The 144,179-nt window shown below is 43.2% G+C and overlaps 1 protein-coding gene across 1 annotated transcript; it reads left to right on the top strand.

Annotated features, from left to right (window-relative positions):
• Window positions 1-27,919: 27,919 nt before the first annotated feature.
• On the top strand, window positions 27,920-76,532 carry LOC126260067 (glucose dehydrogenase [FAD, quinone]-like). Its single transcript, XM_049957264.1, has 3 exons — window positions 27,920-28,052; window positions 47,202-47,552; window positions 72,861-76,532. Exons 2-3 carry the CDS (start codon window positions 47,217-47,219, stop codon window positions 74,418-74,420), a joined length of 1,896 nt encoding a protein of 631 aa, XP_049813221.1. The 5' UTR covers window positions 27,920-28,052; window positions 47,202-47,216; the 3' UTR covers window positions 74,421-76,532.
• The last annotated feature ends 67,647 nt before the right edge of the window (window positions 76,533-144,179 follow it).

The following is a 144,179-nucleotide window of genomic DNA, read 5'->3' as shown; positions in this document are numbered from 1 at the left end:
ACAATTTGTGCCAGTAGTTGATGTACAATAGTTTCAACCCGACAAGGGGTACAAGCTGTTGGTGTGATGATATATCTGTAAATGAGGTCAATCTCTTGTACATTTGGCGACTGTCATGGTAACATAACTAAATATTTATGGCAAATATTAAGGTGTATGTATGTGTATGTGTGTGTGTGTGTGTGTGTGTGTGTGTGTGTGTGTGTGTGGAGTGCTTCAAGAAGGTCTAGTTTTCTGCCTTGTGGTTGGATGTGTACGATGCTTCAAATGGTTCAAAATGGTTCAAATGGCTCTGAGCACTATGGGACTTAACGGCTGAGGTCATCAGTCCCCTAGAACTTAGAACTACTTAAACCTAACTAACCTAAGGGCATCACACACATCCATGCCCGAGGCAGGATTCGAACCTGCGACCATAGCAATCGTGCAGTTCCGGACTGAAGCGCCTAGAACCGCTCGGCCACCGCGGCCGGCTGTTCGATGCTGATACTTGTGTTGTTAACATTGTGTTTTGTTTCATGCAGGTGGGTGGCTATTGCTGATGTTCGGTATTTTTTGTTTTTTAGTGCTGTCATGTGTTCTTTGAATCTAATCTCAAATGTTCTGCCCGTTTGGCCTATGTAGAAGCAATCACAGTCCAAATATTCAATTTTGTACACACCTGTGTGATGAAGTAGGTTTCGTGTGATTATGTTGTGGGGTAGCTTCTGTCCAATATTGTTGTCTGTGGTAAAGGATGTGCTTATGCCTTCTCGTCTGAAGACATTGGTAATCTGATAAGAAATGTTACCTAGAAATGGGATTGTATGGAAGATGTAATTTTCTTTTTGTTTTTTGTAGTGTGATTGCTTTGCCATTATTGAGTGACTATTCGAGGTACTCTGTTTCACTTATTTTACATTTACCGTTAGAAATACGTTAAATTTTTTGTCATAATAAACCCAAAACCATATTCTGAAATAGTTTTTTGTTTCTCCACTAGACAGTGCGACAAGTTCCTCCAAAAAATCGTAACACAACACACACACAAATGGTATACTAACAAATGTAAATCCACCTCATGATGGAGGTTTAAACATTTGAAACGCGTCGTGGAGAAAATAGACAGTGACTGATAACAGTAAACTTGTTGTTTCATTTAATGTCAATAACAGTCACGGAAAGCCTAACCTAAAATGTTCGCATTTAAAGTTATGTGTTATTTTTACTACAGCGGAATCTCGCGTAACGAGCACCTCACACAACTTGCATTTCGCATAACGAGCAAAACAAATTGTAAAAAAATGACTTGCTGAAGGCGCGATGTTTCGCATGATGAGTGACGATGGTTTAGTGTGACGTCACCAGTCGTTCCCTCGCGGCGGGGGAAACGTTCAACACTATGAACACCTTTCATCGTCGACAGCGGAGAACAATGTCTTTCTTCAGTACGTACTCCAGTCTGGGTTTAGGGTTATTTCTGCTACCATCTTACTGCAGCTTGTGATCATACATTTATCTAAACGTGTGCTCACAGAGGGTTTTTTGCGTGCAAATTTTCATAAGGTTCGTAGAGAAGTCCCAGACAATAAAGCCGCAAGAAGACGACCACAAGAAAAAGAAAATGACTTTAGACAGGAAACGTAATATCACCGAGAAACGCGAACGGCTTGTGAGCGTTGCTGATTTAGCACGTACATACAATCGGTCTACATCAACTATTTGCACTATCTTCAAGAACAAGGACAAGATTAAAGAAATAGACGCTTCAAAGGGAGTGACAAGAGTACCTAAACAACGGTCTCACATTCTGGACGATGTCGAAAGGTTGCTCCTTATATGGATAAATGAAAAGCATTTCCAAGGCAACACTATTAATGAAAATATCATTTCTGAAAAGGCGAGAATTATTTTCACCAACTTCGTTAAGAATACGCCAGGATCGTCAGCGAGCGAAGAAGTGTTAAAGAGAAGCCGTGGGCAGTTCGAGAAGTTTAAAAGAAGAACCAGCGTCCACAGCGTTGTAAGGCACGATGAAGCAGACAGCTCCGACACAAAGGCAGCACAGAACCTGATCAGCAATTTCAAGATACTCGTAGATTTTGAGGGTTATCTGCCGTAACAGGTTGTCAGTCTATAGCAGACTAGAATGCATTCCCGATCACAAGCCAATGAAAGACCGTCTCATAGTGCTATTCCGTGCCAATGCAAGTGGAGATTTGAAAATAAAACCAGTGATTGTTTACTATTCAGGAACTCCACGAACCTTCAAGAAGTGTCAAGTTCCAAAGATGTCATGTGGAGGTCCAACAGCAAAGCTTGGGTGACATGTCATCTGTTTTGTGATTGGATCAATGAAGTGTTTGGTCCTTCGGTGAAACAATGTTTGCCAGAGATGAATTTGCCATTCCATGTCTTGCTTGTTATGGATAACGCTGCTATCCATTCTCCAGGCCTATAAGACCACCCCCTTGAAGAATTTCATCAAGATTCAGTTTCTGCCTCTCAACACCACTCCGTTACTCCAGCTTATGGACCAACAGATCATTTATAACTTCAAGAAGTTCTATACTGAAGCATCCTTCGAGCGTTGCTTTGAGTTGACTGAGGCTGCCACACTCACTCTCAGAGATTTTAGGAAATATCACTTCAGTATCGTTGCCGGCCTCAAGATGATCGAAAAGGCGTGGGAAGGGGTTATCTAGAGAACTCTCACTTCTGTTTCGAAGAATCTTTGGCCGAGGTGCGTTGTCGGATGTGACTCTGAGGCATTTGAGTGAGTACCTGTGCAGCCTGCAGTCGCCGAAATTGTGTCTGTGGCCAAGAGCATGGGACTAGAAGTGGCTAACAATGATATCGATGAGCTTGTGGAAGATCATAGCCAGGAAATGACCACAGAAGAGCTTGTCCACTTGCAGTGTGTTTCACAGCAGGAACGTCTGGAGAGGAGTTCTTCAGAGGAGGAGGAGGAAGAGACGGTAACAGCAAAGCAGAAATCTTCTGGCACAATAAGAGAAAAGCTGAAAGCATGGGAATCGGTTGCTTAATGAGAGTTTCGCTCTACGACTAAGATTCTGCAACGAATTGTGCTCGCTATGCTAGGTTCCTCTGTATTTGATATTAGATGTAGAATACATTAATATCTGAATTCTCTGTTTATGAACAGCGTCTGTTCCTCTTTCCTATATCCACAAAAGAACCACACAGCGTACAAGGAAGTTCTAACAAAAATGACAGTAGCTTGAGAAATTACTTGACAGCTATAGATTAAGCGATGCAGCGATGTAATGTTCCTCTGTAATGTGCGTGTTTACATGTCCATACTATGAGTTTTACGCATACAGTTCCACAGAACGTTATTCAGTAGCTCACAACGTACAGAAATTCGTTATGGTAGGAAACTTTAAATAACTGTTACTTAGTAGAGAAACGTCGTTTGTGTTAACGTTAAGTAGTAGGTTTCAGTGCTCTCAATATTGTTCAGAACCGCAGAAAAACACATTTGATTAGCGAAGCATTGTCAGACACTGTTGTAGTTATTGAAATTTTCAATTTCTTTTTATTCCTAGTTCTTTCCGTTTCTCCAGTCCATGCTATTGAGCCCTTCTTACATACGATTTAGTTAGCAGAATGTTAAAACTCACCTCGCCGTCTGCTTAAATTCCTTAGCTTGTTGTGGGCTTTAGTGATCGTGTACTGTAAGCCTATCGGTTCCTATAAAGTAGAATTTGTATTTGGGCTTTACATTCTGAACTCTTATTGTTAGCTAAAGGTTTTGTTTTGTACCTGCATCTGTCAGTGTACAATACCCAGTGTTTACGTTTATTAGTGTCATTTACACGCGGTACATTTAAGGTATCAGTTTTTATACTTTTATTAGGTCACTTTCGCGTGTACGTTATCGCTTGTTTAAATTACAAATACGAGGGATAATCAGTAGGTGCAGCTTACCGTAGGTCACTGTTTAATTCGTTTACAATTTTCGCTAGATAGCCCATAGCAGTTTACTGTAGGGTTGGCCGGTGTGGCCGAGCGGTTCTGGGCGCTTCAGTCTGGAACCGCGCGACCGCTACGGTCGCAGGTTCGAATCCTGCCTCGGGCATGGATGTATGTGATGTCCTTAGGTTGTTTAGGTTTAAGTAGTTCTAAATTATAGGGGACTGATGGCCTCAGATGTTAAGTCCCATAGTGCTCAGAGCCATTTGAACCATTTTTTTACTGTAGGTCACTGTCTTATTCTTCAGTATTCATTAAATAGCTCCTAGCAGGAAAATAAGCACCAGATCTCGCTTCTACCATAAATTTTTATTTTCGTTATTGAGTCTCCTTTCTGCCAACTAGAGTGCAGCTGTTAACATTGTGTGCCAGTAGGTTTCCTTAAGTTTTTTGTAGTAAATCAGTTACTAGATAGATGGAAAGGGACTGAATCCGTTGTGTGCAGATGCAGGAGGAGTTGGCCTCAGTCCAAACGCAGCTGGAAGCTTTGTTGGCCACAGTCAACAAGCTCCAGAGTGCCACCTCGAGGTGCGGTGGGGATGGGGTGCCTGGGGCAGCCTCAGCTGTACTAGATGTGCAGGGAGGGGAATGTCACAGCTCTCTGTCACTGAGCCGACCTCAGGTGTGAGTGAGCCAGCTGGCCCACTCTCACCTCCGTGTGGTTGGCGGACTGTGTCGAGGTGTCGAAGGCTGCATGGGGGATGCAGGCTCCTGCCAAATCCCACCCACTTTGCTAATAGATTCAGTGTGCTATCTGATGCTGGGGAGGAGGCTGAGCCGGATCAGAATGCACCTTCTGCCAGGATACTGGCCACTCCTTCAGCAAAGTCCGGACAGGCACATGGGGGTAGGGGTTTGTAAGTTATTGGGAGCTCCAATGTTGGGCGGGCCATGGAACCCCTCAGGAACATAGCGGCTAGGGCTGGGAAGAAGTCCAACGTTCACTCGGTGTGCTTGCCAGGGAGCCTTGGCTCTTCCGGCGGCTATCGAGCGTGTGGAGTGCAGCCAGCTGAAGATTGTTGCACATGTCGGCACCAATGATGCCTGTCGTCGGGGTTCCGAGGAAATCCTTGGGTCCTTTCGACGGCTGGATAAATTGGTGAAGGCGGCCTCCATCTCTCGAGGAGTGGAAGTCAAGCTGACGACCTGCAGCATCGTACCCAGGGTGGATCGGGGTCCCCTGGTTTGGAGTCGAGTGGATAATCTAAACCATAGACTACGTCGACTCTGTGACGAAAATGGTTGTAGATTCCTCGACCTACGCTATGAGGTGGAAGGTTGTAGGACGACACTCGATAGATCAGGGGTGCACTACACACAGGAAGCAGCTACATGGGTAGCACAGTACTTGTGGCGTGCGTATGAGGTTTTTTTAGTTTAGGTTCTTCCCCATGGGAAACAAACCGCTGGCCTGAAAAATTACCAGTTCAGGACACTGATGTGGGTGTGCCAACTGTTAGTTCGCCTAAACAGGTCATTCCAAACGATTTAAATATGCTTAATATCATGTTTCTAAACTGTCGAAGTGTCTTTAGCAAGATCCCCAAGTTAATCTCCGAAATAAACAGTAGTAAAGCCAATATTGTATTAGGTACCGAAAGCTGGTTGAAACCAGACATAAAAAGCAGTGAAATTTTGAACTCGATTTGGACAATGTTTAGGAAGGATAGGACATGCTATGGAAGGTGGAGTGTTCATTGCAGTTAAAAGCTGTTTTAACACAGTTGAGATCGATACTTGGTCGGACTGTGAAATAGTCTGAATAAAGCTGTCAATCAGACAAGGATTGACCATTGCTTTAGAATGTTTTTATAGACCACCAGCATCCGCAACAAACGTCGCAGAACGTTTCAGAGAAAGTCTTGAGTAAATAGGAAGTAAATATCCAGATTATCCATTAGTTATAGGTGGAGACTTTAATCTAGCATCCATTGACTCGGGTAATTACACGTTATGAAACGTCCCCTTAGAACAATTACACAAGACTGTGCTTATCCTAACACACAATATATTTAGCGCAACGCATTCTGACTTTCAATAGTCCCTACAAAAGAATGGCCCTGACTAACATTAACCTATACCTTTCACAAATCACTTACCTCACAAAAATCTTCGTTACTCGAACTACTGCAATACAGCGAGCGCCACTACTGCCAGCTAAATAAAAGATTCAAACTACGCAAGGCACTAACTACTGATAGGCATTGTTAGCAAATGAAAGATTTTAATAGAGAACAAACAATGTATTTACCTTAATACTGTTGAAAAATCATAATATACATAGCAGTTCATGACATCCAGTCTTACAAATTTCAAAACTCCGCCATTTCTCTCCCCACATCCACCACTGCTGGCGGCTCAGCTCCAACTGCGCAACGCTACGCGCTGTTCACAGCCAACTGCCCAACACTATAATGGCAGACAACAATGCAAACTAGCCACAGACTGCACACAGCACAGCCAGTGATTTTTCATACAGAGCGCTACGTGGCGTTACCAATAAGAAAACCTAAACAGCGTACTTACATAGCCCCCATGCTCCCCACAAAAAATTTTACAAATTGTTTTGGGCACTGGCCAATACAGATTTGAAAAAATTTTTCTTAATTACAGTAAGAAAGATATCAAACGCACACACTTATTAATACAATGTTGGTCAAAAGCTAAAATTTTCTCACAGTCCATAAAGAGTCTTGATCATTCATCACAGTAAAATTACAGTGTTTTTTTTTCCTAAGTCTGAGCAGTAAAAGAGAATGCACACGGAAGCAGTGGATTTCCATGCAGTCTTGACAAAGTAGTGTTGTCCTTCCAATGGAAAGACAGTGCTGACTCTTGACATGCAGACAGGTAATGGGCCACAACAAAGCAAACCCACAGCAGAGTCAGTCGAAGTTTTGAAGAATATTGGTAGGTAGGTCATCACAGATCAGATCCACTGTAGTCCTGCTAGAGATTATGGTATTGGTGGGCCACCAGAGGTGCAGACCCACTGCAGTCCTTGTAGAAATAATGGTATTGGTGGGTCATCAAAGATGCAGACCCACTGTAGTCCTTGTAGAGATGGCCAGCAGCCATCTGTTGTGACTGTGCAGGTGCACAATCACCATTGAAGAGTCTTGCGGATAATATAGCAAGTCCATAACCATCACTTGTGCACTCACAAAGCTTTTGAAATTGTCCTTAGAACCAGCAATGCTGTTATCCAGCCCCTTGCTGAATTATCAACACACGTGCAAACACTAACAGTCCCAACTTCTCACATATTGTGCATTACTATGACCAACAGAAGTGTGTGCAGTGAAATGAATGCTTACAAGTTACTTAATTTGATGAACTGATGAACTGGTGGCAATTACAATATAATAACATGAGAATACAATAACAAAGGTACAAAATACATCATTAAAGAACATAACAATACAGATAACATTTGTAGTAATACAGGCTTTACAAAAGAATAGAAATATACATATACATCAGTGTTACGGGAATTATGACATAAGTACGTACATAAAAGATCAGAATAGCTTTTGAAACATCAACTTCACACATGAGCATTAAAACAAAACAGAATAAATAATGTCTACACATGTTTATAAAGTAAATAACATATTATCAGAAAAATTATACAACGTAACTCTCATCAGATAAACACATAAAGACAGGAAAAACACAAAAATACAAGAGTATAAAAACACATAGCACGTTAACAGAAAAGGAAAGGACAGGGTTTGTTTTACTGCAGTATCTTGCAAACAAAACTTTCTTTACTTCTGCCGGCCGCGGTGGTCTCGCGGTTCTAGGCGCGCAGTCCGGAACCGTGCGCAGGTTCGAATCCTGCCTCGGGCATGGATGTTTGTGATGTCCTTAGGTTAGTTAGGTTTAAGTAGTTCTAAGTTCTAGGGGACTAATGACCACAGCAGTTGAGTCCCATAGTGCTCAGAGCCATTTGAACCATTTTTTCTTTACTTCTTGGAGATCTCCCTTCGTTCTTCATTATTTCAAAAATTGCTATCTATACCTGCTTTCTGTACTTTTTTCGTAAAACTTCAATGCATTTCTTCAAATTCATCACAACTCGTTCTCTTATATAGCGTACCCTCTCTTAAGCTAACTTAAATCTACTGAGCTCAGATGCTAAACTAAGGGACGAGGCAATGCAGCAGCACAAAACAATTAATACAAACAGCAATTTAAAAAATGCAAACTGGCAAAGCAAGCTACAGTAAATTTAAATTACCAAGCAAATGCAACATTACAACTAATACGAGCCAATGTGCGGCAACAAGAAAAATAAATCAGTAGTAAAACTGGCTTAACAGAGTAATACAAAGTGAAATTCAGTAGCACTGTGCCTGGTACACAGCAGCAGCAAATGCAATAACTTATATCTAAACATGACAAAGCTCAAGCAGAAAAAATATTATAGTAAAATGGCCATGTTTAATACCTATGTCACATCTTAACACTAGAGCGATGCATCACGAGAACTTACACTAGCAGATAAGTTACCAAATCGTAAAAAAATTATTAATGCAATTCCTGTGAAGGGAAATGTCTATTTATGTGCCCTCGTTTTCTTGGAAGTAGATCATAAATTTCTTATTGACTGGATATGTAGGCATAAAATAACTATATTAGTACATCTATTAAATTTTATTTTAACCAATGCTGCAGTGCAGCTAAAAATTAGATATTAAACAAAATGAGTAAATAAATACATAAAGCAAGCCATATGGCATTTCTCTCAACTAGCAAGACAATAGCTGTGAAATGTGTCTCATCGTTTCATTAGGCATTTTAGTAAATATCATAAATTAAGAGCTCCACAGTATAATCATATGTTTTCAAGTTTTAGCGTGTCGTATTTGTGATGCTTTCTACAAAGGAATGTCAATAGCGAGGATAATGGCCTTTTTTTTCTCCACCTGTGCCTCTGAAAGGCACACACTAATGGCTTTTTCCCAGGCGACTATCACGCAGCTGGGTGCCCACGACTCATTACGTGAAGGTGGTCACTTAACTTTCTTACTGAAATATTTACGACACCAGTTTGCATTACAGGGCAGTCTCATATAAAAAATTTCACGGGTCGAGAATTTGCATTGCAAATGTGTAGAAACAAAATCCTATGGATATAACAGTGTTCAAAAAGTTTTCGTCGGCATTGTGATACATTCGCGCATTTACCCACATTTCATAACTTTTAAAGTACGATTCTTGGTTTCCAACATCCTTTTCGACAAATCAGAGTCCCTAACCACTACTGATTACTCATATATGTATTCGTCCCCACTTCTTCAATATTTCATCAAAATAAATACGTAGCATAATCAAATTCCTCATTTACGGTACCATCATCTTATTGATCATAAACATACCTCAACAGCATAATACACATCATCGTCGTAAAAATAACATCATAACACCTCAGTCAAATCTCAAAAACGTCGTAGCTTTCTGCAGTAATTTCAAAGCCTAAAAAAAAATTCTCTGCTCATTTCAATAGTGTCATCTACCTCAAACGTACTTTAAAATCATACTCCCTTACCAAATACATCATTCAAAGCTCTCATAGTCTCACACTGGTTCCGAAAAAATATGAACAGTTCACACAGTACAGACAAAATACAATTTCATAAGTGTGAAGTTATCCTACTGTGTAATTACGTAAATATCTGTCACTGACATAGTACAAAAATGTTTGTTTCTCTGTTAAATAATCAGGTAGCTGTGTAATTCTGTGTTAGAGAAATATGGTACCGATGTGTAAAGTTGTATAAGCAAATATCATATTAGCTAGGGCTCCTTGTGCTTGCCACACACATGGTACACAAAGTAGGCGTGTACCCCCCTGAGGAGTAATGTAATTATACCCTCAGGTGTTACAGATTACAGCAATGGAATGAAATGTATCACGTAAAACTTTCTTTGTAATTCAAAAATCTTTAAAAGTAAATGTCTTAAGTACAAAGTTAATCACTCAAATGCTTGTCCTGTAGCGCTAAACTGTGCTCTTGTTGTAAGATAATCTCTGTGAAAGTGTTGTAGTTATCGTCCTCCGAAAGCTAAGTTCTGCAGAAGTCAATGTACTTACCTCATGATAAAGAAAACTGAAATGCTTTGCGTATAGATATCTTAGTTATTACGTACCTTACTGTGATCAAGAAAGTACTGTGCTGTAACGTATTGTTGTCCTACGGGAAAGGCTGTCTCCTTGTAGCTATAGCACAAAAGTTACTACTAAAACATGTTTTACTTTCCAGAATAATACAGAAAAACTGTGCGGATATAAAACAGATACACCGCAAAAGCAACAATGTAAATTGTGTCACATATTAGTAGCGTCGTGATATAATCGTGTAGCTGTCAAATAAACTAACCACTGTGTCATTTGGTATCTCTAAGAAAGTACTTTAAATCCAGCATGTATTTTCAAATAAACCAAAATGTTGCATTAAAATCTCATTAGCAGTACCGGTACATGTTCTAAGTATGTCAGCCTTATAGTCATTACGTAATCGTGCAACTAACAAGCTAGAATGTACACACACAATAACAATGTGTCGTCTGTTCACTATAACAATGCATTCGTAATTTTTGTTTAAATAAGTTCTCTTGGTTCTTGATTGGATATTTAACTTCAAACATTGTTGCATGGTAACAGTTTCTAAGTCTGACAATGCATACTAGAAATGTGAGGTGAAACGTTTTATGGCAAAGACAAAGTTAAAAAGCAGATTATCTCTCAATAAACGGTTTTACATGTGAAATGTGATGTAAACCTTTACTCTTCCGAGTATGCAGTGTTTCAACTTCGACGCAATTATCATGTGGTATACGTCGGTAAAGAATACTGGAATTTTTCTCAAGGTTAGCGTCTATGTAATTTTTCCCTGAGCCAGCCGGCGCACGTGGCTGATTGCGGTGCAAGTCATTGTCTGTCTCTTTGTTGGCGCGCGTCGTTATTGGAATTTGGAGATCTAACTGCTACAAATTCACCTTGTCGAGAGTGCCCTGCTCTGTTTGAATCCCGCCAGTTCTGATGGAATTCAGGTCTGTCGTTTTGTCGGTAGTTTCCATAGTTTCTTTCTTGTCGGTCACGTGGTGGAGAATTTCTCCCTGAATCGTAACTGCGCGCGTAACTGTTGCGTCTGAAGTTGTTCTGCCTCCCTTGATAATAACTGTTTTTGTTACCATATTGTCTGTTTCTATGGTAATCTCTGTCATATTCATTACTACGGAAATGCGATCTTTCTCTGTAACTATTATTACTTTGCCAGTGGTTGTCATATGGGTGGTGACTGTTTTGGCCACGATTTGCGTTGTAAGAATAGACTTGTCGTGTCCAGTTATTGTTTCTGTCGTCACGGAATTGTGACGGATTTGACCTGTAGTGATTGTTTTCCTGTTTTCGCATCCCGCGACTGTCTATGTCAATTTGTAATTCTTGTAAGAGTCCCTGAAAAGCTTCAATGTCGTCTTTGCAACGTCCTTCCAAAATAATATTTCTTAAATGTTCAGGCAATTTTATTAAGCAAATGCGGATGAGTTCTGAAGGGCTGTATGGGTTTGAAAGATATTGATTCTTATGCAACATGTCTTCAAAATATTTGACAAGACTGGAAAATTCAGATTGTTCAAAGTGTTTCATCATCATGATGCTATGTTTTACTCGGTCTTGTGTAGCTTGAGACCAAAATGCTGAGAGGAAGGCATGATAAAATTCTCCTTCACTGTGGCAATCGTGAATGACCGATCGCATTCTTACAGCTGGTTCATTCTCTAAATAGCCACACATAAATTCTAATCTGTGCTCTAATGACCAGTTGGGAGGAAAACAATGAGAGAATTGATGAAGCCACGCTTGTGGATGAATGTCGTTGCCGGAATTCTTAAATGTTTTGAATTTACGTGTAGTAATAAACAGCTTATAGTCAAAATCATCATGTCGGCGAGTCGCATATCGGTCATTGTTACGTCGTGTCGACGGTTCCATCACAAAATTCGGTGCACCTTGCCAATTTCTTTCATAATTTCCGAAATGCCCTGTGTTATTATTTTGTGACTTTTCTGTATTTCTAAGTTCCTCTTCCGGTGTTGGAGCGCGAGTGTCCTCTGAAATATGTAATTCTTGTATTACTTGTGCCAACTGATCTTGTACTTCCCGGATTTCTCTTTCGTACTGTATATTGATTTGATTTTGATTTTGTTTGAATTTTCTAATTTGATCATACTCTTTAGTGGCAGTGAAGGCTACAGGTCTTGTGTCATTCAGCTCATCATCTGCCTTTGTAGATAAATTATTTAGCTGATCCGAAAGTTCGACTACTTTCTCTGATAATGAACTAATTTCCTCCATGTGTCTTTCTGAACCAATTTTCAGAGTATCTACTGTGTACTTTAAGTTTTCATGAGTTTTTGCAAATTGTGTAAACGAATCGGTAGATGCAACTGAGTCAATTTTAGCTTGCAAGGTCTCATGATTTTCGTGAACAATAGTTTGCAGTTCTTTTATGGCTGCTTCGTGATTCTGTAATGCATTTTCATGTCGCGAAAAAATAGGTTGAAAATGCTCACAAATTTGTGTTTTTACGTCATTACAGACTTTTTGAAATTTCGATTCAATGGTATGTAACTCAGTTGTTAAATCTTCACGTGTTTGTTCAAGTGTGGTGTCTAACTTCCGAAGATTTTGTTCCATTGTGTCTAACTTTTGAAGCTTTTGCTGTGTTTGTCTCTGATTTTGTTCCATTGTGTCTAACTTTTGAACCTTTTGTCCCATTTGTTGCATTAATTGTAATAACAATGCACTGGTGTCTGAAACATGTTCCTGAGTGCTTTTCGGCAGTGAATTTGCACCTGCAACATTCACATTTTGACAAGCGGAAAATGTGTCTTGACTCATTTGAGAAAACGGTGAGAACCCAAAGCCTGAGTCTAAAGTATTTGCAATATTGTGTTCTGTCATTCTCGATTCCTGAGGCGAGCTGTTGCCGACCGATCGATCGATAATGCTTCCCTGTTCACTACCTGTTTCACTGTCTACACAATTATTTGACGCCCGCTCCATTTCCCTACGCACAGTTACCAAATTACTACTTTGAATGTCTGTTAATTCACTACACAGTGGTGCTGATAAGCTACGCTCGTCGTCACTATTATTTCTCAGTTTACTTTGGAGCCTAGTGTTACGTTTTTCACACGCCATTATTGTCACAATATTTCACACGATAACACAGAAAAGCACAATTTAAAGAGCAAAAAGAAGAGAACACATTAACTAAGCGCTGAAAATAATATCTAGTTAATTGCAGCTGCGAAATATTTGGTGCAAATGTACATGCATGCCACAACTGTTTTACTGTACAACAGTGAAAGACTGCAACTACAAAGGAGATTCTCTCTACAATTACGCGCTAGCAATAAACTAAAGCTACACTAATTACACAAACTACAAGACAAAATCAGAAGATTCCAGTGAGGTATCCTCGGCTAAGGGTCGACATATGAAACGTCCCCTTAGAACAATTATACAAGACTGTGCTTATCCTGACACACAATATATTTAGCGCAACGCAATCTGACTTTCTATAGTCCCTACAAAAGAATGGCCCTGACTAACATTAACCTATACCTTTCACAAATCACTTACCTCTCAAAAATCTTCGTTACTCGAACTACTGCAATACAGCGAGCGCCACTACTGCCAGCTAAATAAAAGATTCAAACTACGCAAGGCACTAACTACTGATACGCATGTATGTGATTTTTCATACAGAGCGCTACGTGGCGTTACCAATAAGACAACCTAAACAGCCTACTTACAACGTTTATCACAGGGGGCAGAAGCAAAGATTATTATTATTCTAGGAGCGCTCTCAACGGTTAGAAACCAACTCAAGATGGGGACATATTATATATCTTGGCCACAAACAGATCTGATCTTTTTCAAGTGTTCAAGTGTGTGTGAAATCTTATCGGACTTAACTGCTAAGGTCATCAGTCCCTAAGCTTACGCACTACTTAACCTAAATTATCCTAAGGACAAACACACACACCCATGCCCGAGGGAGGACTCGAACCTCCGCCGGGACCAGCCGCACAGTCCATGACTCCAGCGCCTCAGACCGCTCGGCTAATCCCACGCGGCCCTGATCTTTTTGAGAAAGTTAATCTAGAAGAAGGTATTAGTGACCATACTGTCGTGGCTTCCATGTCAGTGGAAGTTGCAAAAAAACCAAAGAAACAGCATAGAGTTTTCTTGTTTGTGAAAGCAAATAAAAGTGTCATTAATAAATATCTTCATAGTCCGCTCCAAGCATTCATCGCGGGACACAAAGATATTGAGCATCTTTGGTTCGGAATTTAAAGGTATTGTCCACCACGGCCAGAGAAGTATGTGCCTAGCAAAAGTAGAGAGGGAAAGGATCCACCTTGGTACAACAAACATATTAGGAAGTTGCTGAGAAAGCAGAGAATTTTTCACAGTCGTCTTAAACGTAGTCACTGCCCCGCTGACAAACGGAAATTATGCGAAATGAAAGCAGCTGTCAGAAGGAGAATGAGAGATTCTTTTAAAGAATTTGAAGGCAATATTTCATCTTCAGATTCTAAAAATAACCCCAAAAAATTTTGGTCGTACATAAAATATATGAACGCCACAAATAATTCAATACCTGAATGAGATTTTTACTCTGCATCGGAGTGTGCGCTGATATGAAACTTCCTGGCCTATTAAAACTGTGTGCCGGACCGAGACTCGAACTCGGGACCTGGCGAAAGGCAAAGGTCCCGAGTTCGAATCTCGGTCCAGCACTCAGCTTTAATCTGCCAGGAAGTTTCATATCAGCGCACACTACGCTGTAGAGTAAAAATCTCATTCTGGAAACATCCCCCAGGCTGTGTCTAAGCCATGTCTACATCTATATCTACATTTATACTCCGCAAGCCACCCAACGGTGTGTGGCGGAGGGCACTTTACGTGCCACTGTCATTACCTTCCTTTTCTGTTCCAGTCGCGTATGGTTCGCGGGAAGAACGACTGCCGGAAAGCCTCCGTGCGCGCTCGAATCTCTCTAATTTTACATTCGTGAGCTCCTCGGGAGGTATGAGTAGGAAGAAGCAATATACTCGATACCTCATCCAGAAACGCACCCTCTCGAAACCTGGACAGCAAGCTACACCGCGATGCAGAACGTCTCTCTTGCAGAGTCTGCCACTTCAGTTTGCTAATCATCTCCGTAACGCTATCACGCTTACCAAATAACCCTGTGACGAAACGCGCCGCTCTTCTTTGGATCTTCTCTATCTCCTCTGTCAACCCGACCTGGTACGGATCCCACACTGATGAGCAATACTCAAGTATAGGTCGAAAGAGTGTTTTGTAAGCCACCCCTTTTGTTGATGAACTACATTTTCTAAGCACTCTCCCAATGAATCTGAACCTGCTACCCGCCTTACCAACAATTAATTTTATATGATCATTCCAATTCAAATCGTTCCGCACGCATACTCCCAGGTATTTTACAGAAGTAACTGCTACCAGTGTATGTTCCACTATCATACAATCATACAATAAAGGATCCTTCTTTCTATGTATTAGCAATACATTACATTTGTCTACGTTAAGGGTCAGTTGCCACTCCCTGCACCAAGTGCCTATCCGCTGCAGATCTTCCTGCATTTCACTACAATTTTCTAATGCTGCAACTTCTCTGTATACTACAGCATCATCCGCGAAAGGCAGCATGGAACTTCCGACACTATCTACTAGGTCATTTATATATATTGTGAAAAGCAATGGCCCCATAACACTCTCCTGTGGCACGCCAGAGGATACTTTAACGTCTGTAGACGTCTCTCCATTGAGAACAACATGCTGTGTTCTGTTTGCTAAAAACTCTTCAATCCAACCACACAGCTGGTCTGATATTCCGTAGGCTCTTACTTTGTTTATCAGGCGACAGTGCGGAACTGTATCGAACGCCTTCCGGAAGTCAAGGAAAATAGCATCTACCTGGGAGCCTGTATCTAATATTTTCTGGGTTCCATGAACAAATAAAGCGAGTTGGGTCTCACACGATCGCTGTTTCCGGAATCCATGTTGATTCCTACAGAGTAGATTCTGGGTTTCCAGAAACGATATGATACGCGAGCAAAAAACATGTTCTAAAATTCTACGACAGATCGACGTCAGAGATATAGGTATATAGGTGGTGGTGGTGGTTAGTGTTTAACGTCCCATCGACAACGAGGTCATTAGAGACGGAGCGCAAGCTCGGGTTAGAGAAGGAATGGGAAGGAAATCGGCCGTGCCCTTTCAAAGGAACCATCCCGGCATTTGCCTGAAAAGATTTAGGGAAATCACGGAAAACCTAAATCAGGATGGCCGGAGACGGGATTGAACCGTCGTCCTCCCGAATGCGAGTCCAGTGTGCTAACCACTGCGCCACCTCGCTCGGTATATAGGTATATAGCTTTGCGCATCTGCTCGACGACCCTTCTTGAAGACTGGGACTACCTGTGCTCTTTTCCAATCATTTGGAACCCTCCGTTCCTCTAGAGATTGGCGGTACACGGCTGTTAGAAGGGGGCAAGTTCTTTCACGTACTCTGTGTAGAATAGAATTGGTATCCCGTCAGGTCCAATGGACTTTCCTCTGTTGAGTGATTCCAGTTGCTTTTCTATTCCTTGGACACTTATTTCGATGTCAGCCATTTTTTCGTTTGTGCGAGGATTTAGAGAAGAAACTGCAGTGCGGTCTTCCTCTGTGAAACAGCTTTGGAAAAATTTGTATTTCAGCTTTACGTGTGTCATCCTCTGTTTCAATGCCATCATCATCCCGGAGTGTCTGGATATGCTGTCTCGAGCCTCTTACTGATTTAATGTAAGACCAGAACTTCCTAGGATTTTCTGTCAAGTCGGTACATAGAATTTTACTTTCGAATTCACTGAACGCTTCACGCATAGCCCTCCTTACGCTAACTTTGACATCGTTTAGCTTCTGTTTGTCTGAGAGGTTTTGGCTGCATTTAAACTTGCAGTGAAGCTCTCTTTGCTTTCGCAGTAGTTTCCTAACTTTGTTGTTGAACCACGGTGGGTTTTTCCCGTGCCTCACAGTTTTACTCGGCACGTACCTGTCTAAAATGCATTTTACGATTGCCTTGAACTTTTTCCATAAACACTCAACATTGTCAGTGTCGAAACAGAAATTTTCGTTTTGATCTGTTAGGTAGTCTGAAATCTGCTTTCTATTATTCTTGCTAAACAGATAAACCTTCCTCCCTTTTTTATATTCCTATTTACTTCCATATTCAGGGACGCTGCAACGGCCTTATGATCACTGATTCCCTGTTCTGCGCTTACAGAATCGCAAAGTTCGGGGCTTTTTGTTATCAGTAGGTCCAAGATGTTATCTCCAAGAGTCGGTTCTCTGTTTAATTGCTCGAGGTAATTTTCGGATAGTGCATTCAGCATAATGTCACTCGATGCTCTGTCCCTATCACCCGTCATAAACATCTGAGTGTCCTAGTCTATATCTGGTAAATTGAAATCTCCACCTAAGACTATAACATGCTGAGAAAATTTATGTGAAATGTATTCCAGATTTTCTCTCAGTTGTTCTGCCACTAATGCTGCTGAGTCGGGAGGTCGGTAAAAGGAGCCAATTATGAACCTAGCTCGGTTGTTGAGTGTAACCTCCACCCATAATAATTGACAGGAACTATCCACTTCTACTTCACTACAGGATAAACTACTACTAACAGTGACAAGCACGCGTGCAATCTATCCTTTCTAAACACCGCATGTGCCTTTGTAAAAATTTTGGCAGAATTTATCTCTGGCTTCAGCCATCTTTCCGTACCTATAACGATTTCACCTTCGGTGCTTTCTATCAGCGCTTGAAGTTTCGGTACTTTACCAATGCAGATTCGACAGTTTACAATTACAATACCGATTGCTGCTAGGTCCCCGCATGTTCTGTACTTGCCCGTCGCCACCTAACCTAAAAAACCGCCCAGTCCACGCCACACAACCCCTGCTACCCGTGTAGCCGCCTGCTGCGTGTAGTGGACTCCTGACCTATCCACCCGAACCCAAAACCCCACCACCCTATGGCACAAGTCGAGGAATCTGCAGGACACATGGTCGCAGAACCGACTCAGCCTCTGATTCACACCCTCCACTCGGCTCTGTACCAAAGGTCCGCAGGCAGTCCTGTCGACGATGCTGCAGATGGTGAGCTCTGCTTTCATCCCGCTAGCGAGACTGGCAGTCTTCACCAAATCAGATAGCCGCCGGGAGCCACAGAGGATTTCCTCCGATCCTTAGCGACACACATCATTGGTGCCGACATGAGCGACCACCTGCAGATGGGTGCACGCTGTACCCTTCATGGCATCTGGAAGGACCCTTTCCACATCTGGAATGACTCCCCCCCCTTGGTATGCACACGGAGTGCACATTGGTTTTCTTACCCTCTCTTGCTGCCATATCCCTAAGGGGCCCCATTACGCGCCTGACGTTGGAGCTCCCAACTACCAGTAAGGCCACCCTCTGTGACCGCCCGGATGTTGCAGACTGAGGGGCAACCTCTGGAACAGGACAAACAGCCATGTCCGGCCGAAGATCAGTATCAGCCGGAGACAGAGCCTGAAACCGGTTCGTCAGACAAACTGGAGAGGCCTTCCGTTCAGCCCTCCGAAATGTCTTTCGCCCCCAGCCACACCTACCACGGGTGAGGGGTCAGCCTCAATGTGGGCAGTATCCCGGGCAGCCACAGCCGTAGTCCGATCGGGGGATGCGTGGGACGAGCTGGCCGTCCCCGACAAACCCCCATCCGGACCCCCACACTGATGCCCATTGGCAACAGCCTCAAGCTGTGTAACCGAAGCCAACACTGTCTGAAGCTGGGAGCGAAGGGATGCCAACTCAGCCCGCATCCGAACACAGCAGTTGCAGTCCTTATCCATGCTATAAACTGTTGTGCAAAGAACGTATTAACTAATCTACAGAGAGCACAAACAATTCGACACAAAATTTAAACGGCTATTAAATTCAAGATGCTGCTACTTGCGCACTGCTGACACACTGCTCGGCGGCAGAAGGAGACTACGCGATTTTACACTATTCAGGTACTAAAACGCGATGCTACAACTCTCAAATACTATAATACGCCCGAAATTTATGAATTAAACAGTGCAAGTACCCAAAAACACGCAAAGAAATTAAGAATTAAACTATGTAACAAATAAGTTAGTTAAGAGTATACGACTTGCTGCTGGCAGCTGCTTATCCAACGGCGGCAGGGAGCAGACTGGAGTGCTAGTTCTGCAAGATTCGCAGGACAGCTTCTGTGAAGTTTGGAAAGTAGGAGACGAGGTACCAGCGGAAGTAATGCTGTGAGGACGGGACGTGAGTCGTGCTTGGGTAGCTCAGGCAAAAGTCCCGATTTCGAGTCTCCGTCCGGCAAACCGGTTCAATCTGCCAGGAAGTTCCAGTTCAAAACCTTCTCTTGCTGACAGTACGGGTAATGTAACTGATTATGATACACAGAAGGCCGAAGTTCTAAACATAGCTTTCAAAAATTCATTTACGATAGAGGACTGCAGCACCATCCCCCTTTCAATTATCGAACAAACGAAGGGATGGCTGGCAAAGTGTTTAGTGTGTCTGGGATTGAAAAACAGTTAAGATCCTTAGACGTCAGGAAGGCATCTGGCCCAGACGGTATCCCCGTAAGTTTTTATGCTGACAATGTTACAAATATAGCACCATACTTATCCGTCATCTATCAGACATCATTGGAACGGCGGAAAGTTCTACGGGACTGGAAGAAGGCCCAGGTCATAGCAATCTATAAAAATGGTAGAAAGTCGGATGCACATAATTACCGGCCAATTTCACTGACATCGATTTGTTGTAGAATCATGGAACATATTTTGTGTTCAGACATAATGACCTTTATAGACTCTGAGAATCTCATCTGCAGAAACCAGCACGGTTTTAGGAAACAGAAGTCAAGCGAGACACAGCTGGCCCTCTTTGTACATGATATAAAACAGGCTCTAGATACCGGCTCCCAGTTTGACGCTATATTTCTCGACTTCCGAAAGGCGTTCGACTCAGTTCCGCACTGTCACTTGCTACAAAAAGTGCGCGTTTACGGTCTATCCGATGACATATGCGTTTGGATAGAAAGTTTTCTAACAGACAGGGAGCAGTATGTCGTCCTGAACGGGGTGACTTCAACAGAAACAAGCGTAACTTCAGGTGTGCCCCAGGGCAGCGTAATGGGTCCTCTGCTTTTTACGATTTACATAAACGGTCTGGTTGATGGTATTGACAGCAGCCTTAGACTATTTGCCGATGATGCTGTAGTCTACAGGAAAGTAGTATCACACGAAAGTTGTGATCAAATCAATGAGCATTTACAGAAAATAAATACGTGGAGTAATGACTGGCAGTTATCTCTCAATATTAGTAAGTGTAACCTACTGCGTATTACAAGGCGTAAACCCCATTAATGTATGAGTACAAAATAAATGCCCAGTCTTTGGAAGCGGTAACGTCCGTCAAATATCTGGGTGTGACTATTCGAAATGATCTCAAATGGAATGATCAGGTCGGCCGGAGTGGCCGAGCGGTTCTAGGCGCTTCAGTCCGGAATCGCGCGACCGCTACGGTCGCAGGTTCGAATCCTGCCTCGGGCATGGATGTGTGTGATGTCCTTAGGTAGGTTAGGTTTTTCTAAGTTTTAGGGGACTGATGACCTCAGCTGTTAAGTCCCATAGTGCTCAGAGCCATTTGAACCATTTTTTGGAATGATCAGATTACACAACTAGCGAGTAAGGCGAACTCTAGATTGCGGTTTATTGGTTGAATCCTGAAGCGATGCAGTCCTTCAGCAAAGGAAATTGCTTACAATACGTTAGTTCGTCCAGTCTTGGAGTATTGTTCGTCAGTATGGGACCCTTACCAATTGGGTCTGATTCAAGAGATTGAAAAGTTCCAAAGGAAGAGTGCCAAGATTCGTGACTGGTACATTTAGCCATCGCGAGAGCGTTACAAATCTCATAGAAAGTTTGAAGTGGGACACACTTGCAGATAGACGACGCGCTAAACGGAAGGGGCTGCTCACTAAATTCCGAAACCGGATCTTCGCCGAGGATGTAGAGCATATATTATTACCACCAACATTCAAATCGCGCAATGATCACGATTCAAAGAAAAGGGAAATAAAAGCCCGTACTGAGAAATCCAGACAGTCGTTTTTCCCTCGCACGATCCGCGAGTGGAATAGGAGAGGGGGGGGGGGGGGGGAGGGAATATGGCTTTGGCGCTAATTGTGCCCTCCGCCACACACCGCTTGGTGGCTAGCGGAGTATATTACTGGATGTAGATGTAGATTTCTTTTCCCACAAATACAGGATTATTTGTTTCATAAACCTGTTGTCATTTATTCAACAGAGATTTCCAAAGAAGATTAACTTTAACTTTGCCAGCACTTCTATCATTTTAATTATCTTATGAATGTTGCAGTTCTAATATTTTCTGTATATTATGCCAGATATTACTTCTCATTTCCTAACAAACTATGGTAAGTATGTCACATTAATTTTCTTGTCTTTCAGGTGTCTCTGTTCAGCCCCGCTTATAGTTTATCATCAAGCACTTATGTGCATATAAACATTCTGAAACTTCCTGGCAGCTTAAAACCGTGCGCCGGCCCGAGCCTCAAACTCAGGACCTTTGCCTTTGGCGGGCAAGTGCTCTACCATCTGAGCTACCAAAGCACGACTCAGACCCCGTCCTCACAGCTTTTGCCAGTACCTTGTCTCCTACCTCCCACACTTCACTGAAGCTCTCCTGCGAATATTGCTGATGGTAGAGCACTTGCCCCTGAAAGGCGAAGGTCCTGAGTTAGAGTCTCGATCCGGCACACGGTTTTAATCCGCCAGAAAGTTTCATATGAGCGCACACTCAGAGCGAAAAAATCTCATTTTGATAAACATTCTTATTTTACCACCTTGCTATAGTAGTTTAGTTTTGTATTTTTAGATCTTCATTTCTTGTAGTAGATGGTTTTGTCAAATCATACGCTCTTTCCATTGTATTAACTGTTACATGCATTGAATATTGTTCTAGTCCATTCTGCTGTATGATTGATTCATGATATTTAAATTTACTAACTACATTCTGAGACGACTTCTAATCACTATTCTTTTCAGGGGACACGCCCTCGGGGAAAATGCACGGTGAAAATTCAAACTCAGCACATATATGGCTTCCGTCTAGGAAAAATCCCTAAGATGTCAATTTGTGCGATGGAGCACGATGGTGGAAAGGGAGGGGGTGAAGAATAAGTTAATATTGTCTGGAAATAAGAATGGTAGTGTAAGAGGCGTAACAGAAGAATAGGACTGTGGTGCTCGTGAGATGGGGTGACACGTAATCGAAAGGGAACGATTCACACAGACGTCTTTTAATAGCTTCCCTACAGAATGTCACATTAGAATCAATAAGTAACCGTGCACCGCCAAATAATCAGCAATCAGTTAAATAAATTTAATAAAAAATGACGCAACTGCTGTTCGGAAATGCAGTGTTAACATCAAGAGTAACCATGGAACTATAATTGATTCTAAAACGTAAAAAAATATTGATAATTGCAGCGTTCATACTTATGTTGTGATCTGACTACATCACCAGCAACTGAAAGATTTAAATCACTGCAGAACAAGCGCAAACATGTCATGTGTTCCTATAAGAGAAGGCAACTAAAGGTTTCTCAGCGACATTATATAAATATAGGCTTTTAGGAAGTACATAGAGACCTCAAAAATATGTTTTAAAGTAGACAGAGTAGGCCAACAGCACAGTGGCCTCTTTTCAGCCCGGCAAGTCCAGTACCTAACACCTGCTGGCTCCCACAGCGGCTGCACGAAAGAAAAAGCAGTACAGCCAACATTCTGTACAGGGACGTGGGGCTACGTTAACACACGCGTGGCAACGATAGGACGGTTTACCAAGTTGGCATTCCTACTGCATCATTTGATCAGCTGAACACTTGAGCTTTTCGAATTGGCCTAGTACAGTATGAATCTAACGAAACTTTTGTAGAAAGTCGACATCTTTACATTGTCCTGTGTGCATACTGCTCAATTTCGCTGTGTTTCTAGCACTTCGTTGAAACTCCACACATGCACTTCGCTGGCGAATAACAGAAAAACGTACTGCAGCGCAGCAATATAACGGTACGTACCGCACGTGTTAACATTTGCTGTTTTAAATAGATGTTAGGGTTTTTTGACGATACATCATTTACGATACTTGTGAATCTGCTGTTTCAGTATGTCTTCGTCAGCAACCTGTGCCTTTCCATTCGTTAGCTTTCAAACACCGACTGTGCAAAAAATGCAGAGCTTTAATGATAAATGACGCTGTTGTGTGGCAGAACAGACTAATATACGTATTTTAAAATAATTTCATTCGGTTTTAGCCTTTCGAGTTGGGGAACTTCTCGCGAGCAACGAGAGGAATATGGAGATCTCGCGAATAAGGGCATAAAATATCTGCTTATATTCAAATGATTGTTGTACAGGCCTAGTGCGGAATATAAAACATTTTCGTTATTTTATACTACAAGGCTGGAACCTAATATAGATTTGCAGAATAAATACTATTTCAAACAACACATAACAACTTTGCTGAACAGACCCTATTTCAGTAAATTATCTTCCAATTTTATCTCGACAGCAGCACGTCTTCCCGGCGACGTAGTACTGTATATTGGTCCCTGCAGATGATGGCCAGGGGCAAGTGGAGTGGAGTGGTCCAAAGAACACAGTCTGAAGATGACACGTCAATGTCAACATTAGCAGCAGACGGGATATGTAGCGGCGCGCTGCATGTTCTTCATCTGATAGGGTGGATCGTGAGGCGCAGATTTCCAGATTTGGAGCCCGGCAGTAAATATAAAGTTAGAAGGCGCCAGGGCCGGTTTTTCATCTTCAGGAGAGTACACGCAAGTCTGCGCCGCGTCGCCACCTCTGTTCCTACGGTACAGGCCCCGTTACCGCGAAACTTGCACAGCAGAGCAGATAACTTGCAAATTGCTCCCAGAAGTTATCTGAAGGCGATGATAGCTGCGGCGCCTCAGCCCAGCTGCACAACTTGGTGCTGCACTGACAGACCTCACTTTAATATAAACTTTGTCAATTTACATACGCTTAACACCGAAGAATTTAGCTATAGTTAAGTTCAACGACGCACACCTTCACGAAGACCTGTTACAATTTTGTGTTGCGTAAACATTGCTCTCTTATTTCCAGAGCTAATGATGTTTCGATTGGTATCACATAGTCTCCCTCTCTCGTACACATGTACTCGTTGTCATTACATAGTTTTTGTCCTCATGCTTTTTGAACCCTTCTTTCACGAACTTCGGGTTGATCTCTCAAATATTTTACACTGTGATTGCACTTACTGTCGATTTAAATGTACTGTACTCAAAAGCTCACAATTAATTTTGCGGCATTTTTAATAAAGTTTTTCGTGCTGTATCTGTGTGCAAAAATTTTTGGTAGGCGTTCGCACCGTCAAATTCTGTTACCACTTGCGAATCTTCCGAACTTGTGAGAATCTACGCTTTACTTCGAAAAAGCACTGAGTTACAAGCTTACAACTCAAAGAAATGTTTCATTCTTGGTGAAAGCCGGCCGCTGTGACCGTGCGGTTCTAGGCGCTTAGTCCGGAACCGCGCTGCTGCTACGGTCGCAGGTTCGCATCCTGCCTCGGGCATGGATGTGTGTGATGTCCTTAGGTTTGTTAGGCTTAAGTAGTTCTAAGTCGAGGGGACTGATGACCTCAGATGTTAAGTCCCATAGTGCTTCGAGCCATTTGAACCATTTTCTTGATGAAAATTTTAAACCAGCATGAAACGCCCGCTAAAGCCGCTGGGCAGAACAGGTAATTAGGATTGTGGAAAGGTCCAAATAAGGTTGGGGTCAGTTTCGCCATCTAATTGTAATTTATTGTAATTTACTAACACATTTACAACCGAAGCGGCACATAGCCGAAACTTTACCAAATGCAACTCTTCGACATCTGAAGGCCTCCAAAAAAGAAATCTTAAAAATGAACAAGATAAAAATGCAGCTAAAATAGGAAAAAAAAATTAAAAAAACATATATCACAGCTAGGCGGAAAGCCTCAAGGCAAAGTAGATAGAACAAACATATGCAAGGTGGAATATAAATGACTGAAGGCCACAATTAAACTTCAAAATTTTAATATATATTACCATAATCTTTTAAAGGTAGAAGGCCGCAATGTTTAAGGTTGAAAAATATTTTAAGAATAAAGTTGCAAGGCTGAAAGCTCACAATTAATTTTCCAAAGTTTTTAAGAAATATAACCATAAGCCCCAAATTTGAAATTGCTGAAAACAGATAATTAAACACCGGCGGGAAAGACATTAAAGACAACGCCACTCAGAAGCCTCCAGGGAGGTCGGTCTGCCCTCATTCGCTTAGGTGAGACAGGTGGTGAGCCCAACTACACTCGATCCGTCGGAACCCAACAAGGGGACAGCCACGGACCGACCGACACAACGACTTGCTTGCCATCAATCAGTACATGAGAACTCCAACACTAAATGTTATGAACGTGATAATCCACAATGATGCATGTATTAGCTGTCAAAATTACACACCATGTTGGACAGCGACAACAGGTGAGGACAGGACGCTGCCTGAAATTTCGTTAGTGGCCAGGGCAGGTAACCAGAACACTAACCGTCACAAGGCAGAAAATTCCGCTGGTGCACTCGAATTGTAGCCAACCAATATAGTTAATTCCACCGCATGGCGGCTAAATTTCAGCCATAGAAACACTCGCTGTTGCTCACAGGAAAACCCTCCGCAACCGCGAACCACTGAAACGAACCACCACTACACGAATAGAAGTGGCCTGAGTAGTTGAAACCACTACTCAACTTTGACGTCCTGAATGGCCGAACCACGAAGCTCGTAGCGACACACGCCTCGACACTGCTCAGGGACCACCAGTGGGCCGTCTGCACCCGGTAGCTGAGTGGTCAGCGCGACAGAATGTCAATCCTAAGCGCCCGGGTTCGATTCCCGGGTGTTGTTCCCCACCGAGAAGCAAGTCGCCGAAGTGGCGTCAAATCGAAAGACTTGCACCAGGGGAACGGTCTACCCGACGGGAGGCCCTCGCCACACGACATTATCATTATACCAGCGGACCCAACCGATTGCACCGCGCGGAAATAACTTCCCTGGCCCGCAGCAACGGACCGAGTCCTCTCAGAAAGCCGACAACATCTAAAATAGTCGTTAGTGGAAATAATGGCAACTACACACACAACCTAACAAACTCTTGGACGAAGACCTGAACGATACCCAACAGTAACTAAGCACACAAGAAGCAAATCAGGAGTAGACACACACACACACACACATACACCAATCAGGAATACTTCAAAAACTCAAATGACATCAAATGAAAATTAAAGCGTCGTATACATTTTGTGGTTCCACCAATGCGTATGCCATGTGCTCTCTTTAAATAGTATCTGAATGAAATTGTTAAAAAAATGGATGAAAAAGTGTGGACGAACTGGTGTAGACATAGGTGGCGATTCCTGTCGAGTGTACTATTTGCTGATGACTATGAGTACATATGAAGAAAATCATAGAAACATACAATAAGGCCGGACAATCAATCATTTTTGTAAAACACAATATTTTTCTTATTTTTTTTTTTTTTTGAATATTTCTTTTGGAGTACAGCGGTTTTCTTTTATTACTTAAAATTGAACATGAACAGACACAACCGCAAGAAACTTCCTTTTTTTTAAATATGAGATTATCGGATCGGTCTGTTTTAGATCATCTTCAGACCTGAAATCATGATGGCAGAAGGTGACTATGAATGGAGGTGGCACTGCACTCCACAAACGCTAACAGTAGTTAGCAGTTAGCATTTGTGAAGTCCAGCGCCACCTTTATTCACAGCCACCATCTGCCATCATGGTGTCAGGTCTGAAGATGGTCTAAAACAGACCGAAACCGATCATCTCATACAAAAAAAGAAGTTTCTTGCATCTGTGACTGTTCATGTTCAGTTTTAAACAATAAATGGAAATTCTATCGAGACACGTTCAAAAGTACAAATACTTGCTGTCTGAGATCAGGAGTCCAGAAAACAAGAAATAAGTCAGAGGACAACACAAGCTAAACAAACAATCAATAAACTGAATTCTATCTTTTCGTTGGATGAAATTACGAACAAAAGGTTACATGAGTCAATAATACAAAGCATTTGTTTATACGGAAGCGAAATCCTGGGAAATGACAAAAGAAGACAGAAGAAGACTTAAAGCCGTGCAAGGGAATTCTTTTTGAGGAGACGTTATACACTTCGAAGGTGAGACAAGATCCCAAACAAAGAAATGAGGAAAACTCCCCGTACATATCACCGGCGTTTAAAGTTTCATGAGCATGTGACGAGATTAGGGGTGAACGATGGTAGCCTCAGTACGTGAGTAAAGGAGAAAAATCCTGTGCAGAAAGAAAAAGGAAATGGAAGAGGGTACGTAAAGAAGAAATTTGAAAGAAGGTTTATACAAGGATCCAAAGACTTGGGTACGAGACTGCGAGAAACGGACTAAAGAACTGTAAACTATTCGTAAAATAAAAAATAAATACTGAAACGAGGTACAGACACAGTTGACGAGATTCAATGGAAGAAACGAAACGATCGCGTCTGACGAAACCTCAGAAGAGTTCTTCGCTGTGAATCTCACAGTGCTTCAAATTACATCTGATATGATATCTGCTGCTAAACGTAGGATGCTATTTTTGAGCCGAATTTTCTTGTCGTCAGTGACAGACGACACTTTGTGGTGGACACGAGCAGTGTGTGACTGGTGATAACATTGCGGCTCCCGCTATCTCCAGCTGAGGTCACTATAAAAGCAGACGACGTACACGAACCGTCGCACACACCGTGTCTCAGATCCACCGAGTTGTCGCCTCACGCCCTCGGTACGTATTTTCCAAATGTCGTTATTATACGTTTCTCAATAAGGATCACAAATGTAAAATAATTAATGGAAATACGGTACTCGCTATAAGTACTCAACAGTACTGCGGACGCTCCGTGGCTGGAAGATTGACACGGTCAAGCGTTCCACCCCGTCTCACCGATTCACTTCGCTCACGTGTAACAACTGTCACTTGATTTCTTTGCTGCAGTAACTGCATTCTGCCGAATTTCAGTCCGCGCATCGTATTCGCAAACGTTTTTGTTTCTCACCATTTCCATTGTTCTGTTAACATCACTCTACGTCCACATTTGTCGTACTCGAAGCGTTTCAGTTCGTTGATCCTCTAACTTGCAGTCATCTTACACTGTGCAGAGATATTCGGGCGTCGACCGCCGTTTGCCCTTCGTTCTGTGCTCCGTTACTTTCGCGTCAAACAGCCCACAAACGTAACCGTAATTGTGCGTTCAAGTGTTTGACGCTAAAAGTGTTTCAAACTGTCGGATCATCGTCAGACCGTACCACGAGGGGTGCACAGTTGATCAGTAGATAGCGCTGTTCACATATGACAATAGTAATTTCTTTCAGAAATTGTCTTTTTTTTATTATGAAAACAACGATACCTCAGAAATTCGCCGAGCAGTCTGTTTTTCGGTGAGGGTTTAACAAAACGGCGCCGTTAAACAGGAAATATGATGTAAACAGTTGCGTTTCACGATTTTATTACAATTTTCGTAATGCGTCTCACATAATAACAACTGGCAGAATAGCTACGTTCAACTTTGGTAAACAATTTTCAAGAAATACTATTTACCGTTGGTAAACAGAGTTTATTCTGACGTAATATCGGCTGTTTGACGGAAGATACTGTTTCCTGACCTGACTGTTTTGTTACGAGTGCAAGTGCTTTGCACTACACGATTCAAATGATTCAAGAGGGTGTGACGCACCGGGAGAGAGAGGCGTCCTTGACTTATAGAAGAGTGTATTCGATTTGGCATGAAGCTATGACAAAAATGTTCCCCATGAGTTCCCACAATTTCACCAAATTTTAAAAGCAATCGTGTGCCATCTGGTGCACGAAAACAATTCGACCATGGAAATGTAAAATCCGTACCCAGCATCGTTACAGCAGACAAAACTTGCATATAATTATACAAGACGGAATCTAAGGAGCAATCGGCTACGTGGGTGTCCAAAGATGAAAGTGGTTCGTTACCAACGCTCTTGCAAGAAAGTAATCCGTCGTTATTTGTGATACGATCGACATGTTACAAACATTGCCTCAGCATTTCTAAGAAGACTTAATGCTGAACGCTATACAACAATTTGATTGCTACATTGATGATATCAGGAAAAAAATACCGAAAACTTCAAATAATTTTCAGTCATGACAGTCCCACCACACAACACGTAGAACAATTGATTATTTTTCAGAGACAAACACGGAATTAATGTTTTAGTGCCCGTAAATAAACTATTTTATCGACTACCAAATTCTTTTTGATCGCTTGCTTTCATAACCTTAAGGAGCTGTTGAATAGTGAAACCATGATTTCGGGGCACCAGCATAACAGTGCGAAAAATATTTCAAAATGATTGGAACGCCTGAAAAACTGCATAAATCTTAAAGCCGAATATTTTGAGAAACAATAAAAGGCTTTCCAACTAATCAAGCACGATAGCAGAAATTTACACCGGATGTTTGTGAGTAAAATGGGTTGACTATTGAAAATGGCATATGAGATAATGAATACAGAATAACGCAAATTAAGTTTGTGGACGTGTACTGGTAAAACGCGATTTGACATCATGTATCTGTCACGTTCCTGGGAGCTGCGGCGTTCCTGGAGGTGACTGAAAGGGCTGCTCCTTATGACAGCAGCAACTAGAAACGTTCGGCTAGGTTAATTCGTCACGACATTGCTGCCGCCGAGACGTTACAATTAATTTTATAGTCTCCTCACCATACTGACTGTAAACGGCTTGATGTGTTCCTACCCACGTCTTTCTTTTCGAGAATTTCCGTTGTTTGACAGTCTTAGTTCACAAGATTTCAATGAAAGACTTGCGTGAATTAATGTGAAGAGACATCTAAGCCCGCGACTTCTCTCCTGGACCTATGTGTATAAACCCTGAACATTACATAGAGAAGTTCCACACTGTTCTTGCAGAGATACTGTTCCAATTCCGAGACAGATAGTGCTGTCGGGTAGAGAGCTCTTCATTCTGTTAAAATTCACGTTGTTCGATGATGCTGAAATGCAGCGACTCTGAGAAGAGGGAAGACCTCATTCTATCTTCATGTCAATCGGAACAACCTGTACAGCCCAGTAGGCAGTATACGTATCACCTTCGACGTTGGGACGCCCGGTCGAGATAAATTCTCGTTCTCCTGAATGCGTCACGCTCTTTGGCAATCAAATTTAATTTCAATGTGTAAACCACAGAATGATCCCATTAGACAAATCGATTGAAAAATATGGGCGTAATATAAAGAACAGCGTAACACCGAGAAAAGCACACTATCGACATTTGTTACATATTTAAAGGATGAAAAGCAAGTAGTAGACAAAATTTGAAGCATGTTACTGTTCTTCGAGAAACAGAGAAACGTATATATATAATGAAAGAGATACGACATTATTCTAAAGATCAAAATTTCGTTTTGAATGACACTTGAACAGAAAAAACAAAAAATATATAGAAAATTTTGGTGGTATTTTACTACGACCCAAGTGGCTCCTTCTTTAAATACAAAATGTTACAAAATGTTGCACCTTCAGGAAACGATTTTCAGAAGTTTCTCTGGTATATTTGATTCAGGAATCGTAAGTATTTCGCCTACTTGAAGTAACAATCTTTTTATTATACTTTCAAACAAGCAAGGAGAGTCGTGTGTGATATTGGAAGACTGCTTTTGCACTCCGGCATTTTCCTTAACACAGACTGATGAAACAAGTGTTCTGTCTATAACCTGTACCCGAAAATGCCAAGAATATATTTTGTTATGTTTCGTGACGTCACGACAATTTATTATACCCCCACGGGCAAATCCTTGGCATTTTATTTTATATACTAGCTGACGAAACCTCACTGTCCCATTTTGTCAATTTTCCATTAGAAACGAAACAAAAAATTGAACTGTGTTTGTTGTGAGATACCGAAAAAATTTCATTTCCATTTTTTCGTGAAAACATCTTTGAAATTTCCTTTCCAGTGGGTCCGCAATTTGCATGAGGTCGAAGGACGACATTTTTCTTTTAAGAACAAGTATTTTGATGCCCTGTTTACTTATTTACTCGTAGTGATACAAGTTACACAACGAGCTCGTTTCAGAGATCTGCCGTCATCAAATGTACCTGTGAAGATTGTATAATAGCTACAATATTGTTCCTTACGTATGTGATAGTCTGTGGCTTCGTGTGGCACATTATGCTTACGTCTTATGACGTGGCCCATACGGCAACATGGAGCATAAATGTCGGTGGTCTTTTTGGTGTGATACACCCACGCTTTCTATATGGTTAGTTTTTATTTGCGTGGTCTTGTAAAATTATTTCTTGATACCTTTCCTGACGGCGATGATATGTGTACTTTTACAATAAAATTTCTACATCGCGGAAGTTAGTGATTACAATTAATTTTGAGGTACTATTTTTGTGGGTCTTAGGTAAATGATAAATATTCTATTGTTCTCTGCTTATTGCGATAATGTACCATTTTTCTTTACTAATATCAATTAAATTATATTCTTCCATGTTTAAAATCTGTTTGTTCGTCGAATACGTAGAGAAAGTACTCAATTTCTTTCTGGATAAAAATATCACAAACATACAGCACAACCACACAGACAAATGCAACTACCAAGGTAAGAATACAACTGAAAATTGCAGTGCAGTCTTTACAGAAAGAGATAAGAAATCCTACATTGTCATGAATCTGCAAACATCATGTTTACATGCACAACGAAAAATGCATGAGGAACAAATTCTGAGTCGTCTAATAATTAACCCTTTAGGTTGCCCACCATATCAGATGAGTGACAGCATCCCTGCCGGAGATTGATGGTATGCTTCAACTTGTCTTTGAAAACTTGAAGTCTCAGAACTTTCCATACATACCTTGCCTCCATCTTGTTGGAATCACTTTGTAGACACTCCATACATCCTGGCACAAAGGCTGTCTTGTCAATGAATCTAGCATTATGATTGGCTCTTATCGAATTTACATGCTGAATTACTGATGCCATCAGTGAGGAAGCACTGTCAGCCTTTTTTTCTTCTATCTGCACACAAGGCTTTCAGCAGCAAAAAAATATTTTACACATACCACCATATTGCACCACTAATTAAACCCTGCAACATGCCCAACATACCGTAAAAAATGGAAAGACACTTACTGAATTACAATGCTCGCCCACTTAGGAGAAGAGATTGAATATTAGAAAGTGAAACCGATCTCTGACCCAGCAATATATCGCCACATACTGTGTCGATGTAGTAAATTTGCAGTTCGTATCCTCCACCATACAAAGTTAACGCTTTTACATCATTTGTACATGTACTGCGTAGACAGACAGCACAGTGCATAAACTCGCGGCACTAGATATATACCGCTAAATCAGGCGGGCATCCACCCCCAATGCGTGACCGGAGCACCTTCAGTGGATCGAAGTCATGCTCAGAACTGTTCTACAAATTCGGACTCGCTTCCCCTTGTGGCAAACGCTTTACTGTTTCCAGTCCTAACCTGATAGCTTGCTTCCTTTTCTCCATCCATCTCCGACTCTGGGATTACAAGAACACATGTATTTCTGCATGGTTCGCCAGAATATTTTACCATTTTCACGGTACTTCTCGATATCAAGTACACAGCAGCATAATTCCAAACATGCAGACTAAAAATTATTTCTCTACAAACCTGAAACTTTAGCAGTTAACCCATCTGTGGGGATTTTTACGTGAGAACTCGGTACAAATAGAGGAAACTGATATTTCCACTCTCAAATACCGATGTTGGTGATGTAACAGATTCCATCCCTATAATTTACAAGGTCAACTAAGGTGTTTCTCACATCTAGAGAACTGACAAACGTGTCTTTTACATGCTAGATGCACACAACACAATCGATGTTCTAACAACTAAATAAAGATGCGAAATGTGAAGAAGCAGTCAACTGAACATTTCACATGGGAGGGAATAATGGTGCAGTGCAAACACATGTCCATATTGAATCAAGTCAAATTTCCTCGCGATCACGAAAGCTATCCTACACATACAAAGTATTAGTTCGCTATTTGGTCATGTAGAGGATAATCTGGTTAAGACGTCTATATTCCTGCACTCCAACAGGTCTCTCCATTCGGAGGGCTTCTACCTATAATGGGAAACATGAATCATCCCCACAAAGGTCACCAGCACTGCACGCCAAACATGCACAGGTTGAATCATCACCCTAGGAAACCGGTCATATATATATATATATATATATATATATATATATATATATATATATATATATATATATATATATATAATATCCATGTACTTACAACTAAATGTTACCATTGAGACCTCAGCTGAATGACATTCGACAATGAGCGAAGTATCCAAAAAACACCCTGTTGATGGCTGTGGCTCCGAAAATAGGAATATCTCTACAATTCTTATGACTTGACATACTCTTCCCTTTGCTATCACAGTACACCATGTCAAATCCATACCTTCCATACGACTCGACACAGTCATTCTCTTTTGTACATGTCGAAGTACAACCAGATACATGATAAAACTGATGCTCAAGGTGAACCTATCACGCATCCCCTACTACTACTAAGTAGAATACTTGACCAATAGATGATTCTACATGATGCAAAATAATACTGACCGAAAATCAATGATGGGTGGGCATGTCTCATAGGTATTTTCTTGCGAGTGCTACCATTGTCTCTTAGAAACAGAGATGTAATCGGCCAGATGTTCAAAAACCGATCGCAGTTACTACTGTATGTTACTGTCTCAAGCGGTCCTGGTTCTATAGGTGCATACAAGTATCCATGTTAAAAGCTATACTGGCTTTATAAATCGAAGTACGACATTACCTCTGAATGGGGAGGTTTTTCCAGACAAATACCGAGATGGTGATCGTAGGAAGAAGTATATCAGACCAACATGTAGCCCACGATGCAACCTCGTGATAAAATTACCACATTTTGAAAGCGATTTGGCTAATGAACGTGGTAAGTAAGCTGTATTTGCGACTCCCTCACACCGCCCGAGCTACATAATTCTATAGTATTTGTAAAGCATTTTGTCTTGATGCACTGTCAGAGGGTCGGTGATATATCCACTGGGCTACAGGCAATGGTTGATTGACAAGGATCACAGACAGTAGTGGATGGTGTGATGATTGAGGTCGCAAGAAATGTACACAAGCTTTTCACATCTCTAAAGCCACGCTATCCACTAGAAATGCTGTCTGGGATTTGGAATTAAGTCTTTCCATTCAAGCACATACCTGTAATGGGTCCTTTAATGATTACAACCACTCCACTCCGTCTACAGACCACAAGTGGCCCATCGGGACCATCCGACCGCCGTGTCATCCTCAGACGAGGATGTGGATAGGTGGGGCATGTGGTCAGCACACGGCTCTCCCGGTCGTTATGATGGTATTCGATTACAACCACTACTCAGTCATACTTCTGGCACCGCCATATCTCCAAACGATCCACCTTTCTCGAATCTATCTGCTACAGTAAAATTAAAGCATCGTTTTAGGCAGCCCCTATGCATCCAGAAAATGTCTCCTCAGACTGTATGCTACCATTCCTGCACCTTTCCGTACGTGATAGTTCCAGTGTAAGTCGGAACTGAGTGGGGGTCAGAGGAAACTATATCTACCACCTACTGCAATCCATGCTGAAACAGACAAAGCTGAGTTACTGCAACAGAACTGTGTTTTGACCATTTGACGGAAACGAGGCCTGCTCCTCCAACATGAAGTAGTATAAAGGACAGTACAGGGACTGGGGTAAGGACGTGGATTTCGCTACTGCATCATCTCCAAACTACATACAAATACTACAGATCCATCTCCATTCACGTCTATCTCCCCAACATGCTATCTTCGTTATTCTGTTCCATCAGAGAAAAATTACCACCTATAAAAGCTCAACTAACTTCATCCAATAGATAACTAATAAGATTTTTACCTCGTCTCCCTCCTCCTGTGAATCGAAGAAAAAGAAAAAATACCGCATGAGTTCAGGCATCGAGTACTTGTGACGATCCTATTAAATGCACAGGTATTGATCAACTGCACAGTCCAGTTTAAAGTTCCATCACCTGTACTGTAGGAGAATGACCACATACCCTGCAGACCATTGTGTAAGCCACAAGAGCCCCTCCCCCCCCCCTCCCCTCTGTGACCCCGTCTCATTGTTTGAAACATTATTTTTTTCTGCTGTAATACACTTTGTACACTGCCAAACATTTTGTTTTTCTGACGCGACTTAGAGATCTTTGTCAGGTTCTAAACTGACATTAAGACGCTCTGATCTACTGCCTCTCGGAGACAACATGGACATCTCCCCAAAGTACCATTATCCGTGATGTTGTACTGTGACGTGATTGACATCATTCAAGATAGCTGCTATGACATCAGCTGGTGACACGATTGATACAATTAATTAAGATGTTCTTATCTGTAGCCTCTCACAGGCAACAAGGACATCACACCAAAGTACAGTTATCCAAGACGTCGCACTGTGACGCGATTGACGTCATTCAAGTTAGCTCATGACGCGAGTACCGCTACCCAAGGTGGCTGGAAAGTGCTACACAGCCACTGCCAAGGCTCCCATGATGGGAAGTTTGTATTCTGGATTGAAGATAGGTTGATTGGGCTACCTCTAGAAGTCGCTCTGTGTAAACTATATTATTACTTCGGTCACCACAACACTGGGTGAATTTAAATAACAGTCATTTACAATATAAGGAAATTGGAAGAGCTTAACGGCGTTGGCGTGGGTTTCCAAACTACTTTTAAACTAATCTGTAACACTGACCGAATAGCTGATGGCTCTGTGTTCCGTTTCGACTGATTCCTCATATTGCAGTCACGTACGCAATCACTGTTTCACAGCTAGCAACCCCCAGAAGGTGCCACCCATCCACAAAACTCATTCCCCAACCCAAACAAGCGTTGTCAGTCAATCATTATGTGGTTGTTGTTGTTGTGGTCTTCAGTCCTGAGACTGGTTTGATGCAGCTCTCCATGCTACTCTATCCTGTGCAAGCTTCTTCATCTCCCAGTACCTACTGCAACCTACATCCTTCTGAATCTGCTTAGTGTATTGATCTCTTGGTCTCCCTCTACGATTTTTACCCTCCACGCTGCCCTCCAATGCTAAATTTGTGATCCCTTGATGCCTCAAAACATGTCCTACCAACCGATCCCTTCTTCTAGTCAAGTTGTGCCACAAACTTCTCTTCTCTCCAATCCTATTCAATACCTCCTCATTAGTTACGTGATCTACCCACCTTATCTTCAGCATTCTTCTGTGGCACCACATTTCGAAAGCTTCTATTCTCTTCTTGTCCAAACTAGTTATCGTCCATGTCTCACTTCCATACATGGCTACACTCCATACAAATACTTTCAGAAACGACTTCCTGACACCTAAATCTATACTCGATGTTAAAAAATTTCTCTTCTTGAGAAACGCTTTCCTTGCCATTGCCAGTCTACATTTTATATCCTCTCTACTTCGACCATCATCGGTTATTTTACTCCCTAAATAGCAAAACTCCTTTACTACTTTAAGTGTCTCATTTCCTAATCTAATTCCCTCAGCATCACCCGACTTAATTTGACTACATTCCATTATCCTCGTTTTGCTTTTGTTGATGTTCATCTTATATCCTCCTGTCAAGACACTGTCCATTCCGTTCAACTGCTCTTCCAAGTCCTTTGCTGTCTCTGACAGAATTACAATGTCATCGGCGAACCTCAAAGTTTTTACTTCTTCTCCATGAATTTTAATACCTACTCCGAATTTTTCTTTTGTTTCCTTTACTGCTTGCTCAATATACAGATTGAATAACATCGGGGAGAGGCTACAACCCTGTCTCACTCCTTTCCCAACCACTGCTTCCCTTTCATGCCCCTCGACTCTTATAACTGCCATCTGGTTTCTGTACAAATTGTAAATAGCCTTTCGCTCCCTGTATTTTACCCCTGCCACCTTCAGAATTTGAAAGAGAGTATTCCAGTCAACACTGTCAAAAGCTTTCTCTAAGTCTACAAATGCTAGAAACGTAGGTTTGCCTTTTCTTAATCTTTCTTCCAAGATAAGTCGTAAGGTTAGTATTGCCTCACGTGTTCCAACATTCCTACGGAATCCAAACTGATCTTCCCCGAGGTCACCTTCTACCAGTTTTTCCATTCGTCTGTAAAGAATTCGCGTTAGTATTTTGCAGCTGTGACTTATTAAACTGATAGTTCGGTAATTTTCACATCTGTCAACACCTGCTTTCTTTGGGATTGGAATTATTAAATTCTTCTTGAAGTCTGAGGGTATTTCGCCTGTCTCATACATCGTGCTCACCAGATAGTAGAGTTTTGTCATGACTGGCTCTCCCGAGGCCATCAGTAGTTCTAGTGGAATGTTGTCTACTCCCGGGGCCTTGTTTCGACTCAGGTCTTTCAGTGCTCTGTCAAACTCTGCACGCAGTATCTTATCTCCCATTTCGTCTTCATCTACATCCTCTTCCATTTCCATAATATTGTCCTCAAGTACATCTCCCTTGTATAAACCCTCTATATACTCCTTCCACCTTTCTACCTTCCCTTCTTTGCTTAGAACTGGGTTTCCATCTGAGCTCTTGATATTCATACAAGTGGTTCTCTTCTCTCCAAAGGTCTCTTTAATTTTCCTGTAGGCAGTATCTATCTTACCCCTAGTGAGACAAGCCTCTACATCCTTACATTTGTCCTCTAGCCATCCCTGCTTAGCCATTTTGCACTTCCTGTCGATCTCATTTTTGAGACGTTTGTATTCCTTTTTGCCTGCTTCATTTACTGCATTTTTATATTTTCTCCTTTCATCAATTAAATTCAATATTTCTTCTGTTACCCAAGGATTTCTATTAGCCCTCGTCTTTTTACCTACTTGATCGTCTGCTGCCTTCACCACTTCATCCCTCAGAGCTACCCATTCTTCTTCTACTGTATTTCTTTCCCCCATTCCTGTCAATTGTTCCCTTATGCTCTCCCTGAAACTCTCTACAACCTCTGGTTCTTTCAGTTTATCCAGGTCCCATCTCCTTAAATTCCCACCTTTTTGCAGTTTCTTCAGTTTCAATCTGCAGTTCATAACCAATAGATTGTGGTCAGAATCCACATCTGCCCCTGGAAATGTCTTACAATTTAAAACCTGGTTCCTAAATCTCTGTCTTACCATTATATAATCTATCTGAAACCTGTCAGTATCTCCTGGCTTCTTCCATGTATACAGCCTCCTTTCATGATTCTTGAACCAAGTGTTAGCTATGATTAAGTTATGCTCTGTGCAAAATTCTACAAGGCGGCTTCCTCTTTCATTCCTTCCCCCCAATCCATATTCACCTACTATGTTTCCTTCTCTCCCTTTTCCTACTGACGAATTCCAGTCACCCATGACTATTAAATTTTCGTCTCCCTTCACTACCTGAATAATTTCTTTTATCTCGTCATACATTTCATCTATTTCTTCATCATCTGCAGAGCTAGTTGGCATATAAACTTGTACTAGTGTAGTAGGCATGGGCTTTGTGTCTATCTTGGCCACAATAATGCGTTCACTATGCTGTTTGTAGTAGCTAACCCGCACTCCTATTTTTTTATTCATTATTAAACCTACTCCTGCATTACCCCTATTTGATTTTGTATTTATAACCCTGTAATCACCTGACCAAAAGTCTTGTTCCTCCTGCCACCGAACTTCACTAATTCCCACTATATCTAACTTTAACCTATCCATTTCCCTTTTTAAATTTTCTAACCTACCTGCCCGATTAAGTGATCTGACATTCCACGCTCCGATCCGTAGAACGCCAGTTTTCTTTCTCCTGATAACGACGTCCTCTTGAGTAGTCCCCGCCCGGAGATCCGAATGGGGGACTATTTTACCTCCGGAATATTTTACCCAAGAGGACGCCATCATCATTTAATCATACAGTAGAGCTGCATGTCCTCGGGAAAAATTACGGCTGTAGTTTCCCCTTGCTTTCAGCCGTTCGCAGTACCAGCACAGCAAGGCCGTTTTGGTTAATGTTACAAGGCCAGATTAGTCAATCATCTGTTGCCCCTGCAACTACTGAAAAGGCTGCTGCCCCTCTTCAGGAACCACATGTTTGTCTGGCCTCTCAACAGATACCCCTCCGTTGTGGTTGCACCTACGGTACGGCCATCTGTATCGCTGAGGCACGCAAGCCTCCCCACCAACGGCAAGGTCCATGGTTCATGGGGGGGGCATTATGTGGTAACCAACAGTAAACCAATGCATGGATGGGATGGAAAAGACACCACCGATGTACTGTTCTAATAAGCAACACAGTTGATGGCACAAACAATTTTAGACATTTTACAGTAATTTAAACACCGGCCGACGATGTGACAGCATTTTTTTCCAATTTCAGTATCATAGCTAAGCCGCCCCTTCACTACTTTGCGAGTATCATTGCGGATGTAGATAGATGACTGCTCAGTACATCCGTTCAGTGTTAATTCTGGGACACATAAATCATCAAAGTATACCAGACAGCGTCCACATATTTCTAACACCTCGAGCACAGTGCTTAATTTACGATCTCTCTCTCTGCGTATGAGAGTCACAGAGCATTGTCGCTGTCTTAGGGTAAAATCAGAGAAGATATACATCAACGGGGACAGTTGAAAATGTGTGCCCCGACCGGGACTCGAGTCCGCGAACTCCTGATTACATGGCACACGCTCTATTCATATGAGTCGCCGAGGGTACAGATGGATAGAGTCCTGATTACATGGCACACGCTCTATTCATATGAGCCGCCGAGGGTACAGATGGATAGAGTCCTGATTACATGGCACACGCTCTATTCATATGAGTCGCCGAGGGTACAGATGGATAGAGTCCTGATTACATGGCACACGCTCTATTCATATGAGTCGCCGAGGGTACAGATGGATAGAGTCCTGATTACATGGCACACGCTCTATTCATATGAGTCGCCGAGGGTACAGATGGATAGAGTCCTGATTACATGGCACACGCTCTATTCATATGAGTCGCCGAGGGTACAGATGGATAGAGTCCTGATTACATGGCACACGCTCTATTCATATGAATCGCCGAGGGTACAGATGGATAGAGTCCTGCTTACATGGCACACGCTCTATTCATATGAGCCGCCGAGGGTACAGATGGATAGAGTCCTGCTTACATGGCACACGCTCTATTCATATGAGCCGCCGAGGGTACAGATGGATAGAGTCCTGATTACATGGCACACGCTCTATTCATATGAGCCGCCGAGGGTACAGATGGATAGAGTCCTGATTACATGGCACACGCTCTATTCATATGAGCCGCCGAGGGTACAGATGGATAGAGTCCTGATTACATGGCACACGCTCTATTCATATGAGCCGCCGAGGGTACAGATGGATAGAGTCCTGATTACATGGCACACGCTCTATTCATATGAGCCGCCGAGGGTACAGATGGATAGAGTCCTGATTACATGGCACACGCTCTATTCATATGAGTCGCCGAGGGTACAGATGGATAGAGTCCTGATTACATGGCACACGCTCTATTGATATGAGTCGCCGAGGGTACAGATGGATAGAGTCCTGATTACATGGCACACGCTCTATTCATATGAGTCGCCGAGGGTACAGATGGATAGAGTCCTGATTACATGGCACACGCTCTATTCATATGAGTCGCCGAGGGTACAGATGGATAGAGTCCTGATTACATGGCACACGCTCTATTCATATGAATCGCCGAGGGTACAGATGGATAGAGTCCTGATTACATGGCACACGCTCTATTCATATGAGCCGCCGAGGGTACAGATGGATAGAGTCCTGCTTACATGGCACACGCTCTATTCATATGAGCCGCCGAGGGTACAGATGGATAGAGTCCTGATTACATGGCACACGCTCTATTCATATGAGCCGCCGAGGGTACAGATGGATAGAGTCCTGATTACATGGCACACGCTCTATTCATATGAGCCGCCGAGGGTACAGATGGATAGAGTCCTGATTACATGGCACACGCTCTATTCATATGAGCCGCCGAGGGTACAGATGGATAGAGTCCTGATTACATGGCACACGCTCTATTCATATGAGCCGCCGAGGGTACAGATGGATAGAGTCCTGATTACATGGCACACGCTCTATTCATATGTGCCGCCGAGGGTACAGATGGATAGAGTCCTGATTACATGGCACACGCTCTATCCATATGAGCTGCCGAGGGTACAGATGGATAGAGTCCTGATTACATGGCACACGCTCTATTCATATGAGCCGCCGAGGGTACAGATGGATAGAGTCCTGATTACATGGCACACGCTCTATCCATATGAGCTGCCGAGGGTACAGATGGATAGAGTCCTGATTACATGGCACACGCTCTATTCATATGAGCCGCCGAGGGTACAGATGGATAGAGTCCTGATTACATGGCACACGCTCTATTCATATGAGCCGCCGAGGGTACAGATGGATAGAGTCCTGATTACATGGCACACGCTCTATTCATATGAGCCGCCGAGGGTACAGATGGATAGAGTGTCTGCCATGTAAGCAGGAGATCCCAGGCTCGAGTCCCGGTCGGGGCACGCATTTTCAACTGTTCCCCTTGATGTATATCAACACCTGTCGACAGCTTAGGGTCTTGATTTAATTATCATTACAGTTCCAACAGTTGTGACTGGCGATCACCAGATCGAAATAACAGCTCCAAGGTGTTCACCCAGGTCCTGCCTTCTATTTTTTATTGTTCTTACACATCAAAGCATTAAAATTACGTACTTCCATTACCAAATTTCATGTTCAATTAAGTGGTTTTAAAAAAGCTGCAGAAAACACATTAATAACAGGCGCAGTCGCAGCCGCACCTTCCTTTAGCGCGTATGTGCGGAAGCTGGTGCTGGGGGCAGCTGAGCTGCGATCCCCCTCAGACCACTCAGCTGGACACAGTGGCTAAGTGGCCATTTCCATAACCACCTTTAGACATCAAGCGACGGTTCATTAAAAGTAAAAGACCAAGTAAAAAAAAAAAAAAAAAAAAGGAACTTCTGACGTCCTCCCTCGCCTCCTCCACGTGTGTGTCCCTTCTGTGCATTTTCTTCTCACATTCCTTTCTCTATTCCTTGGCAGCCCTTTTAACTGATGATCTTACTTCCAAAACAGTTTATATTTGTTTTTGATATTATTTTGTTATTTGCTTCCAGTTATATTGTACATGTGACGAGCGAAATTGCAGTTGACTTCTCTTTCCAGAAGTACAAGAATTTTCCTTAGCTTGCGCATTTTCATTGGCAGCAATCTCCAAAGACGTGTAGCTCCTTATTATGTCGTAGACATTATTTTCCGAAAGACCAAATGATCCCAAGTGCCTCTAGAGTATCCAGCTTGTAACTCAATCTTAAGAATTCACATGTATATTAAGGTTTTAGTCTCGCCATTGTGGCAGATAAACACACACAAACATACTTTTCTTTTATTTTGTCTCGAGCAGTGTTAAGCATTGTTACTGAAATTAACTGAAATTGGTTGCAATCTCTCAATTCTGACTAAACGTGTGGGACGTTTCCCTTGGTTATGAAGAGAATGGCAGATGTGGTAATACCCTCCGATGTAGTAGCAGTTGAGAACCCCATTGATGTTTTTCAAGTTTGTTTGGTATTTATCTGAAAATAACCGAGGTTAAGTCAAACGTCCGATTGGAAACACACTGCTGAGCCCCTTGAACTAGACAATAACATAAGGAAAAGAAACAAAAAAAAACGCACTATCGTGTTTCAGTTTTGTGTTCGAAGAAATAAGCTTACTCTAAATTATTTCCGTTAAACTACATGCTCATATCATTTTTACTAATTATTATGTCTATTGCAGATATTTTCAATTCGTCCTCCTGTATTGTTTCCCCACTTTATATAAAAACACAGGTAGGTAGGACAGAAAAAACCGTCAAATGAAGTAGTTTGGAACACATTTTACCTTTTCCATGAATCTTATTTCTATTTCAGAGGGAGCTCTAGGACCAATTCTTTTTTCTATTGCCTCTGAATTAGTCCTTTGAGTATTTGCTTCTTTCGGACTTCCTTAAAATACTGCGATCTGCAACTGCTTTACATTACATTTCGTTCCTAGAATTTTGGGATCTGTGAACTCCTAATTGCATATCTTTCATATTTTTCAAAAACATGGTGGAAATATTTTGAGAATTACTTTGAGATAATGTGCATGTAGCAGAGCTGCAAATTTCATTGACCATTCTTACTTTTAACACCAAATTCTTATATGGTTTTGTCGTTCGTGTCTTTGTCCTCAAAGTCAAATACCTTTTTTGAAATCAGTAAATAATGCTATTTTACGTCTTCCGGTTAACACTCTTTGGCTAAATCAGTTGTGTGCAATATTTTCCCTTTCGGAAATCGCTCTAGTATTAAGCTACTTGCTCGCCCAAAATTTCTTAAACTCTACCTACGAGAATTTTTTTCCATATTTGTCTGATACCATTATTTTGTAGATTCGTACTATGTTGACTAGGAACTACAGAAATTAATGGCCTTATTTGTACGTGTAACTAATGAGTGTATCGAGTAAAGGACTTAAAATATCATTGTTTACGTCTTCTCTTTTCTAACATGTAGTAGAACGCTATTGAACAGCCACTGTCTGTTTGCTTACACACACTGCCCCACTGCAACCGTAATGTTAGTTCTTCACTGCTTGTAGCAACCAAACAATTTAAAATATGAATCAGAGTTACTAGCAGTTCGTTCGTAAGCACTCTGCAGCTCTATTGGTGAGCACTGCTTTCTCTGCGACGTTCTGCTTGAGTTAAGCAACGAGTACTGTCGGTCAAAATATCGGTAGCAAATCAGTGAAAACAGTTGGATTAGAGAAACGTCTTTGACGTACAAATAGACACAACTTGTTGAAACCTGTAGCACCACTTACGTATAAGTTTTAAAGTTCAAAATAACATAAAAATGTATTTCGAAACATCTGTCATATGATATGGTATTGTACGGTTTTAGTCCTGATCTTATTAATTATGTGTAAATCTGAGCAATTGCAAATGAACATATTTGGAAAAATGACAACGTAATTTGTTATCTCAGCAGTCGTGTGTGGTAGATTTAATTTTCAGCATTAATGTTTTCATAACCCACTTTAGTAGCGCAGTAATAGATTTTAACCGCAAGAAAGGTTTTTAATGATAGAAAATAAAATGCATTAAATATCCAATCATTCATTTGGTTAAGTGATTCGATTTCCACTATTCTATGTCTTTTGTAAATGAGCATGCGAAAATCTACTAAGGATTATATTTAGGGAGACGGAAAACGTTGGTTGTCTTATCTCCCATGGACGCTATCCCTGTTGCAATGAATCTCTAGTGTTGTCGAGTTGCAGATGTTTGGCGATTCGTGCGACTGGACAAGATGGCAGATGCAAATTAATTTGAAAACATGCCAAATAAATTCCTGTCGGCGCTCCGAGGCATTGCCTAGTCATGGAGCTCGCACTGTTAAACTTAAGAACTATTTTAGATAAGGATGTGGGACTGGATTGTGCCAGACTGAAATATGCACACTGTTTTAGCACACAGCAAAGGACGACCGCAGTGAAATATATTTAGCAGCTGTTTTACCATTGTTGTGTACATAGTTCCGCGTAGTCAGCGCGTACACAACTTTCCCACTTGAGCGCGCCCCGCTAAGCACAACAGCGCAGTCGCAGCGCTCGTCCGTCTCCGCACTACGAGATGGCGCTGCCATAGAAACGGACCAAATTCTGCTTCCGCTGATCCGCGTGTTAATATGCAACGCAGCCAATGAGATTGCTGCTAATGTACAACCTTTTCTCCTCGTGGATCACACTCGTGCAGTGATACATGAACGCGCGAGGTATTATAAGGAGTGTACAGACCTCCGATTAGTCAGTCTGCATTTGACTGCACCAGTCTGTACCAGTCTGCATTAGTCTGTACCAGTCTGCACGAGTTTTACATCTGTCTGTACCAGTCTATAGTCAAGTTTCAGTCTGCGCCTGATAAGATTACCATATTCCTGTACATAGCCATGAAGATAAATGTATTGACACTTTTGTCAAGTATCAGAGATATATGTGAGAATAATATTAACGTACCAATACCAAAGGAACCTCAGATAGTCAATTTTGGTCACCGTCAATCTGCTACTCTAAGCGTACAAGTGGCATTTCTATCGTCTGACCTAACGGCAGAAGATAAACACGCCACGATAAGACCACGAGACATATTGCTGACACTCGCCTACTTCGTTAGAGCGACAGGTCAAATAATCTGATGGTGTGTGTACTGAAGATCTTACAGTACGCACACCACAACCATTTATTAGTTTTTATGTTCCAAGACAAAAGTGGACTTTAGCCCTTACTCGTAATAGACTTATTTGGCAAAAATCTTCAGAGTTCGGCCTCTTAGTACACGAAATAATTGAAAACAGTCCCTCTTCATAACACTGCCATTGGTACTGGCGTAGTTCAGTTTCTTCTCCATCAAAATAGGGTGGATAATAATTCTGCACACTGCAGCAGTGATACCACAATACAGCTCTTTCTGATGTTATTCTTGAACTCCCGTTGTCTTCTGTCCTGGTTTCTTGTTAAACCTTCCGTCTTCAAAAATCTTGTTTCTTGCAATTTTATTTGTTCTAAATATATCTTCCGATGCATGTTCTGCATTGAATTCAGGTCTCTTCTGCAAAATTTAGTGTTTTACTGCGACAATGCTGATGCAACACGTTTCTGGAAACTTGTATGTCAAGCTTATCTCAGTACAATGTTTCTCTTTTCTTCTTAAACTCGTCCAACTTCCACAGCGAAAAAAGTGCTGTTGAACTTCTTAAAGTCTTCTGACTTACACCTCTTCTCCCGTGAAATAATTAGATTGCGAATAATTAACGTCACGTCTGTACCCGTCAGTCATTATGTGAGCGAGTCCCAGCACCAGACTAACTGTACTTCAAACTTCGTGTTCTCATCTTCACATTACTCTGTCCATTAATTACTATAAAAATACTTTCTTCATACAAAAAAAAGACATTTTTCTACCAAAAACCCGACACGCCCCTTCCATCCATTTTTACACTTCCAAGCCGCGACTTAGACTGTCCTATTCATTTTTTCTTCTGCTTCTACAAAATTTTAGAAAGATAATATTTCGTACCAGACCAAAACGCTTTTACATAAATGACATACCATTAAATTTACGCGAAATAATAAAACAGAATCATATGATACGTTACGTTTGATTCACATTAAAACATAAAATAAATACATGGGACAATGACTTGCAAATGTTTACAATATTCGTAACAGACGTAATCCCATCTCGAAAATACATTATAATACCCAGTGACCGAAAAAAATATCCTTTATAGAACAGCTTAGAAGAGAAGATACTCCTTAGTTGTTATTAAACAGGAGCATTTAGAAATGAGGTAGCTACGTAGAATAGCGTAATAAATGAATTAACGTATTCGGAAAGTACAGGTATTATTTTTGTTCATCGTCGTTTAAGATTTCCACAATTTGTGCTGATATTTTAGCTGACCTCCATAAGATACGTGGTTGTGAGGGCTACTGCCCAGTTTTTACCCGTTAAGAAGAAGGTAATTTCGGCAGTTCGTAGTACACTATGCTGAAATCACTGCTGTGCTATGTGCAAAGTATGGCTGCACCTTGTGGACTACTACGTTGTCGAAAACAAGAATTCAGTTTAATATTTAACCTGGAAGTTCTGCCTTCGTGAAAAGTAGAATTTGTCTCGTAGTCTAGCTGGTGAGCTCCTACACCACACTCACCGTGCACCATTGGTGTCGGCAGCCAGAGAAACGCAGCATGGAGACTGCGAGCACGGCGCACTGGACAGGGGCGGCGGTCGCCCCTGACACCTGCGCCGTGGGCGGCGCCGGAGGAGCGCTGTTCGCGCAGCTGTTGGCAACCCTGGTGCACGCGCAGTGCCTGCTGGGGGACCGCAGCGCCTACCCGCCGGACACGGCGAGCCCGCTGCCCCAGTACGACTTCGTGGTGGTCGGCGCCGGGTCGGCCGGGGCGACGGTGGCCGCCCGCCTCTCGGAGAACCCCGACTGGACGGTGCTGCTGCTCGAGGCCGGCGGCGACCCGCCGCCCACCTCAGACGTGCCGCGGCTCTTCCCGACGCTACAGAAGACCGAGGTACGGCCCCAAACAGGAGAATGACTTTCAGAGGCCACCACGCTTCTTTCGCCTCCGAATACCACTAAGGATTCCCAGTACTAAGGGCGCTGCACTGGTGAGGAATTGTAGGGGCACTGCACAGGTATGGAATTGTAGGGTCATTCAACTGGTATGCAATAGCAGGGGCGCTGGATTGGTATGGGATAGCAGGGGCGCTGTGTTGGTGTGGAACAGTAGGGACGCTACAGTGGTGTGGAACAGCAGCGACACTGAAGTGATTTGAAATACTAGGGGTGCTTGTCTCGCATGTAATAGTAGGGCTGCTACAGTGGTATGGGATAGCAGAGGCGCTGCACTGGTATGCAACAGTAGGGTTGCTGCAATGGTATGTGATAGTAGGGGCCCTGCACTCTTATGCAATAATAGGACTGCTGCAGTGGTACGTGATAGCAGGGGCGCTGCGCTCATATGCAACAGCAGGGCTTTTGCAGTGGTATGGCATAGCAGGGGCGCTGCACTGGTATTCAACAGTAGGGTTGTTGCAATGGTATGGGATTAGCACTGACACTGCACTGGTATGCAACAGTAGGGCTGTTGCAATGGTATGTGATAGCAGGGGCGCTGCACTGGTATGCAACATCAGGGCTGCTACAGTAATATGTGATAGCAGGGAAGCTGCACTGGTGTGCAGCAGTATGTCTGCTGTAGTGGTATGGGATAGCAGGGACGCTGCACTGGTATGCAACAGCAGGGCATTTGCAGTGGTGTGGGATAGCAGGGGCGCTTCACAGATGTGCAACAGCAGGGCTGCTGTAGTGGTATGGGGTAGCAGGGACGCTGCACTGCTATGCAACAGCAGAGCTGCTGCAGTGGTATGGCATAGCAGGTGCGCTACACTGGTATGCAACAGTAGGGCTGTTGCAATGGTATGTGATAGCAGGTGCGCTAGACTGGTATGCAACATTAGGGCTACTGTGGTGATATGTGATAGCAGGGACGCTGCACTGGTGTGCAACTATATCTGCTGCAGTGGTATGGGATAGCAGGGACACTGCACTGGTATGCAACAGCAGGGCTGCTGCAGTGGTATGGGATAGCAGGAGCGCTGCACTGCTATGCAACAGCAGGGCTGCCGCATTGGTGTGGGATAGCAGGGACACTGCTCTTGTATGCAGCAGTAGGGCTTCTGCAGTGGTATGGAATAGCAGAGACGCTGCACTAGTCTGGAGCGATGTGAGTGCCATTGGTCAGGGCTGGTGCCTGCAAGTAACAATAGTGTTACCCCCAAGGTTTTTAAAAAGTCCAACTCTCTTCTCTGAAGCGCCCAGAAAATCTAGATTTTCACATATCTTGTTGTACATAACGTCAGATTTCCGCAGTTGTGTGTTGTATAATGATAATTTTGCATATACATTCAGTAGAGCATATGTAGGCACTGTCAGCAAAACATATTGTTAATAGAGTTATTAGTAGAAGAACTATTAAATCAAACTGTCACTCCTGATGTTGCAATTTTACTGGATGAACAGTAAAATGTAGTTAGCAATAAACGTTTTACCACTCCTTATTTTGTGGGGAGTGTCAACGAGCAAAAGTTTCGAATATATTTGAAATCATGTGTTAGGTTTGATGGAAGTCACTAAACGCTCCGTCTCTGTTTAAAGTATTGTGTGAATATAGAGAAATCTGCGCATCGTGAGTTACTCCTCGAGACATTTACACAGTTTCTAGCTCCAATACTTGTGTTATTGTGTTGAAACAGTAACGTAAGATCATACTTGTTAAGCGGGACTACGTCAGAATTTTAAATGCTTACATTCGGTCAATATTTGAACGAAATGCTGAAAATAAAATTTTTATTTCCTCTGGAATCCGTTAGATAGGCAGTCTGCAACTGTGATCTGGTGAGTGGTTGACAATTGCCGTGCAGTGATGTACACTGTCTCCATAAGTGCTGGCATTATTTCAGAGAATTATGACTTGGAAGCTGTTAAAGGGAGATCATCACGATTGGTTATAAAAATTTTAGCAGCTCTCAGAGATTTTTCTGTAATGTCAGAACTTCAGTATGTGCCCTACTAGTTGCTTGTATATCACCAAGACGACAATCTAGTTAAGCCCATGTATGCGTAAGCATTTCAGCATCAGCAGTTCTGATGGCTTCCTTGATTCGTCCACGAAGGGTGCAACGGCATAGACTTCTGTTGTGCGCACGCGATCCTCGATATAAGCCCGCAAAAGGAATTCTGTCGTTAATACATCAGGAGATCACAGATCCCAGGCTATTTGAACTGTCAGGGAATGTGTCATTCGGCATATCCGCCAAGTTCGGACTCCAAGGTGGGGGTGCCCCATCATTCTGGAAGATGATGGGCGGCTGCAGCTCCTGTGAGGTTGCTCTTACTCTGGACGGCATTTTACTTGCTAAAGGTTACATTTTATTCCGACTCTGCGGCTAGCACAGGTAACTCAGACTTGAGCAGCGCAGAGTGAGGAGTCGGTCCCACGCAGAAGTCGTCGGTCACGGACGGACCGCACGGCGCAGCAATGACTCGCTGGCTTGGGAGCAGGTAGCGAGCCCTGAGAACGACTCTTGCATGGCGGTCGATACGTAGGGGAACTACACACATTCACGCATGAAACTCAGAATTCTCTTTATCAAATATTTGTTATCGAAATCTATTTTTGACATTGCAGATACCAGGAGGGGCCGCGTGTCATCAGAGCTTTCATACGATAATACTAATATGCCGTAAACTACTTAAATCAGTTAACAAATGGTGTCAAGCTGCCGACAATGTACGAATAGTTACGAAGTATGCAAGAGATTTCGGTTGCGTACCGATGCTAACCGAGGAGCTGAGAAGTGCTATTCATCGCATTAAAAATAAGAAAGCTCCAGGTGTGGGTGTCAAAAGGGCAACCTGAGTTTCGCACGAGTGATGCTCTTTAAAACTGTGCTGATTCGTGGACACAAGCTTCTCGGTCTCTAGAAAATTTATCATTCAAACTGAGAACACATTCAAGAATTCTGCAGCTGACCGATGTTACGGATATTGGTCTGTAGTTTGCGGCTTCGTTCTTTTACCCTTATTACATATGAGAGACACCTGCGATTTTTTCCCATTCACTTAGGCCTTCTGGACGAGACATTCGCTATAAATGCAGCTGCTCCAGGCTGGTGCGGGGCACCCTGCAGCAGAGAGACACAGAGCAGGTGCTGAAGCCCTGTCATCAACAACTGGATCGAGAAAATGATTAACACTGGTGTTTCAACAATGATAATCCCAAAGATGTGGAGCAAGGCAAGGGTAGCGGCATTGCTTGAAACAGGTAAAGAACCGATTACCCTAAGAACTTCTGACGTGTATCACTTCCATGCCACTTCTTTAATGTTCTGTAAAGAATAATTTTAAATAGAATTTCTGAGTCTGTCGACATGAAGATCATTAAAGAACAGTTAGGTTTCAGGCCAAGAAATTCATGTAATAGTCAGATGCTCAACGAAATCAACCCAGCACATCTTAGAAGCGTAAGAAAGAAAACAGATTACAGGAGTTGCCTTTATCTATCTGATAGCTGCTTATGATACAGTGAATCATAAAATACTAACAAAGAAGTTGTACACAAAGACTAAGGATTACTGATTGACGCAGTTTATTCAGTGTCTACTGCAGAACAGACGATTTTTTGTCACCCAAAATCACAAAAGCAGTAGACGAGGAATGTAGAAGAACATGTATACCAATGGTCAGTCACTCAATAATGGAACCCGATGTTTCATCTATGTAGATGACCCAACTATCGCTGCTCAGGGAGTAACATTTGAAGAAATATCGGGTATCTATAATTAAGGTGCAGCTGCTCACAGAGATCCAGTGTGATTACCGATTGGCAGCGAAACTTGGTAGGTATTCTAATGCGTTAATGCGGAAGCGATTTACGCTGGAAAAAATTAGTTCCAGTTTTTATCATTAGGCTCAAATCTGGCGCTGTGAGTGAAAGAAAGACTTATAGAAATGTTTCCATACGTATGGATTAAGAAAACATCAAAAAAGTGAGAAGGGCATAATGCTGATTTTATTACTATGCGGCACTTACACAGTCTGTTCAGTATGAGCACCGGAGACGTCAACGAGATGCTTCACGGCGCCATATTTGCACCTGGTGGCCAAAACTGGAACTAATTTTTTCTTTTCTTTTCAGCGTAAATCGTTTCCGCGTACCCACCAAGTTTCATTGCCATACGATGGCAGTTCACTTACAACCACGTTGTAGAGAGCTCTCGAAGAACTTGTCATCCACTATGACGACAACCACTTGAAACCCGAGCCGGATAAAACCCAAGTGCATGCGTTCCACGTACGCAATAAGGAGGCAAGAAGAAAGTTAAAATCACCGGAAAACACGTAATGTATACTAGTTTGTCCGCCCCAGATACCTAGGGTTAAAGATGCATTGTGCCTTAACCCACGGCCAACACTGCGTAGACACAGGGGAGAAGGTACGCAGCAGGTACAGCCTCGTTCACAAACTGCCAAACAGCACGTGGTGGCGTGCTGCCCCGCGTCCTCCGCGCTTCAGCACCTGCTCTGTGTTTCTCTGCTGCCGCACCAGCCTGGAGCAGCTGCATTTATAGCGAATCTCTCGCCCAGAAGGCCTAAGTGATTGGGAAAAAATCGCAGGTGTCTCTCATGTGTAATAAGGGTAAAAGAACGAAGCCGCAAACTACAGACCAATATCCGTAACATCGGTCTGCTGCAGAATTCTTGAATGTGTTCTCAGTTTAAATAATAAATTTTCTAGAGACCGAGAAGCTTGTGTCCAGGAATCAGCACAGTTTTAGAAAGCATCACTCGTGTGAAACTCAGCTTGCCCTTATGCGAACTATGGATAAGCGTTAACAGGTAGTCTTCATATTTCTAGATTTCGGAAAAGCATTTGACACGGTGCCTCACTGCAGGCTGATAACGAAATTACGAGCAGATGGAATACGTTTCCCAGATATGTGGATAGCTCGAAGACTTCTTAAGTAATAGATCCCAGTACGTCGTCCTCGACGCGCGAGCATTCATCAAAGACATGGGTATCGCCAGGAATGCCCAAGGGAAGTGATATGGCGGACAAGGTAGTAGCATCCTGCGGTTGCTCGCTTTTGATACTGTGGCGTACGGAAAAGTGTCGAAGATGAGACACAGCAGGAGGACACAAGATGACTTAGGCAAAATTTCTAGTTGCTTCGATGAGTGGCAGCTAGCTCTAAATGTAGAAAAATGTAAGTTAATATCGATGAGTAGGAAAACAAACCCGTAATGTTCGGATACAGCATTAATAGTGTCCTGGTTGACAGTCACATAGTTTAAATATCTGAGCGTAAAGTGGCAGTGCGGTATGAAATGAAACGAGAGTGTGACGATTGTGGTAGGGAAGGCGAATGCTCGAGAATTTTAGAAAAGTGTGGTTCATCTCTAAAGGAGACTGCGAATAGGACTCTAGTGTGACCCATACTTGAGTACTGTTGGAGTATTTGCGATCCGCATCAGATCGGAGTGAAAGAAGTCATCGAAGCAATTCAGAGACGGGCAGCTAGAATTGTTACCGATAGGTTCGAAGAACATACGAGTATTACGGAGATTGTGTCGCAGAGTGAAGTGCTGGTGCTCGCGTTTAGACAGGGTGATTTTTTCCACCGCGTACAAACTCTAGGGATTGATCGATAAGAGGATATATACGTAAAAGGGTCTCATGAATTTATGTCCGGAAGTGCATGGTTTCCATGCTAGACACCTTTCATTCAATCATGCTTTCTTACAGAAGCTGCAGTCTAATACGTGCATCCACAGTTACAGAAGGGTGGTTCCCTCCTAGACAGTGGTACTGTTCTTCATACGTCATGCCCTAGCGCCCTCTCCTGCCACAATAATTGGTAATGTTGTGTCCGATTCACTTGTTTTTGTGACTCACATTGTAGTGGATCTGATACAGCGTGGTACACAATGGTCCCGTATTCGCATCAAGAGCTTGCCGACATGGTGTTTACTTACGGAGAGGCAAATGGCAACGGGCGGAGGGCAACAAGGTTGCATCAGGAGACCTATCCTCTTCGACAACCATCACAGTTTTCAATGTTTGCAACAGTTTTTCGCCGCTTGACTGCGACAGGGTCGTTTCAGGAAGCAGGAAATCATGAAGGACGTACCCGTAATGTTCGAACACCAGGCTTAGAGAAAAATGTGAGGAGAAAAATGTGATTAACACTGTGGAAGGCGACCGCCGTGTCAGTACCAGGCAGTTGGCCAGCCAGTACAGGGTAAGCCAGAGGACCGTGTGGAACATTGTCCGTGACAATTGTCACTATCCTTTTCTCTTACAGCGTGTGCAGGACTTACTAGCGACAAAATTTCCACGTTGGGAGCAATTTCGTCACTCGTTTCTTCACTAGGCAACCACGATACCGGGGTTTCTGTCATCCATCCTATTCACAAAATGGTTCAAATGGTTCTGAGCACATGGGACTTAACTTCTAAGGTCATCAGTCCCCTAGAACTTAGAAGTACTTAAACCTAACTAACCTAAGGACATCGCACAGATCCATGCCCGAGGCAGGATTCGAACCTGCGACCGTAGCGGTCGCGCGGTTCCAGACTGTAGCGCCTAGTACCGCTCGGCCACCCCGGCCGGCCATCCTATTCACAGATGAGGTTACCTTTATGCGGAGTGGTATCTTCATCTTTCATAACAGTCATCTGTGGAATAGTAGGAAGACCACCATGGTATGGTGACAGCGAATCATCAGCGGCGGTGCAGCCGGAATGTGTGGGCAGGGATAACTGGTGACCGTATTTTGGGACCAGTCGTCCTTTAATGTCGCCTACCAGGACGGTATTATCGGCGTTTCTTGCGGGTAACATTGCATCCGTTACTGGAAGAAGTGCCATTGATGATTCGAACGGTTATGTGGCTGCTGTATATTGGTTCTCCAGCCCACCTCACCTTTAACGTCCGGACGCATCTCAGTCGTGTCCTGGTCAATGGATCGCACGAGGGAGTCTAGTTGGATGGCTTGCTCGTTCACCGGATCTCAACCCGTGCTATTTCTGGTTATGGGGCCATCTCAGAAGTATCGTGTATGCGGAGCCCATTCCAAATGAGGAGACACTGGGGCAGCGAATTCATGCGGATGCAGCCTGGCCGACGTGAACGTCTCGGACAGAACATACTAAGGAGCACACACCCTAGCGTTGAGGCACATGGCATCGATTTTGAACATATACTGTAACTGTGGCACAGCGCGTGTTAGATCGTAGTCTCTGTAACAATGTATGACTGAATAAATGGTCTCTAGGATGGAAACTATGTATTTCCGGATATGACTTCATTAGACCTTTTTTGTTCTCTACCCTTTAACCAAACAGTCCCTAGAGTTTGGACACAGTGGAAAAAGTTACCTGCAGACGTACGTAATGACATTCCAATGAACAAAGTTTCATGCTTTTACTACACACAAATATTTCAATAAAAATTCTTTCAATTTTATCACACAATGCTTTTCCATTAAAAAAAATAACTTTTAAGATCAATGAACAGGGAAAATTTCAATTTGCCCTTCCATTCCCCTTTTACCTTCAAAAAACAACTAGTATTAAGACAGCAGCTAATGAAACAATATGATATAAGCGTACTTGGAATCAACCAAAACAATTTTCAAATTTTGTGCTTGGTTCACCTTCATGCATTTAGAATAAACAATTTTAAAGCGCTCACAGATAATCTTTACATAAACGAATCCCGTGAACTAAGATGACAGACAATGGTCTCACTAGCAATTGGCAAGAAAAGATTTAAATTTACGCACCGAGTTCACGGACTTGCATTTCAGAATAAATAATATTAAAATGACCACAAGTAATCCTTACACAACAGACGAGTCAATTACTACAGTGAATTGATAGGTGACACGTTAAGTTTACTCATACACAGCCCTCCTTCCAAAATGTGAACGACACCTTTTGTCAGCAATGATGAAATGAATGACAGGACACACAGTACTCAACTGAATAGCACGTAATGTAACAAATACGACTCTGTCGAGGCAAGCACGCCCATCCAAGACCACGTGGAGTCAATACAATAGTCACGATGCTCACCCATAACGTACTTCATTACAATCAGCCAAGTTATTCGATCGCCTGACCAGTGAATACGCCTTTACGAGCTGTAACGGCTACTGAAATCAACATAGGCTAAACGGTTCCAAACGGCCATCTCGACCACCGTCACCTTATTTTTCGTGTGGCCGTTTAACGTCGATGAGAATCCACAATTCGGCGAATGGCAGGATGCAGCAATTCCAGCGGCCCCATTCATGAAGCACTTGGTGGCCACTCGACCCAACAACGGGTGGGAGCCTGCGGCTGTCAGACCGTGTGCCCGACCACTCTCGGTCGGCCCTGTCTGTCGCAGCGAGAAGTCTGCGTCGTCCACCTGCGCCGCCTAACGCCGCCAGCAGCAGGGGCGCGGGAGAGCGCACAGCGCGGCCTCCCGAGGCGCCAGTCGGCGGCAATTCAAACTGGCCGAATCCAGCCGCCACAGAGACGGCTCCGAACTTAACTTGGAACCTCTGGAAGGAAGGCGACATTCTTTTCGAGCAACACTACTCAGAAAACTTAGAGAATCGGCACTTGAAGCTGACTGCAGAACGAATCTGCCGTAGCCAATACGCACATTTCACGTAAGGACCACAAACTAATATACGAGAAAGTTGTGCTCATACGGAGGCATATAGATAGTCACTTTTTCCTCCCTTCATTTGTAGTGGAGAAGGAAATGAAATGGGTAGTAGTTGTACTATACGGTGGTTTGCGGGGTATCTATGTAGATCCGAATCACTGAACCTAACATATATATCAGTCACCTTCGTGGAGATGCGACAGTTAAACTGGGGCATTACTTCTACACTTTCGTTTGTAAGGAGCTTAGAAAAACAGAATTTAGCATTGCTGCTTTTGTTTGGTATCATATATTTCGGAATCTGGGTAATCTACGAGTGTCTGCATGCCAACTTTGGAGTAACGGACAGTCTTTACACATGGTAAGAAATGCCGTAGATTTTCTGAAAGGTGTTTCGATAAGTTTTTGCTTCACGCATTGCTCTTCTAACGGCCAAACGAGTTTTGTTTAGTCTCTCTCTGTCGTACAGATTTAAGTTTGTTCTACAACTCCTCCTCCCCCCATGAACCATGGACCTTGCCGTTGGTGGGGAGGCTTGCGTGCCTCAGCGATACAGATGGCTGTACCGTAGGTGCAACCACAACGGAGGGGTATCTGTTGAGAGGCCAGACAAACATGTGGTTCCTGAAGAGGGGCAGCAGCCTTTTCAGTAGTTGCAGGGGCAACAGTCTGGATGATTGACTAATCTGGCCTTGTAACATTAACCAAAACGGCCTTGCTGTGCTGGTACTGCGAACGGCTGAAAGCAAGGGGAAACTAGAGCCGTAATTTTTCCCGAGGACATGCAGCTTTACTGTATGATTAAATGATGATGGCGTCCTCTTGGGTAAAATATTCCGGAGGTAAAATAGTCCCCCATTCGGATCTCCGGGCGGGGACTAATCAAGAGGACGTCGTTATCAGGAGAAAGAAAACTGACATTCTATGGATCGGAGCGTGGAATGTCAGATCCCTTAATCGGGCAGGTAGGTTAGAAAATTTAAAAAGGGAAATGGATGGGTTAAAGTTAGATATAGTGGGAATTAGTGAAGTTCGGTGGCAGGAGGAACAAGACTTTTGGTCAGGTGATTACAGGGTTATAAATACAAAATCAAATAGGGGTAATGCAGGAGTAGGTTTAATAATGAATAAAAAATAGGAGTGTGGGTTAGCTACTACAAACAGCATAGTGAACGCATTATTGTGGCCAAGATAGACACAAAGCCCATGCCTACTACAGTGGTACAAGTTTATATGCCAACTAGCTCTGCAGATGATGAAGAAATTGATGAAATGTATGACGAGATAAAAGAAATTATTCAGGTAGTGAAGGGAGATGAAAATTTAATAGTCATGGGTGACTGGAATTCGTCAGTAGGACAAGGGAGAGAAGGAAACATAGTAGGTGAATATGGATTGGGGGGAAGAAATGAAAGAGGAAGCCGCCTTGTAGAATTTTGCACAGAGAATAACTTAATCATAGCTAACACTTGGTTCAAGAATCATGAAAGAAGGTTGTATACCTGGAAGAATCCTGGAGATACTAAAAGGTATCAGATAGATTATATAATGGTAAGAGAGAGATTTAGGAACCAGGTTTTAAATTGTAAGACATTTCCAGGGGCAGATGTGGATTCTGACCACAATCTATTGGTTATGAACTGCAGATTGAAACTGAAGAAACTGCAAAAAGGTGGGAATTTAAGGAGATGGGACCTGGATAAACTGAAAGAACCAGAGGTTGTAGAGAGTTTCAGGGAGAGCATAAGGGAACAATTGACAGGAATGGGGGAAAGAAATACAGTAGAAGAAGAATGGGTAGCTTTGAGGGATGAAGTGGTGAAGGCAGCAGAGGATCAAGTAGGTAAAAAGACGAGGGCTAGTAGAAATCCTTAGGTGACAGAAGAAATATTGAATTTAATTGATGAAAGGAGAAAATATAAAAATGCAGTAAATGAGGCAGGCAAAAAGGAATACAAACGTCTCAAAAATGAGATCGACAGGAAGTGCAAAATGGCTAAGCAGGGATGGCTAGAGGACAAATGTAAGGATGTAGAGGCTTGTCTCACTAGGGGTAAGATAGATACTGCCTACAGGAAAATTAAAGAGACCTTTGGAGAGAAGAAAACCACTTGTATGAATATCAAGAGCTCAGATGGCAACCCAGTTCTAAGCAAAGAAGGGAAGGCAGAAAGGTGGAAGGAGTGTATAGAGGGTTTATACAAGGGCGATGTACTTGAGGACAATATTATGGAAATGGAAGAGGATGTAGATGAAGATGAAATGGGAGATAAGATACTGCGTGGAGAGTTTGACAGAGCACTGAAAGACCTGAGTCGAAACAAGGCCCCGGGAGTAGACAACATTCCATTAGAACTACTGACAGCCTTGGGAGAGCCACTCCTGACAAAACTCTACCATCTGGTCAGAAAGATGTATGAGACAGGCGAAATAACTTCAGACTTCAAGAAGAATATAATAATTCCAATCCCAAAGAAAGCAGGTGTTGACAGATATGAAAATTACCGAATTTAATAATTTAATAAGTTACAGCTGCAAAATACTAACGCGAATTCTTTACAGACGAATGGAAAAACTCATAGAAGCGGACCTCGGGGAAGATCAGTTTGGATTCCGTAGAAATCTTGGAACACGTGAGGCAATACTGACCCTACGACTTATCTTAGAAAATAGATTAAGGAAAGGCAAACCTACGTTTCTAGCATTTGTAGACTTAGAGAAAGCTTTTGACAATGTTAACTGGAATACTCTCTTTCAAATTCTGAAGGTGGCAGGGGTAAAATACAGGGAGCGAAAGGCTATTTACAATTTGTACAGAAACCAGATGGCAGTTATAAGAGTCGAGGGGCATGAAAGGGAAGCAGTGGTTGGGAAAGGAGTGAGACAGGGTTGTAGCCTCTCCCCGATGTTATTCAATCTGTATACTGAGCAAGTAGTAAAGGAAACAAAAGAAAAATTCGGAGTAGGAGAAGAAGTAAAAACTTTGAGGTTCGCCGATGACATTGTAATTCTGTCAGAGACAGCAAAGGACTTGGAAGAGCTGTTGAACGGAATGGACAGTGTCTTGAAAGAAGGATATAAGATGAACATCAACAAAAGCAAAACGAGGATAATGGAATGTAGTCAAATTAAATCGGGTGATGCTGAGGGGATTAGATTAGGAAATGAGACAATTAAAGTAGTAAAGGAGTTTTGCTATTTAGGGAGTAAAATAACTGATGATGGTCGAAGTAGAGAGGATATAAAATGTAGACTGGCAATGGCAAGGAAATCGTTTCTGAAGAAGAGAAATTTGTTAACATCGAGTATAGATTTAAGTGTCAGGAAGTCGTTTCTGAAAGTATTTGTATGGAGTGTAGCCATGTATATAAGTGAAACATGGACGATAACCAGTTTGGACAAGAAGAGAATAGAAGCTTTCGAAATGTGGCGCTACAGAAGAATGCTGAAGATAAGGTGGGTAGATCACGTAACTAATGAGGAGGTATTGAATAGGATTGGGGAGAAGTTTGTGGCACAACTTGACTAGAAGAAGGGATCGGTTGGTAGGACATGTTCTGAGGCATCAAGGGATCACAAATTTAGCATTGGAGGGCAGCGTGGAGGGTAAAAATCGTAGAGGGAGACCAAGAGATGAATACACTAAGCAGATTCAGAAGGATGTAGGTTGCAGTAGGTACTGGGAGATGAAGAAGCTTGCACAGGATAGAGTAGCATGGAGAGCTGCATCAAACCAATCTCAGGACTGAAGACCACAACAACAACAACTACAACTCCTTGCAGTAACGAGTTTCTTTACAAGTCCTTAGAAGAAATCAGAGACTGCGTGCTGTGGAGGACATCACCTATCCTGAACTGATGTACTGGGCTCAAATTTATCCATTGCTTGGTCAACTATCCTTTTAAATTTGAACCGCAGTTCTTCTATATGCCCATGTAACAAATTAAACGTGTTTAATAACTCTTCCATGAGGTGCGACGCAAATGGATCTGATTTATTGTTGCATATGTAAACATTTTGAACTGTTGTAGATGCCCTTTCTACTTTGTAATCGCTGTTGTATCGACTGCCTCACGGTCATTAATACCAGTTTCGTTGTGGACTTCCTCAAAGCGTTCAAGTCTCTTTGTCGCCATTAAATCTAATACATTGTCGTCATGAGTGGTCTTCTGAAGTACCTGATGTATATCGCTGCCAGAGTGCGGTTAGTACTGTTTCGCAGAAACTCTCGTCAGTCCCCCAAACCTAAAAAAGCTGCAATTTTCCAATTGATTTTTGAATGATAAAATTTCCTCCAATGGGGACAATGTGATAGGGGATCATTCCTATTAACGAAGGAAACTGAGGTTTTCTCTAAAAGTTTGCTGCTACACCACTACAGAAAGATACTATTACAAATTTACTGTCGCGCTTGCTTCTAAGGCTTCACGAAACCGTCTCGCATGTATCTTCAGTTTTTACTTCGGGGATTTGACTTTCTTGACTAGAGCGACAAACACACCACCTCCATTTCAGAAGAGCCTCTTCTTTCAATATACACTTTGAATTACCCCGTAATTCTCACTGCTGTCAGTTTCGGCCTTTACCCATTTTTTGGCACGTAGTATTATGAACTTCGCTGATTTCTTGGACACTTTGAAAAACTGGAACATGGTTGCGAATTCTTTGGCAACTGATGACTAACATTTTAATCGTTTCATCCCCTCTAGGGAAATTTCTTGGGGCTTTACGCTTCCGTATCGACATATACTGCCACTATCAGTTTCTGGTTTGTATGGAGAGTGCCTCAAGTAAATAAACCTTGTATGCGTTGCACATACAGTCAGCCTCCTGCGATGTGTGGCCATTTAGAGGGTCCCAGCGTTTCTCGAGGCTGTGCTGCAACGCAAGAAAGACACTGCCTAGCCTGGCACAGAACTTTCAAATTCTTTTTCGAAGCTTCAAGTCGATTCATAACGATGACGCCATAATCAGCTCTGGTTACAGCTTTTCAGACTGTGTGCTTTGTTGTAAGTCTCTGACCAGGGTTGGTGTTCTTAATCTCTTCTCACAGTCGGTGGAATTATTCAAGTATAGCCTCATAGCTCAGATGACAGACATAGATTGTTCGAACATGTAGTAAAATATTCAGCTGATTGCACACTTACGTCTCAAGAACTGACGAAAAAATGTCTCGAACATGCTGAATGAGTCTCCTAAGCAAATACACTTAGCACGAAGATGAACCTTGTCATCCTTTAGCTTTACTGCTATTCGCCATACGATTGAATTGCCGACGATTAACGTGATTCCATACTTTTGCATTTACTTTCGCTTGACCCAGGACATTGAAGGCACTCCTGCAGGTGAAGTCTTTCACACTGGCTCAGACAGAATGTTACAGCACCTCAGGTCTTGTGTACGACCCCCCTATGCGTACCACGGATCGCCACTCACAGCCAGGAGGATGTGGGGTGATAGCTACCACTCTTCGTCTACATCTACATCTACATGGCTACGCTGAAATTCACACTTAAGTGCCTGGCAGAGTGTTCATCGAACCATTTTCATACTACTACTCTACCATTCCACTCTCGAATGGCGCGTGGGATAAAAGGAACACATAAATCTTTCCGTTAGAGCACTGATTTCTCCTATTTTATTACGATGATCATTTCTCCCTACGTAGGTGGGTGTGAACAAAATATTTTCGCATTCGGAAGAGAAAGTCGGCGATTAAAATTTCGTAAATACACTCCTGGAAATGGAAAAAAGAACACATTGACACCGGTGTGTCAGACCCACCATACTTGCTCCGGACACTGCGAGAGGGCTGTACAAGCAATGATCACACGCACGGCACAGCGGACACACCAGGAACCGCGGTGTTGGCCGTCGAATGGCGCTAGCTGCGCAGCATTTGTGCACCGCCGCCGTCAGTGTCAGCCAGTTTGCCGTGGCATACGGAGCTCCATCGCAGTCTTTAACACTGGTAGCATGCCGCGACAGCGTGGACGTGAACCGTATGTGCAGTTGACGGACTTTGAGCGAGGGCGTATAGTGGGCATGCGGGAGGCCGGGTGGACGTACCGCCGAATTGCTCAACACGTGGGGCGTGAGGTCTCCACAGTACATCGATGTTGTCGCCAGTGGTCGGCGGAAGGTGCACGTGCCCGTCGACCTGGGACCGGACCGCAGCGACGCACGGATGCACGCCAAGACCGTAGGATCCTACGCAGTGCCGTAGGGGACCGCACCGCCACTTCCCAGCAAATTAGGGACACTGTTGCTCCTGGGGTATCGGCGAGGACCATTCGCAACCGTCTCCATGAAGCTAGGCTACGGTCCCGCACACCGTTAGGCCGTCTTCCGCTCACGCCCCAACATCGTGCAGCCCGCCTCCAGTGGTGTCGCGACAGGCGTGAATGGAGGGACGAATGGAGACGTGTCGTCTTCAGCGATGAGAGTCGCTTCTGCCTTGGTGCCAATGATGGTCGTATGCGTGTTTGGCGCCGTGCAGGTGAGCGCCACAATCAGGACTGCATACGACCGAGGCACACAGGGCCAACACCCGGCGTCATGGTGTGCGGAGCGATCTCCTACACTGGCCGTACACCACTGGTGATCGTCGAGGGGACACTGAATAGTGCACGGTACATCCAAACCGTCATCGAACCCATCGTTCTACCATTCCTAGACCGGCAAGGGAACTTGCTGTTCCAACAGGACAATGCACGTCCGCATGTATCCCGTGCCACCCAACGTGCTCTAGAAGGTGTAAGTCAACTACCCTGGCCAGCAAGATCTCCGGATCTGTCCCCCATTGAGCATGTTTGGGACTGGATGAAGCGTCGTCTCACGCGGTCTGCACGTCCAGCACGAACGCTGGTCCAACTGAGGCGCCAGGTGGAAATGGCATGGCAAGCCGTTCCACAGGACTACATCCAGCATCTCTACGATCGTCTCCAAGGGAGAATAGCAGCCTGCATTGCTGCGAAAGGTGGATATACACTGTACTAGTGCCGACATTGTGCATGCTCTGTTGCCTGTGTCTATGTGCCTGTGGTTCTGTCAGTGTGATCATGTGATGTATCTGACCCCAGGAATGTGTCAATAAAGTTTCCCCTTCCTGGGACAATGAATTCACGGTGTTCTTATTTCAATTTCCAGGAGTGTAGATCTCGCCGCAAAGAAAACCGCCTTTGTTTCAGTGACTTCCGCCCCAAATAGCGTATCATATCTGTGACACTCTCACCCCTATTGCGCGATAACACGAAACGAGCTGCCCTTCTTTGCGCTTTTTCGATGTCCTCCGTCAATCCTACCTGGTAAGGATCCCACACCGCGCAGCAATATTCCAGCAGAGGACGGACAAGTGTAATGTAGGCTATCTCTTTAGTGGGTTTGTCGCATCTCGTAAGCGTTTCTTGAGGACGGGACAGTATCCTTAGGAGACCATAGTAGCTGAGGTACCTTTCTATGCGGCAGGTGAGTTGTGGTACATTGCTCAGCGCATCCGTTCGCAGCATCTTCCAATCGGCTACGTTCCACCTCGAGTATTATCGCTTATAGTAGATGCATTACAAATTTCCCTTAAGCACGGAAGCTACAACGCTACTGAAAGTGGCTTGTTTCACAACGACAGAGAAACTTGGGATAAAATTTTCTAATTCATTGAAGCTACTGAGAAGTTTGCGTCTAGAACTTTTGTTATGTCAAAGTTAAGCTCACAAAAGACTCAGGTAACAAACAAGTGAACAGTGGAATTTTGCGGCAGACGCAGACAAGATGCACCGCTGTTCAAAGAGGAGACTCGCTGGAACGCAATATCATTATTACATTATTCGCAAACTGAATAACATGCTACAGCAATTGACTTCGTCTGAGCTATTTTCACTTCTTTGGAACGAACCGGTCAACAAGCATAAAAGGTTGAATTGCAGTAATCATGTAAGTACCCGCTGCAATTATGGGAAAACAATTTTCTGAGCACTATTTTCCGGCCAAACCTTAAGACCTCATAACTGTAACTCACATACGCCAACTCACTACGAATTACGTTATGCATGAAAATTGTAGGCTCCCGAAAAGTCCAAAAAATTGCGTAAATGACGATACTACTAAAGAAGTTAGGAGAGAGTTCAGTCATAGTATGCAACTCAGTGTATGCCAGAAATATATGTGGATCACGCAAAAGTTTGAAAATACACAGTTTGTCACGAGAGACACAAGTATTGGTAAAGCCAGAAATGGGAAGGAATATGAAAATATTAGAATGTAGTCTGCAAAATGTCGCAGGAAATTTATCTGACATACGTAGGAGTAATCGATCACAAAGAGAAACAAGAAGTAGACTTTTATGTGTAAACAAACGAGCAAAATGCTGGGATTTTGTGCTTAGTTGTCATAGTGTATTGTGTATTGAACCGGGGGCCTAGAAACGACGGAGAGGCTTCGTCGCGCGGTAGCCCTCAGTGGTTCGGCCCCCAGTGGACCTCTCCCCCCGACCCACCCCCAGGAACGTCTCATACCAGACGAGTGTAACCCCAAATATTTGCGTGGTAGAGTAATTATGGTGTACGCGTACGTGGAGACAGTGTTTGCGCAGCAATCACCGACATAGTGAAGCTGAGGTGGAATAAAGGGAACCACCACTCATTCGCGGAGGCAGATGGAAAACCGCCTTAAAAACCACACACAGGCTGGCCGGCACACCGGACCTCGACACTAATCCGCCGGGCAGATTCGTGCCGGGGACCGGCATGACTTCCCGCTCGGGAAGCAGCGCGTTAGACCGCGCGGCTAGCCGGGCGAACGTTATTATAGTGACGTAACGTCATTTTATCCCCCCTGAAAGCAGCGAAAATTGTGGAGTGTAAGATAGCAGTCCGCAGGTCGTGCGGTAGTGTTCTCGCTTCCTGCGCCCGGTTCCCGGGTTCGATTCCCGGCGGGGTCAGGGATTTTCTCTGCCTCGTGATGACTGAGTGTTGTGTGATGCCCTTAGGTTAGTTGAACCGAGCGAGGTGGCGCAGTGGTTAGACACTGGACTCGCTTTCGGGAGGACGACGGTTCAATCCCGCGTCCGACCATCCTGATTTAGGTTTTCCGTGATTTCCCTAAATCGCTCCAGGCAAATGCCGGGATGGTTCCTTTCAAAGGGCACGGCCGACTTCCTTCCCCGACCTTCCCTAATCCGATGAGACCGATGACCTCGCTGTCTGGTCTCCTTCCCCGAAACAACCAACCAACTAACCTTAGGTTAGTTAGGTTTAAGTAGTTCTAAGTTCTAGGGGACTGCCGGCCAGGGTGGCCGAGCGGTTCTAGGCGCTGCAGTCTGGAATCGCGCGACCGTTACGGTCGCAGGTTCGAATCCTGCCTCGGGCATGGATGTGTGTGATGTACTTAGGCTAGTTAGGTTTAAATAGTTCTAAGTTCTAGGGGACTGATGACCTCAGATGTTAAGTCCCATAGTGCTCAGAGCCATTTTTTTGAATCTAGGGGACTGATGACCATAGATGTTAAGTCCCATAGTGCTCAGAGCCATTTGAACCATTTTTTAAGATAGTATTTCTTTCGTGTGGGGCAGATAACAGTGGGGTCACGAAGCAGCTACATAAAACTTTTATAATCTGAACATTTTCAGTAGTTATTAGCTTTATGTTGTAGCAAGTAGTTGTTCGAGAGCTACAGAAAGGTCCATTAAATTTTGTTTAGCGTGAAATATGGTCCAAAGATTTCTTATTCATTGCAGCATCATCGGCTAATCACTAATTTTTTTGATCACACCGAAAAGTGACACTGGATATCGATCAACGATATCGTCCTCAGAATGAAAGAGAGTAAGGGAATATACATTGTTGCACTAAAAGTTCCAACACCAGAGAAGAAATTTTGCTTACTGCGTGTTTACAGCATAGCAGGAAGGATACACGATTAAATTTGCGGATGGTTTGGGATGTGAAGAGTGCGAGATTTGTTGCGCAGACTTGCCAACTCCGACAGGCAAAAATGACTGTAACACAACTAGGCATAGAACCGAAGTGAGATTTGGTGCGTGGTGCGTGGTGCGTGGTGGAGTGCCAGTCCCTCGGAAGCCATGACCAGATGTCCTCATTGGGTTCGAGGTTTGGAAGTACTTGGCGGCCAGGACAAGAGTGGAACATCGTCTGTGTGGGGCAGGTTAGGACGGCACAGGCAGCAGCCAGTCTTGTGTTATCTTGTTGAATGATTATGTCGTGGAGATGACGCTGACCATGACGCGTCAGACGTGTCAGTAAGGCCTGCTGTCCAAATTACCAGCGCTGCACACCAGCACGTCAGATGCTGGGCAGCTCTGACACTGGCGAATGCCGTCTGGCGGTATCGGCCGCTCACACTGGGATACGGGGACTCGCGTGGAGGCAGGGCGCGCCGCGCCGGCAGCCGCTCCTCGCGGTCAGAGCTCGTGCTGCCCCGGGGGCGCCGTCCCGCTCCCCCTGTGGATGCGGGTGCCTGTCTTCCTGCAAAGGATGCCATTTTCTGACTCGAGGCGTGTGGTGTGCTGCAGGGGCGAGTGAACCACGAGGGTCCGTGCTCTCGGACGCCGGTGACGCTGGGCTGTTGAGAGCAGCGACGACGCTGAACAGTCTTCGTGCAACAGCAGCCTGTCGCTGCCGAACTGCAGGGCGTTTCAACTTCTTACACGAAGTATGATACACGACCTTCTTACAAATAAGCAACAATCAAACGGGGTTTCTGAATGGGAGGCCCTTTAAGCAATATTCTGTTATACGAGGGCTGTCCAGAAAGTAAGTTCCGACCGATCGCGGAATGGAAACGACTACGAAAATCCGATAAAGGTTTGCAAAGTTGTGTTCGGCAGTGTCTGTAGTATGACCCTAGGTAGAATTATGTCGCTCTTTTCATTCCTGAGCTCACAGTGAGCGCGTAAAGATGTCTAGAAAATAGTGTCTTCCGCCAACTACGAGGGCCTGGTGAGAAATTTCCCCTGAAGTTATGCAGCCAACATTGCATAACTGTCATGCGGTTTCTTCTTCAAGACGATTCTCAGCCGCATTCTGCAGGGGCAATGAAGGTGTTCCTGCGTCGTTTCAATTGGAAATGTTTGGTTACCCACAATGCAGCCCGTAATTGTCTCCTTCTGAGTTTCGTCTCTGCTCAAACGAACCGTTGGATATGAAGACAACATTTTGGCACTGACAACGAGCTTCAGGCCAGCGTAGAGAATTGGCGGAAAGCACTGGCGGCTGGCTGCCTTCTATGATGAGGTTATTGGAAACTTGGTACAACGCTACGACAAATGAACTCAGAACGGCGACTACGTACAGAAGTAGCTGGAAGGTGAAGCTAAGTGTTACAAACAAAACATTTCTGATTTTCACTGTGGTTTACATTTCGCGATCAATCGGAACTTACTTTCTGGACAGCCCTCGTATATACGTAGAATGTAGACAGCCGTTACCCTATGTAGTTTGTGCACGTGCGCTGGAATGCCAATCATCATTTGTATATCCGCACATGTGCTACATTTTAAGAGAACTTGTCTGTCGCATGCCGCCCACACTGTGCTACAATTTTAATGCCTAGTAGTATGCTTACATAAATTCTGTGCGTATAGAGCAAGGAACCGCAGTTCTTATGAGAGTAGAATCGCGTTTGGGAGGGGCAGGCTAAGATCACTGCCCCACTGCCATCCCGGCTTACGCGATGTCAGGCATAAGCCAGCCGGTGACAAAACGGTACCTCCGACAAAACGTGGCCGTTTAATTTTTTTTGCGATGATATCCAACGAAATCAGAGTTCCATCTCCAATCTGCACTCTCACGGATGGTGTTGATAACTCTCCTTGTGGTTCTTCATTCACGCCCCTCGTCAACACTCTTTCGATCATCGCAGATATCGTATGAAAGCATTAAACGCTTTCAAGATAATGGGCAGAAACAAGAAGAAGAAGTATTTCAAGTCATATTTGCATAAAATTTCTGTACTGCTAATGAGAATTACAGTAACAGCAAAAACATATTACCAAGCATAATACGTGGTACGAAACCCGTTAGCATTCGAAACAGCTTCCAGTAGTCTCCCTATACCGGTAGAAGCGGGAACGAAGCGCTAAAATGCAGAGCCAAAATTATTTTACACATATTATTAAAAAATAATTTATTACACGAAGATTAGGTTTCAACATTAAATCTCAAACCTTACGTTTCCTTCACAGCTAAACGTCACTTATCTTTACCTCATATTGCAATTTATAATGACACCATGTTACAAAAATAACAGCTTAACAATTTGATGGCAACGCACATGAAATCAAGCTCAAGTTACACGTTTTACACACCGACTGTAACTTAGTAAAAGAAGGTTTTAAACCTAACATCAGTTTTGTAGAGCTTAGCTAACAACTGTACAAAGTAAAGCCTGAGCTAGAAAATGTACCTGCGCTTTCCCGAATTTTGACGTACATCAATTCCACAACAATAAGAGGTAATGTATCTGATTAGGCTCAAGAAAACAGTAGTGAAAGGTTAGAATTAAATAGCAACACAAGTAAAAATTACCACTGACGAGCTTACAACACGACAAATTAAGACTCTGACTAGTTTACAAGACGATAAATTAAAATCCAGATTACTTAAATGAAGAGACTGGCTCTTAATAATAACACACGGATACAAGCCCCACTGTCAAATGGCTGCTTCCTGGCGTTTTAAAAGAACATCAGTCATCAAGAATGCCTCCACAGTGCGTTAAAAAGGAACAAAATTTGGATAGCTAAAACATAGATCTGTTACCACAAGGATACTAAAATGTAGACTTTCACGGCCGGAAATGTCATGTCCATTATAATTATCCGGGCTGTTATGCCGTGGTCGTCTGCGGAGGACATCTTCAAGGGGGTCTGTAGCTCGATGGAAGGTCCAACACATCCACTGGCTCGCTATTCCCGGCAGACGGGGACGAAACGTTGGGAATTGACACATAATTCATCAACCGACCACGGCGTAACAGCCCGGATAATTATAATGGACGTACCACAAGGAACCAACATAAGTAAAACGTAATCGATGTCACTTACACACTTGTTACGTGCAATTGTTGTTGATATGAATGTTAACGAAACACGACCAACTTCACAGCACTGTTGAAACGTTGTTATAACAAACATAACTGAGATTCAAGATGTAACCAGGATCCGGGAACAGTAGAAAATTGTCACGTCTTTCTAGAGGACGCGGTATGAGAAAACTACTGCCAAATAGCTTAGCTCTCTAGACTAGCTAGAATTAAAACAGTGGTGACAGGATACCGGAGTAATAATATCTGACAAGACTCCCACAATAGTCTGTCACATTGTCAGCAATTCATTGTGAGGTCTAGAAGAGTGCACTCCTCAGTTACAAAATAGCAGACAGTGTCCTTACGTGCTCTTCACGATACTAATAGAGCCCACCCAGACACAGGTACTTCCAGCAACTGCAGGCCGGGCCGGGCCGCTACACAGGCGACACTCGTCACCTGAGACTCGCCCAGCGCCGCCCACGGCACGCACACCAGCTCGTATAGCCTCGCGCTCGCCAGACAAGGAACCTTGGCACGGGAGAATTTCGAGAGAACAATCCAAGTATCCCACAAGTTAGAAAGCACAGAAAAACCAGCACTACAGAATTTGACAAAAGCAAACCGGACGGTTCGCTCACAATGGATAAATATATCTTCTGCATTGTTTCCAAAGGAAATAGTGGCAAGCTCAGATAGCGATGATGGAGGTTGGTCAGCGATCACGCGTCTTTGTCTCCAAAGAAAACCACAAACGCTGGATGATACTGCGATGTTGTGACGCAGGTGGGCAAGGCAGATGCAAAAATTCTCGCCTGTGTTGCAAAAGAAGTCCTGCACGATGCGAGGGGTGTAAAGAGGGATCTGTTGTCCTGGAACACAGCGTCACTGTTGGGGAGCAAACATTGTCCCACGGCACGGACATAATTAGTCAAAATAGTCACATAATGAGACCTTGCGAAGTAACCGTGGGACTGGAAACAGAGTGAAACAAGAATGACTCCACGAAATAACTATCTTTCATTGCTGCATAGCCCCCTTTTTATGGCTTCGGCATCACGTTTTCGTGTGGCGGGCATTTGCATCACTGATTTTGGAACTGCAGCTGCAGCTGCAGTTCCCTGCTTGTGGAACTGCCTTCGTGTTGTTCTGCTGCTGACAGCGCTCACGAGAACGGCATTCACTTCCGAAGTGACGTTCGCACCTGCCGTCCTCGTAAATTTCGTCACAGTGCTCCTGAATGACCGTCTCTCGCGATCACTCGACACACAATTTCGCCTGCGTTGTGACTTAGCGGATAACGTTTTCCCGATTTCCTTATATGCGGTTCGATACGATGCTTCTTGAGACACCAAACAATTTGTCTTCCTCGGTTACGAAAGCACCCAACATAAGAGCACCAGCAATTTTCCCGTGTTTGAATTCACTCAGCTCCGACATGATGCACTCGAGCTACACGAAACACCCTTCTGACCACGACTAGCTCCTGCAACTTATGGACAGTTGCCATTGGTACTCAGATACAACAGCGCATGTTTGGCCAGCATCTACATATTTTTGCCCAATCCCTGCACATTCAAACGCGAAACGGGTGTCTGGAGGTACTTGAAATGTGTATTCTTATAGGACAGCTATCCAATGAGTTCCACCCAATAATATCCAAACAGCAGACTCTGTACACAATTTATTAAATTGCGAATACTAAACTATTTTAAATTACAACAAATTCATATAACTTAGAAAACTTAATAAATGGTTAAAGAGTGAGCTTTAAAAACTATAACGGCGGCATGCCACCATAAAACCAAGACCCTTTTACAATAGTGGTTTTAGAGTTTATCCAAAAGACAAAATCCAATAATAAGTTAACTTGGCATTACAATTTAAAATGATTTATATAAAAAAACTTTGAGAAAGATAATGGCGCATGGCACCATAAAATGAAAGAAACGCAACACACAACCAATAAATATCATAACAAAATAATAATTTGATACAACCAAATGGCGAGGGCAACTCCTAACGCAATCACAGACGAGCGAGCTCTCAACACTTCGGAGCCTACCCACTAGAAACGGTCCCCGAAATAAACCGCTGAGAGCTCCCCGACATGCCTCCCACAACTGCTCATCACTTATGCACCTTGGTTATGTTCTGCAACACACGACAGATAATACCAACACAACATAAAATTCAAAAATATAGTATAACATCCCGACAGCACATGATAACCACGCGCCGTTAACTCGGGCGCTCTTAATAAGTGCCGGAAGCCAACACAAACAAATCTCAATAATCAATTTTCGCTTCTTAAAACTAAACAATAAAGCCAAGCGCACATGAATAGTCAAACCACAGTCTTAGAAGTGCCTTAACGACACCAAACGCGACTATTGCAACAAGTTAATAATAACACAGTGAGAAAAATACAGAACATACCACTAAATGCTGTTACACAACCAAATTGACGATATCATGTTGTTCAGGTCCCAGAAGACCACAAATAGCAAGCAGCAGTAATTCACTATGTATATACTGTACAAAACCGCCCTTCTTAGGCAGACTTTACCTAACACATCGAATGCCAAATGTACCATACATGAACCGTACCGGGGAGGACTCCAATTCAGCAAATAAATCAGTACCAACAAATATCGTAACGAGCCACACACACAGCAAAAAGTTCCAACAACACCGTCCCACACCAGAAAAGTTCAGAAACCGCTGCTGGAGCTTCCAGTGGAAAATCTGAAGAGCCAACCGAGCCCACACCCTAACCTGGCAGACGACTCCAAAATTCAGCAACTAGTTGTCTGCGGGCCAGAGTATCACAGGACCCCGCCGGACCTCCACATCAGACAGGCAGGAAGAACAAGTACGACAATTAATCATCACTGCACGGCCAGCACAGCGGCGAGTCGCCTCCGCCCCAGCCCACTCTGCTCACATTGCGAGGCACAACAAGCTTAGCGCTAGTCACTAGCAGGTCAGGCAGAGCGAACTTCACGTCCCGTCCAGTCCCCGGAAAGCCAACTACCCTCTCGCTTTCCGCCGGCCACCGCAAACACACGCCAGCAGCGTCATACAAAATCGCCACCGGAGCGCCACCCGCACCAGGACAGCGAACTATACTCAATTACAGTGCGCGCTCTGAACAACATCACAGGGTAGCGGAGCGCGGCATAATAGCACTGAACAGTAGTTTTTACTTCTTATAGAACATGCTAGGGCCCAATCTCGTTCTAGTGTGGTAGGAGAGGTGTCTACATATCTAGGGATTGGACACTACAAAATGGCACTAGTCTACCCACTGTAACACGCGGACACACTGTTTGTAGTGTTCGTGGTGGTCCGTATCGTCACAGCATAAGTAATTTAACTGTCACGCTTTGACAATACGGAAGTTGTTTTCTGTACCGGCGACACAAGTTTCCGCCTCATTTATTTGACACTTTTGGGTAGAATTTTACAGGTGACTTTTTAGTTCGTTCTTTCGCTCTTACGTAGACCTTTCTTTAGGAGTTTGGTGGCCCTGCAACAACGACCTCGTGTTGCAGGCGGACTGGCAGTTCGAGACGGAGCCGGACGGCCGCGCGTGCCGCGGCCACCGCGGCGGCCGGTGCGCGTGGCCGCGCGGCAAGGCGCTGGGCGGCTCCAGCGTGCTCAACTGGATGATCCACGTGCGAGGGCCCGTCCAGGACTACGACGTGTGGGCGGCGCTCGGCAACGACGGCTGGTCCTACCGCGACGTGCTGCCATTCTTCGTGAAGTCGCAGGACGTGGAGGCGGGCGAGCTGCGGCGCCGCCCCCACGCGGCCGCCGTCCACGGCACGGGCGGCGGTCTGCGGGTCAGCAAGTTCGGCCCCGACGACCCGTTCATGCGGACGCTCAGCGACGCCGCCAGGGAGGCGGGCCAGAAGCTCGTCGACGACTTCAACTCTGACGGCTACCTCGGCTTCACCAACAACTTCGGTACGGTGAGGAACGGGACCAGGTGGAACGTGGCTAAGGCGTTCCTCGTACCGGCTAAGGGCCGAGAGAATCTCCACGTCGTGAAGCACGCACACGTCACCAAAGTCCTCGTCGATCCCGCGACGAAGAAGGCGTACGGAGTCCAGTACCTCAAAGACGGGAACGTGCGCGAGGTGAAGGTCGCGAAGGAAGTGGTAGTGTCTGCGGGAGCCGTCAACACCCCACAAGTTCTCATGCTGTCCGGTATCGGGCCGAAGGAACACTTGGAGGAAATGGGAATACCGGTGGTGAAGGACCTCAGAGTCGGATACAACCTTCAAGATCACACCATTTACACCGGACTCGCGTACCTAATAGAGAATTCTGAGCGAGATTTGGAGCGTAAGAAGAATCAGGTGCTGCAGGGCGCTTTTGAGTACTTGACGAACAGGACGGGTATCCTGGCCGACACCGGCCTGACCAGCTACCAGGGTTTCGTGAGGACGGACAGTGCCCCGGACGACGACGAAACCTACTCGGACATCCAGTACCACTACGCGAGGTTCGAGCCGACCTTCAAGGAGTGGATGGAGGCGTTCCTGGAGGCGGGCAGCTACGGCGACGAGTACCGCACGGCGCTGCGCCTGCTGGCCGAGCGGCACGACGTGGTGCTGGTGCTGCCCACACTGCTGGGCCCCACCAGCCGCGGCCGCGTCGCGCTGCGCAGCCGCCACCCCGCCGACCCGGTCGTCATCCACGCGGGCTACTACAGCGACCCCAGGGACTTGGACAACATGCTGGCCGGCATCCGGCTGGCGCACCGCCTCGGCACCACGGAGGCGATGCGCCGCGCCGGCGTCCTCGTCAGGGACGTGCCGGTGGCGGCGTGCGCCGGGCTGCCGCCGCTCGGCGACCAGTACTGGCGCTGCGCCATCCCGCACCTCACCACCACGCTGTACCACCCGGCCGGCACCGCCAAGATGGGGCCCGCCGCCGACCCCGACGCCGTCGTCGACCCGCGGCTGCGCGTGCACGGCGTGCGAGGCCTGCGCGTCGCCGACGCCTCCGTCATGCCGCTCGTCGTCAGGGGCAACACCAACGTGCCGTCCGTCATGATCGGCGAGAAGTGCGCCCACATGGTGGCCGAGGACTGGCGCCAGCAATGACCACCACTGTCGCCCTAGTCTCGCGAAATTTTAACTGCACGCAGTGTCCACATTGTGACGTACCCCCCCTCCCCCCCACCCACCCAACGTTCGAAAGCTTCCAGCACCACCCACCTCCACAGCTATCTGCAAACGACTGGGTCAGTAGTCGAATGTAAAATGCTAACCCCGTAGGACGAAAGTCGTATTATAAGCACACAGCGTCAAGCATCTCCAACTGTTCGTATCTAAAACACACACTGCCATTTTATTATAGTGACATCGATGCCAGAAAATCAACAGAAGCAAAACAAAATTTATAGCCAACACTGAATTTAAGTTGGGCTTCTTAACCTGAACACATAAAGAGTTGTCCTCTCACCAGAATACAGCGACAACACATAATATGCTGACAATACAATAAAAAGGAAAATATTACTTGAAAGGAAACTCCAATAGGAATTATACGGGAAACACCTTTTGTTTTATCTTTCGTAAGGATCACAAAGATGTCACGCAAATGGGTCTGGTGTTGAACAATTTACTACTACAGTACTGTTATGTAAAATGAGACCTGCCGAAATATTCAGTTACCAACTTTATATTACTACTCACACTGCGAATAAAGCTTATGTTTCTCTTACTAACATTCTTTGAAACTCAGAGCCTCTTCTTGCAGTTAGTTTCCTCCTTTCCCGCGACAGAATTCCTCTTTCTCTAGAAAACCTACCCCAAACTCCCTTCAACTTTCTCTGTGAAAGCTACTCCTGTGAGGCGTCCACCGCCACAGTGAGAGCTCCATCCCCTCCCCACCCGCCACCACTCAGTTATCGTACTCAGTACTCCACCCCACCCACCGCACTCGGTAGCTCAACACCCACTGTTCCCGTCGCTTGGTACACTTTCAGATTTCTTAACTCTTTCCGATCGGCGGCCTCCTAAACAAGAACGCCAAAGAGGATAAATGCCCACATACTCCCGTCCTACTACGCTGCCGAGTAAGATCCCTTTAGTCTCTCGCTTTCGTCGTAGTCCAGAAGCCACAGAGACTGCTTATCAAAGAAACAGAAGCATTTTGCACCTGACGACCGAGAGGCTTTCGGTGCGCCATAACAACCCCGATGACCTCAGGGCCACTGTGGTGTCATAGCTATTCCCAATACAGAATTTGTTTCTTTAGTTCCTGTCTATGATCACAAAAATTGTCGTCGTACTATTGGTTTCATCCCACACTGGTGGTCTTCAGATGTGTTAGCCAGATGGGATACCCTATTTTACCAGAGGCCATAAAGGGTTCACAGTCAACTTTACTCGCCAGATAACTTTAGTGAGGCCAGAGTCCCCAATGGCACAGCAATCGACCGAGCGCGAGCGGCTAAGCGAGGTTTCTGGCTTCCCCAAACCCCTCAACAATGGACTCTCAGGTCACACTCTCCCACTGAGGACCACCGTATCGCCCAGGGAGACGTTACATTCCTTGCAGCCGAGATGTGGCCGGCGTCAGCTACAAAAGTGTGCTCAGCGTTTCCCCACCGGCCTTCAACTATATCAAGCTATTTGCTGCCACCAAGCTATTTACTACCATCACAGCAAGTAGTATCTCCACTTGAAAAATTTAATTAAACCTCCTTAATGCTATCGCTATCCGTTGTTCTACGAATTTCTCACGTTACTGATTATTATTACACAAATACACTAACGCCGCCGTATGTTCTCAAGATCACGAAGAGACATGGGCTTTCTCCTTACAGTGGACGTGACTGCTGGTTCTCGCAGAACGATGTTGGTATAGGTACCAGTAGGTTCACGATACCAGCAACTGAGTGCTCTAGCGCAATGTTGTAACGTTGCTCTGATGTCTTCCAGTGTGTCTAAGCCTGTTTGGAGTCGTATTATTTTGAAAGTCGTCTCACTTGCCTTCCTGCACGAATTCGCAGACATACTTGAGACATCTGCAGTTAGTTCCTCGGCTGATACCTTCCGCAAGTGTGTAGACAGATAAGACAATTACAAAAATATTAATAGTAAACTGTATGCGAAACATATATAATGATGATTTTCTACGTGAATTTAAATTTTACTGGTGTTTGTGCAAGCTTTAATATGTGCTAAGTTTATATTTTTCAAAATAAACCTGTCAAAATATAGTTTTCGTATGATTTTATTCGCAAAACATTCACTGAGAAATAATACTTCCTGCTGGGTAACCCATTATAACCATTGAAGCATTCTACAAGAGATGCAAGAATCTAACTGTGAGCTCTTATCATAGAGTAAGGAATAACACTGCGTTGTATTGATGTAGGATGGGATGTTTCGGACAGGGTATTTCATGGGCAGTATATTGAGAGTGGAGAAAGTAATCCATCTTATTAATGGGAACGTTCTGTGAAAATAGTGCAGTCTGACAGTGTTCTTTGTTGAGCACACACTTGTTATCAGCGGACCGAAAGCATTATACCTTTCCTCACAGAGCAGAGACAGATGGACGCAGAGCAGCTATTTTTGACAACTTACACTATCCACACGAATTATAAAAATGGATACACGTATGTATATACGTACCTGTGTTCCACCTCTCCTCCTAAACCAATTTCAACGAAGCTTAGTGAACGTATCATTTACTCTGTAGAAAGAACCGCTGTGAGGGTAAGAACCACCCAACCATCAGAGGGCTTGAGGAGGGTGCGAAGAAGCAGTGCAGCCCACGACGCGAGAACATCCGCATTTTAGGCGTCCATATTTGAGACTGAGAACTTGCAACAAACTTTACACATGATTTCGAACTGTTACGAAACTTCTGGCTGATGATGCTCACGAAATGACGAAAGGAAGAAAGGTCATGGCATTCTACATTTTCGCTGTTCGTACTGTAAAATTGCCACATGAAGCGCGCCGTTAAAATTTACTACTCCTCCACTACTAATTTTACAGTCAGTATGCGCATGTATCATTGAATGTATCAAGAAACTTCCATCACTGTACAACACTTTGTTCGGAAGGTACATCGTTACAAACACTAAGATACATGAAAAAATACTCAGTTATCCAAGACGTTTACAATCATAACTTCGGTGCTGTTAATTCCATCAGCGACACTTTCCAGTATCCACATCTGCCCCTGAATGTACATACATAAACATATGATTGTAGGACTTACAGTTCAGGAGCTATGACTTCAAATATTAAGATGCGTGAAAAATTGTCCCATCATCCACTACTTTTTAATTTATTACTCTTTTGCTACTAATTATATTAGGAACACATTTCGCAGGCGGTATCCACAAATGGCACTGACTGTACCTAGAAAGATGTACCCTTGGCCGAGACACATTTCACGAGATAAGACGTCATAGAAACTGAGGCGAGTGATAAACTGTCTCATCACGTTTTAATTATTACTTCTTTACCAGTAACTCTATTCGCAGCGCAATTTGCAGAGAGTAGGGACATGTACTACTGAATTTCCTTGAAAAAAATGGTTGAAATGGCTCTGAGCACTATGGGACTCAACTGCTGTGGTTATCAGTCTCCTAGAACTTAGAACTACTTAAACCTAACTAACCTAAGGACATCACACACACCCATGCCCGAGGCAGGATTCGAACCTGCGACCGTAGCAGTCGCACGGCTCCGGACTGCGCGCCTAGAACCGCGAGACCACCGCGGCCGGCAATTTCCTTGCAATATTGTATCATTGTGCAGCAGGTAGTTCAGGAGATACAACGTCATAAACATTGAGCTGGAGGAAAATGGAACTGTTGGGCAAAATTTGCTAGACATACAGGTGAAATACGTTACAAAAACGCGTGAAATTTATTAAATATGTGTGAAATATATTTGGCATGTGCAGACGTGGATGAAGTCATGGGAAAAATATCATCCTACAACCCTGAACGATTTCAATCAAATTTGGTACACATATTAGTTACAATCTGTAAAGAAATACTGTAGGTGTAAGAACCACTAGCCTACAACTGGAGTGAGTGTGATAACGTGGAGAGAGGAGGGAGGACGAGGAGATGGACGGCAGCAATGGGAAAGAGGAGGTAGGCTCAGATATGAGGAGGAAGAGTAGAACGACAGGTGAAGGTTCAAATGGTTCAAATGGCTCTGAGCACTATGGGACTCAACATCTTAGGTCATAAGTCCCCTAGAACTTAGAACTACTTAAACCGAACTAACCTAAGGACATCACACACACCCATGCCCGAGGCAGGATTCGAACCTGCGACCGTAGCAGTCCCGCGGGACAGGTGAAGGGGAGAGGGAAATAGAGAAAGGAGAGGAGCAGATGATAGATAAAGAGGACGAGGTGCACAGAGACAGGGGGAGGAAGAGATAAGCAGAGAGATGATGGAGGAGGAAATGAACACAAAGAGGGGTAGGAGGAAATGGACAGAGAAAGGGGGAGGAGGAAGTGGAATTAGGGGGAGGGAGGGCGTGGACAGAGTGGGGAGGAGCAGAGTGACAGGGAGAGGGGGAGGAAGAGATGGACAGAGTGTGAGGTGTGTGTGTTCAGATGTGTGTGAATTCGTAGGGGACCAAACTGCTGGCGTCATAGGTCCCTAGACTTTCACAGTACTAATACTAACTTATGCTAAGAACAACACATACACCCATGGACGAGGGAGGACTCGAACGTCCGGCGGGAGGGGCCGCGCAATCCGTGACATGGCGCCTCAAACCAGACGGCCACTGCGGCCGGCGTGTGGAGGTGGAGGAGGTGGACAGAGAGATGGGGTGGTTGAGATCGACAGAGAGACGGGGAAGGAGGAGATGGACTAATAGAAGATTGGGATAAGTACATACCCAGGCAAAGTTGGGGACTGAGCTGCTATACATTTGCCGTCTAGTGTTTATGCCGAATCGTGTTAATACAAAGAAAAAAGTACAATGTAACTCTGGAATACAGTTGTACATAAACTAGTTTCGTTACATAAACTGCAGCGTAATTACAGCAATAAAATGCTAAATCTGTATCTACATCTGCATATGTTTTAGACAAGCCACCTTAAGGTGTGTAGCGGAGGGTAATTGTAGTACTAGTATGTTATAATTCTTTCACTAATCGTGCGTGGGAAAAATGATTCTGGACTTGTAACAGCCCCCGCCGATGCAGAGTCCTTAAACTCCAGGCAGCCGAGCCGGTCGTAAACTGATCATCATACAGTTTTCAGGCCGTACAGAAATTTGCAAGCTTCTGTTGAGCTGTACCTCAGTCTCGACTGGAGAAAGCAGTCACGTCGTTCCTAGTCGCAGGCAGGGGTCAACACACTGAACCGTCGAACGAATGAATTGGCCCAGATACTAAACTGCTGGTGAGAGTTGAATTCGTGCGAGAGACCCCCAACAGTCTACAGGGGTGGCTGTTAACCACGCTGCGTGGAGAGTGCAGTCTCACCGCAACGTTCGTCCAATGGAAACGGTGGTGCCCACGTGCGACCGGCATTACCGCTTCTGCTCGAGGCAAACTTTCCTCTCACTCTACGCAGCAAGTGCGGAGAGTCAGAACCGTCTTGCTGCAGACGTTGCCCAGCCAGGGAGGGGCTCTGGCCGTCTCAAGTCTCACGGCTTCTAAACACCTGCACACTGGTGAGCTCCCGGCATAAAAAACTGTGGCTAGTAGCAACTGTTGGGAGAGGAAGCTGCCAAGGATTCCCTGCTGCGACTTGGAGAACTGACGATTTATTATGTCTACAGACGTTTCACATCCTGCCTTGGCTCCAACCGTCGAAAGACAGTCGTTTTTGTACTACTGCACTTCCTCGAGGAAGAAAATGAGCCATTTGAAAATTTGTCTCAATGTGTTGCCGCCATCTTGAGCAAATCATTAAATCCTCTCAAGGTATTCGAAACCGAATTCAGGAATACTGTCCACCAGTAAGTCAAGAATATGTTACAGTCTCTTCTACCTCTGGACTTTTACATAGGAGTAAAACTCCATTTAATGTCCTGGGACACAAGAAATAAAATTAGTAAAAAATTAGTTCATCAATAAGTCATTCATTTGGAATGGATGCGATATCTGCAATGAAATATATTAATTGTTGATTATATAGGGTTTCTTTCTTCATGACATAAACAGCAGCTAAGTAGTAAAATATGGGACGCACGCCATTTTTTTTAATAAATACGTGTAAAGTAATTTTGAATGGGCTCTCACAATGATGAGTTTGGCTAGACTGGCAATAGTAGGCAGTTCACAGACGTGAAGCGAGCCCTAGGCAGCTGCTGCAAGTCAAAACCTAGTGAGCGGAATTCACCAAGGAGCTGTTCCACGCCTTACGGCCCCACTGTGTCGGTAAGACCCCCACTTGGCATTACTTGAGCACTGCGGCAGGGCGACGGCGGCTGGACGCGGTGCTGTGGGGCACGGGGCAGGTGCACATGTCCACAGGGCTCGGAGCGCCTTGGGAATTCCGCTGCTTGCCAGCAGCTGCGCCCATAGCGTGACACATGTCGCGTGGCAGCACTGGTCCAGTCAGACGGTGCACAAAAGGGGCTCCGAGTACAAAGTTCTGCTGTAAGTGTATAACACTACTTTCTGCTACTGCTATACCATAACCTCGAAACTGGAGGCAGTTTGCAAACAGAATTATTATGTTAAAGTAATTATGGTATAACGCAGCAGAGCAGTGTTACCCTCTGAGAGGAATTTTGCTAGGTTGACCGTGCTGTACCTAACGGGAATGGCTTATCGAAAATGAAAGTCAGAATTACGTAAAATTTGAACAGTACGAACAAAATTTTGCCTATCTGTACTGTTCAACTGATAAAGAAAACGGTCGCCAGCCTAACTAGGCAAGAGAATGATTAACATTCTCGTTTAAGAAAATAGTTATTAGTAATTTTAACGAATAAACACAACCTATACTTTGTCACACGCGAGTGCAATGAACTCTGACACATACATATGTTTATGGTAAGTTTGAAACTAACAGTTAGAGCAGCAGAAACTATTTGCAAAATTACAAGAGATACCGAAACACCCTATTACTTTCAGGCTTTAAAGAATTTATGGTTTTTTATTAGTGGTCTTTCCGTTACTAATTACCCAGCATTAATACAATAGACAAACTGTGGATCCTGTTAGGTTATTAATATGCACTTCCTATACACAAGAGAAACATACACTTAGCAAACATAAGTATATAACGTTTCACAACTGCAGTTTTCCATTTTTACTACAGTGAAACACAAAATTATCATATACGTAAGATACTGACTCACCTTCTGCGATTTACAACAGGCAGTAATGTGATCATTCACTAAGCAAAACTTTATAAGCCTCAATCTAAAGAACTATTAATTTTGAAGTAGGCAACAACACTTTAATAAGCAGTTTTACTTGGAAAATTATTTTCAGCAAGCAACATTAACTTTAACTTTCTTTTTACTATGTTCAAGAGGCATCGATTAGCAAAACACTGGGACTTATTGTTATTTCAGTAGGGACACTCGGTAATCACTTTAGTTCAAACGAAGAGGAACCTGAGAGGTGTTATGATAAGGAGGAAAATCAAGGTAGGTACATAAATTCAGATATAAATTACCTTATATTTGAGCACAATAACACATCCATTAAGCTGATCCTTCACTGTACATCATTATAGTATTACGTTACAGTGATTGCGCAACGTGGTGGCAACTGCATGTTGGTAGGTGGATTCGCAGACAGAATTGCTGGACTCTGTCATTTCTTGGTGGCGACGACAGATACAAATTCCAGAATAGTTCCAGCCATTTATCCATCCATCCGAGGCATTGGAAAGAAGCAGAAAGAGCCTCTCTCGGAACCAGCACAATATGCATCTTTTACATGGCAGTGCACAGTCTCGTAGCTCGTCCCCGACTGGTAGCTCGTCCCCGACTGACTATCAGTTCCACCTTTTCCACCTAGGCCAACCACAATTTGCGCGCGCTACACAGTTCCGTTCCCGAGGGGAACCACTACACCTTTTACATACAAACTCACTAAGAACCCTAAGTGAGGATCAGCAGTTTACATAACAGCAACCAAATACATTAAACAAAACAGAACATTTGCACATATTGTCGTTTCTACCAAAAATTATTCACACAAAATTACAACCATATACAGTAAGTTTTGTTCCCTCCAAATGGGACAAAGAATATAAATTGCAGATACACTACTTTGCATTGAACCAAAACATGACGTCAAAGTTTGTACAAAGAAAGGACTATACAATTTTGTGTTATCTATTCAATCAAACACATTTACAGAAGCACAGCAATGTAACATTAAATGAAACAAAAGCAAAATAAATCAGTACAGCATTAGAGGTATGGTGTTACACATGCCCCATGTTTCGTTGAAGTTTCCCGTCAGGGATACTTCAAGGAAACATCCACAACACCTAGGTGGTGTTTGCTGCAAAAAAAAAAAAAAAAAAAAAAAAAAAAAAAAAAAAAAAAAAAAAAATCCATCCGACTTCAGTTGGGACAAAAAAAATTACATATTACAGATATACAGTATAAAATCTAACAACCTCATACATTTCCTCCCAAAACATTTTCAAAATTAAGACATTTACAGTAATTTTCATTTTCAGACTGGTTTACGGAAACTAATTTTGCATCGTAACACAAGATATCTTTAAGAATGTTCATTTCATACACACACAGTTCAAATAAAAGACAAACAGTATGCAAAATAATCTACACATTAGTAGAATAGGTATAGCCTCCAAATAAATTTAAAAAATTGAACACATATACAATAGCACAGAACATTTTAACTTAACAGAGCAGAAATTTGTCTTTCAATGTTTTTGAAGAATGTAAATATTCACAGACACACAAGCATGTTAATGATCATATTACATTTTACAAGGTTCAGCAATTAATGGACTGTTAAAAAAATTCATTTTGCATCCACATATGCACCAATATTTACTCAAAACAGCTATGAGAAACTTTTCCAACGGACTCCTTAAATACAAAAGTAACTTTTTAAGATTTTTTCAAAATAATTAACTTTAAAGCTACCCTTCATTAATAGCAGTCCAAAATGTTTGTTGCACATAAACACACTAACTTATTCAGAACCTATCTTTAATCATCACTACTGTCTTTTAAAACAAGGCAGTCCAAAACTTTAAGTTATTCCAAAAAACCTCGTCTCGAAAACATCTACATCCATTTGAATAAGAATGCATATATATTTTATAATAACTTTTCACTGACTCCATTAAGAATAGTCAGTTCATAACACATTGATCAATAAACCTAACTAAGTTAACTGCTTGCCTCAGCACTAGCAGTCCATGTTACTCATGCTGCCCATTACTGGTTTGGCAGTCTTTGTATGTAAACATTTAGACACAAAAACACAATTTATATTAAGAATATTAAAAGACACATTTTTAAATTAACACACTGCCCCATCCTCTAAGTTTGGCAGTTAGTGACCACTTATCAGTCCCTTGCCCCCACAATGGCAAGTCCTTTGGCTACTGCTCACATAGCATATATGGTAGTCCTCAACTTCAGGACCACAGCATTTTTATTCTTTTGTCTTGTTTTGCTGCCCAACAACATATTTTTGAGTGGGTTATTGTCGTCATCTTTAAGTTGTTCATCATCATGTCACATCTTTGTTATCAACTGCATTAATGGTATAAAACATGAAACCTGTAACTTTAAAACAGTAATTAGACACTGGTAACAAAACCATTTCTTTTCAAATGACAACATCAGGTAACATATACATTAATCAAGAAAAAATTAAATGTCATACTTGGGATCAAGTCAGGATTAAGAATTTCTTACTACTCCTTTACCATTGCTTTTCCACACACAGTTAGGTCATTACATAAGTCAAGATCAGACAATAATTTTATATCTTATTGAAAACTATTTCTGCCAACCTTTTGTGGCACTAGACACACACATCCCTCTCACATCTATTTCACGTACATTAGCCAGGTTCATCTCCTTAGTTTTTGACACACACAGTTTTTCAACATCATAATTATCCCTATTTTCAGAAACACATTTACATTCAGTCATATTACAGTATTCATTTACCTTGTTTTCAGTATTCTTACCTTTTCATATCCATATTTCTCTTTCCAATTACTTTCCCATTACATTTTTTCTTTACAGTACCCACTATACTTTCATTATTCTTGGACATTTTCTAAGTGTACCCATATTATTTACCCATTTACTTGTCCACAAACAATACACAGTATCTTACATTATTTCTAAAATATTCAGTTTACTTTGATAGAGAAGAAGGAAAGAAGATAGTAAAAGTTCTGAATGATGAAGAGGAAGGTTGGCCAGCACGAAAAGAAACGGAAGTAGTGCTGGCAACGACTCGGGTCCCTGGTGCTCGTCAGGCACCTGACAATGCAAAGAGTGCATTGTCCCCTGAGGGTTAACAACCCTCATCTGAGGACATGAACCTTTAAATACACAACGTGGTGCAAACATAAGCCCTTTCTGGTCTTTAAGTATATTAGAAATTAATTATTATCTTGTGGAGTTCTTTGCACTTTCATTAAGTTACCATAAGCATCATTATTCATAAAGTTGTAAGGTTTGCCACACTACATGCCCCTATCTTCATAATTTGGCTGGCAAAAATATGTATTCAATTGAAAATAAACAGTTCCCAAGCAGAATAAATAATAAAATAAAGAACAACCTGCCCCAGGTCTCCAGATCAACAAAACAATATTTCATTTTCAGGTAACACTCAGATACAATAATAATAAAGACATGCATTACTTTAACAATATATACACATACATCCTGCCCCCGGTCTCTTTATTAACATGGCAGTCTTTTATGGTTCATAAAACAGTCACTCAAGTCTGGTGGTGTTTTTGGCCTCCTATTTTCTACATCTTTCACTAAGCCATTCAGATCTTGCCAACGTTTTGTTTCATCAGGTGGCTTTTTAGGTTTTGGAATTTCAAAGTCTTTAGCAAGGTGCCACATCTCTTGTTTTGCTATCATTTTATCGGGTGGATCTTTCTGATCCTGTAATTCACCCTCAGTTAAAACATTTATTAAGGCTTGCCCCAGTATAGTATCATCTGGAGGTTCCTGCAAATTATGCCCCTGTGTTACATTACTAAATAATTCATTCGGTTTTCGCCCAGTTTCACTTTCTGTATCTTGCTTTGGTAAAATGTCACTAATTTTTTCGTACCCTCTGTCAGTAAAAGTATATTCACTTTCGTTTACACCTGAAAATTCATCATCACTGGAGTCATCACTACTCTCTTCCTCACCATCAGATTCACTTAAGTACGCTACTTTTGAACAACAGGGAAAGTTAGTATATTCATTCTTATCTGTATTTATATACCCTTCATCACCTGAACTATCATTGATTTCATTTTCGTCATCAGATTCGAGCAAGAGAGCAACTTTTAGACAGTGGAGCAGATTATCACTAGATGTTTCAGCCACTTCGTTTTTCGACTCATTTTCTACACAATGCATATCGTTTGGACACTCAGGCACTTCACCTGTATCATTTTAAACGATTTCAGCCTTAACTTCATACTTAGTATAATCGGCATATACTTCGATAACCTGCTTTACATTTTCTTCCTTACTATCAGTTTCAGACAATCGTGCGAAATTCCACTAGACTCTTTTGCATCAGAACCACAAAACACCTTTCCATCAACAATAATTTCACCTGCACTGTTTATAATGTCATGTTTACTAACGTCCTCCTTTACATCACTTTCACCTATTATTAGTTGTGCACACGTCTTTTGCGTGGCATATTTCATCATAACCTCCCTCAAATCTACGTCTTTGACCTCATACACATCATTAACAATACAATTATCCTCCTTTTCACTCGCATTTTCTGGCTCAATTCCATTTTGTAATAATACCTTTTCACACGATTACGATATTCTGTTATCCTTATCACATGACATACTAACTTCATTTCCATTTTTACATTCATCTATTACTGAAACCGGCCAACGGAAGCGTCCGATCCCGCCTCTTCTGTTTCTCTCTACGGCAGCCATCTTGTTCTGACGTCTGCCATTTGTGTGTGCTGCCAAGTGCAATGTACGGTGCTCCCGCAAGCGCTGCCCGGAGCATAAACAGTCACGTGACTTCTCACTGGGCTCGCCACTACGTATCATTCCGCGCACGTCTTCCATAGGCGCGTCTTTAGCCTTCCTGCCCTGTAGTTTACATCTTTCCTTCTCTTATTTATTATTTGACAACTTTTCTTTGGGCCCAAAACCGGTTTCCGCGTGAATCCGGCCCGTAACACACGCGGTTTTCAGTTTTCCATTTCGTCTCTATTTTGGAAATTCCGCGCCATGTATCCTCTGCCGCTCGTAGTATAATTTCCCGTGCCTCTCGCACGACCTCTTTGAATCGTGTTTACACGATATCTATCGTTTTCAGGTCGTTTGTTTTGGTCATTGCTTTCGCGCGAATAATTGTTGTTATTATGGGGACGGGACTCGCGATTTCTTCGCCAGTGATCTTCATCCTCTACCCTTTCCAAGAACGCAGAAAAACTCCTGTGGGTACTTCCAACATACCATTTAGAATCCTCAGGTAGTTTCTGCCAAAGAACCCAAACGATCTCGGCTTCAGTCCTTCTTGCTTTTAAGTGTATCAGTTTTCGATACCACGATTCGTAAAACTCTTTCATGGTTTGTCTACCCCTGGTATCATACAGCCTGGCCATTAGGAACTCACGCCACAACTGGTCTTGTTTTTGATCTGACCAGTACTCGTCAATAAATTTTTGTTTAAAGTTTTCAAAAGACATCTGGTTAGTATCCAGATTCAACCCCCACCTTTTTGCTTCTCCAGTTAAGGCACTGATTACCACATTAATTTTTTCCTGGTCAGACAAATATTCAGGAAAATTTCTTTCGCAATTCTTTACAAAATCAAGGGGTGCCATCCGTTATGTCTCTTTGCAGGGTCGAATTTTTCCTCGCCCTCTAAGATTTTACTGAAAGGAAGGCAGACGCAGCATTCGAGAAGAAGGCATCAGAATGGAAGACCCAAGGAACAAGCAAAAGAGCTGGAACCAGAGGTATATCGAACAGGGCAGTGGAAGGAGAAGCAGGGAGAGAGATCAGGACCTCTGCAGTACTTTCGGAACTGACCCAAAATAGAGATGGACGACTAGTTCTCGTAGAGTCCCTATGCACCCACATGGGGCAAAGGAAGTAAGACAGGCCAAGTAAATAATGAACGGTAGATTGCTCTAAATATAGAATAATATAGCTAAACGTGGATAAGTGGGAAAAACAATCCGACACTGCTCTAATTCAGTATTAGCAGTGTGCTGCTTGATACAGTCATGTCGATTAAATACGTAAGCATGACGCTGCAAAGGGAGCACGTGACGACAATAGTGGCGAAGGAGACGGTCGACTTCAGTTTACTGGGAAATTTTAGGAAAGTGTAGCTGATGTGCAAAGAAGAATGCATACAGAGCATAGTGCGACTATTCTTGACAACTTCTCGAGTGCTTAGGATCTCCACCATTTCGGATTAAAGGAAGACGCCGAAGCAGCTCACAGGCGTTCTGCTAGGTCTGTTACCAGTGGGTTCAATCAGCACGCAAGTATTGCGGAGATGCTTCGTCAAGTCAAGTGAAAATCCCTGGAGTGGAGACGATATTCTTTTCACGAAATACTATTGATAAAATTTAGAGAACAGTGATTTTAAGCTGAGTGGAATACGATTCTAGTGCCACCAATGTACATACACTTCCCGTAACGACCGCGAAGGTAAGGTAAGAAAAATCAGGGCTCGTACGGGGCCATACACACAGTGGCTTTCCCCTCGCTCTGTTAGCGAGTCAAACGGCGCAGGGCATAACTAGCAGTGGCACAAGGTACCCTCCACCGCGTGCCATACTGTGGCTTGAGGATTATAGATGCAGATACAGAAGTAATGTAACACTTCAGATTTTACTGTTCTTTCAACACACTTTACCAGCTTCAATTAGATAATAGCTAACAGTTGCATCTCTGTTCCGTATTGTTGACAAATTTCTCTTTCTTTCATTCTAGCGTGTGGCATACTCAGATTCTTTCACACCAAATACAAATCCAAATTGGTGACCTACTCTCTTGCTGAACCAAGCACATAGTATTATGTATTTATTTATTTATTGTCAAATTATAGACCTGTTACCTGATGTTTTAAAACAGGTCGTACGTCTTACAATTTTCGTTTTTCATCTTTTTGCAGTTTTCTTTTCTCTTGTTTTATCTACAACACTTACAAAGAAGAATACTTTTCAAAATAACAGTAACGTAAGGGTCAATTATAAATAAAATTTTGTTGTTTTTTAACAAGAATATAAACAGATGATAGGACAGAGGAGAGTTTTGTTAGCACCATCACCGAATGTGACTGACAGTGAATACCTCAGAATAGTTTCTTCGAGCCGTTGACCACCAGTCACACACACAGAAACAAACACACACACACACACACACACACACACATGGTTATTAGTAGAGAAATAGTATTGCTTATGCTGAAGATTAGATGGGTAGATCACATAACTAATGAGGAGGTGTTGAACAGGGTTGGGGAGAAGAGAAGTTTGTGGCACAACTTGACTAGAAGAAGGGATCGGTTGGTAGGACATGTTCTGAGGCATCAAGGGATCACCATTTTAGTATTGGAGGGCAGCGTGGAGGGTAAAAATCGTAGAGGGAGACGAAGAGATGAATACACCAAGCAGATTCAGAAGGATGTAGGGTGCAGTAGGTACTGGGAGATGAAGAAGCTTGCACAGGATAGAGTAGCATGGAGAGCTGCATCAAACCAGTGTTAGGACTGAAGACCACAACAAGAACAACAACAACATGCTATTTATTACTAATCTCGTGTATTAACTTTACGTGCCCATCCGTGTACAGAATTTGGTAGCTTCTGGGCTAGGTCGCCATCACGTTATGCTTATTTACTGTCACATTTCGGCTACCTCCTCCTGTTCCTCCTCATTGTTACCGTTTTCGCTGTCATTGTGGCTATCGCTGTCCACCCTCTGGTGACGTTATTTTGTGTCCGCTCTTCATGTGTCGTTTCTGAAATACTGTTTGTCAATACGTTTAATTGTGCCCATTGTCCTTTGTCTTTTATTGCTGTGTGTATAACTATGTCTGTTTCTGTGTAGTCTAAGTGTAGTGTATGTCTATTGTTCGCGTATTGCCCGCAGAAAAAGACAAAGTGTTCTGGGGAACCTTCTTCCCCGCATGTGCTCTTAGGTGTCTGCCTCAGACTCACGCGGTTTAAGTGCATGGGATAAGGCCCGTGTCCGGTTAAGAAATGTACTATACAGTGGCTGTTTCATTCTCAACCACTCGTTTATGTCAGGGAGGAAGTCGTGCAGTCTAAGTCTCTTATCACCTACAACCCACTCACCTTGCCATGTATCCAAACGTATCGTCTCTATTGGCGCACCAGTTATTGTACCTTATCTAGTCTCACCACCTTTAACCGGTACCGTGCAGCTCTGTATTTGATCGTGATATCTATGAGGCATATTCCGAGCACGACACACAGTGCATCCGCTGAGATGGTGCCGAAGGCTCCAGATAGAATAAGTAAGACACTTCTCTGCCCTCGTTGAGCAATGCCTCGTTGGTGACCACGTTCAGTCTGTGTGGCCACGTGCTAGCTGCGAAGCTGAGTACTGATTCAAGGAGCGCACAGTGGTTTGTACGTATGACTGGTAGAGGTAGTCTGTACTCTTCTGAATTTAGCCTCACCAATTTGTGTAGTATTTTTTCTGCTTTGTGTGTTGTTAGCTTTATGTGTTCGTGGAAATTCAATTTTTCATCTATGTGTACCGAAAGATAGCGCGTAACGTGTGCTCGTTTGATGATTTGACCCCAATTTTATCCGAAGGATGCCTTTGGAGTGATCATTTCAGTAATGCGTATGTTTTTTTTTTTTTCTCAGCTATCCTTACTGTTGTGACAGCATTGTGTAATTGTTTGTAGTTTTCCACTGGCTTTCTCTTCTAACTGGGCTCTGTTGTTTGAAATGACTACAACTAATAGGTCATCTGCGAAGGCAGCAATTCCGTCTGACATGTCACCCCCATCCAGAAGTTGTGGAAGGGGTTCGTTTGTTATGTCCCATGGATGGGGCCGCAGATCGACCCTTGAGGACAGCCTTTGGTAATTCTTTTAATTACTTTCCGGCTGTCCATCTGCCATTTGAGTAATAGGTCTTTACAGTAGTCTAGGAAGCTGTTTGGATCTGACAGATAACTGTCCGCCGATTTCTTAATAATGACTTGTTTTGGAGGTTTTGCATACTGTAAATACCCTGCCCAGCCGTAAGGCATCGTTCAGTATCGTTGTTAGGAAAGGGGTGATCCGCGGTGCTAGTTTTTCCACTGTTTCCGAGTGGATACCATCTGGTCCAGGCGCTTTCTTGTTTTTGAGCTCTGAGATTGCTAGCGCAACCTCTTCTTGCGCAAAAGGACAGGTGACAGTTGCAGTCTTTTATGGTGGTTGTAGGTTTCTCCTTAGTTTTGTAAGATATTGTGTGACTGTATCGATAACGTCGTCAGGGAGCAGTTTATACGGCAGGAACTCCGCTGTATTCCTCCATCCCCTTGTCATCGCGCCGTCATGCTGCCTTAGCGTTCCCAGATCTAGTGGGGTCTTTACCTTCTCTGTCAGTATTTTGTATGGTTCCCCCCACATATTTTGCTCTGTTTGTGTTGTTATAGCCGGCCGCTAGTGGCCGAGCGGTTCTGGCGCTACAGTCTGGAACCGCGCGACCGCTACGGTCGCAGGTTCGAATCCTGCCTCGGGCATGGATGTGTGTGTTGTCCTTAGGTTAGTTAGGTTTAAGTAGTTCTAAGTTCTAGGGGACTTATGACCTCAGCAGTTGAGTCCCATAGTGCTCAGAGCCATTTTTTTTTGTGTTGTTATAAATAGCTCCCATTGTTGCTTACGCGTGTTGTATATGGTCTGTCTGTATAAGTCTTGTGCATGCCTATATGCTTCAAGTTTTATTCGTCTGTCCCTATCTGCTATCGCCCTTTGGTATAATTCTCGTTTGCGTTTGGCAACTTGCTTGAGTCTCGTGAGTTCGTTGGTCCATGGTAATGGTGAGAATTCTGTGTTATTTTCTGTCGGTATTGATGAGTTTTGTGCATGTTGTATTAACTGTGTTAGCTTGTGTGCTCTATAGTCGATACCTCCATTGATGTTTTCTAGATAGTGTTCGTGGATAATTTCCGTTAATTTGTTCCCGTCTGCTTTGTGCAACAATAAGTGTCTGGTGTGTGATTTGGTCGTTGTGTTCTGAGTGTGTATGTTATAACATTGTGATCACTACTCCCTATGTTGTCGTGTACAGTACATTTTATTATATATGCCATTGCTGCATATTTGCTAGCGTAAAGTCGATATTACTGCTCGTACAATAGAACCCTGCATATTTTGGTATAGATCCTTCCGTGTTCATTACATGTAACTGTGTTTCTTGTATTAGGTCGGTGACTATACGTCCTCTCAACTGTTCTGTCTGAGTTCCAGACGGTCCATCTGGACCTAAAGTCAGCACTTATCACCAATTTTTTGCCTCTGGCACACATTACTAGTTCTCTGATGTAATCTGCGTACGGCTGTATTTGATGGCCATATTGGGCGTACGTGGATGCAGTCACCCATATAGCGTTCCCATTAATTATCTCTATGGTAACTAAGTGTTGATTTAATAGCTGTGTTACCTAAATTACGTTATGAGTTCTGTTTAAAATTACTATTGCAGCCTTACAGTCATTGCTGCCTCTTATTGTGGTAGAATGTTTTGGTAGACATATTAGTTGCCCATTTCTAATACAAGGTTCTTGTAAGCACATGATGTCTGGCTGCAAGTCTTCTGCTATTTTAGCGATTTCCGCGCTGACTGTCGTAGTGGTTTTTTGTGTTATGTTGCAAGATATTCATTTCTTGTCGATGTATTCTGGGTGTTTCACGTATACAAAACATTTACTGCCTCTCTGTGAATAATCGAAATATGTTCGCCCATGTGCTCTTACATGATCTATATATATTTCATTACTATTAAAAACAGTCTTGATCACAATTTTTTTTTAACAAGGTGACCGGTTTCAACCACTACTGTGGTCATCTTCAGACCTATAAGTTGTATACAAAGCTTTAATTAGAGGGCTACATAGCCCTCTAATTAAAGCTTTGTATACAACTTATAGGTCTGAAGATGACCACAGTAGTGGTTGAAACCGGTCACCTTGTTAAAAAAAAATTGTGATCAAGACCGTTTTTAATAGTAATTATTTATGACATTGATCACTGTTGTGCCCATAATGTATTCAAAAGTAATTCATTTATTGCCAAGTCAGGTATTGGGAGATTACAAGAAATATGTAGCCCTCTAATTAAAGCTTTGTATACAACTTATAGGTCTGAAGATGACCACAGTAGTGGTTGAAACCGGTCACCTTGTTAAATAAAAAAAAATTGTGTTCAAGACTGTTTTTAATAGTAATTATTTATGACATTGATCACTGTTGTGCCCATAATGTATTCAAAAGTAATTTATATATATTTCGTCCAAGTCGAATGTTTCTGACCCGCGGAGGCAGACCTGGAGCATCAGATCGAGCAGTGGCTCTGCTGGCGTAGGTGTTATGTTGCCTTCGTTGATGTTTCGAGTGGTGGTTGTTTCTAGTCGCACGTTGACATCGTTGCAAAGGTCACATGTGCCTCCCTCAAATTGTCCTCATCTAATTTTTCTACTTTTATAAGTCGGGGTCCTGTAGTTCTGAGTTTCGTATTGGTTTGTGGCCTGATTTTTTCATACAGATAATTCTCTCACTGGATCTGCAAATGTCTATCTCTAGGTTTAAAATGAAAATAACTGTTTACTTAATGTTGACTTAGGGTGCGACTGTAACTGACATCGTAAGTAGTAGGGTAAGAGCGGTGTGGTGCAATTTCGATATCAAATTGACATAAAATAGATATGCAAATTAATTAAATTGACGAATCAATTACACACACACACACACACCAGATGACGTCATATGTTTTCCTCATCCTGCAAGTGGCTCCCTGACCTTCCCCCTCCCCACCCTTTCCCCTCGGCCACCTACTCATTAGGCTGGAATTTCTAATTATGGCGGGAATTTCGAATTTTGATGGGAATTTGGAATTTTAGTGGGAATTTCTTTCTCATAGGGCTGTGGTGACGTTCCACAGAAATTGGTGGGGAATTCAAAATGGCGGTGCCCTTTACGGGACTCGAACTCCAGTCCTTCTGGAAGCAAACACCCAGTACAACCTCGAACACAATTACACCAACAGAGGCGCTTGCAGCTGACAGTAGCCGATCACAGCGGGGACGTGAGGCAGCCCAGCAGCTCTGCAGCCTCAGCTGCAGTCAGTGGAGGCGGTGTCCTTCAGCTCGTCAGGGTCCGCAACAGCGACATGTGCCACCAGCCCGTGGGGACCCGCAGCAGCGGCAGCGGCAGCATCCTGGGATGTCGTCGTGCGCCTGACGGGGCAGGACAACCAGCTGTTATTGTCGGTCGAAGACACCCAGCCAGCCCCCGACTCACAGAAGTGCACCATGGGAGCTAATCAGCAGGACGCAGGTCGTTTCTGGCCACCATACGTGCCATCGCAGAATATTCCAGTGATACTGCACGGACAAAGAGAGGATGTAGTGGAATAGAAGATACCACTTAAGGCCTGTGCACCACTACTGCTCACTGCAGTGTACAATTTAACTGCTAGTGGTTCTTAGTGTTTACATATTGATATAGAAGCAACTGCACTCAGAGAGTGGTGTGTTGTGATAGGATTCAAGAATGCAGCTAAAGGCGGTAAAGTGCAATTTATAGAGGTGGAATGGGATGATGTGTGTCGTGCAAAAGCCTACATCCAGCAGCAGTTGGCCGTCGAATGTCGTCCAAGCCATCTTCCTCTAGACATTTACTCTGCTGCTTTAACTCTATCCATTACAATAGTGTACACTGACTCCACTCTCCATGTAAAATCAAGTGACACATCATTTTATTTTCAGCACTCCACTGTCACAAACTTGTTCAGTCTACAGATGTTTCTATCCACTGTGCTGAAAAGACTGAATAGATGGCTGCCTAGTGTTAAAGCTGTGTACAGGGACATTGCAGACTATTTATGTATGAACAGTGTGCATGTAGTGCAATATTGTGCCTACGGAAAACAATGTATTGCCAATAAGTGTGAGAAAAATGCATGCTGAATTCTGTGCATACAAGAAGGTTTTATTTCTTACATTCTGTACTGGTATTAAGATAAACAAAGAACCTGCTGATGCAGCGAATCCTGTCTATGATTACTGAATAAAATGGATACAACCACGTATGTGTTTTTATTTCTTACCTCTCATTATATTGCCAGTTGTAAAGCTATTGCCAGAACCATTTTCTCTGCAAACATGCAACAACAGAAAATTATGTAATTTAACTAAATTCTCTGTAAAAGCTCATCGCATGCCAGTACCCGACAAAGCTTGCATCATTGTACGGCATAGCATTCATTATCTTCTATATAAATCCATTGCACGCCAGTACCTGACATAGAAGGTATCTTGGCAGGGGGGGTAAAGCATCAAGACTTTGTTTAAGCGATTGGAGCTCTGACAATGTGCAAGGAGACTGGAAGAAGAATGATGTATTCCTTTCCAACAGCATCCAACTGCAGCAAGACAAATGCTGCTAACGCATCTGGATGGAATCTTCTTTAAGTATGTATATGTATTTTCAAAAAACTGTTTCTGCCCAAATAGCAAATATTGTAGGAGATACTGCAGGATGTACACTGTATCACATACACGACATTCAGTGAGAGCATGATATCCCTCCACCGGAAAAAGTAAAGCTGAACATGGTGTTCATATTTGACGTTGCTGTTGTGGAAAACCAAGATCAAATTCGTCGATATTTCTGTTTTGGCAGCCATATGACTAATGTATTTTATCTGAGTCAGACATATTGCAGAATCCCAAAATAGCTGGTGAGGGATAATGCAAACCTAATTATAGCATTCAGACAGGGCAATCTGAATTTAAAAGACATTTACCAGGTTCATGCAGTAATTGACATGTCGTTCAATGGTGTACATGCTTGTACATGGACCGAAAATTCAAACTCTCGAACATAAAGTTGGAGGCATATTCAAGCAACTAGAGACCATTATGAGACTGGACAGTACACTGAATGATCCGGCTAATGCAATCGAGTAGAAAGTAAACGATTTAACTCAAGGGCAATAACCAAACTGCCTTCATTTAATTGCATAGAGGGTACATATCTCCACGAATTTAGAGCAACTAAGGGAAAGGCTGAAAACAGATAAAAATGACGAAAACTATAATTTTTCGCCTAAATATCTGCAAATGTATAGCGAAATATTGCTTTTGACTGACCTGAAACAGAATGCAAAAAATCGAAGCAATTTGAAATACAGATCCATTATAAAATCTATTTTGGATGGTGAAAAAAATAACAGCAGCGATGGTATTGACACTCAGCATAAAAGAGTGAGCAATCGACTTCCGCAGTGTATAAATTACGACAACCCCAATGATCTAATACACCGGATACAACTGCTCATGGCGCTCAGTCCGGAACCGCGCGACCGCTACGGTCGCAGGTTCGAATCCTGCCTCGGGCATGGATGTGTGTGATGTCCTTAGGTTAGTTAGGTTTAAGTAGTTCTGAGTTCTAGGGGACTGATGACCAGAGATGTTAAGTCCCATAGTACTCAGAGTCATTTGAACAACTGCTCATGGCATCAGCTGCCGGTGGTAATACAGCTCATTCGTATGAAATTGTTTCAACAGTTTTCGAGCTTAGAGAGGTTAGGTATCATTGAATAATTATGTAGACTGTAGTTCATGAACTGCGCAAACCAGCACCAAAAACATTTACTCGCAGGCATGTTATGATTAAAGGTTTCGACCACCTGTGGCAGGCAGATATTGTCGATATAAGGGAATATTCAAGTGTGAATAACGGATTCAACTACATTTTAATGGTCATTGATACTTATTCTAAACATGCTTGGACATTAGCCGTGAAAGCGAAAATAGGGAAAGATCTCGCGCATGTGTTTGAAGGATTGCTGTAGGCAGAGACGAATCAGAGCCCATACAACCTTCAAAAAGTTCATGGTGGCAAGTTTTGCAATAGATATTTCAAGAGTGTGATGGAGCAGTATGGAATACATTACTACTAAACGTTCACTCACCAGAAGGCTGGTGTCAAATGTCTCTGAGCACTATGGGACTTAATTTCTGCCGGCCGCGGTGGTCTCGCGGTTCTAGGCGCGCAGTCCGGAACCGTGCGACTGCTACGGTCGCAGGTTCGAATCCTGCCTCGGGCATGGATGTGTGTGATGTCCTTAGGTTAGTTAGGTTTAAGTAGTTCTAAGTTCTAGGGGACTGATAACCACAGCAGTTGAGTCCCATAGTGCTCGGAGCCATTTGAACCATTTGAACTTAATTTCTGAAGTCATCAGTCCCCTAGAACTTAGAACTACTTAAACCTAACTAACCTAAGGACATCACACACATCCATGCCCGAGGCAGGATTCGAACCTGCGACCGTAGCGGTCGCGCGGTTCCAGACTGGAGCGCCTAGAACCGCTCGGCCACCCTGGCCGGCTGAGCGCTGCACATAGAGCGCTTAAGGCAGAAGATGACGGTCAAACGGTGCATGAAAAACTGTATCCTGTCAGCGTCGTATGCAGCTAAAAGCGCCCTGAAGCAGGAAGGAGCGAGAAACGAAATATCGATTAAACCAGCCAGAGTCCCACAAATACCCAACACGCCGGGTGGAATTATTCCCTTCCTCATTCCTGCCCTATACGGTTGAAACACTATCGTTAATAAAGTAAGAGATTAGAGCCCTACGCCGCAGCAGCGAATACTTTACCCTCCTGCTGGTCAGGGCGGCACACCACGATGCGTGCGGCGACTCAAGTCGTGGACCGCGCAATCCGTTATTAATGGCGCGTTCCCGAAAAATGTAAGTACGCAGTCCCGCGTTCGGTTAATTCGGAAAGCAGGCACTTTCCTATGAGCCTCTGAAACGCCGGTGGATTCCAGTGTGCAGGTGGGCCCATTTGCTGGTCTGCCAAACCAATTTGACTCCGTGCCACGACTGTACGTGACGGAATATGTCAAATGTTTAGACGGCCGACTCAAGACAAATAAGTACACCCACACTTCACCCGCTGTGAGCGTGATGATATAAGTAGCACCTCCGACGGTTCATAAGGTGACTGACACAGGCTCTAAGTGGCACACTAGCAAAGGACACAAGTCTCACCGATTAGGTAGGGACCTGCAGTTCTTTACTACCGAAGTGCCAGAACAAGAGTGTCTTCTTCGTTTCTGCTCGCTTCCTCTTAAGCTTGGTACCAAAAGCACATCTACATTTTTGCATAAGCCAATCACGAGCTGGAGCCTGGCTTTCTTAGGTGGGAGAGCGGCCTTTGATCTTCAAACACCGGTTTGACCAATCAGAGACTTTAAAGTTAATTGCGAGAAAAAGGAAATTATATTCAGCTTCGGAGCCTCTTTTCCACGCGTTTGCCGTGTCTTTTGCTAACAAAATGCTCAGGATGGAAGCACAGCTCTCCATAAACAGCTTGTTATCTCCCCTGCTGCGACCATTTCAAAGTTTCCAAGGAACGGCCATAAATTCAGTAAAAGCCTCGTGTTTCCACAAGTATGTTTTGAAACTGAGTCTGGACGTCTGGGCGGCAGTGACCCTGTAACACGGAAATTAGCAGAACGTTCACAGTTCTTTTGTCGGCTTCCTCCCTGACAAGGGCCCATCCTCTGCTTTGTTGCCGGTCTACAATGCGCTGGCCAGTGCAGTGGCGACTTCTCGGCGCTGGTCTGTATCTGGACGCTCCTACCTCCCATCTGGCGTCAATTAAATGTGTTTGCACAAAGAGATAGCGGAACTCGGCCGTCCGGAAATGTCTCCTCACGTTCTGCAGAAAAATGCGCTTTGCTGGGTCCACCATCGCCGCAGCTTTTACTGCAGTCGTTTAAATCGGGACCCCTATTCCTTTGAACGCATTTAAAGCTTACCGTCATTCCTTCCCTAGAGCACACAAACAAGACCATTAACTAGTGCCCACCATTTCATCAAATCGCAGTAAAGATAATATTCCATAAGAATATGAAGTGGCGTAACACCAAATCAGAAGTGAGAGTGCCCTGCAATCTCCCGTAGCCACTCAGCGGCGGTTTCACTTGATGGCGGTGCTGCAGCTGTTGCCAGGTCTGTCTAGAATGCACAAAACTCACAGGAGCAGCTGCTCGCGGCACATAGATATAACCGCATGATGGAGACAGCAGTCACCGGAAAAGGGCTATACTTGAAACCATACAAGAAAGGACTAGGTCTCTTCATGAACAAAAAAGAAAAAGCCCCTAGCAGTCCCACCAGACAGGGCGCTTACAAATACAGATGTGCTTAAGTTTGTTAAGAAGAAATTCAACATTCCGTTTGTTTATGCGGGATACAGTACCGAATACTATGTGAAAATCAGGAGAGTGTGGAATTGTGAATCTAGATGTGTACGGAGGACCTGGAACTCACTGGGTAACATGTCTCTAAAAAAAAGACAAATAACGTGTACTATTTCGACTCATTCGGTGACTTGCTACCCTCAAGAAGAATTACAAGTATACTTGACAGGCAGACGACATGTGTTCTGCAATTTTCGATGCTGCCGTGACTTTAATACATACTTACGTGGTCATACCTGTACATGCACCATGTTCCTCCCGACGCTTACGAATCGTACATGCAGTTCTTTTTTGGGTGATCAGTCTTCTGTCTGGTTTAGTGCAGTCGGCCATAAATTTCTCCCCTGTGGCAACCTCTGCATCTGAGAGTGGCGCTTGCAACCTACGTCTTCAATCATTTGCTGGATGTATTCCAATCTCCCAAAGTGTTCAGAACCATTTGAACCATTTACACCATTTTACACTGTAGTGCGCTTTTTCCACCTCGACAAATCCTATGACTGTGTCTTGATTTTTCTTCAGTCTTGCTTCCATTATCAAACGCAAGATCGGAATTACCTTCACCTTTGCTAAAGCCAAACTGATAATCGTCTAACACATTCTCAATTTGCTTTTATATTCTTTTATATATTATTCTTGTCAGCAACTTGAATGCATGAGCTGTTAAGCTGAATGTGCGATAATTTTCACACTTGTCAGCTCTTGTAGTCCTCGGAATTGCGTGGATGACATTTTTCCGAAAGTCAAATGGTAAGTCGTCATACATTCCACAGACCTACGTGAACAGTCATTTTGTTTCAGCTTCCACCAATGATTTTAGAAATTCTGATTGAATGTTCTCTATCCCTTGTGTTTTATTTGATCTTAAATCGTCCAAAGCTCTCTTAAATCCTAATTCTAATACTGGATCCACTGACTCTTCGAAATCGACTCCAGTCACTATAAACATATGCTGTTTCTGTCGGCAACGTTGCATGACGGCCTCTGCATACGGAGGTATGTGAGGGGTTATAGGGACAGCTTTCTGCCCCTCAGAATAAAGGTCATATAATGTAGATCCCGTCACTGAGTTGGAAGCATTCTGTGGAAGTACCAATGCAACGCGTGATACTTGGTCGCTAATTTTATTCTCCTCGGATATTACTGTCGGCGGCAAATTCGGGAAACCGCCGGCGGCTGAAGACGAAGGAGCAGGAGGTCATTGCATCGTCTCAGACCGTAGCGGAGAACACAAAACGAAGGATAAGGACTCCGCTCCCTGTCCATACGCCGGCAGCTCAGAAGGAGTCACTTCCCAAGTAGCAGGAATGCTGGAGATAACTTCGCCATTCACCGTACCAAGGTAGCATCGAGAGAAGCAGGGGGCATAATCGATGAGGAGACGATTGAGGCAGAAGGCACAGCCAAATCCCCACCATCACCATCTTGAGTCCCACGTCGCTTGTTTATTACAGTTACAGGTTCAATCCTGGCGAAAGACGATGCTGAGCTTGCCGCAGAGGTAAAGGTCGAAATTCGTTCACACGATTATCAGATCTGGATTTTTGTTCATTACGATCTGAAGCAGAAGTAGGTCTGACGTCGTGAGTGGAAGGAACAAGATTGGCAAACCGTCAATTTGCGACGCTGCATTAATAACGACTGAAATACAAAAATCCTTCGATGGTAATTAGACCGAAAGTGTCCACTTTCATTATATAGGAAGCACGTTCCCTCTAGACCCTTACCCATGACATGAACGCAGTAATCATACACTTGTAAATGTGATGGATGTTGCATTTGACAGGCATTTCTACGGAACGAATTTCACTATAACACTTTAAATTGTGTTGAGTGGACCAACGTTCATGATGGACGTTTTTCGCGTTGTCATAGGGAGTCGGTCAGGTTGAACACTCGATCATTGGAATAGTCAATTTCAGCATCTGCGAGTGACAGCGTACACTTGAATTATCGCGATGCTTATACGGGACTCGTGAACCATGTTGCGACAGTAATCTTTCAACGTGAAGGGGATCCATAAATTTCACGTAAAACACCTAATCGTTTGCGTGAAAATAAGCGGTGTGGACCTGATCAGAGTTCACGTGAATTACATCGACAAGCCAATCGTGTATTTCTAGAGACCGGGGCTGCACGTGTCGCGAGGTTTTATTGAAAGTAAAGCTCACAGTAGATTTTCGTGGAATACGTGGGAACCATGGCAACCAAAGCGAAGTGGCTGACGCCGCAGCAAGTGGACGAACACAGATGGTAAGGCGGAGCAGAGGGGCTACGACTCACTCGGCAGATGAAACACAACTAACGAGGAACACTCTACACAAGCGACGCTGCGGCAAGTGAAGTAAACAAGAACCTGCCGGCTCGGCGCTCGCAGCAGAATTGGTTAATTACTAATAATAAAAAAAAAGTTCTAATTTGTATGACTTCCTAACGGACCAAATTGCTGTCATCGGTCCCTAGACTTACACACTACTTACACTAAATTATGCTAAGAACAACACACACACACACATGCCTGACGGAGGACTCGAACCTCCGGCGGGAGGGGCGATGCAATCCGTGACTTGGCGCCTCTAACCACGCAGCCACTCCGCGCGGCTCCTCATGATAAACGCTACCCCTAGACGGATATTCACCAACTGATGTTTGGAAGCAATGTCGAACACTCCGACTTCAAAAGAACGATCGTCTGTTTTACCTGCGAATTCCTACACATGATTTAAGCATTGGAGATCGCGCTGATTGGACTGGAGACATACACCACCATCCGAAATATCACAGAAGCTAACAATAAACTTCATCTGGAAACTAATGGTGAAAATGAAATTGTGGAAATTGAACCTGAAGCATACGATATTGACGATTTAAAAGAAGTTTTAAAACAGTCCGGAAAAGGGGTTGAGCCTCCATTATATATAGTAAGACGTGCACTGGTTTCTCCAGTAGTGATTCTCCAACAGAAAGAGGTTCCAACTCAATGGTAATTCTTCGTTTTATAGCTTTATAACTTTATGTATTTTCTTTAATGTACACTCCTGGAAATGGAAAAAAGAACACATTGATACCGGTGTGTCAGACCCACCATACTTGCTCCGGACACTGCGAGAGGGCTGTACAAGCAATGATCACACGCACGGCACAGCGGACACACCAGGAACCGCGGTGTTGGCCGTCGAATGGCGCTAGCTGCGCAGCATTTGTGCACCGCCGCCGTCAGTGTCAGCCAGTTTGCCGTGGCATACGGAGCTCCATCGCAGTCTTTAACACTGGTAGCATGCCGCGACAGCGTGGACGTGAACCGTATGTGCAGTTGACGGACTTTGAGCGAGGGCGTATAGTGGGCATGCGGGAGGCCGGGTGGACGTACCGCCGAATTGCTCAACACGTGGGGCGTGAGGTCTCCACAGTACATCGATGTTGTCGCCAGTGGTCGGCGGAAGGTGCACGTGCCCGTCGACCTGGGACCGGACCGCAGCGACGCACGGATGCACGCCAAGACCGTAGGATCCTACGCAGTGCCGTAGGGGACCGCACCGCCACTTCCCAGCAAATTAGGGACACTGTTGCTCCTGGGGTATCGGCGAGGACCATTCGCAACCGTCTCCACGAAGCTGGGCTACGGTCCCGCACACCGTTAGGCCGTCTTCCGCTCACGCCCCAACATCGTGCAGCCCGCCTCCAGTGGTGTCGCGACAGGCGTGAATGGAGGGACGAATGGAGACGTGTCGTCTTCAGCGATGAGAGTCGCTTCTGCCTTGGTGCCAATGATGGTCGTATGCGTGTTTGGCGCCGTGCAGGTGAGCGCCACAATCAGGACTGCATACGACCGAGGCACACAGGGCCAACACCCGGCATCATGGTGTGGGGAGCGATCTCCTACACTGGCCGTACACCACTGGTGATCGTCGAGAAGACACTGAATAGTGCACGGTACATCCAAACCGTCATCGAACCCATCGTTCTACCATTCCTAGACCGGAACTTGCTGTTCCAACAGGACAATGCACGTCCGCATGTATCCCGTGCCACCCAACGTGCTCTAGAAGGTGTAAGTCAACTACCCTGGCCAGCAAGATCTCCGGATCTGTCCCCCACTGAGCATGTTTGGGACTGGATGAAGCGTCGTCTCACGCGGTCTGCACGTCCGGCACGAACGCTGGTCCAACTGAGGCGCCAGGTGGAAATGGCATGGCAAGCCGCTCCACAGGACTACATCCAGCATCTCTACGATCGTCTCCATGGGAGAATAGCAGCCTGAATTGCTGCGAAAGGTGGATATACACTGTACTAGTGCCGACATTGTGCATGCTCTGTTGCCTGTGTCTATGTGCCTGTGGTTCTGTCAGTGTAATCATGTGATGTATCTGACCCCAGGAATGTGTCAATAAAGTTTCCCCTTCCTGGGACAATGAATTCACGGTGTTCTTATTTCAATTTCCAGGAGTGTATGTACCCCTCTAATTAAAGCTTTGTATACAACTTGTAGGTCTGAAGATGACCACAGTAGTGGTCGAAACCGGTCAGCTTGATAAATAAATCGTATCAAGACTGTTTTAATAGTAAATGTTTGTAAGACATTGATCACTGCCTTTCCCGTAACGTCTTCAAAAGTAATTCATTTATTGCCAAGTCAGGTATTGGGAGATTACAAGAAGTTTAGAGGGTTACACACTAAAATTATGAAACTTAATTCCAAAATATCTTTTAACAAACAATGCCCAATGAATTATGTGATTCCTAATTATTTAAAAATTAGTTTTAATACCAGATCAAATATAGAAAAATTTTTATGACAGAAGAGTAGCATTCTGTGGATTAGATCTGAAGTTAAAGATGCATATAAAGAAATAGATGCATTAAATCTTGAAATGTACAATTTACTTTTAAAAATTAGCAGTCAGTTGTCACCATTAATATTTTCACAGCTACTTAACTTTACAGATGACAAAATTAATGCAGTGCGAGAAACTATTCTTAATAAGCATAATAAGAAAATTGTAGCACTTGTTAGTCACCAAAATATGTGTTCACAAGATGTTTCACCAAATGAACATGACTTTTATCCAAGAGTAACCAATCTAACCAACATTACTTTTACTTCTGCTGAGACACTTTTAAACAAAGGCTTAAAATATAATTTAGCTCCACAATTGAACAATGCAAATATTAAATGTGTGATTGCTGATGTAAAGATTGCTGCAAAACATGCACAATTTAGTAGGTCTGAAATATGTGACATAGCACATAAGACTAAAAATGTCATTACTAATGAAAAAGATAAAAATAAACATAATAATGAATTAAAACTTGTAAAACAAATCAACCAGAAGTTAATAACTAATAAAGCTATTGGAATCAAGGTAGATAAAGGGAATACACTTGTCATTGTTAGTGAAGATGACTATGTTTCTAAGACTTAACAATTGTTTAACGCTAATGGAATAACTGAGGTTAATAAAGACCCAACTACAAAATTTCAAACAAAAATTAAAAAGCTGATTGACGATAGTGACTCTTTACTTTCAGCTAAAGATAAAATAGCACTTAAAGCTATGAACCCCACTTTACCTAAGTTGAGATCACAAATCAAATTACACAAACCAAATTTGCCAATTCGTCCAATTGTTAATAATACCAACAGTCCCTCTTATAACCTGAACAAAAAGCTTAATCAAATCTTAAAATCCTTCTACATTTATGAAAAAAATTATAGTATTAAAAACAGTTTTGAATTAACTAAGTTAATTTATGATGTGGATATTCCAAAAAATGCAAGGTTCACATCGTTGGACATCACAAATCTTTACACGAATATACCTATTCAAGAGACTATCTCTATTATCTATGATAACGTATCACAAAATCATGAGCCCTGAAGAAATAGTATAAGTCATCGAACTGTTAAAAATTACTCTAGATTTTAATTATTTTTCATTTAATAATAAAATATACATACAGAAAGATGGACTTGCAATGGGGAATTCCCTGGCTAGCACTATAGCAGACATCTTCGTCAATTATCTTGAAATTCAATTTTCAAAAATAATCCAGAAATAACAAATAAAATTATATACTACAAAAGATGTTGACGACGCACTGCTATTATATAACGGCTCTAAGGAAGAAATTGATGCTTTCGCTAACAACTTAAATAATTTACATCCAAAACTTGTATTTACAGTAGAACACGAAAGTAACAATATTATTAATTTCCTGGACCTCACAATTACAAATAAGAATGGAAAGCATAATATTTCTATTTATAGAAAACCCACATCAACTGACATAATAATAAATGCTACATCATGCCATCCATCAAGATACAAAATGGCATTGTTTAAAACTATGATACATACGATACTGAAATTACCTCTCCAACATGATGCAATACGGAAGGAAATTGATACAGTAAAACAGTGGCTAACAATTATAATTCCCATCAGGTTGATCTGTTATATCAAAAATTACAAGAAACAAATGATGCTGTTATAAATTCCAAGAAGAGATTTATAAAAATGACATACATGGGACCTATTTCAGATAAAATAAATTAATTACTTAAGAACACTAGCGTGTCAATAGCATTTAAAACTAATAACCCCCTACCGATGAAACTGAAACACACAATTGGAGACTCAAATATATACCAAAAGTCAGGCGTTTACGGCCAAACTGGCCATAACTTTTAACACATTTCAAAGAACATACTACTGGTACTGCACGTACCAAATCAATATTTGGGCAACATCTTGATGGATACAATCATTCTGAGGGTTATATTTGAAAATATTACATACTGTGCCAAAAGGACCGCTGCTAAATACGTCAGAAGAAATTGAAATCTTTTCACTCCACAAAAGTAATCCATTATCTGTTTTGAACGAACAACTTCAGTTCAAAGACAAACATTTCTTTGAGCTTTTCGATGATCTGCTGTAGAATGTTTACTCATCTGTCCTTTGTTTTTAAAAAAAAATTTAAATTATTAAGACCTTTAGGAAATATTTTATCTTTGCATTGTAATTTTATTTCACCAAATATTATTTTATGACTGACTATCTGTTTTAGAATTTTGCTCATATGCTTTTAGACTGCATGTTTCTAATTCACATCCTTTTATTTTTGACACTATGGCTCATAATTTTATAATTTTAAATTCCTTCCTTTTTCATTATTTTTATTTGCTTATAAGACCGGCATATAACTTGAGGAATAGCAATGCCTTTAAAAATTGTCACATGTAATTTACATACCAACTACATACACAATATTTCATATAAATGGACAACTACTTCGCATCGTATTTGTGCAGCATGTAGTATACATGTCAGCTACAGATTATTGCAGCTTACTCATTGAAAATCCTTTCAATAAAGACATGTTGGTGCTCATTAATAAATCGTCTGACGTGACAGTCTTCGCCATTCCACTTTCGCAACAACTTCGATGGAAAGAAGCCTGCTGCCACATCTTTGCACTGGCATCTGTCCTCACCATGGCAACCACTAGTTCGACTATCGACTTCACAACAACTTCAGTGGAAAGAAGCCTGCTGCCTCATCTTTGCAACGGCGTCCAACTTCACCATGGCAACCAGTGGTTCCAAATGGTTCACTAACAGGCCTTAAGAGGGCATCCCATGTACTGCCAAACCGAAGTCCCTTTTTCCTACATATTTAAATATTTTTTAACGCTTCTTAATTGACAATAGCTGTTTAATAAGCGAAGTTCAGTGTGTATTTATTTTTTGTTGTGGCGTAACAAGCTAGTCACGCCACACTGAGGAGGAAGCCGAAAGGCACGCGTACACACACGCCGACTGGCGTCAAGTCTGGAACAGGATAAGTTATGACTGCTATAAAGACAATACGTAGCTTTGGTATATACTTAACTTTTAATACATCCTTGTATACATCGTTCTTGATGAGACATCTGGAGATTGTGGCGATACAAGTGACTCTTTATATACAAGCTATTTAAGGCTAATGGCGCCTTGCTAAGTCGTAGCCATTAACTTAGCTGAAGGCTATTCTAACTGTCTCTCGGCAAATGAGAGAAATGGCTTCGTCCGTATAGTCGCTAGCAACGTCGTCGTACAACTGGGACGAGTTCTCGTACGTCTCTCGAGACCTGCCGTGTCGTGGCGCTCGGTCTGCGATCACACAGTGGCGACACGCGGGTCCGACATGTACTAATGGACCGCGGCCGATTTAAGCTACCACCTAGCAAGTGTGGTGTCTGGCAGTGACACCACATTTTTAATTCTTGACAATGTTCTTTTAAATAAGAAATTTTAAATTGTAATTCGACTTATAACTCATTGGTTAGTAATGACATCATGCAGTCAGAAGTGGGTGGAGCCTCCATTATATATAGTAAGACGTGCACTGGTTTCTCCAGTAGTGATTCTCCACCAGAAAGAGGTTCCTACTCAGGGGTAATTACAAAATTGTTAAGGCTTTCGTGGCCACTTGTTGACAAACTGCCTATTGGCTTCTGTCTCGGGTTCTTCGGCCGACGTTCATCTAATGATTTTTCTGACGTTTCGCCAGCACGATTGGGTGGCATTGACAAAGCTTCACCCTCCATTGCCGGTGGTGAACTGGAGCCGAGCTCGCGGGCGCAGACTATATGTATCTGGCGCGCCCACGTCCGAGGGCTTCTCCGCGGTCATTTCCGGTGCGGTTCTCCTCTTCCTACCTGCGACGGTCGTTCGCTGCAGTACGGGAAGCCAGGATCCGTTAACCTTAAGGCTTTCCTCTTTCTTGTTCAAACTGTTCGCGTGTTTTTGTATTTCTACAGCTTCTCTGAACAAGCGCGTGTGATAATGCTTCTCTACAGCCAGAACTTCCGTGTCGGCGAATTTTATTACGTGGTCGGTCTCATTCAGTGCGTGCTCTCCACGGCCGATTTCTCCACCTGCCCCAACCTGGTGTTGATGGATCGTCCAGTCATTCCGACATAAACTTTTCCGCATATGCATGGTATACGGTATATTCCCGACATTGCAAGTGGGTCTCTTTTCTCCTTCGCCGATCTAAGACACTCTTTGATCTTCCTTGTCGGTTTGAAAATCGTCTTTACGCCATGTTTGCGCAATATACGGCCGATTCTGTCCGCACTCTGGGAATGTATGGCAGAAAGGCCGTACCCGACCTTTCTTTTTCTGGTTCCTTACTTCGCCGAGTGTTTGGCTCTGTTACACTTCTAATATAATTTGTGGAGTACCCATTGCTCCTCAGGACAGTTTCCAGGTGTTGCATTTCTCGTTTGAGGTATTGCGGCTCACATATTCGTCCTGCTCTCGTTACGAGCGTACTAATCATGCCTCTTTTCTGGCTCGTGTGGTGGTTTGACAGTTTGTGCAGGTATCGGTCCGTGTGTGTCGGTTTTCGATACACGCTGTGTTCCAGGGTTTCGCCGTCCCTTGTGACCAGCACATTGAAACGTCCCCTTTGAAAAATTTTACAAGACTGTGCTTAACCTGACACACAATATTTTTAGCGCAACGCAATCTGACTTTCAAAAAATCCCTACGAAAGAATGGCCCTGACTAACATTAACCTATGCGTTTCACAAATCGCTTACCTCACAAAAATCTTGGTTACACGAACTACTGCAATACAGCAGGAGCCACTACTGCCAGCTACATAAAAGATTCAAACTATGGAAGGCACTAACTACTGATAGGGATAGTTAGCAAATGAAAGATATTAATAGAGAACAAACAATGTATTTACCTTAATATCATCAAAAGTCATAATATATATAGGAGTTCATAACATCCATTCTTACAAATATCAAAACTCCGCCATTTCTCTCCCCACATCCACCACTGCTGGCAGCTCACCCCCAACTGCGCAACGCTACGCGCTGTTCACAGCCAGCTGCCTAACACTACAATGGCGAGTATTACAACAATGCAAAGCAGCCACAGACTGCACACAGCACAGCCAGTGATTTTCATACAGAGGTGGCGTTACCAATAAAAAAAACCTAAACAGCCTACTTACATAGCCCCCATGATACCCACAAAAAATTTTACAAATTTTTTTTGGGCACTGGCCAATACATATTTGTTAAAATTTTTAATAATCGTAATTACAATAACAAAGAAATCAAATGCACACACTTATTGATACAATGTTGGTCAAAAGCTAAAATTTTCTCACAGTCCATAAAGACAGTCCTGATCATTCATCATATTGCAGTGTTTTTCTCAACAGTCTTGAAGAAGTAGCGTTGTCCTTCCAACGGAAAGACAGTGCTGACTCTTGACATGCTGACAGGTAATGGGCCACAACAGAGCAAACCCACAGCGGAGTCAGTCGAAGTTTTGAAGAGTATTGGTGGGTAGGTCATCACAGAGCAGACCCACTGTAGTCCTGGTAGAGATTACGGTATTGGTGGGCCACCAGAGGTGCAGACCCACTGCAGTCCTTGTAGAAATAATGGTACTGGTGAGTCAGCAAAGACGCAGACCCACTGTAGACCTTGTAGAGATAATGGTACTGGTGAGTTAGCAAAGATGCAGACCTACTGTAGTCCTTGTAGAGATAATGGTACTGGTGGGCCACCAGAGGTGCAGACCCACTGCAGTCCTTGTAGAGATAATGGTACTGGTGGGCCACCAGAGGTGCAGACCCACTGCAGTCCTTGTAGAGATGGCCTGCAGCCATCTGTTGTGACTGTGCAGGTGCACAATCACCATTGAAGAGTCTTGCAGATAATATAGCAAGTCCATAACCACCACTTGTGCACTCACAAAGTTTTTGGAATTGTCCTTAGAACCGGCAATGCTGTTAACCAGTCCCTTGCTGAATTATTAACACACGTGCAAACACTAACAGTCCCTACTTCTCACATATTGTCCATATACTATGACCAACAGAAACGTGTGCAGTGAAATGTAACTTACAAGTTAATAATATGATGAACTGGTGACAATTACAATTTTATAACATGAGAATACAATTACAAAGGTACAAAATACATCATTAAAGAACATAACAATACAGAGAACATTTGTAATACAGGCTTTACAAAAGAATCGAAATAACATATACATCAGTGTCACAGGAATTATGACATAAGTACATACATGAAAGATCAGAATAACTTTTGGAATATCAACTTCACACATGAGTATTAAAACAAAACAGAATAAATAATGTCTAAGCATATTTACAAGGTAAATAACATATTATTAATGCCAATTATATTTGAGGATAACACTATTCCTCATCATAGTGAATGTAGCTTAGTATTAGAAAAATTCTACAACATAAGTCTTATCAGATAAACATATAAATACAGGAAAAACATAAATACACAAGGGAACACAAACACATAGTGGGATAACACAAGGAAAGGACAGGGTTTCTTTTACTGCAGTATTTTGCAAACAAAACTTCCTTTACTTCTCAGAGATCTCCCTTCGTTCCTCATTATTTCCAAAAAGTCCTATCAATACCTGCTTTCTCTACTCTGTTCATATTTCTTTCAAAATAATTACGGATCATTGTACAATACTCATTTTGGCCCAAAACGTTTTCATATACCTTCAATGCATTTCTTTCCATTCATCACAACTAGTTTCTTATATAGTCTACCCCCTCTTAAGCTAACTTAAATCTACTGAGCTCAGATGCTAAACTAAGGGACGAGGCAATGCAGCAGCACATAAAACAATTAACGCAAACAGCAATGACAAAAAAGTGCAGATTTGCAAAGGAAGCAGCATTTTAGAAATTAGCGAAGCAATTGCAATATTACGACTAATATAAGGCAATGTGCAGCAAACAAGAAAAATAAATCTGGCTTAGCAGAGTAACACAAATTAAAATTCAGTAGCGCTATGCCTGGCAAACAGCATAACTTATACCTAAACATGACAAAGTTCAAGCAGAAAAAGTATTACACTAAAAATGGCCATGTCTAATACCTATGTCACATCTTAACACTATAGTGATACATCACAATTTATTCTACAAAAGAAATTAACAAGTACTTGAAAAGAAAACTATGATTGCAGTTCCTGTGAAGGTAAATGTCTTTTTATGCTCCTTTGTTTTTTTGAATAGATCATAAAATTATTTACTGGATCTGTAGGCATAAAATATTTATATTAGTACATCTATTAAATTTTATTTTAACCAATGCTGCAGTGCAGCTAGAAACTAGATATTAAACAAAATGAGTTAATAAATACATAAAGCAAGCCATATGGCATTTCTCTCAACTAGCACGACAATAGCCGTGAAATGTTTCTCATCATTTCATTAGGCATTTTAGTAAATATCATAAATTAAGAGCTTCACAGTGTAATCATATGTTTTCAAGTTCGACCGTGTCGTTTTTGCGATGCTCTCTACAAAGGAACGTCAATAGCGAGGATAATGGCCTCCCTTTTTTTTTTCTACCTGTGCCGCTGAAAAGGGCTCGCAATAATGGCTTTTTCTCCAGGCGTCTGACACACCTGGCCGCTCACAACGAATTACTTCACGGTCACTTACCTTTCTTAACGAAATATTTACGACAGCAGTTTTCACTACAGCGACAGTCTCATATAAAAAAAATTCGCAGGTTGGGAATTTGGTTACAAATGTGTAGAAACAAAATCTTATGAATATAACAGTGTCCAAAAAATTTTCGCCGGCATTGTGATACATTCACGCATTTACACACATTTCATAATTCTAAAATACGATTCTTGGTTTCCAACATCCTTTTCCACAAAGCAGAGTCCCTAATTCATTACTCCTTACCTTATTACACATATACATATTCGTCGACACTTCTTCAATATTTCCTCATAACAGACATGTAGCATAATCAAATTAATCATATAGCATCAGCTTCTTGACCATAAACATACCTCAGCAGCATAATACACATCGTCGTCGTAAAAATAACATCATAACACCTCAGTCAACTCTCAAAATCGTCGTAGCTTCCTCCAATAATTTCAAAACCTAAAAAAAATTCTCTGCTCATGTCAAAAGTGTCATCTACCTCAAATGTACTTTAAAATCATGCTCCCTTACCAAATACATCATTCAAAGCTCTCATAGTATCACAATGGTTCCGAAAAAATATGAACAGTTCACAAAGTACAGACAAAATGCAATTTCATAAGTGTGAAGTTATTCAACTGTGTAATTACGTAAACATCTGTCACTAATGCAGTAAAAAAAATGTTTATCTCTCAGTTAAATGATCAGATAGCTGTGTAATTTATGTGTTAGAGAAATATGGTACCGATGTGTAAAGTTGTATAAGCAAATACCATATTACCTAGGGCTCCTTGTGCGTGCCAAACACATGGTACACAAAGTAGGCGTGTACCCCCCTGAGGATAAATGTAATTATACCCTCAGCTGTTACAGATTACAGCAATGGAATGAAATGTATCACAGAAAATCTTTGTATCATTGTACTTCAAATATCTTTAAAAATAAATGATTTAAGTGCAAAATTAATCACTCAAATACGTGTCCTGTAGCGCTAAATGTGCGTCTTGTTGCAACATAATCTCTGTGGAAGTGTTGTAGTTATCGTCCTCCGAAAGCTAAGTTCTGCAGAAGTCAATGTACTTACCTCATGATAAACAAAAGTGAAATGCTTTGCATATAGATATCTTAGTTTTACGCTTATTGGCGTGATGACGAAAGTACTGTACAGTAACGTATTGTTGTGCCACGAAAAAGGCTGTCTCATTGTTGCTATACCACAAGAGTTACTACTAAAACATGTTTTTCTTTCCAGAAGAATTCAGAAAGCTGTGCAGATATAAAACACATACACCGCAAAAGCAACAAGGTGAATTGTCACTCATTAGTAGCGTCGTGATAAAACCGTGTAGTTGTCACATAAACTAACCTCTGTGTCGACTGGTATCTCACAGAAAGTACTTCAAATAAAGAATGTCTTTTCAAGTAAACCAAAATGTTGCATGAAAATCTCATTAGCAGTGCCGGTATATGTTCTAAGTATGTGAGCCTGATAGTTGTTACGTAATCGTGCAACTAACAAGCAAGAATGTACAAATACAACACTGTGTCGTCTGTTCACTATAACAATGCAATCGTAATTTCTGTTTAAAAATGTTCCCTAGGTTCTAGATTGGATATTTAACTTCAAACATTGTCGCATGTTAACAGTTTCTGAGTGACAAATTGTACTAGTAGCGTGAAGTGAAAAGTTTTATGGCAAAGACCAAGTTAAAAACGGATTATCTCTCAATAAATGGTTTCACATGTGAAATGTGGTGTAACCCTTTGCTCTTCCTAGTACGCAGAGTTTCAACTTTAACGCGATTATCATGTAGTATACGTCGGTAAAGGATGCTAAAATTTTTCTCAAGGCTAGCGTCTTATGTTATTTTTCTCGGAGCCAGCGGGCGCACGTGGGTGCCTGCGGCGCGAGTCATTGTCTGTCTCTTTGTTGGCGCGCGTCGTTATTGGGGTTTGGAGACCTAACTTCTACAAATTCACTTTGCCGAGAGGGTCCTGTCCTGTTTAAATCCCGCCAGTTCTGATGCAATTCAGGTCTGTCGTTTTGTCGGTAGTTTACACAGTTTCTTTCTTGTCGGTCACGTGGTGGAGAATTTCTCCCTGAATCGTAACTGCGCGCTGGACCGTTGCATCTAAAGTTATTCTGTCTCCCGTAATAATAATTATTTTGGTTCCCATATGGTCTGTTTCTCTGATTGTCTCTGTAATAGTCATTACCGTGGAGAGGTGATCTTTCCCTGTAATTATTACTACTCTGCCAACGGTTGTCATACGGGTGGTGTCTGTTTTGGTCACGATTTAAGTTGTGAGAATAGCCTTGTCGCGTCCAGTTATTATTTCTTTCATCGCGGAATTGCGACGGATGTGATCTGTAATTGTTGTGCTCCTGCGTTCCGCGATTGTCAGTGTCAATTTCCAGTTCTTGTAACAGTCCCTGAAAAGCTTCAATGTCGTCTTTGCAACGTCCTGCTAAAATAATATGTCGTAAATGTTCAGGCAATTTGAGTAAGCAAATGCGGATGAGTTCTGAGGGGCTGTATGGGTTTGAAAGATACTGATTCTTATGCAACATGTCTTCAAAATATTTGACAAGACTGGAAAATTTAGATTGTTCAAAGTGTTTCATCATCATGATGCTATGTTTTACTCGGTCTTGTGTAGCTTGAGACCAATATGCTGAGAGGAAGGCATGGTAAAATTCTCCTTCACTGTGACAATCGTGAATGACCGATCGCATTCTTACAGCTGGTTCATTCTCTAAGTAGCCACACATAAATTCTAATCTGTGTTCTGACGACCAGTTGGGAGGAAAACAATGAGAGAATTGATGGAGCCATGCTTGTGGATGAATGTCGTTGGCAGAATTCTTAAACGTTTTGAATTTACGTGTAGTAATGAACAGCTTATAGTCAAAATCATCATGTCGGCGAGTCGCATATCGGTCATTGTTAGGTCGGGTCGGCCGTTCCATCTCAAAATTCGGTGCACATTGCCAGTTTCTTTCATAACTTCCGAAATGCCCTGTGTTATTATTTTGCGTCTTTTCCGTATTTCTAAGTCCCTCTTCCCGTGTTGGGGCGCGAGTGTCCTCTGAAATACGTAATTCTTGTATTACCTGTGTCAGCTGATCTTGTACTTCGCGGATTTCTCTTTGGTGTTGCGTATTAATTTGATTCAGATTTTGTTTCAGTTTCCTAATTTGTTCGCTCTCTTCTGTGTCATTAAAGACTACCGGTTTTGTGTCATTCAGATTATCATCTACCTTCGTAGATAAGTTAGTGAACTGATCCGAAAGTTCGGCTACTTTCTCCGACAGTGAACACATTTCCTCAGTGTGTTTTTCTGAACCAAGTTTCAGAGTATCTACTGTGTCCTTGAAGTTTTCCTGAGTTTTTGCAAGTTGCGTAACCGAATCGGTAGATGCAACTGAGTCAAATTTAGCTTGCAAGGTCTCATGATTTTCGTGAACAGTAGTTTGCAGTTCTTTTATGGCTGCTTCGTGATTCTGCAGTGCATTTTCATGCCGCGAAAAAATAGGTTGGAAGTGCTCACAAATTTGTGTTTTTACGTCATTACAGACTTTTTGACATTTCGATTCAATGTTATGTAACTCAGTAGTTAAATCTTCACGTGTTTGTTCAAGAGTTTGTTCCAATGAGTCTAACTTTTGAAGCTGTTGCTGTGTTTGTCTCTGATTTTGTTCCATTGTGTCTAACTGTTGCTGCGTTTGTCTCTGGTGTTGTTCCATTGGGTCTAACTTTTGAAGCTTTTGCTGTGTTTGTCTCTGATTTTGTTCCATTTGCTGCATTAATTGCAATAATAATGTGTTAGTGTCTGGAATCGGTTCCTCTATGCTTTTCGGCACTGAATTTGCACCAGCAACATTTACATTTTGACGAGTAGAAAATGTGTCTTGACTTATTTGAGAGAACGGTGTGGACCCAAAACCTGAATCTGCAGTAGTTGCAATATTGTGTTCTGTCATTTCGGATTCCTGAGGCGAGCTGTTGCCGACCGATCGATCGATAATGCTTCCCTCTACACTAATTGTTTCACTGTCCACGCCATTGTTTGACGCCCGCTCGATTTCCCTATGCACAGTTACCAAATTACTACTTTGAATGTCTGTTAATTCATTACACAGTGGTGCTGGCAAGCTACGCTCGTCGTCACTATTATTTCTCAGTTTACTTTGGAGCCTAGTGTTACGTTTTTCACACGCCATTATTGTCACAGTATTTCACACGACAACACAGAAAAACACAATTTGAAGACCAAAAATAAGAGAACACATTAACATAACACTGAAAATAATATCTAGTTAATTGCAGCTGCGAAATACTTGGTGCAAATCTACATGCATGCCACAACTGTTTTACTGTACAACAATGAAAGACTGCAACTACAAAGGAGATTTTCTCTACAATTACGCGCTAGCAATAAACAAAAGCTACACTAATTACACAAACTACAAGAAAAAATCAGAAGATTCCAGTGAGGTATCCTAGGCTAAGGGTCGACATATGAAACGTCCCCTTTTGAACAATTTTACAAGACTGTGCTTAACCTGACACACAATATTTTTAGCGCAACGCAATCTGACTTTCAAAAAATCCCTACGAAAGAATGGCCCTGACTAACATTAACCTATGCGTTTCACAAATCGCTTACCTCACAAAAATCTTGGTTACACGAACTACTGCAATACAGCAGGAGCCACTACTGCCAGCTACATAAAAGATTCAAACTATGGAAGGCACTAACTACTGATAGGGATAGTTAGCAAATGAAAGATATTAACAGAGAACAAACAATGTATTTACCTTAATATCATCAAAAGTCATAATATATATAGGAGTTCATAACATCCATTCTTACAAATATCAAAACTCCGCCATTTCTCTCCCCACATCCACCACTGCTGGCAGCTCACCCCCAACTGTGCAACGCTACGCGCTGTTCACAGCCAGCTGCCTAACACTACAATGGCGAGTATTACAACAATGCAAAGCAGCCACAGACTGCACACAGCACAGCCAGTGATTTTCATACAGAGGTGGCGTTACCAATAAAAAAAACCTAAACAGCCTACTTACAACATCTAGAAATGGCAGTTTCTTGTCCTTTTCTACTTCCATGGTAAATGTTATGTTGGCATGGGTAGTCCTCTCAGTCCAGTGGTGGCCAACTTCTTCATGGAACAATTCGAAGAACACGCACTGGACTCGGCGACTTGCAAACCTAAGGTGTGGTACAGGTACGTCGATGATACTTTCGTGGTGTGGAGCCATGGTGAAGAACAGCTCGGTGACTTCCTAAGACACTCGAACAGCCTCCATACCAACATAACATTTACCATGGAAGTAGAAAAGGACAAGAAACTGCCATTTCTAGATGTGCTGGTCACAAGGGACGGTGGAACCTTGGGACACAGCGTGTATCGAAAACCGACACACACGGACCGATACCTGCACAAACTGTCAAACCACCACACGAGCCAGAAAAGAGGCATGATTAGTACGCTCGTAACGAGAGCAGGACGAATATGTGAGCCGCAACACCTCAAACGAGAAATGCAACACCTGGAAACTGTCCTGAGGAGCAATGGGTACTCCACAAATTATATTAGAAGTGTAACAGAGCCAAACACTCGGCGAAGTAAGGAACCAGAAAAAGAAAGGTCGGGTACGGCCTTTCTGCCATACATTCCCAGAGTGCGGACAGAATCGGCCGTATATTGCGCAAACATGGCGTAAAGACGATTTTCAAACCGACAAGGAAGATCAAAGAGTGTCTTAGATCGGCGAAGGAGAAAAGAGACCCACTTGCAATGTCGGGAATATACCGTATACCATGCACATGCGGAAAAGTTTATGTCGGAATGACTGGACGATCCATCGACACCAGGATCAAAGAGCATAAGCGACATTGCAGGTTGGGGCAGGTGGAGAAATCGGCCGTGGCAGAGCACGCACTGAATGAGACCGACCACGTAATAAAATTCGCCGACACGGAAGTTCTAGCTGTAGAGAAGCATTATCACACGCGCTTGTTCAGAGAAGCTGTAGAAATACAAAAACACGCGAACAGTTTGAACAAGAAAGAGGAAAGCCTTAAGGTTAACGGATCCTGGCTTCCCGTACTGCAGCGAACGACCGTCGCAGGTAGGAAGAGGAGAACCGCACCGGAAATGACCGCGGAGAAGCCCTCGGACGTGGGCGTGCCAGATACATATAGCCTGCGCCCGCGAGCTCGGCTCCAGTTCACCACCGGCAATGGAGGGTGAAGCTTTGTCAATGCCAGCCACTCGTGCTGGCGAAACGTCAGAAAAATCATTAGATGAACGTCGGCCGAAGAACCCGAGACAGAAACCAATAGGCAGTTTGTCAATGGTAATTCTTCGTTTTATAGCTTTATAACTTTATGTATTTTCTTTAATGTATGTAGCCCTCTAATTAAAGCTTTGTATACAACTTGTAGGTCTGAAGACGACCACAGTAGTGGTCGAAACCGGTCAGCTTGATAAATAAATCATGATCAAGACTGTTTTAATAGTAAATATTTGTAAGACATTGATCACTGCCTTTCCGTAATGTATTCAAAAGTAATGAATTATGTACCTCTGCTTGTGTCCAACAGTGGCCATCAGTTTATGGACAGTGCTTCCTCACAGAACTTGGTGCTTCGATCATGACAGCAAGTCGCTTTTCATTTCATGCATACTAACAGGGTGTATGAGGTCTACCTCTACAACACACCCTACATCATAATCAGCCACCAGACCCAATACTTTTCCAACTAATGCCTCTAATTCTTTTATGGGCACCCATTGAAACCCATCAACCGACAGTGGTTGCATCATGGCTGCCCCATAAGTTATTCACATCCAAATATAGAATATAACTTCAATTGAGGGATGCGTTAACACCGCACCCATATGTGGATTATTTGCATTGGCGTGTCTATGGACACTACGGATCCCGCACTGATAGGAAAGAAGCATATCAGCATCTGTCAAAAGTTCGATGCTGCGCCTCATTTTCTTGAGCATTGTGTCCCAGGACAACCCATGTGCCGTGTAATAAAAGGCGGGGTCCAAAGAGTACATGGCCATGCATACACTCCTTAGCTTTTCAATAACATCTGCAAGCAAGCACATATTGGTGTCCATGTATAGTCTTTCGTATTCACCCAAATTGGGAATGTCGAACTCCCACGAGACATTCACAGCATGCTCATAAACTGCATTAGTTATGGCACTGCGTATGAGAATACTGTCTATGCAGATATGTTGGGTAGCCTGATTTCGTCGAGTTTCGCCTTAGTATCATGATACTCCTAAGGGAAAACTCCTTTCCTAGTCACAAGCTGAAACTTTCACTCATCGGGGTATGCACATCGGGTGATATGCATATCCTCCTGAGGGTGAGTGGCGCCTGCATAAAACATAGAGTGTCAAGGAAATGTAGCATAATTTTTGGCGTCATTCGTTTGGAGAACGAAATATACTTCTCAACATTCTCAGACAGGACACTGACCTGATTTTTCTGCCAGCCAAAATTAACCAATTGCTCACCAAGAAAGTGAACGTCATACCCACTTAAATAATGGAAGAAAACGGGTATGTGCTGTGGTAAGTGATACTTCAGATAGCATGTGTTGTGATTTGCACCATGGAACTTCCCAATAAGATGACATTGATCTCTAAGTGGAGTTCCAGCTTTTCTAACGACAGCCCACCAATATGTTGACAGTTAACAGCATGATTGTATAATTCTTTATCCTCCTCCGATTTGATCATGGGAATGTTGGTGCTATAAATCCTATGATCATCCCATGAGAGTTTTTCAAGCACAGTTAGCAACCAAACTGCAGGATTATCCATGACATAAGATTCAGAGTAGTTAAGACTTAAATCATAAGCACATGCAAGACGGTACACTGCCGCATACATTCCATGTTTTAGTGTTAAGATGGCATATGAGTCTATGGGGTTCCCTTCAGAGTGGGTAATAGGGGCAAGGAGACATTCGAAGTCTGCATACACAAGAAACGGGCATTGTTCCTGGCTGCGACCATTCTTGAATTTAATGAACTTGTTTTCTTCTGTAGTCAAAACAACACGTGCTGGTTCCTTGGATTCAGAGTCCTCCAGATGCTTATTTAAATACTTTTTAAATGCACCAGCAGCCAATGAGTTTCTTATGTCCTTTTTTTTCGACAATTGGCTGTAAAGAATGAGGGACACGTCTTTGATCCATATCTAATACTGATTATCACCTTTGTAGAACAGTAGCATGTTTACATGAACATTACTCTTAGCTGCATGTTTCGAAAAATGGAGTGGTCCAACTACAGTATGCTTGTCTTGCTCATCTAGCTTGCATTTCTGATTCTTCTTCAGGCCATAAATGTGAACCTAAATTGCGTGATTTTGTGCCTCAAATTTTGGTATGTCCTGAATCTTTACGGGGACCTGAATGCCATCTAAGTTATAACATGTACGAATGTTAAGACTTATTTCCGTATCAATATGTGTGCAGCGGATCCTTTGTGTAATTTCTTTCACAAGCCAGGATTGACCACGCAAAACAAGCGTTATCCTGTTCATTTTGAACATCAATACAAGCCCACTTATTCTTAATATCCTCAGGAAGTTTAATATAATTGGGTCCTACATTTCACGGATCACAGACATGAATATGCGTGTCGAGGTGTGGTATTTGGCTGAGTGCTTCAGGTGACCCTTTTATTTCCACCTCAGAAAACCGGACTAGTGTAGTACACAAGGTGGACTCACAATACCACTTGGGTATTGATGTACTCTGAGATACAGTGATATTATCACCCCAGATGAAGTGCAGGCTTTTCACCTCAGCAACACCCTTCTGTTTGGAAGGGTGAGTCAACTCGCAGTTAAGTACTGCATTACATTTAATGGCATTATATCTCGGATCATTTAGGCCTTTGAGGAGCTCTGCCTCCAACACTGGGAGGCACGGATCTAGATACCTGACTGGGTCGCAATACCGCCTGGCAGGATTCTCAGTTCTATTAAATGATACGCCCCCAAAGACGCTAGCAACTGCCAAGTATTGTAGGGGTTCATGACGCCGCTAATATGATGTCCTTCAGTACCAGCACTACCGCTAGCCAGAGGTTCAGTATCATTAATGCTACTGAGATCCCCTGCTATACCTGCAGGACAGGACAGATAGTTTAATTTGTGGAAAGGGGGCCAGAATGAGTGGCTGTCAGTTGCACTCGAACATACTACTTTATTCATTTGACAAACATTACAAGAGTTAAGAAAACATTAAAAAAAGAGCAAGCCAAACGTTATTTTAAACATTATGGTTTATAAAAAACCAGATGGTACTTTGGGGCACAGTGTTCACCGAAAGCCGACGCACACAGATCGGTATATGCTTTCTAAGAGTTGTCATCCACCACATAAACGCAATGGCGCCCATAGGACTTTGGTACGCAGAGCATATGCCAATTCCGACGCAAACAGCTTGATCCAAGAACCTGCGCATTTGATGGCTGTTTTTAAGGAAAATGGATACTCCGAGAAGCAGATTCGTCGGGCTATGGAGTTTGGAGCATCTCTGGAGGTGCATGAAGAAGAACATAGATCGGTGGCCTTTCTCCCTTATGCTGGAGGCATATCGTTTAAGATTGGACAAATTTTAAGGAATTTTAACATTAAGAGTGTGTTCCGTCCACCTTCTAAGATTCGGGCACTGCTCGGCTCTGTGAAAGATGATTTGTGGCTTAGGAAACCCGGTGTGTACGAAATTCCGTGTCAATATGGGAAGGCTTACATTGGCCGTTCGATTCACACAGTTCGTGACAGGTGAGGGACCGTCATAGGAGGCTACAATAGCCGGAAAAGTCGGCAGTAGCAGAACACTGCTTAAATGAGGGACACAGTATGAAATTTGATGAAATTGTGGTACTTGCCAACATTTCCGGTTTTTGGAACAGTATATATAAAGAGGCGATTGATAGGTTGGCGGATAATTTAATCGACAGAGACAATGGGTTTCCTCTTAGCAAGACGTGGAATCCTGTATTATCTCGCATCAAAACTGAACGTTCTTCGGTGCGGCCCTGAGTGCGATGTGTCGTTGCCAGCAGTGTTCTACTAAGGGCTGCCCCACTTCCCTGTCTTGGAGGGCAGCAACCGTGATGGGCGGCGCATGCGCCATGTACTGAACGGTGGCCTATATAGGACGTCGATTTGCAGCCTGGCGTCAGTTCTCAGCAGAAGCAGCATTCTCCTGAAGATGACGACCAGTTGGATAGCAGAAACATCAAGTTGATTTTAGGATCCGGCAGCAAACCCGAAGAGACTTTCAAGACTTATTACGCCGGGAAAGCGTACATAATCACATTAATTTCATAACTTAATTCCCAGCTGAATGCGCCATTCAATCTCACGCCTCAACGGCAAAACAACCTTAATTTAAAATCGGTTCAAAATGGTTCAGATGGCTCTGAGCACTATGGGATTCAACATCTGAGGTCATTAGTCCCCTAGAACTTAGAACTACTTAAACCTAACTAACCTATGGACATCACACACATCCATGCCCGAGGCAGGATTCGAACCTGCGACCGTAGCAGTCACGCGGTTCCGGACTGATGTACCTAGAACCGCACGGCCACCGCGGCCGGCAATTTAAAATCGGCTGAAGGCCAGTAACTTAAGGCTCAAAAACAGGAATTTGAATTTAAAAGGCAGAGGGCCCTACCTTAAAACATTTCCCTAAATTAGATTCAAGGCCCTTTAACAAAGGATGGGGCCCCTCCACGCCCACACCAACGTGGTGACCAAACCAAAAGTTCTACTGTCACCTCCGTAAACATTTTAGTTTTTGAATCAGGCGTCACAGGATGCGGGCTGTGATGGTGTCCATGCGTCTCGGTAAGATTACTCATTAACATGGTCCATCAGGAAATAGAAGTGGTCGAGAACGATTGAAGGGTAGCGATTGTAAGGGCAGAGGAAAAAAAGTGCCAAGAGCCAAGGGAAAAAAACCTCTGCGACAGTAGGACGGGTAGTACGGGCAGTAGCGGCTTGCTATCTGCGACAGTGCATGCAAGGTGTGGTTGTGTTAGTTCGAGGTATCGTGCATCGTTACCTTTGTCGTTGTTGGAGCTTGTTGCGGCGCTTGCTGCAGTTGCTGCGTCCCTGCAACAAATGAAGGTCGTTGTAGATTAGTGGGCGATCGGTCATAGATCGGCTCACAGACGGTGTAGAGGGTGTGTGTGGCTGGTTTGCGTGCTGTGTACAGTACGGTTTCCCTGCGGTTGCCTGTTTTTCGGCTAGTCGCACATCTGGGTTTCCAGTTATAACTGTGTTTCAGGGGCTCGCCAGTACTGTCGTGTTAGCGTTCTATGGACCATAGATGTTTAGTTCCTAGCCAGTAATGTCTTTGGTCTGTTATGCTTCCATCTATGGTTGTGGTCGTAGTTACCCAGAGACAGGATAAACGGGTTGCGCGAGTGTCTCGTGTTATTGTACAGTCGTGTGCAGAGTTTTTGGAATACCTGCAAGATAGTATCTAGCCGGTATTCCCGGTGAAGGTCCACGATGCGTGTGTATCGCGGAGCGTTGCTTATGATTTTGAGTACTTTGTTGTGTATGAGCTGCAGACGGCGCAGGCGAGTTGGCGCAGCGTATCCCCAGACAGGGGCTGCGTACGTCATCAGGGGTCTAATAAGTGTCATGTACATGGACCTAGACACCCTCCTGTTCAGTGTGCTACGCCTGTTAAGCATAGGGTAGAGCTGTTTGAGCCTCGCGTTAGCTTTGTTGGTCACGTGTTGAATGTGGTCCCCCCAGAGTAGTTTCCTGTCCAGGCAGACACCGAGGTATTTGACCCTCTCGCGGAAACGTATTGGGCGTGTGTGTAGTGTTATTGGGTTGCAGTGCTGATGTTTGCGCAGTTTCTTCGGTCTTCTAGTGAACAGAACGGCCTCTCACTTGTCGACGTTTACTCTACCACGCCATTTCACCAGCCAAGGCTCCGCCGTTCTGAGTGCAGTCTGTAGTCGTGAGTTAATGTTAGACGGCTTCCCATCTTGCGCAAGGATGGCAGTGTCATCCGCGTAGATTGCTACCGTCGTGTTATGTGTAGCTGGGGGGTCGTTAATGTAGAGGTTAAACAGTAAGGGCCCTAGGATACGTCCTTGGGGTACTCCTGCCTGTATACCGTGTCGATTGTTTGCCCTGCACGTCGGTGTTGAAACTCCTGTCCGTGAGATATGAGTGTATGAGACGTACGAGCCCGTCGGGGAACCCTGTGTCGCTAAGTTTGCGTATTAGGCCGTTGTGCCATAGACGATTGAAAGCCTTTTCGATGTCCAGGAACACCGCCCCAGTTGTTCAAGGCCCTAACAATCTCACGACCTAAGGGCAAAACAACTTTAATTTAAAATCGGCTAGAAGCCATACATAAACAAACAACAAGGACAAATAAGAAAAGGCAGCACATCAAACGGCGCTCAGAAGTTTCCAAGGGTCGGCCTGGATTCAAACACTAACGCTCGCTTAAGTGAGACAGGCAGTCGGCCCAACAAATTCTCAATCCGACGGCAACCCAACCGACAGAAAGTCAACGGACCAAGCGACAGGATGACTTACGTTCCATCCGACCAGCACACAACAGGGAGTTCAATGGAACATGCAGAAGGTATCGGCGGCCACAACGAATTATACATTCAGTTGTCAAACTACACGCCGTGCTGGACAGCCACAACATGACGAGGAAAATACACTGCCTGAATTTACGTCAACGGCCAGGTCAGGTAACCGGAACGTTAACGGCCACAAGGTGGAAGATTCCGCTGATGCACTTCAATTCAAAATAATCGAGTTAAGTTAAACTCCACAGGAGGGCGGCTAGAATCTCGCCAACTTGAAAACACACGTTGTTGCTCGCGGGAATATGCCAACAGCCCACAGCGATATTCAAACGACACAATGTGAACAGTTGGGGCTGGCTGGTAGATTAAGTAAAGACTCAACTTTCGTGTCCGGGATTGGTGAGCCACAGGCCTCATAGCAATGGGAACAGCCCCTCAAACTCCGACCACGCATGGACGCCGTCGGGGCCCCTTCCAGACAAGCGCCATGGAGACTTCCTCGCTGCTCCACGCCAACCGACCAACTCCCAGGCCCGAAAACGGTGAAAGGACCAAATATACGTCGGCCGATGAGACAACCAACCGAACGACCGACCAATGGGCGTTCCGCTCCGATCTCCCTCAGTCGGACAGTTCATGTGTGTCACCAGCGGTCGGCAAGCAGTGGCTGTAGGCGCCTCGCCGGCGGTCCGTCCCCAACTTCACTGCTGCTGCATTCCGACTGCACTGCTGGTCTGTCTCCAACTGTCTGCCAGACACACGACGACCGGGAAATACTATCGGTCGCTCCAGAGATGGTACGTCAGTGCACTTATCGATACGCGCTGCTGCTGTCGCTCACTAGCAAGTAATGCACGAAATTAGTGACGCCAGTAAATGAAATAAGAAAACGAGGCGGCAGTACCGTAATAGAAGATGACAAACAATAAATGCGATAAACGCGAGCTCAGCGGCTCAGCTACCATTAGGAGGTGACTGAGTGCAGCCAGTGGATGAGGTCGCTGGGGAGGAGGCGCCTTCATGGGGGAGGCATATGTGGCAAGGCACACGTACCTTCACTGCCAGCGAGGGCGGTTAGCCGGAGTTGAGTGTGTGGCAGCAGTGAGTTCGAGGCTGTGGTGAGTGCGCTTGTGGTGCTGCTGCACATTGTAGTCTTCACCTTCACCAGCCTGGCAGGGGGGAGACTGAACCACCCATGGACGCCAGAAGGCATGCGATGGTGTGGGGTGGCACTCCAGCAGCCTCGGCTGTTTCCGCCACCACATCTCGCTCAGCTGCGAGCCGTGTCTTGAATGGTGCTGCACATCATTCGGATGCGTGTTTCATACGTGCCCCCACCCCCACAACCACTCCTCTAGATGCACGTCCCTCAGTAAGCTATTGTCGGAACGGTATTGATGGCACCTCTGCAGCATATGAATAATGGAAAAATATTAAGTTCAATGCTCAAGATTTTTAAAATATATCATGTAAACAAAGAACAATTAAGTGCATCAGCATCCCAGGTTAATAGTTATATCCTGTCACACTATAATCACCTTTTACCCTCTGGGTCTCTGGCTTGAGCAGTTCAGTCGATATTTCTGCTAGTTCTCAAACCCAGTCAAATATCTCCACCTCCTCTTCAGAATGGAGATCACACGGCCTTTCAGTAGCCACCATCTCATGCTCCCACTCCGATATTTCATCCTCGCTGAAATTCTTTTTGCTATGGAGCCAGCAATCCATCTCATGGAAGTCATCTACAACAAGATATTGATTATAAGAAAAAGCAGCAACAACAACAAATCTGTACTGGATTTGCCTGCAGCGTTACATTGATTATGCATATCTACCAAAAAGTAAAAGCGAAAGGTTCATACCAGATGGAAGCCATCACTCCTGGTCATCATTGTCGACGCATATCCTTACTTGAATCCCATTCTCCTCTTGTTCGGTAGCAACATCTACAACAATAAATAATATATGCTTCACACAAATGTAAACGATGAACAAAACAGTCTAACGGCAATATATTACAAATTGAATGATGTTCATGCTGCATTTCGGCCTCCAGCAGCCGCAGTATGTCCATCAGCTGACACTCTAATGCTCCTACAGCGAAATCAAAAATGTTATAAACACTTGTTACGATCTGAATACATCAAGAGCTGTTTTCTGAACACGTAACCACTCACACAGAATTTGGAGATGTACTGAAATGACGGTAGCCAAAGCTCTTGAGCTTGCCGGCGACTTTCATTTTCCGCCTGCTGCTGCTCTAACGCTAGGGCAATAGTAATTATGTTATGAGCACTTGTTACAATTTCAGTACTTTAAGAGATGTTTTCTGAACATGTAAACTATCACACAAGGAATTTTGAGATGTACTTACATGATGGTAGCACAACATGTTAAGCCTGTTAGCCACTTTCAGTTTGCAGCTGATGTTCTAGTTCTGCCAACATTTCGGGAATGAATGCTGCAATGGCAAAAAGAAAAGAACTTTTATAAGAACTTTTATAACCACTTGTTACGAACATGTATCACAATCACGCAAAATTTGAATGCTTGTACCATGAAATTTTATAACTGAGGCAGTTTGAACTCATAATTCTTTTTTTATAAACACTTACATCGCAACTGACCCGAGTTTGACTGTTTCCCACCACAGCTACCGCTGGCACCACTGCTGGTTGACCGTTTCATATTGTAGGAATAACATGGATACAACTAGGCACTGACAAAGACAAATGATGATTGCGGTGGCGTTTGGGCCCTCTATTTTTCAGAGTACCGATATACCGAGGAAGTTATAACGTACCTTCTTTTTTCTTCAAGCAGGCTGGTTGCAGGTATTTGAGGAACAGATCGCAACTTTGGGGATAAAATAATTCTAAGACAAACATTCACTGTTTGCTGGCAAGTGGCTGGAATATTGGACACAGCTGATAGGTTTAAAAAAAACACTATTTGACCATTCTGACGCAAATAGATATCTTGTTACTTCTGATGTCAGCTGCATCCCACAAAATACATCTTGCTGTTAGTCAGAGTACAGCTGTGGGAGGAGGACTCTAACCTCGCCTTTTTTTCTTCTTCAAGAAAGCTTGGTGCAGGTGGCTGCTGTGGGGGACGAAAAAATTCTGTCAAACAGTTAGAAGCCCTTTCAGAAAACATCATTTGTTTGCCATCAAGTGGATGGAAAATAGGATGCATGTGATATCTTTATAGAAACAGCCTGTGTTCATTGTGAGACTGGTAGTCTGGCATGCCGAGTGCCAGCTGCAGTCCTCGAAATATATGTTGTCGTTTTTGTTAGAACACAGCTATGGGAAGAAGATTTATTGTTTGTGGTCGATGCTCAACAAAGCGTGCCTTGAGAACAGCACTGCACATCATCTGCCGCTTTCGAACCGCTGGTTGCCGCCCGCCATATGGTGGGACCACTAGCCGAGGGGACCACGAGGCAAGTGGAGCACGTGGCGCGGGGCGTGACGTATAAGGTCGCCTGAGACTAGTAAGTGTGTGTTGTGCAGCGCCATTTGACGTCAAGCTCCCTGAGCAGAGCAGGCAACGATAGGCAGGACCAGTAGTGTCCTGCGAGGTGAGGCAGCTGCAGTGGCCGTCACAAATGCGGTCCAATGGAGGATGCACGGAGCACTCTCAAGGTCACGACAGGCAGCGTGGTGCAAGGGGCAGCGAGGGCTGAGGCCTGGTGCACCACTAGTGCACTCGAGCTCGGCAGTGCGTTGTTATGACTTCGCGATCGCAGCATACAAAGCGATGAAGTGATCAGAAGTTAAAAAAGAGTATCCCTGAACAATGACATTATGTCTTTCTCAGAGCATAATTCACCGGTTTCCTGTCCATTTTTGATTCCCATCAACAATTTCCGTTACTGTTACATCCTCTCAATTGACAATTGAATTGTACAGCGAAAATTCCCGCCAGTAAAGTAGGTGGGGGACGGGGAGAGGGACGGGAGGGGACGGGGAAGGTTCCTGGGACTCTCGTGCAGTCTGAGGAAAACTGAAAAAAAATGGTTCAAATGGCTCTGAACACTATGGTACGTAACTGCTGTGGTCATCAGTCCCCTAGAACTTAGAACTACTTAAACCCAACTAACCTAAGGACATCACACACATCCATGCCCGAGGCAGGATTAGAACCTGCGACCGTAGCGGTCGCGCGGTTCCAGACTGTAGCGCCTAGTACCGCTCGGCCACGGAAAACACATGGGGGTGGGTGTGGGCATGGTCGGGGTAATTGATTGATCAATTGAATTAATTTACATATCGATTTGATATCAAAATTGTATCAACATCGCCCTTACCGTACTACACTTGTAAACTACCTACGGAAGAGTGATACAAGTCGGCGTTAGTTTTTAGCCTTGCGTGTGATGTGTAATGGCCCGTAGCAACCAACCGCCATCATGTACACGTATTCATATGAGACTGGAAAGAGGTATGCCTCACCTTATAGCTTTTTAAACAGTTTCATGCACAATAATGCAAAATGCACCAAAAGTTAGCTGGACGGCGACTGTGTTTTTCACAGTAAACTCTTTAACATAAGTGTGGTGGATTTTTTGCTTTGCAAATAACATAATAAATATGAGCAACAAAGAAATCAGAGCCTGTTCATTATGAAGCTATGAACGGAGACTATAATATGACAATCATTCTTATCCAATAGTTTTCCTTACAATTTAATGAGAGAAATTGCATAGCTGAGAAGTCACAGACATCCAAAGACAGAAGCTTTTAACTTTTTTGTGCTTCAAGTGCAAGTTTTACGGTGAAACTATCAACTGATCCAGATATATATTTCCGTCATTTAGATAAAACAATTTTTAGGGGCTTAGCAGATAGGTTGACGTGTGGATTTCTGCACCTAGCTGCCTGGTTGAGTAATTCTGCGGGTACGTGGGTGTCGCGTGGCCGCGCGGCCCAGCACCAGGACTCCACGTCACGCCGAGGGTCGCGGGTCGCGGGTTGGACGCCCGACTTGGCCACTGGACGCGGGTCCGGAGCGTCGCCGCACGCTCTGCCACATCGATAAACGAGAGGAGCACTGCCGGATCTGCTTTTGCGTGTCGCTAGTGGACGCCCGCAGTCCCCACAGCGCCACACAGCCCGGCCCTGCGGAAGAGCCGCCTGCAGCGCCGCCTCTGCCCCCTGACGGGTCACGCCGCTCGCCCGACTTCCTCGCAGGCCGTGACTCCTCGAGGAACTCGTGCGTGAGTGAACGAATGAATCGGTCAATCGATGAAGAGCACTACTGCGCCGATATCAATGCAAATGGAAATGATGTTGTTTGATTAAGTTGCTAACGAGAATCCTTCGGGTGAGTGACTGAATCCAAACCGTGGTAAAACTCTCCAGAAGAGAACAACGTTAAACGTGTTCTATGCAACTGCTTAAAATGTTTCCTAGAACTGTATTTATCTTTAGCCTAACGTTTGTGAAAGTTAGATCGACGTATTATCGATTACATTATTTTGTGATTTTTAGGTCTTACGGTTTATTTTCTTGCACGTTGTGTTTGGGGTAAGCTACTGCAAGACAGCTTGCGGCAGCAGACCTAGACGCAATGGGTTACAGGGGTTCCAGCTCAGGTCATCTGCTCTGACCGCCATGTACGAGTAAGTGGTTCCTATGCAGGTAGGTCTGTGGTGGGCGACAGCTTATTAACACGACACAGCGGTCTCCGAATATGTAGGGGTGCGCCAAAGACTGGAGCAGGAGAACATCGCAGAGGGAGCACACTGCATGCGTCCCTTTCCTGGATCGTCGAGTAGCAGTAGGAGTCAAAGTAATTTTGACAAGATAAACATCAGTCTGAAAGATATAGATGCAGTCTAACTTTTTATATTCTAAACACAGGTTGTGGAGGCATCAAATTAAATTTCAACTTAGTATGGGCGACATTTTTGCTCTGCCTTTTAGCTATGTTGTTGATGTGGTCTTCAGTCCTGAGACTGGTTTGATGCAATTCTCCACGCTACTCTATCCTGTGCAAGCCTCTTCACCTCCCAGTACCTACTACAGCCTACATCCTTCTGAATCTGCTTAGTGTATTCATCTCTTGGTCTCCCTCTACGATTTTTACCCTCCACGCTGGCCTCCAGTACTAAATTGGCGATCCCTTGATGCCTCAGAACATGTCCTACCAACCGATCCCTTCTTCCAGTCAAGTTGTGCCACAAACTCCTCTTCTCCCCAACTCTATTCAATACCTCCTCATTAGTTCTACCCACCTAACCTTCAGCATTCTTCTATAGCTCCACATTTCGAAAGCTTCTATTCTCTTCTTGTCCAAACTATTTATCGTCCATGTTTCACTTCCATACATGGCTGCACTCCATACAAATACTTTCAGAAACGACTTCCTGACATTCAAATCTATACTTGATGTTAACAAATTTCTCTTCTTCAGAAACGCTTTCCTTGCCATTGCCAGTCTACATGTGATATCCTCTCTACTTCGACCATCATCAATTATTTTGATCCCCAAATAGGAAAACTCCTTTACTACTTTAAGTGTCTCATTTCCTAATCTAATTCCCTCACCATCACCCGACTTAATTCGACCACATTCCATTATTCTCGTTTTGCTTTTTTTGATGTTCATCTTATACCCTCCTTTCAAGACACTGTTCATTCCGTTCACAACTGCTCTTCCACGTCCTTTGCTGTCTCTGACAGAATTACAATGTCATCGGCGAACCTCAAAGCTTTTATTTCTTCTCCATGGATTTTAATACCTACTCCGAACTTTTCTTTCGTTTCCTTTATTGCTTGCTCAATATACAGATTGAATAACATCGGGGATAGGCTACAACCCTGTCTCACTCCCTTCCCAACCACTGCTTCCCTTTCATACCTCTCGATTCTTTCTGTACAAATTGTAAATAGCCTTTCGCTCCCTGTATTTTACCCCTGCCACCTTTAAAATTTGAAAGGAAGTATTCCAATCAACATTGTAAAAAGCTTTCTCTAAGTCTACAAATGCTAGAAACGTAGGTTTGCCTTTCCTTAACCTATTTTCTAAGATAAGTCGTAGGGTCAGTATTGCCTCACGTGTTCCAAGATTTCTACGGAATCCAAACTGATCTTCCCCGAGGTCGGCTTCTATCAGTTTTTCCATTCGTCTATAAAGAATTCGCGTTAGTATTTTGCAGCTGTAACTTATTAAACTGATAGTTCGGTAATTTTCATATCTGTCAACACCTGCTTTCTTTGGGATTGGAATTATTATATTCTTCTTGAAGTCTGAAGTTATTTCGCCTGTCTCATACATCTTTCTGACCAGATGGTAGAGTTTTGTCAGGAGTGGCTCTCCCAAGGCTGTCAGTAGTTCTAATGGAATGTTGTCTACTCCCGGGGCCTTGTTTCGACTCAGGTCTTTCAGTGCTCTGTCAAATTCTTCACGGAGTATCGTATCTCCCATTTCATCTTCATCTACATTCTCTTCCATTTCCATAATATTGTCCTCAAGAACATCGCCCTTGTATAGACCCTCTACATACTCCTTCCACCTTTCTGCTTTCCCTTCTTTGCTTAGAACTGGGTTTCCATTTGAGCTCTTGATATTCATGCAAGTGGTTCTCTTTTCTCCAAAGGTCTCTTTAATTTTCCTGTAGGCAGTATCTATCTTACCCCTCGTGAGATAAGCCTCTACATCCTTACATTTGTTCTCCAGCCATCCCTGCTTAGCCATTTTGCACTTCCTGTCGATCTAATTTTTGAGACGTTTGTATTCGTTTTTGCCCGCTTCACTTGCTGCATTTTTGTATTTTCTTCTTTCAGCAATTAAATTCAATATCTCTTCTGTTACCTAAGGATTTGTAATTGCCCTCGTCTTTTTACCTACTTGATCCTCTGCTGCCTTCACTATTTCATTCCTCAAAGCTACCCATTCTTCTTCTACTGTATTTATTTCCCCCATTCCTGTCAATTGTTCCCTTATGCGCTCCCTGAAACTCTGTACAACCTCTGGTTCAGTTTATGCAGGTCCCATCTCCTTAAATTCCCACCTTTTTGTAGTTTCTTCTGTTTCAATCTACAGTTCATAACCAATAGATTGTGGTCAGAGTCTACATTTGCCCCTGGAAATGTCATACAATTTAAAATCTGGTTCCTAAATCTCTGTCTTACCATTATATAATCTATTTGAAACCTGTTAGTATCTCCAGGGTTCTTCCATGTATACAACCTTATTTCATGATTCTTGAACCAAGCTATAACTTTGCATAATATAAGCAGGTGTAACATCAAAGCGTCTGCTTTGTTAGTACATCATCGTTTCCTGTTAAACGGTTCGCACAGACGACACTCGAGGACACGGAAGATCTGGCAGGCCACCTTAGCCCCGCTTCACGAGCGTCGTGTGTCCACAGGTCCTGACGAATCCCACTCAGGCACCGACCACGAAGCCGCATGCAGGGAGCTCGCTCTGCCGGGACAATATTTCAGTGTCGCTTGCTGTGGAATCGGCGACCAGTGACACGGAAAATAATTTTTCTGCGATAAGGACGGCAGAGGGCGCCGACCTCGCGCACTGTGTGCGGAATCTGCCGAAGATAAGGGCGACGATTTATTCGGTTCGGACAGCAGCGGTGCCGCAACCGTCGCGCCACTGGCGTTGTGCAACAGGCCAGCCGGCGAGCACGCCTCGGCCAGTTTCAGCAATATTGCGCGACTTGTAAGCGATCGGCGGCCTTGTGCGGTGCTCTCGAAAGCAGTAAATAATAACGAAACTTCGTTGTTTTCGCCCGAACTGCTGTCACATTCGTCTCTTCTTGAGCTCAAGATAACGCTTACTACGTCAGCTCGGAGGTTGGCTTGGCCACCGAAGCTCGTTTGCGCTCTCTGAACCAATTCACCTAGACAATCATCTGCACCCACTCTTGTAGTCCGAAAACCACCGAAACTTGCAGAGCACGGACGGTTTCATATTATAGTATACACGAATGTTCTTCCACGCTCCATTCACGGAGGAAGTATGGGAAGGATAAAATCCAATGCGCATCTACACGAGCTGTTATAATCTTACGTTTGCGGTGTCGAGTGGAACAGTGAGTAGTATGCTGAGAAATATTACAAGATTCCATTGTTAAATCATCAGTGCCGACAACTTTCCTATTCGTCTTCTCCGGGTAAAATCACCAGCGGATTAAACATCAGTTACGTTGAACTAACAGGCTTTATAACATTTTGCGTGAAGATTTCAGGTAAGACACGTTCAGAAACGATACGTAAGTCCAATCTTATCATTTGACTGCCAACATCAAAAAAATTATTATTAAATTTGTCCGAGAAACCTTGCATTATCATATTATTGTAATCAATCTAGGAAACCGGTTACTGTATTAGATTTTCTGGAGCTAATCAGCATATCTTGTCAACAATGTAGCGTTTGCGCATTTTACTCTTTCTTTTTGTAGTCAAACTATCTTATGACCTCAGCTGACAACGACGCACGTCGTCCGCTTTCATACATTTTATTGTGCTAGCAGAACCACTCATCACACTCAAGAATGATTCACAATAAAGCCGAAACCTATTCTCCGAATAAAAGATCAACATAACGTGAAAGATTCTCTCGATCCGACTGAGTGTATTGTAGCAATTAACGACAGCACCCTTAGTCAAAATCCCTGAAACTGGAAGGAGGACACAGCAGCCAGACACAATCCCAATAGTTTTTATTATTCTTGCAAATCTAGATTTGGGCTGATACGATCATTAATAGGTTCTAATAGCTATCTTACACAAAATTATTGTAATGCATTAAACCGGGGACCCAGAAACGACGGGGAGACCTCGTCCCGCCGTGGCCCTCAGTGGTTCACAACCCCACAACGGGCCGTGTTTGCAGAGTCTTTTAGATGGATTATTATTTTGACGATTTACGAGTTGACTCTCTGGACATAAATGTATTGCATTATTTAAGAGTGATTTGCAGGTCTGTATGCTGTGCAATCCATTCTTTCGGAAGTTTACAATTAGCAAGCACGTCTGCAAAGCATTATACATGTGTTATTTCGGTACGTTAGGAGTCATTTACAGGTCTGTGGGCTGTGTGGCATGGCCCCAAGCATATCAGAGCGTGTGTTCTCTATCACTGTGATAAATATACTATCTCTAAAAATCCGTCCCTAAATAAATTGTTCCAAAATGAATAAAGTACACTCTGTAATATTATTGGGATTTCCGTAGTATGAAAGCTGTGAGTACCCTTGGAAAGGCATTCACCTATCTGTATATTAAATGATCAACCTATGAGATGAGACCTATTCTTTGAAAGACATTTGTTTTATATAATTTACGAACTGTAAAGATGCGCATCTAGTGCGGACGCTAGTACATCGATTGCGCAGTCAAAGAAACATTTTAAGAGAAGCTGAACTGACGTTCCGCTTCGATCTAAATAAAAGATGACAGTAAAAAAACTTTTGTAGATCCTCAGATTTTAATGTACTACTTCTTCTTGTAATGTGAAAACGTAAAAGAAGGTCGACTTTAAGCTAGAAAAGTGAGCGGTCTTGCCAGCGTGCAGACAACATTATTAATTAATAAAATTCAAGTAATTTATGTTCGAAACTGTAAATCGGCAACTTATTGTTATGAAGGTGTTGAACAGTGCAAGAATTGTCTTTAACGAAGGAGAAAAGTAATGACTGTAATTTGTGACAAAACCGTAAACCAAGGAGACAGCATAGGGCAGTCTGAAATCTGATCGCACGATACAGTTAGAAAAGTACTTATGTAAGTTATATTGTTTATAAATAAGCCCTAATTTGCTAGTGACAATTGTTTGAATATATTTTGTGTTTACCAGATTTCTTATTCTGTTCTTTTCCTTATACTTTTTTTAACCTAAATGCCATATTATTTTTATAAATGTCAAACAGCCTTTACTACAGCAGAGAATACTGCGGCATCCTGGTCGTGTACAGAAGGCCGCACCTTGTCTTCTATACATCTCATAGCTGCCCCATTTATTAATGATTTCATTTGCAAATGCAATTTTTTTTACTGTTCATTGTTAAAGGTCCCTTAGGTAATTATAAAATTCATACTGATTACGTAAAGAAATCCGGGTTGTTCTTTTCCAAACAATAGAAGTCTTTGCGTAATCAAAAACTAGCCTCCTTCTGACAACCATCAGGAGCCGACCAGAAGACGGACGTCTTCGACCGCTTTCGTGTCTCCTGTGGCAAAGCTGTGCCAAACTGGGAACACGACATTCCAGTATGAAACACAGATTTAAATTGAAAGAATTGAAATATATTTAACCTAATAATTTTTTTATCATACTAGAACTCCTTCCCCTCTCGAGCAGCCCAGCACAGGCTGAATCATCTTCCCGCCATTTCCTAGGAAGAGGTGGCGGTCGGGTGACTTAGGTTAGTGGAGGTAGCCCAAGTGAGCTATTTTCTCACCACTTTCTTAGGTTAGTAGAGGTGCGTTGCATTATCCTGATGGATTTTGAACTTCCCACCTGGGGGTCGTGGGAGGGGGGCGTGGCACTTTCCCGCCATCTTGGATAACGGTACTTGCGTCATCAGCTGGCGTCATGGCCGCCATCTTGTATGACGACTTGCACTGTCACCAAGTCTATAGGCCCCCATCTTGGATGACGTTATCGCCGCCATATTGGATACATCTTTCAACAATGCGGACTACTCAAGGCCCATGAGGCATGCATTTAAATGAGTAGTCAATAATTATTAAACTCGCCTGTCCGGCGATAAGCTGTTAGCACTCGTAAGACCAGCAGTATCATGTGCTATGGGATACTTGCCACGACCTGCCTTTATCGTCGGCCTCGACTTGTACTACATGACATAAACTAAGGCTGAACTGCCTAAGCGGCATGAAGAGCCATGAGTCTATTGAATTGTATCGAAAACGGTATGTTGATCGCAGTGGATATCTGTCGGCTGTTTATAACCGAAATGTAGGTTTGCGAGAATAATAAATACTACCTTGATTGCGAGCGACTTCTGTGTGCCTCTTCTTCCGTATAGTCTATGGTAGCTGTCGCAACAGTCCCTGATGGAATTAAAGTTGTTCCACAAAATTGTTTCATACACTATTACAGAAATAAGTCCTTCAAAAAATTGTTTGCGTCTTCATATGAGACACAGACACGAGATTTGAAAGAAAAGCTGTCTGCTACAACTGATGAAAGAGAACAGTATCAAAGGCGAAATAGCCTAAGGCCGCTTGCTGTAGCAGCAAGCTGTGACGATTAGTTGCTAGTCTACGTGACCGTCCCATGGTACACAGGTACACTGGCATTTCTGACGAAGTACTGTGTCTTTAATATGGTATGTTTCGCTGCTTTTGACAGTGTTCACTGGATTACTCTCTTACATATTCTGAAGGTGGCAGAGGTCAAATACAGAGAGTGAAAGGCTATTTACAATTTGTACAGAAATCAGATGACAGTTTGTAACGCTGCGCCAGTGCACACGATACTCATTAAAGCCTTTACTATGGTAAGTTGACGGGCTTCACCTTATGAGAAAGGATTTTCGTTTAGATATTGACCGCGTGTACCTAAAAGGAGGCAAATCAGACTCACACCCACTCAGTAATAACAATGATACGTCAAGCAAGTCCGAAATGCAACTACACATTAGGACGGACAAGAAACAACACAGAAGATGCTACCAATTTGTAAATAAAACGGTCGCCAGCCTAATTAGGCATTAACTGAGTTTCTTCCCTGTACAAGTTGATGTACGTGCATGCAAAACAACATGTAATAATACTGCATAATATGGTAAATTTTAGAACCAGAAAATCTACTGAACTGATAATTTCACTTTCTGTACCAATATGGATAAACCATAAATACATAACATTACACTATAATGTTTACTACAAAACTTCGTACTGTCCATTGATCTGATTAAAATCAGGCATAGGTTACCCTAGAAATAGCACTTTCGAAACACACACACAATGTCAATTTTGATAAGTGTAAAACACTGATAAATTTTGGTCTTTATATTGGCTTTAACTTTGCTGGTCTAATCAGTTTAGAACACCTCAGAATTCAAATAAAAAAAATGGGTGGGGGGACCCTGAAACTGTTATGATCACTGTATTGAAAATTTTGATTGCTGAAATCATTGTGTGCTCAAAATTTTCAATATATGAATTACTACCTTATATCCTGCTCATTTAAAATACCATTATATCTGCCTCAAAATAATTAAACTTCATTACTAATTCAATTTCAAAATTATCTTCCAACTTTGTCAGCCCTATGTTATTCGTCTATTATTTCATTAACAACAAAGTTGAAACTTCCTGGCAGATTAAAACTGTGTGCCCGACCGAGACTCGAACTCAGGACCTGGAAACAACAAAGTTCTTTAAACATCATTCTAACATAGCTAGGTCTGTAGGTAATTATTATTAACATAAACTTTAATTCTTCATCTCGGTACACTCGGATTGCACAACATGTGGAAAGGACCCTGTCTAAATTAGTTGTGAGGATAATTAAATGATAGGACAGTTCTGGTAAAATTTAAGTTGTTATTGAATAGTATGGAACAAAAGTAACACTGGTCCACACGAATACAGTACTAAAAGTTTCAGCCTCTTCGTATCGATGCGGCGGTTGGCAGGCGGCGAGATGGCGAGGCACAGAGCACACATGAATCACAGCAATGGCTCTTGATGTATCGGCACTTTACTTCTTCATAGCGTCGCAATACTTTGCCATTTAGTGCCTATGGAATTCTGCCATGTTGTATAGGCGTCGGAACGGCACATCCAAGGCTCAATGAAACTACGCCTTCCAGGAGAGCCAGGAGAGCCTCCTCAGACCAATGCCCAACTCCAACTACTACTGCTGAGCCCGTTATGTCGTGCAGCGCCCGTGTGCATTTTCCCGCGCTCGCCTGCCATCCACCTTTTACCGCTCCCCTACAGACAGGGTATTCACCAGAGGTTTTGCATTCTACATATTGTAATACATTGCCTACGTATGGACCAGACGCACAATTACAACTTCGACATCTTACTATAGTTTCAACGTTTCCCACATTTCAATTCTGTTATAACATTGCTTGAAATTTGACATAAATATTAATATTCACATTGAAAGTTGTTTATAGTTTCCTTAACATAATGGCATGAAACAAAAAAGAAATGAAATCAGAACATCGATTACACTAATTTATCGAAAATCAGAAGAAAAAAATTATTATATGTACAATAGTACAGCGTTGTTGTTGTTACGAGTTATAAGAGTCGAGGGGCAGGAAAAGGAAGCAGTGGTTGGGAAGGGAGTGAGACAGGGTTGTAGCCTCTCCCCGATGTTATTGAGTCTGTATATTGAGCAAGCAGCAAAGGAAGCAAAAGAAAAATTTGGAGTAGGTATTAAAGTCCATGGAGAAGAAATAAAAACTTTAAGGTTCGCCAACGACATTGTACGAGGGTCGGTCAAAAAGTAATGCCTCCCATTTTTTTCTGCTTAAAGAAATTAAGTTAAGTGAAAAATTTGAATTTGGCGCCATTCCTCAAACCTTCTTCTGCAATCCACTGCAGTAGTAACTTTCTGTGTCAACAGGTGGCAGCACAGCAGAAGTTTGTAAGATGGCCGACATCGATGTTCGTTTGAGACAGCGTTGTGTGATTGAATTCTTGAATGCAGAAGGTGAAACGCCCATACGCATTCATGAAAGACTGAAGAAGGTGTATGGTGTTGTGACAGTGGATGTCAGCACTGTTAGACGATGGGTTCGTCGTTGTAAGGAAGCTGAAGGGCAAACACCGTTGACTGACGAAAAGCGGAGCGGCAGGCCGGTGAGTGCAGTGACTCCACACAACATTCAGCAAGTTGATGACATCATTCGTGGTGACCGTCGGGTGACTGCAGATGAAGTGTGTCGCATTATTTCTCTTAGTAAAGGCAGTGTGATCACGATTATTAAACAATTGGGGTACTCAAAAGTTTGTGCACGGTGGGTTCCAAGAATGTTAACCGATCAGAATAAAGAGGCAAGGAAAACAATAGCCTCCCAACACTTGCAGCGCTTCCGTTTGGAGGGAGATGAGTTTCTGAAAAAAATTGTGACCGGGGACGAAACATGGGTGCATTTTTTTGAACCCGAATCAAAGAGGCAGTCAATGGAGTGGCGTCACACAAGCTCGCCGAGGAAGAAAAAATTCAAAACTGTGCGATCGGCAGGGAAAGTTATGGCAACAGTTTTCTGGGATACAGAGGGTGTGATTCTGGTTGATTTTTTGGAGCAGGGATGCACAATAAATTCTGTTCAATACGTCACAACCCTCAAAAAACTTAAAGCACGTCTTCAGCGAGTTCGCCCAACAAAATCAATGGCAGATGTTCTTCTTTTGCATGACAATGCAAGACCACACACCAGTCGTCACACCTCTGACGAGATTGTCAAAATTGGATGGGAAGTTTTGCCTCATCCCCCATACAGCCCTGACCTGGCACCATCAGACTTCCATCTGTTCGGGCCACTAAAAGAAGCTCATCGTGGGATTCATTTTGAAGATGAGGAGGCCGTCAAAACATCCGTGCGTCAATGGCTTAGGAAGCAGAGCTGTGATTTTTACCGTGCTGGGATACATGCCCTTGTTCAAAGATGGACCAAAACTGTAGAGATGGGCGGAGATTACATTGAAAAATGACAAAATGATCCTCAATGTTGTGGTTTTCAACCTATGTAATTGCATTTAAATTTCCTGGCAATTAAACGTAGAAAAAAAAATAGGAGGCATTACTTTTTGACTGACCCTCGTAATTCTGTCAGAGACAGCAAGTGACCTGAAGAGCAATTGAACAGAATGGATACTGTCTTCAAAGGAGGATATAATATGAACATCAAAAAAAAAAAAAAAAAAAAAAAGAAACGAGAATAATGGGATGAAGTCCCATTAAGACAGGTGATGTTGAGGATATTAGATTAGGAAATGAGACACTTATAGTAGTAGATGAGTTTTGCTATTTAGGCATTGAAATAACTGATGCTGATCAAAGTAGAGAGGATATAAAATGTAGACTGGCAGTGGCAAGGAAAGTGTTTCTGAAGAAGAAAAATTTGTTAACATCGAGTATAGATTTAAGTGTCAGGAAGCCGTTTCTGAAAGTATTTGTATGGAGTGTAGCCATGTATGAAAGTGAAACATGGACGATAAATAGTTTGGACAAGAAGAGAATAGAAGCTTTCGAAATGTGGTGCTACTAAAGATTAGATGGGGAGATCAGGTAACTAATGAGGAGGTACTGAACAGTATTGGCGAGAAGAGGAGTTTGTGGCACAACTTGACCAGAAGAAGGGATCGTTTGGTAGGACATGTTCTGAGGCATCAAGGGATCACCAATTTAGCATTGGAGGGCAGCGTGGAGGGTAAAAATTGTAGAGGGAGACCAACAGATGAATACACTAAGCAGATTGACAAGGGTGTAGTTTGCAGTAGGTACTTGGAGATGAAGAAGCTTACACGGGATAGAGTAACGTGGACATCTGCATCAAACCAGCTCACGACTGAAGACCACAACAACAACAACAAAAACATGTTTTTCTAATATATATATATATATATATATATATATATATATATATATATATACGTTACATTTTATGCTACGTCGTTTTGTATGACAGATTCTGATTGTAGCTTATAACAGAAATGCGCACAGTTGTGCAGTTGTGAGGTCGACACAAATAAAAAGTGGTCAAGAAGGAGCATTTCATTATCCAGCGCAAATATGATTGTTAACTCTTACAGTGATCTGACAGAGGATCGACACAACATTGTGAACAGCGCAATCTGCCATCTATGACTTGAGAAAGTGTGCCACACTAATTACGAAGAACGCTGCTGAAAAAAAGGCAGTTACAAATATGACAGGAATGGATAACACTAAATGAATCGACTGCTTGGCTTAATTTGCTACAAACATGTGTAACATCCTTTATTATCTGAAGTACTATTTTGAAGTTATATTAACTGTGTATATACAGGGTGTCCCACAGTAATGTATACACTCTTTGAAACAGAATATCTCTTTAAGTAAAGGAGACAGAAATACAATTTTTATGGATGTTAGTTTAGTAGGTGGTGAAAAACATAAAAATGCTTTCATTTGCTTCAGGATTGTCAGCAAACATGGCGTTGTCGTTTGAACATCGGATATTGGTGCTAAAGTATTACAGGAAAACAGAGAATGTGAGTGCAGTACGCCGACGTTGGAGAGTTGAATTCGGAACACCACCAGCGACAAGAGTATCAATTACAAGAATCACAAAAGTTTGAAGTCGAAGGAACGGTGCACGATATGAGGAAGGGCCATAGCGGACGAAAGAGAAGTTCAACAGACAATGAGAATGTTGATTCAGTAAACCAGGCATACACACGATCCCTGAAGAAATCTGTGAGGCAATGCTCTCGTGAGACTGGGGTCTGCACAAGCAGTGTTCATAGAATTTTGTTGTTTCAGAACTTTAAGCGTTATATTCCAAGACTTCTCCATGTTCTTAACGGGGATGATCCTGGTAGGAGAAGCGAATTTTGTGAGTGGTTCATTAACAGATTTGAAGAAGAGCAACGTTTCCAAGATCGAATTCTTTGTTCAGATGAAGCGACGTCTAAACTTGATGGAACACTTAACCGCCATAATTGCGTGCACTGGCCAGGAAGAATCCATACGTAGCCAGTCAAAGGCATGTTAATGAACCAGGAGTAACAGTCTGTTGTGGTGTGTCTTCTAGAGGGTTAATTGGGCTGTACTACTTTGATAACACTGACACGGGTGACTCGTAATGGAAAATGTTGGAAATGATTACTCCTGGTTCGTAGCGCTCCGTTTGGAAATTAAGATTATTACTTTCAACAGGATGGGGCGCCACCTCACATTCACCTGGATATGAGGGCATTTCTGAGTTGTGCATTCCCTGCTAGATGGATCGTAGGAAGAGGGTGTGTGAAGTATCCCGCTCGATCTCCAGATTTAACTCCTCTAGACTTCTTTCTGTGGGGTACTCTCAAGAACACAGTTTACACTACGCGACCAGAACACACACAAGATGGTCTTAGAGAGAAAATTGAGAAAGCCTGTGATGCTGTTCCGTCGTAAGTCGTTGGCGACGGCGTACTGCGATGGGCGGGCACCAGTTTCTACATTTACCACCTTAAGTCGGAGCATGAGCCACCTAACAGCACTAAAATTGTAATTCTAACTCTTTTCATTAAAGAGATGTTCAGTTTCGAAGATTGTATACATCATTTTCGCACAACCTGTATTTCGGTACTTGTACCTGCTCCTATTGTTCTTACTACGTTTTTCTCAACAGAAGGAATTACTTAATTTTAGTTACTGCAAAAGAACTATTTTCTTTTGCCCTGAAACTCTATACTCGACTGATGCAGAGGCACTGAGGCTATGCTGTGTATCCCTGACCACGCCACTCACACATCTTGTTACTTATCTCTGTTCTGTACCCACAATCAGAAAAACTGCCTCCAGCGTCATTATAGTAATTTCTAATTGGACACTAGCTTCGTATATAATGGCACTCCCGTAGTTTTAAGTTCACTTTCTTCTGCCGACAACATTTTCCCTGCAGATCGCCCTCTCATTTTCCTCCCGTCCTGAGCTATAGACTCAGCTAATTAGATTCCATCCTTTGAGAGAGATGGTCACGGTAACGGCTTCACACTAGTCGCTACCTAGCCACCCCACGTGGAATTCTGGCTGCATCGGAGGTATGCCAGTTCACATAAACTGTTGTGGTGGGGGTTGTCCTGACGACACACGTACGCTTTTAACAGCGCGACCCGTCCGCCCCGGCAGCTGCACGGTCAGCGCGCCGGACTGCCCTGCCAAGCGAATGGGCTCTTGTTCGATTTACGACGGATCCGAGGATTTCTACGATGGGGAACTGCGTCTTGTGTGATTTCTAGGTTCGTACCCTCATAACTGACATTCCACTGTTGAGCTGGCTGAATTGGCACCACCCGAAAGTCGATTAAAAAAAGAGTCGCGGGACGCAGTGGGGCGGTGAGTGCGTTCGTTGCAGCCACGTTTCGTGCGGAAACACATGGAGCCCATGCCTTTATCGCTGCTGCAGCAAGCAGGTGTTGCAGTTACGAAAATGAATAAACGAAAGAAAATGTGGCACTCGGATTAAGGACCACTCATACTTCTTCTGTTGAAAAGCTGAGAGAAAATTACCCAAATGACAATGACTATTTAAGAATGGACAATGAAACATTTGATATACTGCGTTACATCGTAAAGGACGCATTGACACGGGGTGACGCGGTGGACCAGGAAGAGCGTTTCTGCAGAGGACCGCCCAATAGTTCCTCCCACACTGTCGCAACGGGTCGCTCACTCCAAGGTTTAAAATTTGCCACGAGGATTTCCCCATAGTCGCTGTCTAACATAATTCAAGAGATATGCAAAGCACTTCTGGATGCACTGTGGCCACACATCAAGAAGATAAACAATTAAAATTATTAATTATTGCATCAATAAATGTCACGTCCATTATGATTATCCGGGGTGTTATGCCGTGGTCGTTTGATGAATTTTGTCTCAATTCCCAACGTTTCGTCCCCGTCTGCGGGAGACATCTTCGAGTGGGTCTGTAGCTCGATGGAAGGTTCAACACACCCACAGTAGCGAGCCAGCGGGTCTGTTGGAACTTCCATCGAGCTACAGACCCCCTTGAAGATGTATCCCGCGGGCAGGGACGAAACTTCGGGAATTGAGACAAAATTCATCAGCTGACCACATGATAACAGCCCGGATAATCATAATGGACATGACATTTCCGGCCGTGAAAGTCTTCATTTTAGTAATAAATATTATGTAAGAAATTCTTGATAATTACAAGTATTAAACCTCATAAAACATCCATTTTTTACCGTTGTCTACTTAAAAACCAGAAAAAGACTCGCCACAGTGGTCACGTAATCACCGTATTGTGTTAATGGAAGTAGTGTGTTTATCTGCTAGTGAGATAGGT

Source organism: Schistocerca nitens, chromosome 5, assembly GCF_023898315.1.
Source record: "Schistocerca nitens isolate TAMUIC-IGC-003100 chromosome 5, iqSchNite1.1, whole genome shotgun sequence".
Lineage (NCBI taxonomy): Eukaryota > Metazoa > Arthropoda > Insecta > Orthoptera > Acrididae > Schistocerca > Schistocerca nitens.
This window is presented reverse-complemented; position numbering and strand designations above follow the sequence as displayed.

Excerpts from the sequence above, each read along its gene's own strand:
- LOC126260067 (XM_049957264.1), top strand. The coding sequence starts at position 47,217 with ATGGAGACTGCGAGCACGGCGCACTGGACAGGGGCGGCGGTCGCCCCT. Across the intron at positions 47,553-72,860 it reads CGACGCTACAGAAGACCGAG|GCGGACTGGCAGTTCGAGAC; the intron begins GTACGGCCCCAA and ends CTCGTGTTGCAG.